At 43.0% G+C, this 124,280-nt stretch overlaps 1 protein-coding gene across 1 annotated transcript; it reads right to left on the reverse strand.

Moving 5' to 3' along the window:
- Nucleotides 1–4,759: 4,759 nt before the first annotated feature.
- dntt (deoxynucleotidyltransferase, terminal) lies at nt 4,760–113,234 on the reverse strand. Its single transcript, XM_069659129.1, has 11 exons — nt 113,041–113,234; nt 104,952–105,126; nt 100,800–100,919; nt 84,659–84,829; nt 78,428–78,499; nt 78,113–78,236; nt 72,503–72,635; nt 60,756–60,858; nt 45,720–45,968; nt 45,196–45,279; nt 4,760–4,846 (listed from the first exon to the last, which is right to left on the reverse strand). The coding sequence occupies exons 1-11, from the start codon at nt 113,232–113,234 to the stop codon at nt 4,760–4,762; spliced, it is 1,512 nt and encodes a 503-aa protein (XP_069515230.1).
- Between the last annotated feature and the right edge of the window lie 11,046 nt (nt 113,235–124,280).

Raw genomic sequence — 124,280 nt, forward strand, 5'->3', positions numbered from 1 at the left:
ATCTCTTCATCAAATATCCCACTTTTCGCCCATACTTGGTACACCAGTAGAAGAGAGAATTAAAGATAAATTGTTCTTCATTCAGTAAAACACTTCTCAGATCTTATCTCAAAACATCACCTTAATCCTAAGATCCTATTCTGCATTATCAATTCTCTTACCTGTCCCCCTGCCAGGCCCATCTCAGACACTTCCTTAACTACATCAGAAGACTTTTTAAAGTTCTTCACTGATAAAATTGAAAGCATAAGAAAAAACATTTCATCTACAACCAGGGACCTCTCTGTGTCCCCTGTCAGCTCAGCCTAGTTCAACTGGTTTGAGCCCATCTCATCAGCCTCACTGACAGAGATGCCGACGGCACTCAGCTCTATCTCCCCATTAAACCCAACAATCTGTCAGATGTCACTTCTCTTATAAAGTGCCTTGAAGACATAAAAACTTGGATGGCCCAAAACTTCCTACAACTAAACTAAAGAAAAACTGAAGCTGTGCTATTTGTCCCCCAAGATGCCATCAAACTGCTCTCCAATACCTAAGGTCACCTGTCCTCCTACATTGAACCCCAAGCTAAAAACCTTGGAATTATACTTTTACATTTGACCCCCAGTTAAAGCAGTTGTGAAATCAGCTCAGAAGCATTTCAAAGTTAAAAACCATTCTTTCCGTCAGTGACTCAGAAAAGGTAATCCACGCTTTCATCTCTTCCTGACTCGATTATTTGAACTCCCTGTATGCTGGCATCAGCCAGTTGTCCCTGTCCCGCCTGCAACTGGACCAAAATGCTGCAGCCAGTCTACTGACTGGTTCCAGGAAGAGGGAGCACATTAGTCCCATTTTAGCCTCTCTTCCCTGGCTTCCAATCCGCTTCAGGATCAATTTTAAGGTTGCTGTGTTTGTATTTAAAGCCCTAAATAATGACCTGGCCCCCTGCTGTATAACAGACCTCCTCAGCCCTTACAAAACCTCTAGGCCCCTCAGATCTTCTGACACAGGTCTCCCAGCGGACCTGCGCTCTAATTTTAAACTTGGAGGTGACCGCGCTTTCTCAATCAAGGCCCCTCGCCTCAAAACATACATGTATATGCTAGCTTTTGAGTCCCCTGGTCCTGAATAGGCCACCTGTTGTGTTTCATTTTGTTCTGTCTTATTGCTGTTTCCCCCCCCTTAAAGATGAACACTGCCTACATGTCCTAAACATCTTTGGTAAGACTAAAATTACTGCTAAGTCCCTGCATGCACTTTCCAGTGTGATTTCCTGTATTACAGTTAGTAATTGCATGAGTTCATTGTGGTTAAGTGTTGACATACTCTATTATATTCAGGATTGTCGTTAGTCATTCACAGCTGTCACCTAAAGTAGAGTCAGACAGAGAAAGACAAAATAGGGTCTCCTGTTTTAATCTATGATAGCATGACTGAACCTCTCCCCGGGGAATGAAGAGGAGCCCTCTGGAGCCGATAGTGTTACCTTAATTAATTCTTTGCTTTTCAGCTATGCAAACACTTGAAGACTCTCAGAGCAAAAACAAAATGTGTGGATTCTTAGATTGAGTGCTACAGCCTTTTAATCCCTTTACACTGGTGAATATTTAATGTGAAAGTAAAAAGAGATCCAATTTGCACTTGAAAAACAATTAGGAAAAAGAGACTACAGCGATCTCAAATGTATTAAGGTCAGCTTGATTTTTATTTTCTACACTGGAGAGATTTTCTTTTTTGTGAGAGTTCAACCCCGCTTCAAGTGAAAGCGTGAGCTAACCCAGGAGAGAATGGGGCCACAGCTCACTCCATCTGGTTAACACTGACACTCTGAGCCTTTAAAGTTTGTTTTGTGTCAGCGAGGTGGAGAGTGCAACACAGCAGGAGAGAAAGAAAGAAAGTCAGAGACCAAGAGGGAGGACGAAGAAAGAGTGGTGGGAGGAGGCCTCAAAGTGCAGGGCTGTTCTACTTAAAGGTCTTTAAATAGGGTGATCCACCAGAAAGCCGTGCCCTCATCTGTCTCTGCTCTGGTTGAAGCACCATGGGATGAACCAAGAACTGAGCATCATTTTAAAGTGGGTTGGGGTATGGACATCGGGGCAGATCATGTCATCACTGAGGGTAGTGCCAAACAAAAACAGACACTGCGTCACAGCAACACGTTCTCACTTTTGGCTCGTCAAACAAAGCAGCTTGGTCAGTGGCCCCGAGCTTTACAATATGACAAGCTAGGTACACCTAAAGCATTAGTTTCGACATGCTAGCAAGCTATCATGAGGAGATTTTAGAGTAAAACATTGCCAACAAACTTGTCACACTTCATGCCTTTTGGTTTTGCAGCAAAAATGAATTATGTGTAACGTTGTGAAAGGGTTGTAGTCTCACGGGAGTTGGTTAAAATTACAGCCCAATGTTGTTTCTCTCATCCATCGGCCGTACTAACCCCAACGGCCTTTATTGACGTCTTTCTAAGTCGCTGAGAGCAGTTACTCTGCTTTTGTAATATTACTGTGGATAGGTTTACATAAGAGTTAAAGCCCAGGGAGACTCATTCTCACTTCATTTTAAAAACAGTCTCTGTCAGTGAGGCTGATGAGATGGGCTCGAACCAGTTGAACTGGGCTGAGCAGACAGGGGACACAGAGAGGTCTCTGGTTGTAGCTGAAATTTTATTTTCCTATGCTTTCAATTTTATCTGTGAAGAACTTTAAAAAGTCTTCTGATGTAGTTAAGGAAGCGTGTGAGATGGATCTGGAAGGGGGACAGGTAAGAGAATTGATAATGCTGAATAGGATCTTAGGATTAAGGTGCCCAGGGAGTCTCATGGAAACGCTTTGTAAAGCAAATGGGCGAGGCCACAGTGACGCCACCCGTCAGTTTGTGAATCCCCTGTTTCAAGCCTCCAGTTTGGCATTTTCAATGTTTGTATGTATTGTTTGTATTTGGACATCCAGGTAGATACTTATAGTTACATGTTCTGACAGGTGGCGATGCTCTAAAGCATGCCCTGATTTCACATCGAGGGGAACATTATTTACAAGATGAACGTCATGATTTCTCAAAGAAGACTTGGAATTTGAGATTCGGACCATAAACTCATTAGGAAGTCAGAAGTCATTTTTCCATCTGTTTTCATGAAGTTGCCCCCTGCTGGCCACATGAAGACTGCAGGTTTGAGTCACTCTCAAATTGTCTTCCCTTTTCAAACCAAGAGTCTGTGGTCTTTATGAGACATCAAGGGGTGTGATAAAAGCTGTTGAATATGATGACTTGAGAACAGTGTTGCCAGATGTACGATAACTATTTGTACTATATTTTTGCCCTCTGTATGATATACGATCAATAATGACAATAAAGGCAGAATGTCCGATAATTTTGCCCTTTAAAAGAAACCCACAATAACAGTTCAGCAATGCATCTGTCTCTTATTGCATCTCAGCACGAGCGACTTGCAAGCAGCTTCCCCGAATGTGCGAGGATTTATGCAGGGATGTGTGTGGCTATTTCAAAAATAGCGCCAAGCGTGCGGCACGGCTACAAGAGTTTCAGGAGTTCTGTCATGCTGAGCCTCATAAACTTCTTAAGCCATCAAAGACCTGCCGGCTCTCTCTGCACCAAGTTGTGAATGTGCACACAGTGGGACGCTCTGAGTTTTTTTTTTCACCATCCAGTGTAGAAATGGTGCTTTTGTTTTGAAGGGTAATAACGGAAGGAATGATTGTTTAATGTGTGAAGCATACAGTTACCGTCTTCTTCAAAGATGTTTTGACCCTTTCTTGTTTTGTTTTCATATGTACGATAGTTTTGAAGCTGCAGTACGATATTGCTGTATTTTCAGTCTGCAAAACTGCTTGAGAATGAGAACGGGCTGAGTTGCCAACAGAGACCAATAAAGTTCCTTCATTAGTTCATCATTGTCCTACAGAGCCACCGTACATTGGAACAATAAGGGCACAAATCTTTACCAGTGAAAGTCAAAGCAATAAAATAACGGATGTTTTATGCAGTTACTTTGGATGCCAGTATCCAACCATGCGCTTGTTAGTTGACTCATTTACCTTCCGCCTGAATTCAGGATTTCCTGGTGCAGCTGATTGCCTCTAATTTCAGCCGAGCATCTGGGGAAGGGGATTCATTGTGGGACGAGAGTGGAAACTATGGCAGCTAAATGATCTTCAGTGGACGTAGGCTTAAATAGAGGCTAAATGGTGACGCTTGTGTCTGAAGCTCATTACCCGCCTCTCAATTCTCCCGAGTCCTGGCTCAGCTTCACGCCGAGCACTTTTCTCGCCAGGAGGAGGGTGATTACAACATTTTGCTCGATAAAAGCTCCCTTCCCCCTCAGCGCTCTCATCGTTTCCTGTCTTCTCCCTCGCCCTCCCTTTCTCTCAGTGGTCACCCCCTTCCCTCCATCTTCTGCCTCCCTCTGTGTTTCTTTCAGAGCCGCTCTCTCCTGCACCTCGCAGGCATCCCAGGCGATTCATCCTCTGCCTGATTTTTCTTTGTGTCCTCCCTGTGATGACAACACTTTGAGACAGGCAAGCAATGAATGGTAGAGAAGAATGTTTACTCGATTACAGACAATAAGCCCAATTATGAGTCATACACCGGCGCATCATCAAAACAACATCAACAACAATAACAACAACAACACAAAACTGCACGGGAATCAAAAGCAGTTTGAAAGTGAATCGCAGGAGAGCCGCAGAATATAAAGCAGATGGGATAAACGCTGATTTACACACAGGGTATCGTCCAGCCAGGGAGGAGCGAGGGCCTACGCGTTTCTCTGCCAAGGCTCGATGTACTCGAGACCCAGATGGGCAAAGATGTCCCTTTCAGTCGTCGCTGCCAGGAACTGCTTCTAGAGAGGACAAACAAACAGAAAGTCAGTCACTTCTGCAGAAATTCGCAGGAATTTATCTCCAGTGCGGATCCATAAATTCTCATTTTAAGGCCTCTCTACTCCTGAAAATGTTAGTGTCTTGTACTCGCAGCCATTAAACTGTGCTTGTGTTTGGACTCCTATTTCACTGCAAGCTGTCAATATCAATTTAGGTTTTTATTTGCCCTGTTTGTGCCACAAGGCTAAAACATGCCGCGACTGTGCAGATTTACATTTGACCGTCCACCTCCCTTCCAACACATAAACACTCTAACCTTGCTCAAAGTGATTGCACTCTTCAGCAGATGAGTATTCTCCCTGACAAATCACGACAGGGCTATTAACTGCTGGCTGTAAACCAACGCCAAGCAGCGAGCTATGTCTCTATAGGAGTGGTGACGGGGCCTGACTCACCTTGGGAGCGAGACAGCCAGGAGAGAGAGCGGGCTGTGATTCTGACACATCCTGCCTTCAAGTGTTAAACTGGACCTGACACGTTACAAAGAGATGGCAGAAAATCCGAGAGCACGTCGGCTCCCGCTGCCAGCCGCAGGCAGAGATAACTGAGAGCAACTAGTTGGCTTCCTGATGGGAAAAACACTAGAAGGCACGTCTCCCGGCATACTGGCTTGTTCTTTATAATGCAAATGACAGGTTAGCCATGCAGCAGGGGGCTTGGCATGCACGCTGCATGAGGCTCTGTTCATATCACACCTCTTTAATTCTCTTTCAGACCTAATTTGGGTTCAAGTTAGAGCAGCGTTTACAAGGTGGGTCATACTTGTAGTTTTTATTGGATCCGGTGACACTGCTGGAAATAATGGCTCAGACGTCAGCCATTATTTCAGCAAGGCAAGAAATTAGGTGAAAACAGATTAGCCAGATTATGTTCACTGCTTTATTCTGACGCAAAAGTGAAAGTGAGCGCACTGCAAATGTCTGTTAAGACTTTGAACAATGGACTGTTTGGTTACCGTTTACATTTGTGTCACATCCAAGCTAATCTCTAACACATTTGTCATATAAAAGATTTGTTTCTTTTCGTAGTCCGGGTAGTATTGTCCTCTAGCATTTCAGCTGCATTGGCTGTATGCAGGGAAGCAGTCCGCATGGAGAGAAACAATCCACCATAATGCCATCCTGGAAGGAATTGATTTAGCTAACGGTTTAGCTTTTTATTATTCTCTATGAACAGACACCAGCTAACAATCTCTCAACTCCAACTCCATTCTCTCATTCCTTTATCCCCAACTGCTCGGTAAACCACCAGCCCCGAAAAGTTTCCGTCACTCCCAGAGGCTATGTTGTTGTCAGACAATAGCCAATGAGTTCTAAGAGGAGGTTCCTTGACTCTTTAGCCCCTTTTCCACTGCCCGTTAACGGGCAGGATTATTACGCCTGTGTTACACCTTGTCTTCTATGTAAAACGCAGGAAGGCAGGATGGTGGGTCGTTCCGCCCCTGAGCCAGCATCGGAGGTAGTAACAGAGGCAAAACGCTGTCTGTGAAAATATCAGAGCCAGCAGGGATGGAACAGCGGTGTGCGTGTGTGTTTTCACACAACATCCAATTTAAAGTCTTAGTAGATTTTGTGTTGCTAATGTTACCTGCCTTGTCTCAGGTGTTTTATTGTTGCTGCGGTCTTGTGCACCTCGCAGTGTCACACACTTGGCCCACTCTGTCTGAGGTGCTGGAATCAATAAGACGAGCTGCAGCTTTTAGTTGCTCCGTGCTTTGGACCAAACTTTAGAGCGGACAGAGGAACTATTTAGTTTTTAACTACCAGTTCAGATCCCCATGCGTAAATTTGTCATGTGGCTAAAGAAAACTCTTGCGTTACTACGAGCCATGAAAGTTTAGGGAGGTTTTAATCTTGAGGTTCTGTACGGTAAGTACCACATTGACACACTGAAGATCGATTTCAGTTTTAAACATTGTCCTGAAGCATAAATTCACATTTATAGATTAAAAATCAATTTATCATCTGCCTCTAACTGGAACAAGTTGCAACAGTTTTAAACATTTAGACACTATTTTGATTTGTTTCTGTTGATGTCCCTCAGATTTCATCACAACCGCTGATATGTGTATGAGGTTAGAAAGAGGTGAGTTTCATTGTTCTAGGAATATACTATGATCTGTCAGAAGAGGCACTGATGAATGTCGACACCGCCGTTGTTTTTCTTTCAAAGTATATTTAGAAGTCAAAGTCAGTCAGTTTCTCCCTCTGAACATTTCACTGTCAAACACATTTGTGCTGTGAGGAAGAGCTCGGCTCCGTCCGTCTGTCAGTCTGCTCTGAGACAAACACTCAGCGAGGGGTGGGGGTGGGGGTGCTCCAAAATTATACCAAGATTCTTTTTTTGTTGTTATTTTGACAAATAAAAGCTGAAGGTGAGATTTGTGTTTTCATATTAGCTCTGTTTTTGTTGTTGAAAAGATATGTATGCTGTATTTTGATCTTGAACAGAGGTTTTGGTCATAATTTCTGACTGATAAGACCCAATCAGCAAGTGAATGAGAGTGTCAGCATCATCATTTCAAAGTTTATGTTTGCGCCTGAAAACACAAACTGAAACAGGTGTTAACCTTTCCTGCATTAACGTCCCGACCGCAGTCAGAAAGCACAGGGGAGACTTATTGTTCCGCTCCAGGGCCAAACTGCTGTCACTTTAACACACCAGCTGCAGGCAGCAAGCAAGACACGGGAGCGCTGCTTGAGTCTTTATTATTTACACGCAGCTTTTACTGTACGTTCGTTTGGTCGTTTTCTTCAACCTCAGATGTGCAAACCGAGCTGTATTTTGTGTGTTGCTCTGCTAACATTGATGTTATCGCGTGATTTCTCAATTCTCGTGTGATAATGTAGTTCTCTCGCAATCTTGTGATCTCACGTATCCAGCTGCTTGGGCCAGTGCTCCGCTGCTCTGCGGACCGAACACGCTTTCTTGTGGGTGAGGGCTCGTGCCGTTGACGGACCAGAAACAATCAAACACCAAATTGTTACAAAGTTGCATTTTGCCTCATGTTTGGTTTGTGTACACGACAGCTTTTACCAGCCGAGCAAAAGATTTGATGCACGAGGAAACTGCTCTCTGATTGGTCAGAATTTCCACTCGGGAAAACTCCCTGAACAAAGCAAGAGAGCACACTGATCAATCACACTCAATGTGATCGCAGACTTTAATGTTTTGTTGTCTGAGTTTTTTACTTTTAACCGACATTGTCCAACAGATCGATCAGTTCCACTCTCCTTTAGTTTCTCACTGCACAGTTTGAACACCTCCGTGTTCTCGTGCGTTTCCAGAAGCATTTGTGAAATAGTTTGGTCAGCCCATATTTCTATTTCCTCGTCGCTCCCCCACGTCTGTCCTCTCGCTGCGTGTCTCTGCAAATGTCAGCACCTGTAAACTACAATGCACAGTTTTATGGTTTGTTTCCTGTATTTGGTCCTACTCTAAGTCTGTTTACTTTCTCACCAGAATCAAACCGGCCCGTGGTCTGTTTGGAAACGCCCGTCTTTTCTATGGTCCGGTTGTTTAGTCCGCATTCCGGCGTTCACACCACCTAAACGAACCTCACCGAGGGGACAAACGCTCAGGGTTTGGTTCAATCGGACTAAACAAGGCTGGTGTGAACCCGCCCTTATCCTCTAAATGATTCTCTTCCACAGGTTCCCCTCAGGGCTGTGTCCTCTCTCCTTTGCGGTTTATTTTATACACAAATGACTGCCGGAGGACCCGAGTACCTGAAGATGATAACGGGCACCTTGTGAAATCTGCTGACGATACAGTCATTGTGAGTGTTTTGAATATTGACGAGATTGCACCGAGCGCTAAAATGATCAACTACATGGCCATGCTAAAAGATTCCTACCTGGAAATTAAGACTAAAGAAATGACTCGATTCTCGAAGGTCACAGCCATGTGTTACTCATACTCATTCAGGATGTGGATGTTGAGATTGTTTCTCATTACAATTATTGAAAATAAACTTAGTTTTGAACCCAACACTGACGCGGTGTGAAGAAAGATCCAGCAGCGACTGTTCTTTTAAAAAAGATGAACTTGTTCAAGGTGCACCATGTGTGAATGACTTTGTTTTATCAGAGTTTTACAGAATCTGTCCTCACATATTGCTTTGTGGCTTGGTTTGGTTGTCTCAAAACGTCCGGTAAAAACAGGCTGACAAAGCTGGTCAGAGTGGTCAGTAAGGTGATCGGGGTGCAGCGAGCCCAGCTGCAGGATCATTATAGTAAGGGGTAAGACTCAACAAATCCTGTCCTGAACACACACTTCTTGTGGAGTTTGATGTCCTTCCCTCTGGCTGCCATTTCAGAATGCCTCGAACAAAAACAAGGCGCGCCAGAGCTTCTTTTATCCCTGTTGCCATGACAAGCTTAATTTGTGAGCTTAATTTGTCTTTTATTTGTGCCTGGATCAGATAGTTTCGTAGGTTGGATACCTTGATTATTTATTATTACTCATTGATTCTTCATATTATTTATTTGACCCATTGCCACTTTGACTTTGACTTCTTTAACTCGATGATGTACTTTACCGTGCTGCCTTCAAACTGTTTTAGTCTCTGGTTCAGTGTGGAAGAATATCTTTGTTCTAACTTGTGGATGTAAGGTACATTTGATGTTGTCCTTTATGTGTCCATTTTGTCTTGATTCCTGCTGCAGATCAAATTTACTTTGGGATATCAATAAAGGTGGAGTTGCATTAATGTGGATGCTCTGTGCGGCAAAGGTTTGTGTTTTATAATAGAAACATGTTCATTTGGATGTGACCATAGGGCACCAAGGACTGGCTCAGCATGCATGAGGAAATCGTCAGGAAGCAGCTCATATAACTGATGCACTTAAAATAATCGACCAGTGTTTAGTGTATATATATATATATGTAATAAGTTTGGAGAGAAATCTGAACACTGATGTGCTCACATATTTACAGTAACTGTTTCCTCCAGTGCATCTAAATGTGGGCTATTCTTTGTACATGTGTCACCTGGTTAACCTGAAACATGGATGTAGAGCTATCACTAGATTCGGTTTGACTCCTACAAAAACATGTAAACATGATGATTATGAGGCAACATCTGAAGTTAAAGGATTTATAAACAGGCTGTTTAACATTCAATTTGATGGACATCTGAGATACTGTGTGTGTGTGTGTGTGTGTGTGTGTGTGTGTGTGTGTGTGTGTGTGTGTGTGTGTGTGTGTGTGTGTGTGTGTGTGTTAAAAGAAGGGATGTCAGTTTTGATGCAAATTGAGTTAATCAGGTTCAAAGGGTGAAACTTGTATTTTCATCTGACTCCAAAAATAAGACCCCAGATGTGATCAGTGACGGAGTCCTCTGAGGTCCATCAGTGCACTCCGATCAGCCATAACATCATGACCACCTGCCTAATATTGTGTAGATCCCCGTTTTACTACCGAAACAGCCCTGACCCGTCGAGCCATGGACTCCACCACACCTCTGAAGGTGAGCTGAGGTATCTGGCACCAAGATGTGAGCAGCAGATCCTTTGAGTCCTGTACATTGCGAGGTGGGGCCTCCATGGATCGGACTTGTTTGTCCAGCACATCCCACAGACGCTCCATTGGATTGAGATCTGGGAATTTGGAGGCCAAGTCAACACCTTGAACTCATCGTGGTGTTTCTCAAACCATTCTTGAACCATGTCTGCAGTGTGGCAGGGCACATCGTCCTGCTGAAAGAGGCCATTCAGGAAAACTGTTTCCTGTTTACTTGGTCTGCAACAATGTTCGGGTAGGTGGTGTCAAAGTAACATCCACATGAATAGTATCTCTTCTGTTGGATCGGACCACATGGCCAGCCTTGCTCCCCTCACGCATCAGTGAGCCTTGGCCGCCCATGACCCTGTCGCTGGTTCACATGTTTTCCTCTGTTGCACCACTTTTGTAACACCCCACAAGAGCTGCAGTTTTGGAGATGCTTTGACCCAGTCGTTTAGCCATCACAATTTGGCCCCTGTTAAAGTTTTTCCCGTTTTTCCTGCTTCCAACATGTCAACTTCGAGGACAAAATTGCCGCCTGACATATCCCACCTACTGACAGGTGCAACTGTACCGAGATAATCAGTGTTATCCACCAGTCAGTGGTCATAACGTTATGGCTGATCGGTGTAAATATCTGACTTAATTCTGTTTTTCTCCTGCACATAAAAACATGTGATCAGTGCTGTCCAGAGAAGTATTATGGCTCTTTACAAAGAACTGAGCATTGTTAGTGAAACAGTGTTTGATTTGAGTGAAACCATGCTGAGGCCCGTTAAGTGGTCCACCGCTGCCTGTATTTTTCATTGTGCTCATAACCCTGAGCCCATTTATTGCTCTGACCGCTCAAAACACAGGAAATACAGACACACACACAGCACAGCGATTTATGATGCAGCGAGCTCGACTGTATTAAACATACAGGTGATAAAAAGCTGAGGGGGAGGAATGAGAGGAAACCGGAGGCTGCTGGACAAAGCTGCTGTGATTCAGAGTAAATCCACGTTTCTACCAACACAGAGCCCGGCTTATTGTTCACAGGAAACAACTCAGGAAACCCAACTAAAGGGGAAACACAGGGCACAGATGAGATTCTCAATGTTACCAATTTAGCCATTGTCCTGGATCAGGGCTAAAGCTGTCTCTGCTGCACTGCCCACTTTCCTCCATCCCGACATGCCCTCAGGGAGACGCTGCTTTATTTACTTTGCACAACCCAGTGTGTTCTCTGTGAGACGTAAATCCACAAACCTTATGTGCCTTTGTGCTCTCCCCTTTAGGCATACACAGGAAACTTTAAATGGCGAAAGCAGCGTTTATTCCGAGCTTTTTGGAGTATCAAAAGGAGCTTAGAGTTAAAGAACAGCGCAGCGGTTAATTAGAAGGAGAGGTTATCTCTGTGAGGCACTCAGGTTCTCTGTGACTGGCAAACCTTCAGCACCACGAGCCAGAATGGAGGCCGTGTGTGTTACTGGAAGCCAGTGTCCTTGACTTAATAAGCCGCTAATCAGCTACATGTTTCTCTGTCCGCCGCGTAATGACATCCCTCGTGGACGTGAACACATATCAGTTCCTGCAGAACATCTGCCCCTTCTCTGCTGCCCGTCATCCTCCCTCTGCCACCCGGCCCACCGCTTGATGGATGGAGCTGATGGACATGGCTGCCTGCCCGGCTCAGGCCGACTCAACTGACACATCAGAGGGAGACAGAGAGACAAAGAGGCAGAGAGGAAACCTGGAGAGCTGCTCAGCACTGCGCTGCCAGCGAGCGTCAGAAGGACAGAAACATGGAGGAAGCTCAACAATCAACCCAAAGAGAGAACACAGGCCTGACGTCTGAATATGCACATGATAAAAGAGGGCTGTACATCTGTGGATACAACCCTCAGTGTACTGACTTCATTTCAATATCAAGTTGTCAAATTAAAATTATTTTTGCGCTGCATCCCTGAACACAGCTCCTCCTAAAGTGAAGTGTTGTGAATTTAAATGAGATAATGAAGGTCCTGCTGAGAGTTCACTAATCTCATCACTCTCATCATGGCTGAAAAAGAACTTCATAACCATAGTTACGCTTTGGCTGCAAAACTACCCCATAAGTTTAAGTAAAACATTAGAATAAGATCACCCGAGCACCGGTCTCCAGCCTGCAGGGACCATGTGCGACAAAAATATAATTGCATTGTGCTGACAGACAGGCAGCACAGTGGTGTAGTGGTTAGCTCTGTCGCCTCACATCTAGAAGGTTCCTGGTTTGATTCCCGGTTCAGACATAGTGGGCCTTTCTGTGTGGAGTTTGCATGTTCTCCCCGTGCGTGCGTGGGTTCCCTCTGGGTACTCTGGCTTCCTCCCACAGTCCAAAGACATGCTCGTTAGGTTCATTGGTGACGCAGGTGTGAATGTGAGCGTGACAGGTTGCCTGTCTCTATGGGCTGTTATCACAGAGGACATTTTTACATCCAACAATGGTTCTGTTCTGTTCAGGTGTCTGAGAAAGCCATGACAGGCAGTCAGCATGCACACAGCCAGGGCCATGAAAGTGAAGCAGCTAAATGTAATACAGTCATCATTAATGCTGCTATAAACACCTGTGCTTTTCCTTCTGTTGCATGTAAAAATGTCTGCTGTGAAAAAGGCCTATAGCTGCGTCCCTATTCAGGGGCTGCATCCTTCCAATGGCATATTTGAAGGCCGATTGCGTCACGGACATCGAATGCTGTCCCAAGTTGAAGCTCCTTTGAATTTTCAAATGTAAAAGTTTTTGATTTGAACTCAATAGCTAACGTTATATATGTTACACACGGAAACTAGAGGGCCCTAGAAACACATTATTTTTAGAATAATAAGTTAAGTTATGTGAAGTTAGTTATGCTAGCCCACTAGCTTCCTGTTGCTAGGCAACAGGAGCGCCGTTTAGTGACTCTAGGGCAAGGGCGGGAACAGCAGGTGTCAAACAGGAAATCCTCCGTAGACCAGACCGTCTCATTTCATTGCAGCCTTAGAGTCTACACTATGAAAGGCGCATCCTTCGTAGGATGGAGCCCCTGAATTGGGACACAGCTCATGTGTCAGCCCTGTGATTGACTGGCCACCTGTCCAGGTTCAACCCCGCCTCTTGCCCAATGACAGCTGGGATAGGCTCCATCCCCCCGACGACCCTGAACAGGATAAGCTGTGTAGATAATGATGATAGATAGGATGCTGACTGGCACAACAGGCTCTCAAACTACAGACACAAAACATTTAATTTGATATAAATTTGTTTGATATTTGTGCTGGTCACTGAGCACCTGAGCAGCCTGATGATGTAAGCATTTATGGACAAGTTTTAGATCAGCAAATTTAATAAAATGATCAAAACTTGACATATTTAATTTTTTTAGAACATCACAGTGACGTGATCTTATCGACTTCCTGTCTAAAATCTTTATGGCTCTATTACATATCATCATCAGAGGCTTTATTGTTGAAGATGCTGAAACTGTGAGCAGCGTGGGATAGTAGACAGTCTCTAAAAAGCCTGAATACTGTATGACGTTAAGTTTCTATACTTACGCAGATTTGTTGTACCATTGTTGGTTTGTACATATTCACTGTTAGTGTGTAAAATTGAAATGCTAAACAAGAGACAAAGAAAGAACATCAGAGAGAGGTATCTTTAGAAGCACAGTGAGACAAAGGAAGCAGAGGTGTGCTCAGAGAAGCAGACTAAAGGTCACACAGAGAGGTATGCAAACACAACCTGATGTCCATGCAAATTCACTTAAACAAACTCTCTGGTAGGAAAATGTATTGTAACAAAAACCTCAGTGAGAGTGCCGTCATCTCACTGTCGGTGCCGACAGTCTGCTCGGCCACCGCTCGTATCAAGAGCCTGAGGATTGAGGTCACACTGAATGGCAGCTTTCCAAAGCACCACTTTCAACATGTTGTATTGTCACTAACAGGAAGAGGAACATATTCAGAGTATTTTATGTTTGAGGACGTCCTCCTTTACATGAAGAGTCAGAGACACTTCTATCTGACACTCAAAGGCAACAATGTTCACACAGATTTCAGGTGATCTAATCTCCCTCCTTTTTTTATTTGGACTTTCTTCTTCTAACTGACAGTTAGAAATAGATTACTTTATTGCCAAGAGATAAAGGAAAAACACTTTGATTGCCTTTAAGTTAATTTGTCTTTATTGCAGCGCACAGAAAAGGGCTGACAGGGGCAGAAAAAGCAGAGAGTCGATTATGCCCCTGTGTCTTCCTCCTGCAACGATCCGCCGCACGCCCACACTTCCCCTGTGATCCCGTCTGCGAGAGCTCGTTTCACAGGACAGCCGAGCGACCACAGAGGGCACGGGCACCTCACTAATCACACCAGCAATTAGTGCAGGCATCATAAAGCAGCGCTGCCGATAAAACAGCTATTGAGTTTAGTGTTCTCGTCATTACCTCTCCTTTCTGGTTTGCTAATCAGCCGGAGCACTGGGCAGAGAGGCAGGCGGGTCGCAAATAATGAATTCCTACTCAGAAACAATGGGATCATCCTCACTCCACATCCCCGCTGTTATGGCGCTTTGCTCCCGTGGAGGAGTAAACATTTGCAAATCAAAGTTATCAAGTTGATTAGGCTGCCCAGAGGTGATAAACAGATACAGAGAAGAGTGGGAGAAGTGCAATAAAAGCTCCATGTTTCCCAGTGTCCTTATAATGGTTTCAAAGAACAACTTTGACACATGTACATTTATAGTCAGTGAATATTATCATTCAAATGCAGCAATGACCACTTGTGTTTTATCTGCCTGATCTTGTGCACTTAGAGCTTCAAAATGTGTCAATGTTTTCAGTGTAAGTCAGTGTGACCTCTCGCTGCACACTGACAACTGCAGAAAAGGTGTTTTTCACCTATTTGTTGTTGGCATGCAGTGAAAATGCCCTTGAGTGAATGTGTAATGTGAATACAGATGTACTATTTACTGAGGTAATTAAGTTAGATAACATTGGCACTGTTTAGTCGACCAGTGCAGAGCAACAAACACAGTCACGTCTCTCTGTTTCAGACACAAAAGATGTTCTTAATACTATGACACAGAAAATCGCAACACTGTGTGTTCTGTGAAAAACTCAAATCTTAATTACGGAAGAAGATGTTGCTTTTACAAGAAGAAATGGTGCATTCATTCACTTATATAAAACATAAAACTCTGAGCTGCTACAGCATAACTTCTGTTTGTAAGATGTGAACCAAGCATCAGTGTCTGAACAGTGAAGCCAATGCAGCCATGCCTCAAATCTCCATTGTTTCTAATGGCCAGCAGGGGGCGACACCATTGGTTGAAAAAAAAAAGTCTTTGGTGTGCAAAGTCATAATGTGGAAACAACATGGACGCTGCAAGGAAGATCTGCTGTATTTTATTGCTTAGAACTAATTTAGGTCTCTCTACATGTCCAGAAACTCACAGTGACAACCTTAAAAAAGAAAAGAAATACTGAACAACCGTAGTCCACAAAACAATGGACGGCATTCTCTTGTTATATGCGCTTATATACCGCTTATCCTCTTTAGGGTTGCGGGAGGCTGGAGCCAATCAAAGCTGTCACTGGGCGAGAGGTGACAGCTTTGATTGGATCAGTCCAGGTTACACCTGGACTGATCCCCAGTTAACATTTCACACTTGCATTCACACCTACGGGCAATTTAGAGTCGCCATTGAACCTAACAAGCATGTCTTTAGACTGTTGCAGGAAGGGGAACCCACGTATGCACGGGGGAACATGCAAACTCCACACAGAAAGGCCGCCTACATCTGAACCGTGGTTTGAATTAGGATCCTTCTATCTGTGAGGCAACAGCGCTAACCACTGCACCACTGTGCAGCCGCTTCTTATATACTGTATATAGAAATTACCAAAAGCTTATTGTTGCTCATGTAAACGACCCGGCGCGTATCTTTAGCGGAGCAGAGAGGAGAGACGCTTCTGGGACACGCCAGAGACGGATCCTATGGAATTTGAGGGACAGTGTGTGACTTTGTGACATTTCTTTGATTGTCCAACTTTTACACAACAATTACCACATGTGGTCACAAGTTCTATTGTTTATTAATTTACACTTTTGTAAAACATAAATCCAATTATGTGTGTTTTGCAGCTTAAAGAGCAACTAGCTGGAAAAAAAGGTGCAGTGATGCAGATGTTTAAGTCTACATCACCGCTTATGGTGTGTCAGTACGCCATGACATCACTGTTGGGTGTGGTTACAGGTGACCCAACCCAACAGCTGTGAGATGGATTAAAGTCTGATTATCACAGAAGTTTGACTTGTATGTTTTCTTTAAACCATATCTAGATACTGAGTTGCAGTAAATTCATACCTGCGGTTCAGATTAAACACATGTCATTCACTGAAGTGATGTATTTAGAGAGCGGTGACATTTTACAACAGTTAAATTGATCTCCTTAATACTTTCTGCCCCTGACACACTGCATGTCAGCCTACAGTTGCTCTCACAAGATGTTCATTCGTCTCTCTCACCCTTTAAATTAGCATTTATTAGCTCGTCTCCTTCCTGAAGTTCGTCGCAGATGTTTGTAGGCGTCTTGTGAACTCGTGAGGTGAGAGAACTGTCTGCCACAGCCGTATGAAGTCTGTAATCTGTGAGCCTGTAATTGTAGCTCGACTCTTCCTCATATGGACCCAAACAGAACACTCACCTAATGATAACAATAAATTAACTTTCTCTGCTCCACTGAAGCCCATAAATAATTAATTGGTTTGTTGAAGAGTGGCTGGTTTTGCATGACCGACTCACTTCCTGCTCCAGACAGTGTCATCGGATGCTGCTGCCTCAGCAATCGTCTCCTTCTGCTCAATTAGAACGGCACATTGGCAAAATATGAGCTGTTGGGGTGTTTTAATGACACGTTTTCATTCTAATATGAGCCATGATCTTCTGAGTCATTTGACCGGCCACACCACTGGCAGAAAGATGCAGAAAGTGACCAGCAAGAGATCCAAGTTTACTGGTAAGAGTTTCAGTCAGGAGATTTCCTCCGTTTTGTAGAGAAGAAATACTTTAATCACTGTGATGATTTTCTGGCCAATGTTCCACTACAGTTATTCAAGTCAATCCAAGTTTTAAGCTTAGCAAGGAATAGCTTTAAATCATTAGGAAAAAAAGTCCTGCCTTTAGCCTGATGTTCCTCAAAGTAACTTTATTTATTTATATTCAGAATAACATCTCTTTAGCCTTGTTGCTGCTTATGGGAATCTATCCCATGGACCACATAAATAAATTGGCTTTAATAACTTTTTCCTTACTGGACTTCATCAGAACTGTCTGTATCTGAACAACCTCGGCGATAGTCTGACAACGGTATCGCTGCTGGGGACAGCGCTGAACATGCCGGGGCATGTACACGGCGGTTAGCGATAAACGACTTCCTTTTCCACGTGCTGCACTGTTTCAGGAAAAGAACCCGCTTTTCCTGTGATTGACTTTAATTAACGGCTCTTACCTTTGCTGAAATGTCAACATCATGATGCAGATTAGTAAGAAGTAAAAATTTTGTCCTCAAGAGGAGAAGAAGACTACTTTAAAATGCTCGTTTGTTGAAGGGAGGTCGGATCGATCATTTGATGATGCATTCGAGGAAGTCGGGAAATCTTAACGCTGAACGGCTTTCGTGACACAGCGTCAGGGAATTTATCTCAAGTTGAATTTTAGCTCTAGAACAGATTGTTAGCTGTTAGCGTGCAGATGTTTGTTTATAGAGATTAATAAGAAACTAAATCGTTGTCAGATGACGCCGATCTACACTTCTATGAAGAATCTGTAATTAGGCTCTGAAAAAGGTAAAAAAAAACGTGTGACGCGTATTGTGTGACGTGCGGTCCCGACTCTTACACGGACGGAGCTCAGCGGAGTGGACTGCAGAGTGGACGACTGTTGCAGTCTGCATTTCTGATCAGGCTGATACTTATCAGAAAAAAACAAAACGCTGTGAGGTGGGATGGGCCATGTCAGACCATCCCACCTCTCACAGCCCAACATAACGTATCCTTTCAGGTTACAATGCATAAACTGATTGACTGGTTGATTTACATTTAAGCTAGCAAGTAATGCAATGCAGAATGTTCACATCAAGGCTCTAAAGGTCAGACAAAGCTGGCAAACTCATTTTAATTTGGTGTTTTTAGAAACCTCTACATTCAAATGGTCTAATTTCATCTGTCGGAGCGGCAATCACTGTAATCAACCCAAATATCAAAGTTCCCACTGTCAGTGAATGTGTTGAGTTTCGAAAGCGCAACACAACAAGACAATTTGTCCAAAAGTGGACTCAGGGTTTGTTTCTGTGACAGAGCTTTGGTCGGCTTTGTGCCAACATTTTTCTGACGCACACAGCTTTACTTTCTTGATGGCAGTCATTTGGTATTTTGGTAACTCACTGTGATGGTGAAAGTCCCACTGGGGAGCCAAAGGTGCAATATAGTGTGCGTCACTTATAATCAAGCAGTTCTTGGTCAATTCTGTGCTGCAGCCTCACAATGTGTTCTAACAGAGAGACCTGAGCTGAGCGCAGGGCGCATTTCCTGATAGAATAAAGAAATATATATTTCATTCTAACTGCTTTATCCTTGCTGGCTGTGCTTTTAATGATAACCATCCAACACAGACCTGCCAACATGCTTCTTGATGCACAGAGTTAAAAGCTGGCAACTAGCATCCTTCTCTTCTTCTGTATCATTGAACAGTTTTCTCTGGAAAATGGTTCTCTCGGGACCCGGGGACATGTCGCTATAAGTGCTACCTCCTCCCACGGCAATTTAATTTAAGGTACCATGTATTTACTTCAGAGGGAGAGGCTTTGTGGGGGAGAATCTTTTGTGGTGGGTGTTTGCTGTGAACCGTTCTCTCCATCACAGAGCCTGGTAGCTCAGAGCAGACTGCTCTTTAAAGGGAGAAAAAGTGATCTAACTTGTCGTGACTCATGTCAGAGCCTACACTGGCTCATTAATGTAATCCTCCTAATGGCACCATGTTTCCAACACTGTGTCACTGTGTCCACGAGGTGACAGAAACTATGTTCTCACATCCTGTTCCCCTGCACCACTACAGAAATAAAAACCGGGATGAACTCCTTCTCTTTGCCCTCTCTCTCACATTTCGCCCAAACAAACTGCAGTTATTGGGTCTGTAAACAGGAAATGCGTCACCTCTGAGCAGGAGGCCTCTGATCAACAAACAGTGTTTAGGGTGGCTGCTGTGAAACCTTTCATGGACTGGGTACAGGACGAACCATGAACATATAACATCAGCTGACAGCAGGGTGGCTGAACAAACATTTTGATATGAAATGTTTACTGACTAAAAAAAAAAGTACCCTCGGCCTGCTTAATCCTGGTCACACCCTTTATGTGCTCTTGATTATGGGACCACCTGCAAACATGGTGTTTTGGTGGTTTTGCTGCGACGAGCTTTGTGACTGTCACAATTAGGTTCAGTCAAACATCTCACATTTGTTATAGATTGAAATGTTCATTGCAGCAGCAGACGAACACAGCTTGTGTTTGGCGTCTCGGCTCCGACCTCATCACTCCTGACAGATTTATTCTACATGCAGAAACTTGAGGAGTGATGGAATCATATGTTAAACCCTCCTAGCCGGAGCCTGCAGGTGGATGCCGGTGGGGGTGGGACTGAAAGTAAGAGCGCAGTACAGGTGCAGGGCAGCGATGGCAATAACAGAGCAGAGGGAGAGAGCGGAGATCTTGCAGCTTAAATAGACGCCACATTGGGAGGAAGTGTTTGTCAGGTGATTGTGGAGAATGACGCAGGTCAAGTGTGAATCAGCGCAGCTCGAGTCGCCTGCCTGAACTGGCTGGCAGGCGTCGCTCCATTTGTGTCAACGGTGAAACCAAAATGCAGCGTTGACGGATTCTCCTCCTCGTCAAAACCCTGATCTCTAAACCGAACCAAACTGTGACTGCTCCACAAATTAAACAAATAACTATGGTTACTATAATATGGTTACATTTACAAAAAGATTATGGTTGGATTAAAATAAAAAATAATACATTTGTTTCTTTAAATCAACATTAAAAAAACGTCCTTTGATTTCTTTAAATATATTTTTAAGGCATGTTCACTTTATCAGACAGACGTATAGAAAGCAAATACATTTTAGAAACAAGACCAAAAGTATGTCATCCACTGCTGCTCACACTCATAAGAGACTTTTCTGAAAAATAAGGCCAAAATAACAAACATGGCAGCCCTGCTGATAACAGTACTTAGTCACCAGTGAGGAGCTCCACTGCTAAAAGCTTCATTCATTGACAATGATGATTCAGACAGAATAAAGAGCCTGTCACAGATTGCCTCTTGCAACATGACCTGTCTCCTCTTCCTGGTGTAACCCACTGTGTATTTTAGAGGCCATGCTAACCCAGAGACCACAGATAAACCTGAACCCGCCCAAAGACTGTTCAGTCTGGTGTCGCTGTAAATAAATCATGTTGCAAACTGAAACGGAAGCCCTGGAAGCACGAGCTGCCAGAGCCACCGCAAGGCCTGCGTCAATTCATGTTACATGACAAGCGTACGCTCCCCGACACCGGGCCTTCCTGAAACCTTCTGCCATTCACTTTCATTAATAATGGAGCAGGATCTGTCTCCTTAGTGAGGCGACTCCCTGTTTCAGCCCCGACATCCAGCATCCCCTTCACGCTTATTATGTTCCCTTCTTTGTCCTCTTATTCAATCTCCCAAGTTCACAGAGTCACCTCGCTTCTTGTCTTCACAATGTTATTCCAGGTTCATTCGAATCTATAAGTTCTTTGCTTCCTTTTGTCCCCATTAAGCATGGTGCGAGGCACTGTGTGGGTGGATGGGAGGCTGCAGAGGTGGAGGCAGGGTTACACTGGCTGAGGCGTTGGTGGTGAATCGGGTGGTAGAATTCAAGTGCAGTAATTCAAGAGATAATATTCATGCAATTATCCTAAATGTGCGTCTCCTCTTTTAGAAAAGTTCCCCTGAATGTGTCCATCATTCTTCTCCCCCCTAATTCCCCTTGATTTCAGTCTATTTTTCAGCAGTGCCACGTTCCCTCCTCTATCATTACCCCCCTTCTGTCAGGCGATAGCTGTCAATATGATTTATCCGTGATGCTAACTGATGTAGTTGTCCCGCTGTGAAGGCTGATTAGATGACCATCCCGCTGATACAGCCTCGTCGGGGATAAAACCACCCTGTCGCTTCCCTTCTCTCCGTGTGTCACTCTATCTATCTTTCTTTATCCCCTCTTTCATTGTCATGAATGTTTGCTTTTCTGTAGCGCATTCACTCCCCACGCATCACACACCAGCCTCCCAAAGCTGCACCGGGCAACGTTTTTATGAAAACATATTCTCCTCCTGTCGACATCAATCCTAAATTGCTTCTGAACAAATGTGTCTCTTCCCTGTGATGCTGTAGATTTGCCCTATTTGCCCCAGAACAAACTGTGGTGTCAGGCATGAGCAGAATCTTCCTCGCCTACAGAAAGTGATGAATTGAAACATAAGAGTGAAGCAGAAACTATCTGCCAGCAGCAGTGAGAAGCACTCCATTCACAGAAAGTGAAGTCAGCACTGTTTTGTGCCTGTTTCATCCCTCTACTATCACAAGCTGCCTGGTGGCTTTTTACATGAAGCAGCATCAGTTTAAGCAACACGTAGCTGCACAAATACAGCTTCATTATCGTTCATGTATTTTCTTTGAAGCCTTTTAAAGTGTTGTTTATTTTCCTTCCCTAGACACATTTTTACAACATCCCCGGCCCAGTGTGTGACACAATTTGTTCTTTTTAGCCGGATCTGTGGAGGAAGTGTCAGACTTTGATCCAGACTGAAATGTCTATTGTCCTGCTGGATTTGGATGGATTGCCATTCATTTCTCACAGGATGAATCCAACTGACTCTGTTGAAACTGTGACTTGCCTCACAACATTTGGATGGATTTCAATGAAATGTGGTTGACACCTCCAGTGTGCCAAGGAAATGGGTCATTATGACTCTGCAGCATATTTACATTTCCAATCAAAGATGGCTGCTGGGTCAGTGCCCCAACTGTTCAGACAAGATGCTGCAGGTAGCCCACCAGCATCATTAGCAGATGTTAGGTACTGTGCATCGATCCTTTTCTTACATTACCAACTATGTTTTTGCCCAAATATTACCTAGTTGTTTTGGTGCCAAAGCATAACCAAACTGTGACCGTTTCTCCACATAGTTGTTCAAAGTTTTCCTTATACACTGCCAGTCAAAAGTTTGGACACACTTTCCCATTCACTTGTATGAGAAAATGTGTCCAAACTTTTGACTGGTAGTGTACATGTTCGTTATATATGCATCGTTATTGTACGTACAATACTTTTAACTTAAGGATGTTTTTTCAAACCTGACCAAGTAATTTTGGTGCCTAAACGTAACCAAACTGCAACCATTTCACAACATTTTTCTTGAGTTAATTATTGTCGCACACACAAAACATCGTGAGTGTAAGCGGATGTTGCTTTTAATTATTGCTAACTCGACCTCTAAGCCATGCAAAACTCACTCAAGACCGGTACCTAGATTGTCATATTTGGGCATCCCACACCTTTTCAATTTGCAACCTCAGGATGTTTACATTTAAATTGAAAGCTGAATGTATCCTATCTGTACAATGGGAACCATGAATGCCCAAATCACCCCTGACCCAATCTCAGATCCCATCAGCTATAGTCTGAGGCGATATAGCCTCTGGAGACACTGGTGAACGTGCCGGGCGGTAAGCACTAAACAACTTCCTGTCAAGTTGTCTTTTTCAGCGTGCTGCACTGTTACAGGAGGACGGGAAATCTGAATGCTGAACGGCTTTCGTGACACAGCATCAAGGGAATTTATCTCAAGTTAAGTTTAAAATCTAGAACGGATTGTTAGCTGTTAACATGCAGATGTCTGTTTATAGAGATTAATAAATCATCAGATGGCGCTGATGGGAGCCGGGATGTCATTACGGTGGATTACCTTCCGCCTGCTTTTGCTCTCCTCACGGTCAGTATTACTGGGACTACAAGCGTAGTTCAAACGGAAACCAGAACACTTGCCTTCCCGGAAATCCCTGCCCCTGTGAACAGATTCTACATTGTACAATATGTAGAGATGACCCCTGACCTAGCTTAACCCTGAGGTTGATATTTGTCATTGTCTTTGAAATATTACATCAGCTTCTGGATGGATTCCCATATAATCTGGTACAGCGATTCATTTCCTCTTCAGGAGGATTATCAACAAGTAATATTCCTGTGGTGCAGCCTTACATGAGCATGGCTGTAGAGTGTTCACTCCCCTGTCTGCTCTCTGTATCCTGTACATTATGTGTTCAAAAAAGAGGAGAGGAGTCTAATGCACAACGTGTCATCTGTCCTAAGAATGTTAAAAGTACATCAGAAACTTTAAGTGAAACAATGAACCAAAGGTTATCATCATACCAGTAAATCAGCCTAAACTGATCCTGGTGGAGCGATTATTATGTGTCTCTGTAACACAAGGACTACTCCATCACTGTCCACCATCATCGCAGCAGCACTCCCACTTCACACTCCCCAATCATTCCTATTACAGTCCCTTAATTGTTTCTCTGACCTCTGTGTGGAGCGCTTCAGTCACATGTCGACAGTACTCTGAAATGAATGTCCATATTTGCATTGTTCACTTGTCAGCTGGGCGTCATTTCTTGGCTGGTTGGAGCGAACAGACTTGTTGTTCAAGGTGACTAGAGATGAATATCATGAACGGTAAAGTTACATAGAAGGACATTTTGACTGCTGAAATTAATTTCCTGCACCAATTCAACCAAAAGAACCAATTTTAAATTTGTTGGACATTATATATATATTTTTTAAATATGGTAAAACTTTTAAGCCTCTATTAATTATTGTTTACATCCTATATTGAGCAAAGGATGTTTTTTATTATTTAACCAAATATTAACCAGAATTGTCGAGCAAACAGCTTCACATTCGACTCTTTAAACCAGTCATATAAGCCCGTGGTTCTCAACTGGTGGGTCAGGACCCAAAAGTGGGTCGTGGATGTGAGCTTAAAAAATAAATGTTGTGGCAAAAAGATTTTATTTCAACCCAGTCTCACATCAAAATGTGCAATAGCTGCGTTGGTCCACGCTGCAAAACTAGTTTCACTATAACGGCTCTAAATTTGTGAGATGCCTATGTTTTTCCCCCCATTCTTTTCTATGGGCCTGCGTCCCGTCACGTGACTGACGGGTTTCCCTTGGCTAAAACAAAAAACATGGTGGACATTTATTTTATTTTCAGTGGAAAATGAAATATTTTAAGATAGTTTGGGCAGCAACAACGCACTGACATACCCCTGACATACTTCTACGACGACTACTATAACATTAGAATTAGGCCCAGGTTACATGAATTAACTGGCTGTATTTCTGTTATCGTTATAAAAGAAGTGGATGACAGTTACAGTGACGTGCTCACGATGTTAGCTGTAACACTGATTAATAAACGTCGAAGACAGAGAGTTTGGAAAGAGAGGATCTGGAGCCGTCTTTGGCTACTGCAGCGCCAGAGGCAGGGTGCCTACGCCAATTTATTCTGTTTCCTGATTGGCTGAAGTGAAACAGGTGCATCATTCAGTTCTAACACTCCATTTGGAGATTTGACAAGTCAAACAGCTTCAGACGCTCTGCAACTAACCAGTTCACACCGCTGCAATTTTCTCTGCAACATTCTAAAACCATTTTGTTGCGCTGCGAATCATTGATCTGAACTGGGCTTAAGGACACTGACCAAGCTACTGATGTAGGCTATTTTAATGAAAACACTCGCTGTCATTGTGTAATCTATCGCACATCTATGCTGATGTACCTGTCTACAATCATTCCACTCTGCATCCTGTCTTCCAGTAATAGCCTTTCAAGACCAACTCAGGGAAATAGCAGAGAAAATGTCCAAACTGGCCTGATCAAAGAAAAAGCTAGAAGTGAAAAATTCCTTGAACTCTGTTTGACTGACAGAAAAAAAGAAAGAACAAAAGGGGGAATATGTGCAGGCTTTTATGGTGAACAGGCAAACTCCTGTCTTTGTAATGCTGAGTGGCAGCTCCCACAGAGGAGAGCAGCTTTTTAATCAGAATAAATGTAAGAAGACGCTTAGGCCTGTTGCCTGGCTGCATTGTGCATTAACACGGATGGAGAATCGACAGAGACGTTCCAGCCATGTAGAGGAGACCCTGATTATAGCACCTGCACACTGACTGAAAGCAAATTATTATCATCCAAAGATAACAAGCAGGCCGAAGTAAAGATAAATGATCAAACCAGGAGGGTTCACGTTTTTAGGGCTTTTGTTGGCAGGAATGAAAGCAGAGGTAAAACAGCTGCTGATGTGCCTTTAAACACAGCACATGGGTCAAATGAAGATGCTGTGTTGGCAGAACACGACGACCTCATTTACACCTCATTTATACGCTCTGGATCTGGATCCAGATAATCACCAATCTAAGGGTATTTGTTGTTATCTGTTTTCTGTCTGCATTGATTAGATTCTATTATTGATGTACTGTGAAAGGCAATTGAAAAGTAAGGTGGTGACAACAAAGACAGAAAAGGGACATTTAACAACTCATCCAAAATGTCAGCTTCGTCAGCAGCCCAGTGCCTCTAAACATGACCAGCAGGTATAGCATCATTTATGGATGCTGTCTTCAAGCTTAATGTTTGCTTGTGCTGTTGATGTGACATGAGGTAGTGTGAAGAGCATCAGTTGGGTTGGTACTCGGGGGCAATAGATGGGTCACACAAGAATTCAAAAAGTTGGCTTGTTTGAAGATATAGATGTGTTAGATAAGTTAAGTTTGTTACATTAGCGAAGTATTTGAACAAAGATCATGATCTTTTTCCTAAAAACAAGTACTTTCAGTGCCCAACTTTAATGAACTGCAATCATTTCACAATGTTAATGTTTCCAAGTCTAACAGGACAGTTCTTAAGTATTTTTTTCCTTTATTTCTAAGGTTAAACAGGATGTGTCTTTACAGTTATTGCTTTCGTCTCTGCAGCTCTGCATGTGCAAAACAGTCACTAAAGTGGTATCTAGGTGTTGTTATTTTGAAGCTTAGGGCCACAGAGCAAGCTGCAAACTTTGGGAGTGAGACAGACATATAGTTTCCCTTGCCTTAAACGGGGTTGGGTGTTCAGATTCTCTTTTTTTTAAGTGGAACAAATAGATGTTACTTTGACTGTGTCATGGTTTTTACAATGAACAAGTAAAGAAGGAAGTCTATTTCACAATCCATTCTTTGAAATGTCCAGATAAGGACCTGTGATTAGCCCTCAGTGAGCAAAGTTCAGTACTGCTTCTCAGCCCTGACTTGTGCTGCATCACATGACTCAGATAGGGACCTGCAGTGTCCCACTGTTTAAACTAATCATGCAGACATCAGCGTTGATTGGTCAGGTCTTCGTCCTACAGACGCTTCGTTCACGTTTATCCCCAGTCGTGCAATAGGTTTCAGGAGATTGTGGTGGCCGGGTCAAATTGGTTGCCATATCCCCCAGCTGCATTGTGATGTTATCTTACATATAATGAACTGAGCCACCTGACTTCTATCACATTCATCTATCAGGGGCAGTCACCCACATTACCAACATTTTGAGACAACTACCTGCAAAAGCTGAGCAGATTTAGATTGTTGTGATACTCTGAGACACCTTTTAAATCTCCGTCTGTAATCTCACAGTTATCCTTACGTAGTGTATGGACACATTTAGTCATGCATCTAATACAAGAGTATCATGCTAGCAGCTGTTAGCATTGGCATAGCAGGCATAAGGTTTACCGTGTTTCTCATCGTCGTTTATGTGTAAGCAAGTTAATGTTTGCTATTTAGCAGTAAACACAGAGTAAAGCTGTGGCTGTTAGGATGTCAGCTGTGCAGGTATTTTTACATAAATAATGACCCACAATGAGTTGAAGCATGTAAATGGCAGGAAAATCTGTGATTCATGCATGAGTTAAAGACAGATTACTTTAATTTCCTTTTATCAGATTCGTCCAATTCAGACAGATTTCCATCCAACCTTGTCCTGGTTGGACCAATCACAACTGTTTATCAGGGCAGGTCTAATACCATGACTGTAAAAAGTTATTTTTACAAGTTTATGTTTAATTAGTTATTTGATGCTGTCAAAATGATGATTGACAGCTCTGTTGACAAATTCGGCTCCTGCAGCCGATCAGTTCCGGATTAGCAGAGTGGAGGACAATCTGCGGGAGGAGACGTAAAACCTAAAACAATCACTACAGTCATTGAAGTTTCCATACCTGTGAACCTTAACCTCAGACCAACACAAGAAGCTGTTCTGCTGTTAAACACGCCGGCGAGCGAGATCCTTGCTGTTTTTTCTGTAAGTCAAGTGTGTGTTTGGGTTAGTGAAGTGGCTACGGCGCCGCCACCTGCCGATCTCTACTGCGCAGTCTCTGGCTCCATATGACGTCACCATCGCAAGATGGCAGCGCCTGTCACGGGGGCTGTTTTGGCATCACTTTCGCACAATGGGAGCAGATGGAGACGCGTCGTCCAGCTATATATACAGTCATTATTTGGAACGTTCAGAATACTCTATTGTGTCGTATGAAATGAGCTGAAAGTCATGTACAAATACTTAGTGTTGGTTGCTAAATCATGTGTTACCATACATCTCTTTTGTGTCAAAGTAGAAGCCATAAGACTTTGATGTTATAAATAGTAGAGATTTGCACACCTGAACCCTTATGGACCTGGGAAATTGTTCCTTTGAAATAGGACAACAAATCTGGTAATTAAGCCTGTCATGTTAATCACTCCACAGTTGGGCTTAGTATTAACACAGTCTTCATTTGACTTATTCCATGAACATTATACAGTCGTAATGCTTCTGTTATTCCTCGACTCTCCCTGATGTCATCATTCTGCTACATCCCACTACCAAAACGAAGCTAAGAATGCCGTCATGCTGCTGGAACAAGCTTTTTTCTGTCTGATTCAACACACTCACTGACCCCTCCCACTGTACATTATGTTAAAGAACGTTTAAGTAACGTTTCAGGTTTTGATTTGAGCTGATGTCTAAACAATTTTCACCAGAGGCCTTTGGTCGACTTTAGTTGACACGCCTTTTGGAAATTGGAAATGAGAGAGGTTCTAGACTTTTGCATTTGTCACAAAGGTGACCCCAGCTTGAGCAGAAAGCGTAACACTAAGACTGCAAAGCTCCTGTTTCCACAGCTGCATGGCCACTCTGCCATCCTCACGAGTTTCTCACTTCACTTTCTGCACAGATTTCACTGCTGGCCGAGCTCCATGCTTGTTCTGAGTTTGTCACCACAAATTGCCAGAATGCACATTTGCAACATTCAGGATGGTCCAATTTTCCAAATCCCATTTACAAATCCAAATAAATCTGCTAATCTGTCACTTCCTGTCCTTATCTCACGGCGAGGTGGGAGCTTCTTTTGGAACGTAAGACAAGGTTTTATGAGCAAAATCTTGAGCGGACGGCCTGAAAATATGAGATATGTCGACATTCTTCAAATCCTGTATTCTGATCCCAGCTTAAGAATCCCGCACTGCTGTGCTCCTGGATGTCTTCATGGAGTACATCTATTTCTGAAACTGCCCAATTTTCCCGGATAGTGTTTTCACATCCTCATCCAGTGTGTTTGTGAGCTTCCTGTTGGCTCCAGGGATGATAATCGCCCATTTTAGGATATGTGACCAGGAGAGAGGACATAGTGAGTGTGTTATTACCGTCATGACGTTTCTACCTGTAGTGATGACATTGATACCCACAGTGATGACATTTGTGTCTGTGGTGATAATGTTTGCACCCACAGTGATAACTTTTGTCCCCACAGTGAGGACGTGAAGACATTTACACCTCACATTCCAATGGAGGAGACTCTTTGTGTTCTTTAAAATTGATGACATTTCTACAAACAATGACTTGAGTTTCACTTTTGCCCTCTGAGCAGTGATGGATGCTATAAATTACTTTTGGATTTATTGATTCCAGCTGTGTAAAACTTTCAGATTTTTAAGGTTTGTTGTCTTTGAAAACAACTATTTTGTTCTCATGTTCCCCTTAATTCTCAGTGTTTCATTAAATCAGAAACCCCCTTTTGTTATTGCATTACATTAGATTACATGTATTATATTTCATCCATGTGGAACACAAGTTTTACAGTCATTCTACAGCACACAGTTCTCAATGTAGACGGTTGCAAACAAAAACAGCACTGGGTGATTCTGTCATTGGCTAGTTCTGCAGTCAGTGTCTGCTTTTATGATTTTACAGTATTTGCTCTATTTTGATTTAGGGCTGCAGCTAACAACTATTTTTATAGCCGACTAGTCATCGATTATTGAAACGGTTAATCGACTGATCGGATAATGGATTACACAATGACTTAATGGCTCTTATTTAGCTCTCAGCTTTAAATTAGTTGGTATAGTTATTTTAAGCGTGTGCTAAAATATGTCTTTTAGTACATTCTGCTGCTGATTTGGCCGGGCACTGTTTTTGCATGAACAACTCTCAGCAGAGAGTAAGGAGGCGAGACGGCTCACCTATCAGCAACTCAGCTGCAGAAAACAATGTCATGTCCGTGCACAGCATGAACAACATGTGTGATTACGTAACGACTCATTATCGACACTTAAGTTTGTTGGCGACTAATTATGTCATCGATTTTGCCAACAATGTTGACAATTTTAATTTTCTGGTTCTGATTTATTCTCCCGTTCTGTCACCTAATTTTGCAAACTGTGCAGCCTAAGGTGACCTGCACGCCTGAACACATTCATTCACAATATATCTGTGTGTTTTAAACACACACTTCTTATCGACCAACAGAGGTTGAAGGTGTGAATGAGACTCAGGCTGCATTTGTATGTTAAGACTTTATTTATACTCTATACTGCAAACTCTAAACCAATTTCTGTGGCTAAATGAGGGCTGAAAGCAAAAGAGAAACAATCCAATACTGAGTGCCAAATCAACCACTAACAAGCCACAAGCAGCCTTTAATAAAATACACTCTCCTCAGAGCAAAGGAAGCCAAGAGGAAAGAAAACAAACTAAAATCAATTTTTGTTCCTTAAAATAAAACAGCCAGTGGAGCGATTACCACTGTAATGTTCCTGAAACACTCCTTCTGCAACTTTAATAAACAGTGACAATGCATCAACTTGTAATCCACTTAGTGAGCGTAATGAAATGCTACATGTTGTTTGTACCTGTGTAATACAAAGGAAACAATACACTTTGTTACCTACATCACGTCCTCCTCGGATACATTTCCTATGAAAAAGAAGAACACGCAGTGAAATGACCCGGCACCTCCCTACCTAGAAGCATCCTCCTTTAAATGTTGGGAAAGGAAAATGTTTAAGTTCATTTGGAACAATAAAACAGACAAGATAAAAAGGCACAACATATATGCCTTCAGCCCGAACCTGACGGCATCTGGGTAACAAGTCCAAATTGGTCCTGTGCGTTCCTTTTCCTCGACAGCACAATGTTCTGCTTCTTTCAGTAAAATCACAACACTTTGAATGGCTACAGCGATATAAGTGTATCTCTTCCCCCTTTTTAAAAGAAGCATTAACTGCGTGGTTGAGTTTTCAGTTTAACGTCTCAAATTGACAGAGAGAAAGAGAGAGGTGAAAACCAACCCAGAATAATCCAACTTGACTCTCGCTAAAGAGCACTATTGTACCCTACCGCCAGGAAAGCTCGCGCTAAACAAATAAGTGAACAAAACAACTCACCAAACAAACACAGAAGTTTTTCCCTGCCTCTCTCTCGGCCAGTCTCATCTGTAAAAGTGCCTCCTCTGTGTTCTCTGGTTCCATCGTGAAGAGCAAGTAAGACTAGCTGGATCATTCCGCATTGGCTTTGACATAGAGCTGTCTCAGTGTAGCGCGTGGAGTGTTACCGCTATCGTCACCATTATCACTCATCAGAAAACGAGGACCGGGAAAAAAAAAAACAAGCACAGACAGTGACGTCTTCAGAAAAGTGAAGTGCTAGCCGCTGCACTTTCTATGGGAATAAAACAGTCTCCTAAGTATTCCTAACTCTTAAAACAGTAAAGTCGTAAGTGGTAAAGTCGTTGTAAGTCGTAAAACACAATGCACAATAAATGCAGTGTGATTTGTTTCTGTAACTCTGTATCTGTATCCGCACAATCTGATTCATGTCTCATAAAACAGAATTTGTATCTGTGCCTCTAATTTACAACTCGTATATCACAGTTTGTACCTCATTTTAGTATTTTTTAAAAAGAAATATATTCATGAATCTCCACCAATGTGTGCGGATTCTTTTGAGACTGTCCTGCGGTGCTGTTTCATTCAAAAGTCTACAGTTGCAAGCGTCACGTGACGAATGTCTCTTCAAACAGAATTTGTATCTGTAGATGGATTTTGTCATGCCCTCTACCTCATCCTAGCCAGTAGTCTCTCTTTCTCTCTCTGTCTGCGTGCTTGATTACAGGAGTGGCATCAAGTGTGCAGGGGCTGGGCTGCAGCTGCAAACCGTCTTCATCAACTCTGCTATAACGCCTGGGCTTCAACTCCACCACGCCGCCAGATCCTAGACTCTGTTACCTCAGTTAGTCTTGTGATTATCTTTTGATTATTATCTTGCCTGTTTCATCATTTATTTATACCTGTTTTCTTTTGCCTGCAGTTGTGCTCAGCCCATCTCCTGCCTCTCTTCCACTCCTGTACCTTTCTGGACACCACCTGGATCAGCCATCACGTGGACCTCCAGCCCCTGCCTGCCTACATGCCTTGCTCTGCTCCACTCCCCGGCTCACGGCTCATCCCTACATTCCCCCAGCCATGACAAACTTATTAAGTATCTTCAATAAATACTTCATTGAATCTATTTCCTGCCTCAGCCTGTGTTCTGCACCTGGGTTCTCAAAACGAACTCCGCCTAACAGATTTGTATGAAGGAGACTTACATCGATTAGCGTTGGAGCTAACAGCATCACACTGAGCGCTGACTGAACCAGATCAACTTCTGACCTTGAGGAAGAAAAAATAACATCACAGTGCATCCCTCTGCCTTCAAACACAGCAAAGTCAGGTCTATTCATCCACCTCTGTTAATTAAAATTCAGAAGAACAGCCCAGCCACCAAGGTCAAGAGGAAACGTTTAGAAATGTGAATGGTAAGAGAACAGCCTCCCCCCACCAACACCACACACCGCTCCATTTAGAAACGGCACATTTCCCAGCTCTCCCAGCCTGCCACCAGCGTGTTCAGAGGACGGGGGGCCGCACCCACCTCGGCTCACTTGTCTGTCACAACGTATATGATCAGGTGTGTGCGTGTCTTACAGTATGTGACGCCCTGAGGGTCCCTGTGCCACCATCCGCTAAATTAAACCTCGCTCTGCTCGCTGAGGAGGGGCCTCCTTCTACTGCAAACACAGCCAGCCGGGGGGAGCGCTCGAAAACCACCGCTCCCCAAAGCCCAGTGCAATTGCCCTGTTATTGTCCACTCATCCACTGCTCGGAGGGTGGAGGAGGGTGGGGGGTCCAAAGAGCTGTGAGAGCACTCTACATCCGAGATATCGTAATTTGACAGTGAGCTTCAAATTTAATTCTGCTGTTACCCCCGTGGACAGACACAGAGAGATATCACCGCTTCACATCACTTTTAAATTAAACATTTTATGATTGTTCAGGAAAATTGGGAGTTCAGATGTGTTCATTTAGTTACGGGTGAAGATGTTTAAAGAAATGTGGAGCTCTGACAGACTTTTCTTTAACACAGTTTTACACTTGGAAACAGTCCTGCTGGAACATTGAACTAAGAACATTTAAATTCTGCAATTAACATTAAAGTAGGTTTGTTACTTAATGAACATACGTCGAATAGTTATGTTACTATCATTAGTATGTTACTACCATAGACTGTTAAATAAGATGGCCGACATGACAGCTCCCTTAAAGTGAAGCCAAACCCTCTCTATCGCCCCCTGCTGACTGGCTGCAGTATAGGTCATAAAGCCCGCCTCCTCCATGTTAACAGATGGGACATGAGTCAAACTATAAAATCAAAACACACGTCAAATACATTTTTCTCAGACATGATTTCTGTCATTATAGTTAGTTCTTATCATGCTGATTTATGTCACAGTGTTCATTTTTCTTGCAAGTTTACTTTTAATGAGTTATTTGATGTTATAAAAAGGGGGTGTGGCCTCGTGATTGACAGCTCTGTTGACAAATGGGGCTCCTGCAGCGTTCTGTTCCCGAGTAGCAGAGTAGAGGAGGAATGGCGAGAGGAGACGTGACTAACACTAACACTACAGTCATTGAACTTTCCATAAGCGTGAATATCTGCTTCAGAAGACAAGAAGCAAGAAGCTGTTCTGCTGCAGACTGAGCCCGCCTGAGGGCTCCAACACGCCAAGGACACCTGAGGGCTCCAACACGGCAAGGACACAAGGTAAAGATGTGTTTAGGGTAGAGGAAGGGACGGGACGTCAATACTGCGGCTCCACCAGCCGATCCCTACTGCACACACTCTGGAGACAAATGCAGAAGATGGCAGCGCTTGCTCCGGGGGGACTTTGGCTTCAGCTTTGTACAGCGAGAGGAGGTGGAGACGTCGTCCATCATTCTATACAGTCATTGGTAACTACCAATTTAAACCTTAACCATGATTCTTAGTAGTTTTGGTTTTTCAAACGTAACCAAAGTGTGCCTGTTTTACACCACGTTTGCTTTAAATGTAAATTGTTATTGTTGACTTTCATTCTTTACATGAGTAGGCCAAGCATCTTTTAATCCCCTACAAGCCGGGGCGCCGTCTTAGGTCTTATAAGGCTTTTGCAGTTCAAACTCTGGACATGGTGACCTGCTTAAATCTGGTTTGCTAAATGTATCACTGCTTTTACTGTAAACATCTTTTTAAAACATTCTTTAAAAAATATTTTATCTTTGTTTTTATTTCTTTATATTTAGTATAGTTCTTTTTTTTATCTAGTTGTGAATTGCTTAAACTGGTATAAGAAAAGTGCTTTATTACCAGTATTAAGTTTTTATTGTTTATGGTTGCTATTACACTTTAGATAAAAAAATCTACCATGTAAAGGCATTTTAAATTATGCCTTTACATGGTAGATTTTTTTATTTGATCTACATTTTATTATTGTTCATAACTGATATTAAGCAGGTGAAATGCTGTACGTTGGATATCACGTGGCTTCATGAGAGTGTGTGCTGTGCAGCCGGAGGTGTGTCAGGTGAAAAGAATATGAACGGTCCTCTCATATCAGTAACCGAGCTTCAGGACCAAAGCCAGGACATCTCTGCTCACAGCCTTTTGACCAGAACCTCATTAATCACACTCCTACACATGACAGAGAGTAATTACCCTGTACTGACACACACACACTCTCACCCAGTGTGTTACGCACTTTATGTTCACACTATGTGAAAGTGCGCATAAACAGGCCGAACAAATGACAATGAATTACATTTACATGAACACATTTTGAACAGGTGTACTTTGGTTAGCAACCTGGGAACACCTGAGCCACACACACACACATACACACACACACACGCACACGCAGAGTTTCAAGGGTAGATCCTGCCACACATAGAGGGGTGTGTTTTTGGAGGTGTTGGGCAGGTCACGGATCCCTCCTGCTCGGGGAGGGAGTCAGTCTGTCTAGGCATGATGAAATCCTCCACCTGTCCTCATTCATCAAACCCACGACACATATTAATTATCACGAACCTTCAGACTTACAGCAGAGGACACACACACGCACGCACACACACACACTTGGATCCGCCTCCCTCCCTCCCTCCCTCTGCCCTCTCCCCCAGCCGACACCCCTCCCTCAGACCTGCACTTCAGTTAAAATTCACCTGTGGGGGCAGATACTGGTGCTGGGCGTGAGTGCCTGTGGCATTACAAGTCAGCAGAGTGTTTTCAGAGGACGCCTGGATGTCATTTATCGCTGGCAGGGTGTTCCAACCCAAAACCTGACAGTGGAGGTGCAGCCGTATCAATCACACCGGGGTGCAAAGGATTGTGTGGTTGTAATAAACCAGGATTCAGTTTGGGCTGCGCTGACCAACTCCACAGAAACCTGAATGAATCTGTGGCTTCTTTATTTGAACAATTTTATGTTTCCAGAGGAGCCATTTGAACCAGATCTACTTCCTGCCTTGTCTGCTGTGCCCTGTCCGTATTGTTTTCACCTGCGCCTTGATTGTCTCACCTGTGTCTGATTAGCCTCTCCTCCCCAGTGTATTTAGTCTCCTCCTGTCTCTGTGCCAGTTCGTTGTCTGTTCCCGTGAACCCTTTTGTGAAACTCTTTTCTACCCCTTAGCGCCTCTGATTTTTCCCTGTGGATTAGTTAAGTTTGATTCCTGGACTTTTGTGTGTTTATTTGTTGTTTGTTTTTAAGTTGGACTTTTAGTTGGATTTACCTGAGAGGTATACTTTGAAGCATGTTCAACATCCCCAGGCTTTCTTTGTGTAAGCTGGCTCAACAAAGCCTCAAGCACCAATTAGAGATCACAGGTATCACGAAGGTGCTTCTGAACTTTCTCTGTTAACTCAGGCGTTCTGCTTCAGGCTCTGAGCATGCTCACAGAAAAAGGGGCGTGTCATTTGACGCTTCTTCTGAACAAAAAGGAGTGATCGCCAGCTGTCTGCTTCAGTCAGACTGTTTAAATGAGGAGTCATGATGATCACGTTATATAAAAAGTTATCAGGTTACGTTCCAGAAGTTTCCTTACACACATTACCTCAGCTGAGGATCTATATTACCTGCGGAGAACGTCGTCAGGGCTTTACTAATGACAGGGCAGCGCCTTACAGCCGATTTAAAGCCCAAACTCTGAACATAACCTGCTCCCGACCAGGTTAGCTTTGCAGAGTAAGTTACCAGGGTGATTTAGCCAGGTTAAAGGAGAGCCAGCTTCGTGACACGGAAACCCCCGGGTTTAGGCTCAACAGACACGGCTACTTATCTTGCTTCATAGTACGCCCCTCTGGACTCAGTTACAAGTCAGCCTTTGTTTGCCTTGTGTTGAAATAAACTCAGTCTGCATCTGGGTCCTTTATTTTTGTGTTTTTCCAGAATCGTGACGTACAGTTCACAGATTTTGGACTTGCAACCATTATCACCACATAGTTCACAGTTTTGTTTACTGGTTATGCTGAAGCACCAAAACTGTTTGTTTTGAACCCTGGTCTCTTACACGAAAATCCTGTGTTTGTTTGAACCATCCATCATCTCAACAGCCACCCCGAGTGGACCTCCACACTCCTACTATCATGTCACCTGACTTTAACACCAAATCAAAACGATAAGCCTGAGGAAGCTTTAAAGACAAACCTGCCGTATGATGAGCTGGGAGTGTGAGCAGGCTGGCAAAACAGTGAAAACTCAAAGTGGATATTCAGTTTGTGATCTCTTTTTCCTCCCTCGGACTGAAAGCTTGGTCGTCTATCATCCTGCTTGTTTCAAGTTTTTAGCAGCAGGAGGAAAATGGCAGAGGCAAAAACAAACTTAGCTTAGCATCACCATATTTCCTCTCAAGTACCTGGGAACTGTGCTTCTCAGCTCATATTCTCCACCCAGGTTATAGTCTGTTCATTGTGCTATGCGTGGCTTTATGAGTGCCAGGAACTCCAGCTGTCAGGACCCATCTCCTGACACCCATAAAGCCGTGTGTAGTGGGCTCATTCCCAGTAATTGGTTTGCATTATGTGCCCACTATGGACCAGAACCTGCACTTTCAGCCATTTCACTGCTGTTCCCGTGGTGTCACCTGTGTTTAGATGGCATCATTTTCACATAAATTACAGGAAATGCTTCAAAAAGGAAACATGTTCATTGTGCATGAATCATTTTGTTTCTGTGTGACAGTTGTCCAGCCCCCTTCCACAGTGATATCAGGATTTCCCCTGAGCCTGCTCCTAATTGAGAGGAGATCATTAGCGTGAGTTTGGTCCTCTTATCTTTTTTTAAGCTTTTTATAATAAGACAGAGACCGGCTTGTATCCGTTGAGAGCCTCTCTGAAGCCCACTAGATAAAAGTCCTCTAAATGACTGCCTTTGGACGTCTCCCCTTTAATCAGACATCAGTCCTCATTGCTGCCCTGTTTCTTTGACACCAGTCACATGAGCAGCGCAGAATGTCTCCAAAACCACCGGCCAATTAAAAGGGACACAAGAAAGATGAAACGCCATTATCGCGCCGTCCTCAGCCATACGTCGAACCAATTAACAGCAATGAGTGCGGTCAAAAAGAGGGAAGTTTCCACCTCTCCTGCCCTCAGCGAAGAGAGGGAACAGTCAGCTACTGTGCAGGCAGTGACAGGACAGACAGCGGGACAGTTAATTGATCTTCATTACGATAATTACGGCTGTGATGTGGAGCAGAGAATGAAGAACAGTCCACTCTGTTGTGTCTGAATGTAGCCCGTTAAGCATTCTGCTGACCTTGAAGCTAGCCTGTGAAGTGATGGTGCTGCTGAAGTGAGTGAGTGTTTGTGCATAAATAGTTTCACTGCACTTTTAAATCTCCTGCAGGCTGATGGTTATCTGCTGTAGATCTCCTGTTGTGGTCACATTTCCTCAGCCTTCTCATTTCCTTAGAATCGTTCGAGGTACCGTCTTACCTCATCAAACTCAACAAACGCATGCAGGGTTTCTGCAGGAAGGAGTGTGTGTGTGATTTCCTCCTGTCCACTTCAGTACACGGATGGCTGCACTGTCAGCAAGCCTGGATCTGCCCTTGCATTTGAATAAACACCATCTGAGTTGGCTGCTTGTGTATAATATCTGTCAGGAAGCTGCCACCCAGTGATCCCAGAGACTCTGACCTCTGTCCCAGGGGGAGCGGCTGACGGGACATTGCGGTGACAGGGTGTCTCCCCTGTCGATCCGCACGCTGATACGCTGTACACCCTTGTCCTGCTCCGCTCGCAACTCAAGTGGATTGCCGCTCTGCCTTATGCATTGGAAATGAGCTGGGGCTGCCTTACAGGATGCAATGAATAGTCGCAGGGATAGGATAAACACAAGCCTGTCACAAAGATTGATGGTTCCCTGGAATTCCTGTTGTCATCTTGTCAGTAGTATAAACTTTCCCGGCTGAATAATTGAGTCCTTCATCTGAAGAGTCCTGTCAAGCTTTTGTAACGTTTACACTCACACACTGGTGCTTAAAGGAGTGGATCTCACTCTCTGATAGCTGTAAATCAGAATGTTTTGTGGATAAAAGACAGCTGACAATGTGCAAGACAAGCTGCTGTACAACATACAAAAAAAAACTGCAAAGGTGAAGGCACCTTTGACCAGAATGTCCAATGATTCCACAGATTGCATAAGGAAAGAGGGGAATAAGTCAGATGGAGTTGTAGTCCTGATGTTCATGAGCTCTTCTCTGGTGTAAGAGCTACGTGTATTCTGACAAAAAATTGTATTAACAAACAAAACAAGACAAAACAACGCGCACCAACACACCAAGGCAGCCATCCGCGGTGCCATCTTTGGAATGGGCCATTGTTGGAAACAAACAATTGTTAGATTTCACTGAGCTAAATCCTAATTATATCACACAATACTCACTTGTTGCTCTCTACATGGAAAATATAAAAATTGGTGCCTACTCATCACACCTGTTGTAGAAACAGATTTTCACATGAGGAAAATAACTTCTTTGCATGGCTAAAAATCTTCAATTCATTCATGCTAGAAAACAGTGACAGAAACAAAACCAAATGTCCCAGATTGCAGCATGACTAATCATTTGAATCCTTACTTTGTTTGACCAAAAGTCAGAAATGATTAGCAAAACTATCGGCAATGGATGATCTGTAAAAGACGGACTGAATGGCTCAACACGAGGTGGAAAACTAAAGCAGAAGCAATGTTACAAAGTGGCCTGCTAAATCGACATTTCAACAAACAAGAGTTCAAGAGTTTTTGTACTTTCTTTAACCTTTGGTACCCTGCCAGTTCAAGACGGGATTATTACGGAAGTATGTGGGGGGGGGGTGAAGTCGTTCCGCCTCTGAGCCTGCATCGGAGGTAACAGAGGCGTAACAGGCGCTGAGGCGGAACCACAGTGTAAAAAAGGCTTTTGTTTTCAGTTTACAAGCAGATGTCTCCTCGCTGTTGACTGATATGTGGTGTACCCCAGGGTTCAATCCTTGGTCCTATTCCGTTCTCTGTGTTCACCTTTTTGTCCTTTACTAGTTGATTTAGGGGCATTTTTTCACTGTTACGCAGATGATATAAACAGCTATACTTTTCCGTCAGTTTGAATGATGTCAGTAAACCCTTCCGTTTTTGCCTGACAAGGACTGGATGACGACGTCTTCCAACTTGACCCTGCCTCCAGAGCAGCCTAAAGTAACCTAGCAGTGTAATTTACCTACAAACAATCTCTAAGTGGTACAAAAAGAAAACATTTTTGTCTACCCCTTCATTATTATTATTATTATTTTTTTTGGGCTTTTTGCCTGTATTCATAGGACAGCCGAAGAGAGACAGGAAATGTGGGGAGCAGAGAGTGGGGGAAGACATGCACCAAATGGATCGGCAGACCGGGAGTCGAACCTACGATCAGTGCGACGAGGACTGTAGCCTCTATACATGGGGCGCCTGCTCTACCAACAGAGCCAAACCAGCGCCCCCCCCTTCATTATTTTACTGTACTGTTCACCACGCTGAGTTGCTATTCTGCGTCTCAACTCCAGTAGGTCCAAAATGCAGCAGCTATAATTCAACTAATACACTACCTCACTCTTTTATGACAGTGTATTAGGGCCATATTAGGGCTAATATTCAGAGAAAAAAACTTGAAAATTCAGAGATTAAAGTCATTAATTTGCCAGAAAAAAATGTCAGATTTGTGAGAATATTCTGGCCCAAGTTTTTGCATTTTTCATTATTCTGTCTGTAAAGCAGTCGTGTTGTCTCCTTCAGAACGAGTTGTGCTGTCGGACCTTGAATAAAAAAGTCTATTAAAGCTCCTGTGAAGAGTTTTTCACTGGTTATGAAACCGACTGAAATTAATTCTGATGACTCTATACGAGCTACAAAAGCAAACAGACAAGATGATTATTTCTATATTATTTTTAATGCCTGAAAGTGCCAGCGGGGGGGTAGGTGTCAGACAAAGTGATTAACTGCACGTTGCCTTTGTTTACATTTTTTAGGGCAGAATTTTAAAGTGAGTGATACATATGACTGTTAAAGAAAACAGGATGAGACTTTTTGTTCAAAACCACCACTTAAGCATGAACAGGAAAAAACCAGCAAAGAGAGAAGAGGTACAGCTTTGTCCACAAGGGGCGCCAAAATCAACACAAACCAAAAGTTCCTCACAGGAGCTTTAAGTCCAAATTGATTTAAAGTAGTTTTATATATTTGTTGTCAGTAATGCAAGTTTGTTTTCTTTTAGAATCCGACATGAGTGCGAACTGTAGGGTAACTTTCACATGTGGTGGTAACCCCTGGGGCCTGCATTGCAAACAGGGCAGAGAAGAGAAACAGGTGAATGGAGAGAGAGGGGGCCGTGAACCCCTTCTTATTGGGGGGGGGGGGTACACAGGTTACCTAAAGAATGCAGAATTGATGTTCAAATTCAAGTTCATTTTATGTTTTTGGAATATTGTGTCCCCTCACCACAGTCAGATCACCAGTTATAAAGCTGTTCAAAACTCACCTGTTCCATAAGCAGTTTGTCCTTTAATGTTTGTAATCTGTGTGGTTCTTGTTTTTATATTGTCATGTACAGTTTTCACTGTTTGCACCGTTCTGTACCTTTGAACACTGGTTTCCAAAAGCTTGTTATAATATTCACTTGTTTATTTACGGTTAGCTAAATCAGATTGATTATTTCACTCTGTGACATGTTGCTCTCTGCATGCATAGTGTAGAAATCACTGCCTTCTGCCTGCCCTGCCTCTGTGCTCATCACACCTGTTGTCAAAACTGAATGTCAAATGTGAAACATGACTTCTCTGCATGGCTAAATATATGTCTTCGCACCACTGAAGGTCTGACTCTGACAGAAGTTACTGGCTATGACAGCCCGTCTTAACACTTGTGTATTAGCACCACTGCATGACACTTTGAACTACACTGGATGAAAACACACCTACCCACTGTTTCTCCTCTGAAAGCAATTAAAAACACGATTCCTACAAAGGCAAGGTGTTCAAACAAAACCTAATTAGCTTTGCATTGTAGGCAGGCAAAGAGTTAATTGGTCATTAAATTGCATGCTATAAATTGATTTTCTCTCCCTGTCTGTGAGCCGGTATACCACTGTGTGAGGGAAAAGAAAAAAATGTTTATTTCATCTGGAAATGTGGAAATGAACCTTGAACTCCCCCGAGTAATTACCTTCACGTTAACACGCTCCTGCCTCCACATATTGAAACATTAAGATTTGCTTTGTATACCGTGCATTTATTTGTGTGTGTGTGTGTGTGTGTGTGTGTGTGATTGCACTACATTGTGCTATAAATGAAAAAAATCACTATAATACTATCTTCCTGCTCACACAGAGTGGTGACTTTTATTTTTTTCTTTGATAATTACCAAAACATGCTTCCCTCCTGATGACAGGTCACCATAGTAGAGGCTTGTCAAGCACAAAGTAGCCAAGTCCTTAAAGCTGCAGTGGGTAAGATGGAGAAGAGAGTGGACTTGGCATCAGAATTTCTCTCCGCAGTGCTTCAGTCCTGCCTCCAGAGCCCTCCCCGCAGAGGAGGCTGTCATGAGCGCCCAGGCTAGTAACCACGGCAACTGAAGAAGCCAGGTATACAACATGGCAGACACACCGGTAAAAATATGAAATGACAACAACCGCAGCCGTTATATTACACCACCAACACTATCGAAGCAGATACACATCAAACCAGAGGAACGGTAATCTACAGCTAATTCTATTTAGCAAAACCAGCAGCACTTAGTTTGCTAACAGAGACTGAAAAACAACAGCGCCAGCTAAGCAGAAACACACTGATGTTGTGAACATTTAGCCGTGAGAGCACAGGCACACAGAACTATCAGGAGGAAGTCAGAAACAGTCACACTGCCTGGGCACTTCACAAAGATATTTTCAGCCACACCGCCATGAAACAACGCTAAACTGTAGCCACATTGAGAACAAGCTAACGTTAGCCAGACTGCAACACCAACGTAACACAACGTCACAGTAACCGCAGACATCTCAGCAATGTGAAACAAAGACAGCAGAAATGAAGCTGGGGTAATTACCTGTTGAGCAGAACTGTGGCTAACTAACAGTCTTTGTAGTGTAAGCCTAGTTGGCAATAGAGTGATGGGCAGTTTGTTCACTCCTGGTGGTTGTTTTTCAGCCTTTGTGGACACAAACCGGCTGATGCTGCGAACACTGAAGAAACTGAGCTTGATCGTGTGAGCATGCGCAGGGGAGTGGTGCTGCGCAGCGTGTGATTGACAGCAGCCTGACAGACTGCTCAGCTATGATTGGTTGTTGTGGACCGGGAGCGGTTGATTCTTGCAAATGCCATTAGGAGCAGTAGGAGGAGCCAGAGGAACATGATTATCTCTCTCATGTTCTACTGCATGTTTAAAGTGACAGTTTGAGCAAATATGACAAAAAGTTACCTACTGAACCTTTAAATATAGTCTTCTTTATCGTCTATTTTACACGACTGAGTATTAGGGCAGATAAATAAAAAATCAGAGATTACAAGAATAAAGTCGTAATTTTAGGCCACGATCAGCCTGTATGTTATTTTGAAGAGTGCTGATACTTGTGACAATGTCGTGCTGATGTGCCAAAAGTATTTCGTATTTCTGAAACCTATGCTAAAGTAAATGGACATCCATATTTGGATATATGCGACCATAAACGGATTAGGATTCTCTCATAGATGTCTTAACATTCTGTCATCTTTTTGCAGTTGAGTCTAGTTGAGTCGCCCCCTGCTGGCCATTAATAATAATCCAGTTTTAAGGCACTTCCTCGATGGCCTCACTTTTGAAACCAACAGGTAACATCCACCTCTTATATAAAGTCTTTGCTGCTAACACATTTTGAGGGACAAATGAAGAATCTTTTTTATGAACATATTAAAGAAAAGTTGTTGTATTGTCATACCTGTACCTGAACTGAATGTACCATTATTAGTCAGTGGTTGTATTTCATTTGTTTGTTTGTTTTTTGGCCAAATTTTGCAATCTGTCAATCGAATCTTTATCTGTTCTGACTGCTGCATTATTTAACTTTTTTATCTTTATTTTTAACACAGAAAAAAGTCACAACTGAAATAAGACATACGATTTTATATAAATAATTAACCAGATTTTGATCTTAAACTAACATTAACCAAAGTGCTTTCAAAGTGTCCCCGACCATTTCCCTGCAGCTCCAGCCACACATAAATGTAGTGTTTAAATTACTCGGTAAACATAATCCAGGCTGCAATTATGTTGTCACCACAGTGCAATTATGAAAACAGTTTACTTGTATTAATTATTTCTTGGAGACGCTCTCTCTCTCTCTGTGTTCTTTAGGAACAACTGAAGAGTTTGTGGTCTTAAAGCTTCACATACTGGAACAAAGCATTTTGCCTGTCTCCTCCCTCAGAGGTGTTTAAGACCACCTACTGTCTGTAAAACTGTACAGGAATTTAAAAAGGTATAGTGTCAAGTCCATCAGCTGCAGTGAGAGAATGTGACTGTTCTGAGCTCAGATGGCAAGATTAAAAACGGGAAAGTGAGGGCAACTACAACCTGCAAGGCAACACGTAAAGACAGACAGTTGTAGACATGGCAGCACGACTTTTAGCAAGTTCATCTCATGTAGTCTGAGATCAATGCAAGAGTAAAAAAATGAAAAGGCAGTTCAGTTTGACTTCAAGGCCACTCAGAATACATTGGGACGAATCATTGTGTGTACTTGACATGCATGTATTTAGTTGCTGGATTGTCCAGCCCGAAACACAAGCAGCTGCCTCGGTTCAGAAGTAAAAAAAGAAACTCCAAACTCCACAAACTGAAAGGCCTCTAATTAACTGTGGTGAATACAAGCAGACAGGAAAGCCTCTCACAGCCACAGGAATTGGTGAATTAAAGCTATGCATATAACAGTATGCCTTTTGGTTATTTGGCAATTTCACACACATCATAATACTGTGTGCCTGCAGTGGTACGGGAGCTACAGTGCCACCTTGTAAGTGAGTCTCAGCTCACTTTTGAGGCCTCTTTCCGAATTCCGAACACGTTTTAAGCTAAATAAATGAATACTCTTCTTCTGTTTGGTGGTTGTAAGGTGCTGCCGGGTCTGGGACATATTTAGCAACGGGACAGAAAACAGAGAAGTGGGTTACGCTGCAGAAGTGGTTTCAGCTGTTTCTATAGGTTTTTCTGTGTTTTTGTCTCCCCTATATCTGCTGCAAAAACTAAGATTGGAGTATGTTGCAACAGAAAATTCAAATTGACCACAGAAACTGTCTCTATGTCCATAATTATCAGTATGAATGTTCAAATATATCCGCAGTTAAGCAGTCAGCGGTTATATTTTACTCTGGAGCAAAGAGCAATGTTGGCGTACAATACAGTGTCTCTTGTTTAGTATAATACGATAAATAATCAGATTGATGTGAAGAAGGCAGTTGCAGTGTTTGTGCATCTAATGTTGCACTTCATACCTTGGTTTTGTCGTACAGGGCGTGGTTGTCCAGAAGCATCCGCCGCTCCATTCGAGCGTACCGCCTCAGGTCTCTCTCAAACTGCTGTGGAAGAAAAGAGTCAATAAAGTGAAAGTAAATATCTGTTTGTCTGTTTTTATGACACTGAAAGGAAAAAGTGATCCTTCTAGGTATTTCTTCCCCCTGAAGAACTGAATACCTGCTAATGGCTTCAAAAGGGGTCTGTTTACCCGATATCACAGATATTTTTTATAGATAATCGTACACTTTCAGCTGACTTTGTATCTTTAGGTCATCTCCACATATATCCACAGAGCAGGCTATGAATCTAATCCCTTTTTGGCAAAATAAAGACTAGCTGGACCTTGACCTTGATCTTGTGTCCGAGCAACATCCTGTAGCATGCTGTTGGCACACACACAAGAAGAACGATTGCTCATGAAACACAGTAACTCCAACATTTTTTCGACCCATGGAGTCCTGCAGCTACTGCTCACTGTCTGCCAGTGTGTAATCCTTCATACCCTGGAGCCGGTCCAGCCCAGCAGAGCAAAGGCATAGCGATCCATGGGTGGCGACACCAAGTCCACACGCACTGCCCTCCAGCCCCTGCTGTCCCCCTCTGCGATGTGCAGACCCCCCTCCACTTGGCTGCCCTCCAGCCGCAGGATTAGGAAGCACTTTGCAAAGTGGTCCATGGCCTCGAACCTGAGGCAGGGAAGCCTCGACATATCAAAGGTGGAGGCCTGGTAGTCAGTGAAGAGCAGAATGCCCTGGTGAAGAGAGAGAAGTATCATAGCGTGGATGATGGACGTTTGGCCTTTCTAGAACTTTTTCTTTTTAAAATGTTGCCCTGTCTCAGTGGCCTTACACTTCCTATTCAGATCATCTAGGTGTGCTTTAGGGTCAGATTTGCAGGTAATCAGTGCTGGGTAACGTACCTCTTAACGTTTCTGCGTTACCTCCTGAGAAAAGTAACACGTCAGATTACTTTTGCGTTACGAAAAATTAAACCCCCTTTGCAATTTTATACACGTGTGTTGTATTGTCAGGACGGCGTGTAGCCTGCTGTACGTCTACCTTTGAATGTATCGACTCTACCGTCGCTGCAGAGCCTCGTTTACCGCCCATAATCTGTAACTCTGTAGCCTGATAACAGGACTGACAGACGCAGTATAACCTTTACAGCTCTTTATGATGCTAACAGTCTGACAGTGACCTGGGCAGAGGCATACAGTATTAGGCACAGCTGTTTCCATGACAACAATACAACACAGGCTCTTAGTCCCACCAGTGTTGTGGAGCTGTGTTTAGCTGCAGATGCTTCTTCACATTTGAAGTCGAGCTGTTCACAGCTGACAAGCACTTCTCCTCCAGACACAGCTTACATTTCACCGTCATGTTGTTCTCGTCCCTTTCGCCCAAACATTCAGAATAATGTGAATATTTCCACAAAGTAAACGCTGTCCTCTCTGACAGCTCGCTAGCTAAATTAGCTCGCTACACATGCGCACTGACACAGCTGTGTTCACCTTCTGCTGGTGCGCAGCTACCTGCCAAGAAGGAGGAGAGAAACAGAAACAGAGCTTCAGGGAGTTTCTGTTTCTGTGGCGACAAAAGGAAAAGAGAAACACGGTGATTTATTTTTCAGTAACAGATTACTGTTTATGAGAAAGTTACTAAATAACAAAAAAGTAATCTGAGTACTCCAACGGATTACTTTGTGACGCATAATCCCAAGACTGCAGGTAATGGGCTCTGTGGTCAAGTTAGCAATAATAAATATGTAAATCCTAATAAAACAGACACATGGTTAAAATTGTAAAGCATTTGCAGTTCTGTAAGGTTATAGGGTTAGTTAGCCTGAATGTCGCTAAATCTTCCAGGCTGTCTGTGTGTAATTGCTGATCATTTTAATGTTTCCTTAAATCTGAGTTTGACGGAAAATTCATTTGTTAGGTAGTCTTAATGGAGCGATGCCTGTGAGCTAGTTCAGGCAGGCAACTCGAGCTGCAGTGATTTCACACTTGACATGCGTCATTCTCAACAATCACCTGACAAACACGTCCTCCTAATGTGGCAGGCTGTTTAAGCTGCAAGATTTCCAGTCTCAACCTCTGCTCTGTCTTTGCCACCGCTGCACCAGTACTGCGCTCATACTTTCAGTCCCACCACCCCCCCAGCTTCCACCTGCAGCCTCCGGCTAGGAGGGTTTAACATATGATCTCATCACTCCTCAAGTTTCTACATGTTAAATAAATCTGCGAGGAGTGATGAGGTCGGAGCCGAGACGCCAAGCTACCTTGTTAGCATTTCCTGTCTGCTGACCCATGTGACTTTCTTACCACTCTTCCTGCTGTTCTCCAGGATTTTCAACACCCATGACTTTTTCTATGAATGTATATTTTGTGTCTAAAGAGAGAGCGAGAGAGACAAACAGCCAACGGACAGACAAAGACAAAGAGGATGATTCAGGTCAGCTCTACATGTGATCAGAGAAGAGCAGAGCATCACGATCAGTGCGAATGAGACTGAGCTGGTATGTTGACCTCTTTGTTTGTCCAGGAATCACACCAGTCCATAAACATTATCTATAAAAATGAATAGCGGTATTGTTTGTAACACTTGCTGTTTAAATAGAATAATTACATGAATTAAAGTCGTGTAAATGAAACGAAGAAAAAGGGCGTTTTGGTTTTTGGCAGTGTGACTTTAAGGAGGACAGCCAGAGGATCTTTTTTCAAGCGAGCACCCGGGGGCCCTGACAGCTAAAAGACGGTCACTTTCATCTTCAGCCCAGACTTCAGAGCAGCCAGAAAGTGCTGATCCTCTTCCTAGCAGAGGATCAGAGCCTGTACAGAAGGTTAAAAGTACTGAAGTTTAACCCAAAAGCAAGATGTTGATCATCCTTAAATACATCAAATAAATCCATTTATCAATTTCCAAAAGAAGACACCAAACTAGCGATGGAATATTGGGTCCAAAGCAGTGAGGATGCTGTCAGACCCGACTCATGCCTTCTTACCATAATACAGATGAGAGGATACTTAAAGCCTGCATGGTTGTATCTGTATGTTTAATTACTGGAACACTGCTCCAGGTTTAATCTGCATCCAAAAGCATAATTTCAGTTCAATCTTAATTATTTCGTGGTGTAAGTTGTCCATCAGATCCTTTTTTGAGTTGCAGAAAGTTTGAGGAAATTCAGCCCTCTACATCTGCCAAAAAACTGATGTCATTTTCATCACCGAGTCAAAGGTTTTACTGAAGAATTGGCTGAATATTGTCAGCCTGGCAGACCAGCAGCACTCTCTCTCCCTCTGCCAGACCAGCCTGAAGTACAACAAAGTCACTCATTCTGTTCTGTGGCAGGTTGGGAGGGAATACAGCTACAGAGAGACCTGCTTAGTTGAAAGCACTGTGGGATGATTTGTAGCCATATGCTGTAGTTTGAAGCAGCAGCTGTAACACAGAGCACCTCCCTAACTCCGGATCCATCACAGGATCATTAAAATCTCAACACAGATCGTGTCAGTGCTGCTGTACTTACAGAAACCTGACTGCTATTCTTACAAATGTTATTCATCTCAATGAAAACCAGATTCTTCATAATCTTGGAGATTAAAGGAGGCTTAGAAAAAGGCCTTAAGGTAGATTAAGTTTTTTGTTCAAGGTGATGTTTAGTTTAGCAAGGTTCGAATGTTGCCATCTGTGAGGGAGCATAGTGATGAGATGAAATTCCTCTTAAACGTAACTAAAAAGTCTCTATCTATCGCCGAATGAGGTAACACAATGGTGATGAGCCTATGGCCCACTAATGAAAGCCTTTGAATTTGCAGTATTATAGACTGGGTGTCTGTGGTGACTTTCATGTAAAAAATCACAAGCGGCGCCCAGTTAGTGACGCGTTTTCCATCAGCCAGCAGTGTTCGGTCTGCCAGAGAGGGTAGGCGGAGCTAAGCGGCTGCTTTTCAGGTCTCTGCAAGTGTTGCGAGTAAACAGTAATCTACTATGGCTGAACAAACAAAGAAAAGATGGATGACTACAGATACAACTTCAACAATAAGTGAAAATCCAAAGAAAAAGAAACAAATTTGACGCTCAGATGAAGCAAACAGTCTGAAAAGGAAAGCGACCGTCAGCCAGGAAAATCAGTTACAGAGTTTCAACCGGAGCCAACCGTGGACGTCACACAGTGTGCTCCTGCAATTACTGTTTAACACCATAGTTGCCGCCAAAGAGAACGAAGTTGAAATCTTCGAGATTACAACTTTAACCATCGTGTCTTTGTATTGCTGCACGTCCAAATTATTTTTTCACTTATTGTGCCCACTAGTGACGGGCCTCTAGGAATGGCATGGTGGTTTGTCTGTCCGGCAGTGAACTACTTTTGTTCACACTGAAATATCTCAACAACTGTTGATGGATTGACACAATTCTTTTTTACATTCACAGACAATGAAACCCTGATGACTCTGGGGATGTCCGGACTCAGCAGGTCAAAGTTTTAACACATACATTAAAAGATTAGAATAGTTGGTATAAAAATGGCCACATGATTTAGTCAGAAGGTCAGATTTGGTCTGTGGGCAAATATATGCTGCTGTCACTGCTCAGCCTTAAATACACCAACACTTTAAACAACTTTTAAATCACTTTATACTTAAATCAAGATTTTGGATGAGGTTACTATTTATAAGACTAAATCTAGATACACAGCTGCTCTTGTGTGTGCAGTGTGTTATCTGCCATGACCGAGATGCTAACTTTAGCTTGGTTAGCATTACAAGCTAGCAGGCTGTTAGTGAGGTATTTGCTTCCTCAAAATTTCACTGTTTCACCAGAGCTAACCTCCCTCCTAACACCATGTCCTTACAGCAAGCAAGTGTCCGACCATGGCGTCTCAATCAGTTAAGACACTATGACATCAGCCCTCCATGTTTGCTGGGTTATTTTTGTTCCTGTAAAGAGATTGGTTGCTTTCAATTTTCATATTGTTGAACTTTACTATTCGCACAAGTCAAAACTGAAAAACTTCCAAGCGATCACTGATGTCTCCGTAGTGGTTTGCAGTAAACAAGTCCGGGCATGTCTCCCTCACTGCCGCGTTTCAGGGCGATGCGCTGAATCGTGCTGTGTTCAGGAGCGCTCAGAAATGTGAGTGATCAGACATAATTTTTACATATTTTTAAAGATCGATCTCGGGATTTATGAATCGATATTGGGTCATTCAAATGAGAATCGATTCAAATTGGAAAAATCGATTTTTTAAACCCAGCCCTATAAAAGACTGACTGAAGCTAGATTGGACCGAGTTTTAGGGCCACCTTACACCAAACCATCGAGGTGACATCACAACATCAGCAAAACTCTCATGACTCTATTCTGCCTTTGGAAAACTGTCTGCAAACATTGAAAGTGCTCAGATACTCATTTGGTCAAAGGCCAGAATGAGGCTGTACTTAGGCACTGTCTTGTTTCAAGCTAAATGCTAACATTAGCAGGGGTTTACTATGGTGATGGTCAGCAGGTATAACGTTTTTCATCCCATGCAAACATTTGCTCATTAGCTATTAACAATAAAGAACATCTGAGGCTGACAGGAAGTTGTTAAACTTGGTTCGGGGGTGATTAACCTTTAATGTAGGGCTGCAAATCCAGTCATCTTGATTAGTCAAATGAAGCTTGAAAAATCAACTGTGACTTTCATCATGGCTGGGAATAAAGGAAGCCATAGGGCTATGGATGCCAGCCACTGTGTGAAGATCTGCACAGACTTGTCATCAGTCTGATGTGAGCCCCGAGTGGTGGAAAAGAAGACGGCTAAGTGTTAGATCCAATAGAGAGACGAGCCTCCAGTCAGCCGTAGTACATGGCTCAAGCCCATTCCCTGGTAAATGGTTCCACTCCTTAGATAATGGAAATCTCTGCCAAGTAAGATGTCAGTTTGTTGAAGAGAGAGAAGAAGAGAGGGCCACTGATGAGAAACAAAGCCGTTAGTGGAGAACAGAGTGAAATGGAGTGAGTGTAAGAGAGTTAGAGAAAAGCGTTCAACCTGTGAGAGAAAGTGAGAAATAGGTGGACAAGGAGAAAAAAAAAAAGACAGAGAGGCTGTGAATTGATTTCCTTCGGGCTGATTATGCTTCTCCCTGGATGTGGGAGTGTTAAGACGATTAAGATTACAAATTGTCAATTTAATTCCAGCGCTAGGCGTAATTGTTAGGATACTACTCTCCTCTCAGTGGCCATAAATCTGCCGCACTCTCCTTAAAGAGCAATAATTGGTGAAGCAAGTGCAGCGAGCAGACACTCCGCCTGTCCAGCCAGTGACCGAGGTTAATCACAAAACATTAAACACCTAGTCAGCACAGCCAGCATAGCCGCTACTGCTAACCCTTGGAGTTATCAGACGAGGGCAGCGCTTCCTCTGACAAAGGGGTACAGAGTGAAAACCTAGAGTGGCACACAGGAAGCAGATGTCAAGTAAATCACTAGCCCCCTCCTCACTTCTCCTCCTCAGGGTCTGAATCGTTTTCACTGCAGTCACAGACTAAATTCTTAAAGGCACCCTCTGTTGCACCCTTAGACCACTCTCCCTCTGCAATTACAGATAACTATTCACCTCCCAGTGGAGAGCAGGCAGAGGGATCTTAAAGATCCCTTTACGTTCAGCAATAGCTTAGCTAAAGGCAGCGACAGCTCCCACTTAGATAATGAGGTCAGAATGACAGCATTAAAGCGCTTAAACACTGACTAATCTGAAATTAAAATCCCCGGGAGCCACACTTGAGACGAGTTGAAGGAGAAGGTCTCAGACCCGTCTCATCCACCAGGCCGCAAATGTAGGTCACGTCTTATTTAGGCGGATATTTTAGGTCCTCCTGGAAGACCATTCCTTTTAGCCCTGAATCATTGTGATGCCTTCAGAGAGAAGTATTAATGAGTTATGGCCACAGCACCACAGACCATTAAGTAGCTGAATATGGATGCCCTTTTAAAGGGTTTGCAGCCCCGCTGCCTACACACACTCTGTCTCTCTTTCTGTCTGACACACATACAGTGCGCTCACAAATCCCGCATAAAAACAGGATGTCATCAAGTTCCCTGTCTCAGCATCACCGGAGGCTGTTTAGCCCAATAGCGCTCTGTAATCATCTCCCACGCAGCAGGTAATGTCAGCGAGCATCTGAGAGTAAGCTTATTCCAGCAGAACTGTTTACTGAGGGAATTACAGAGGAGGACAGCGGGAAGATAATCTTTCCCCCAAAGCTTCGCCTCTTGAGCGCTGAAAGAAAAAAGGATCACGGCTTTACAAATTGTGATCTGAAGTCTGAGCTTTCATTTTTTCTACTTGAAAATGTGTTCTTTGATTGGGGAGCTCCACCGGACAAAAGGGACCAAGTTTGTATCCCTAACATTCATAGGGGACACACGGAAATCTGATCCGTCACAGACGCTTGTAGTGATACTGTCCACTTGTGATTTGCATACCTAAGAATTCCTGATTCATACATCATAAAGAGCACAGATCGCAGCATTTTCATGCAAGTGCGCCTCATCTGAAAGGACTGAGGGTATAATACAGACATGAAGGAGTAGCATGTTTATGGATTAGTTGGGATGCTCACATCACGTTGTTTGATTGTAGCCTCATGTGTTGCAAATGCAAAATGCAAGGTTAGGTTCAGGCTTCTTATATGATATTACACACCTGTAAATCTTCCCCCAAACACAGACGCATAGCAAAGACGCACTTAAACCTACTGTGAAGAGTTTTTAATTGGTGATGAAACAGACTAAAGTTAACACTAATGCCTCTTTGTGAATTACAAAAGCTAACCAGATATTATTGCACAGGAGGGTATCTTTTAGGGTCCAATCTTGTCCGTTTACCGTGATATCGTGAGATAGAATTAGTCAAAGATCTAGTGTGTAATCTTGCAGATATTGTCCATAATTTTATGCATTTATTCCAGTATAAAGAGAGATGAGAGGTCGCAGCAGCCACCTGCATTTCGAGGACCGGCTCGATGGTGTCGGGACGCGAGGCGCTCTGATCTCATCTCTCATTCTCTGTGACTCACACAACGAGACTTCAAACCAAGCCTTCAAGACGCAGATTAGCGTGCGTTAGCCGGGACCATACGAACCACGCTTTGACTTTGATTCTGAGCTTCGCCAGAATAAAAGAGACTGATAGCTGAAATTAAAGTGCAGCGGTTTGTGTGTCCTCTCAATGTCAGTCATCGCAGCCCTCAGTGCTCAGATTGTATTTGGATCTCAGAGTGACTAACTCTATGTGACTGCAAAATAACCCCACAGCTGTATGGGCAGCTCCGCCTGAATCACTTATTCAACCACAGGGAAAACTCTGCCATCCCTAACCACATTGACTCAGACCAAATCGGAACAATAAAAGCCCGAGCTGAATCACATTACAGAGGTGGAAATGCATACAAAGCTCGGCCTTCAGGAAGCAGCACTTCTACAGTGTTTGGAGACAGACATGATAGATGGATGGAGGATGAAACATGGGCCTCTCCTTCTCTCCGTTGCTATTACCAGGGCAAGGCTGAATCTCATCTGTCTGCCACAGAAGCTGGTGGCTGACCTTGCCTCTGCCCCCAAGTTATGCTTTCAGAATATCAGCAGGAGGGGCAGGGAGTGGGGGAGAAAAAATGATGAACCCTTTTTTACAAGGACGTTTCTGGATAGATGTATTTTTAACTCCCTGCAGGCTGGAGAGGGGGTGCAGGGACGACTCCTGATATTAGTCCTGAGTGAAGACACGTGGGCCCCCGGGGGCTTGATTGCAGATGACAAGGTTACACGACTTAGAGTCAACCTCTGCTAGCCCCACTTAATCATTGTCTCTTGTGTCCTCGTCCCTGCAGACCGGCCCCCTCTGCAGTCCTCGTCCATCCATCCAGCTGAGAAGAAAGCTTCCGGTCGTATCCCGTGGTAAGCTCCTAAAGCCTTCTTTAACACCTGCCCTTCCTGCCTAATTCACCGCCTCCTTATCACCGTCTATTCACTCACACTTTCGCACCTTCACCTTGTCCCCTCTACCTAGTAACTGACTGCAAGTGTTGAGAGCTCACGGTGATACAGTGAGAAGGAGGTAATTATCATCAGGATGGTCCTCTGAAGGAGCGGAGGCCCTGTGGAGGTGTGGGGGTGTTAGAGGGGACGGAGGGATTTATTTTTAAACCCAGAGATGACAAAAGGAAGCCGACAGCTAGACTAGACAGCGCGGTCCTGCTCTTCATCAAACACTTGTCTCCTCTCATGACCCTCTTCAACGACTCATTTATCTGAGGAAGGAAACTGTGTTGACAGAGAAAAAGTCCTTTCACTCCTTCTCCCTGGCTGTTTTATTATAGAATCTCATGTACTGCACATTTTGAAAGTGATATTGTACATAATGTATTTCCATCGATCTTTGGAGATCCAGTTTTTCTAAGATGTTTTGTCATTATGTTGAATTTTATAAAGTATCAACTCTGCATGGTATTAGTTAGGACTCTATTTTGCCAAGTTTAAGCCGCTCTGAAGGCAGACAAAGGCTGAATCCAAATGACTGCCCTCTGGACTTCTGAATGGAACACTCACGGACATGACCTGATTTATACTTTCATGAAATCCATGCACAGCCTTCACTGTACCTGAGCCTGCCCTGCACCATTGTGAGCATTTATACTAGTCCACAAAACACAGGTTGGCTGAGCTATTCCACAGTGTTGAGCTTTTTCTGCCTTCATTGTGTAACATCGGGCTCTGAAATTCAGCAGAGTAAATAAATGTAAACAGCAGCAACTTCAACTGAAATAAATACGACACAGAAAATATGTGAACACAGTGAGCCATCAATAATAAACACAGGGCTAACATTCAGTCCATCTGGTTATGTTCGGCCAGTGTTGGGGGGTAACTATTATAAAGTAATCCGTTAGAGTACTCGGGTTACTATTTTGTTGTAACGAGTTGTAATGTAACACGTTAGTTCTGCAGTTCAAGTAATCCTTTCATAAACAGTCATCTGTTACTGGAAAATACATTTCTGTTTCTCTCCTCCTTCTTGGCAGGTAGCTGCGTACCAGCAGAAGGTAAACACAGTTGTGTCAGTGCGCATGTGTAGCTAGCTAACTCAGCTAGCGAGCTGTCAGAGAGGACAGCGTTTACTTTGTGGAAATATTCACATTATTCTGAATGTTTGGGTGAAAGGGACGAGAACAACATGACGGTGAAATGTAAGCAGTGTCTGGAGGAGAAGTGTTCATCAGCTGTGAAGAGCTCGACTTCAAATGTGAAGAAGCATCTGCAGCTAAACACAGCTCCACAACACTGGTTGGACTAAGAGCCCGTGTTGTATTGTTGTCATGGAAACAGCTGTGCCTAATACTGTATGCCTCTGCCCAGGTCACTGTCAGACTGTTAGCATCATAAAGAGCTATAAAGGTTATACTGCGTCTGTCATTCCTGTTATCAGGCTGCAGATTATGGGCCGTAAATGAGGCTCTGCAATGACGGTAGAGTCGACACATTCAAAGGTAGACGTACAGCAGGCTACACGCCGTCCTGACAATACAACACACAAGTGTAACAAGTCACAAAGGGGGTTCATTTTTGGTAACGCAAAAGTGATCTAACATGTTACTTTACTCAGGAGGTAACGCAGTAACGAGTTAGTTTTGAAAGTCACCAGGATTACTTGGGTAGGTGAAGTGAAAAGATTATGGTTTGTTTTTTAGTAAGTACTAATATGTAACAACTCCTTAGAGGCAGTCAAATCAAATCAAACTCCTGACCTGGATGTAAGTCCAGACCCTTGTGTTTGACTCTTTTACCTTCTTCAACCACCACTCCGGGCTCGAACTCTTCATATTAGGATACCTGATTCAACAGCACAGTAAACCATAAGCTCAAGGAAAGCGTCCACAAATGAAGCAAAAGGGGGACCTAATGTGTCACATTATAAAAAGTTTGGCCGCTGACCAAGCTGCTGTATTTGACAAGCTGGAAATGAGAGCAGGCTGTCTGAGCTATGGAGGGAGCCAGAGACTCTACCTTACACAAACCTCATCATTATAAAGGATCACTGAATCAGACAGAGAAGACTCACGTTGTGTACTAAACAACACCTCTGCCCCTGCACTTACTGCTACAAGGGGATGGAAGGGAGGAAGGCAGATTAAAAAGAAGGAAGCATTCAGGTCATTTTGCTGAGAAGGTGGACGGCATCCGGACTAACACAAACCCACGACTCTTTCAATGTGTGCATCACAGTCTAGTAAAAACGATGCATCTTTCATCAGACTTTGTATTAATTGGTTACTTAAAACTTTCCTGACTTTAGCTTCAAGTCATTCTTAAGTGGAGTGAAGCTACACCTGAGTGAACCTATTTCGGGGCAGACGTTTGAACAAAGTTTTGCAGAAATCCGTAACATATTCTTAACTATTAATAATGTTATAAGTTCAACCTTGTTTCTCTTTATGTGGACATGTGTGTGAAAGCTAATTTAGTCTGCATGTTTGATGTAAAATACAGGACAAACATTGATTAATGTCTGCCAGTTATCAAACTACATAACAACTTTCCTCCTTTGTGCTGTCAGTGACGTGTCCCCTCACACACTTGTAAGGCCAGAGGTCTGCAGCAGGTGAAAGCAGTTGGTGTGAATATGAACCTGCTGTTTGCACGACTGTGATTAAGACCTCAGTTTAATGTAATCAAATAAATTTGTGTTTACAAGCTCTGAGCTTTAATTAAACACTTCTGGAGCACACTGATATGTGTCACATTAATGTGATATTAGCAGCAAATAATTGTCATCATTTGAGTGGAACCAATAATTAAACCATTGTGTGGATGTAAACAAAGGCTGCTGTTCACATTGTGTTTTATCTCTCACTGACACATTTCTCACTTTCTTCTGTCTTTTTTTTTTTTTAAATCAGTCTCTATCCCTCCGTCTGTCTGTCTCTTCATCCTCTGCTTCTCCTCTCCACTCACCCACCGCTCTTTTTACCCCTTTTCCCATTAAAGGCTCCATTTTTCCATTACAGGGCTGCAGATGGTCCTTGAAAGCCAGGCCAAACGTTCTTAAAGTAACCCACTGAATGGTGCTATTGCTCTTTTACCTGATTCACTCACCTTTTCACAATATCTTTCCATTAAAGGCCACTAAATTGGCAGAACCATGAACCACTTCTCCCTCTAACTGTTATTAAAAAAGGGCTGCCGTGAGTTTCCAGGGACCCTGTTCTAAATGATGGAAAAGTGACCAACTCGATTTTATGCCGTATTATTGAAACATGCTGCATGCACTGCAGTCAGAGACGTGCGCTGATTGTACGCTCTTTATATTTTCCTTTAGAAGGTCTTGCACTGTCTTACCGTGCAAATAACTAATAACCTCTTTATGAGGTTTTATCGGAAAACCTATCAGTGCTTTCAAATTAAAAGTAACAGAATAATTATCCATGATCACCAGGAAAATATTTCACAGCAACTTGTTCCGTCCAGTAGCACTGCAGCACACTTCATTGTTAGCCATCAGTCATATTGTTGCTGATGTAAATATTTCTTTCTCTGTCTCTAGTATGACCCTCCACCTCCCCATCACCGCCCGATCTTCATCATCTCATCAGCCTCAGACGACATCATCAGCCGACACCTCTGCCACCAGTGTCCGGACTCCATGGGGGGATATATCAATCTGCTGCTCAGGGCAGACACCCTTCAATCACCTCATCTCCCCGTAGAGTCCAAGCGCTAAAGACTTCTGACAATATCTTCCACATGAGCTTTGAATGATGAATTTATCATTCATTTATTTACTTGTCTCTCCTGGTTGAACTACCAATTACCAAATTAGTGCTTATTCCAATCAGGAGAGACTTCATCATTAGTTGTGAATGTGTCTGTGAATGTTTGCAGTCATCCAGGTCACGGTAATTCGGAGCTTAATCCAAAAGGCAACTGGACTTGGTTGAAGTTCTTGAAGACGTTTCACCTCTCATCCGAAAGGCATCTTCAGTTCTACACTGACTGGTGGACAGAGCTAGAGACATCAGCCTCTGTAGGTCATTAGTCTAGTGGAGTCAACAATTATTCATTTCACAAGTTTTGAAAAGAATGAGAATCTGCAAAGTCTGCAAAGATTAGACCCCATTGTGATGTCTTTATGAATTCAAAAGCGAAAGTGAGGCAGACACCAGGATAAGATGGAGTCTAGACACTGGTGGTGGTGGTGGTGGTGAAGGAAGGATGGATGCAGGATGAGATGAGGACTGGAAGGAGCTGAATTTGGAGACTGAAGAAGGGAGTGGAGGAGGGCAGCAACAGAGAGGAGAACAGATTTAAGTTTGACTGCAGCAGGATGATTGGCTGATTAAAGTCGTGGCAAAATCTGGTTGGTTAAATAATTCCTCTCTACTACAGAGTAGAGGCCCATGAGACAAGTGGGAAGAGAGAGGGAGTGAGAGAGTTATTTAAATTATTGAATGGATGATATGAAACTCTTCCTGCTTAAGCTCATGCTGAGCTTCATTAAAACACAAACCACTATCTTTTTAAATAAACTGCAAAGAAGTTCCATTATTTACAGTCATGGCCAAAAATATTGGCACCCCTGCAATCATTTTGTCCTGTCCATTTTTGGAGTTCTTTGTAGAATCAGATTTGGCTTTTTTTCTCTGCTGTTTTGAGTTGTTCCAATGCAAACAAAAGAAATAAACATGTGAATACCAAAGCATTTGTAATTGCAACAATTTTCTGGGAGAAGTGGTGCATTATCTGACAGAAGTGCAGGGGTGCCAATTTTTTTGGCCATGACTGTAAGTAACATATGTAATTATTAAAGTTATAATCTCGAGGAATTTCAGTTTCGTTCTCTTTGGCGGCACCTCTGGCGATAAACGGTAATTTCAGGAGCACACTTCCCAGATATCCAGACAGTGCTGCATGTGTGACGTCCACGGTTGGCTCCGGTTGTAACTCTTGATTTTCCTGGCTGACGTTCGCTTTCCTTTTCAGACCGTTTGCCTTCATCTGAGAGTCCAATTTGTTTCTTTTTCTTTGGATTTTCACTTATTTTTGAAGTTGTATCTGTAGTCATCCATCTTTTCTTTGTTTGTTCAGCCATAGTAGATTACTGTTTACTCGCAACACTTGCAGAAACCGGAAAAGCAGCTGCTTAGCTCCGCCTACCCTCTCTGGCAGACCAACCACTGCTGGATGACGGGAAACGCGTCACACACGCTTGTGATTTTTCCGCGAAAGGCGCACCACCCAGACACCGTGTCTATAATACTGTAAAGGCTTTCATCAGTGGGCCATAGGTTCAATCACCACGTGTTACCTCATTCGGTGATAGATAGAGACTTAACAGACGTTTATTTACATGAAAATCTTCAAGATCATTACTTTAAGTTAGGTATTGTAAAAATGCAAAAGTTTCCCATTTAGCTTTATTTTGATTGTCCAACCGGTTGTTGCTTTTAATCGCTTACCTAACCGCTGTTTTTAAAGTCTTATCAGACATTTACCAGATGTAATAATTATCATGAGCTCGCTGGCTGACCCCTGCACTTGCAACGCTGATGCTACGGGGGTGCCTAGATTGTCATATTTAAAGCTTATAGGGCCACATTAAACATTATTGCAGGGCTATAATTGGAGATTTTAGTTTCGTAATCTGACAACATCAAATGGTGTCAGTTGAAGTCTACGGTTGTACTGTAGGCTGTAGTTTATGGTTACAATGTTACACTTTCATTAAGCAAAACTTTTGTCCAAAGCGCCGAACATCTGAGAGTTAAAACAAGACAAGCAACGACTGAGACAGGAGGGAACGACGTCAGTAAGAGCCAACAAACAGCTTCAAGTGAGATCAGACACTGGTGCTGACAGGCAGAGCACAGGGCATTTTTTATATTATATATATTCATGTTATTTATTTATTTTCAGCAACATCAATGAGGCTGTGATGACAATGATCTCAGTCTTGGATAGAGTGAGCTGAAGGTGGCGTTCTTTCATCCATTTGGAGATATCGGCAAGGCCTGGTGGCAATGACAGGAAGAGCTGGGTATCGTCCGCATATGGTATGAGAAACCATGGGAGCGGATGATTATGTCATACAGGATTGCAGTATTTTGTACCCTGATGTTATTGAATCTTTTTAACAACTTTTTAACAAGAGAACAAAAGTTGGATGTGTTTATGTTCACATATTAAAGCTCTGATAGCCACATGGTCCCCGAAGTTTTACTTTCTTAAACTCTTAACCACTTTGTGTTCTGAACTCCAACTTAATATGAATATAATTACAATAGCACGCATCACAACAGGATATTCTGCAGTGCACTGTTAATCTATCATCATGTCCTTCATATTTTCCAAAGCCTGTAATAAATCCTTCAAGGAGCTGTTTTTATAAAAATGCTGCTAACTAATTATATACATTTTAGGGAAAACAACATTTTCTTCACAAATGATGCCTCAGCACTGTCATTACTTCACATTAGTGCAGAGAAAGATAACAACATACTTACTTGCTTTGTCAGTCTGTTAATAATCCTCGGTATCAGACTCGTCTCCTTCCCCAGCTCCGGCGTGGTCACGATAAAGTCGACGTCATGACCAAACTCCTTCCCCCTGCAGATAAAGACACTGTTACACACTCACCCTGTCAGGAAACAGAGAAATCATCTCCATCAGCCGGCAGTGATGAAGAGGGAAGGTGGCAGACGGAGCTATTAAAAGCACAGGCCACACTAATGCTCTGACTATTTTTTCCATTATTCAAACAATAATTCAAACAATAATTTGTCCTGAGTTCTGAAGTCTAAAAGCTCCTTTTTGTTGCCTCAGCTGTCGGAGTCTTTATGAGCATCATCCCTTTCTACCTGGATCAGTGTGGTAAAGCAGACCCATATGGAGCCTGGCTGCGCTTCACAATGCTTTTTCTTTGTCAGCACGACTGCAGCACTGTAGGTGATTATCAAGTGATTATCAGGCAGGAACAGGAACAGTGAAAAGCTCAGCAGAGATTTAAAAGATATGTACACAGAAGGCATGACAAAGCTGCAGCCCACTGAACCAGGTACAGCTCACAGTGTTCAAATCATTAACAGTGATGTCTCCATTTCTGAGGAGGCAGCTTGAGATGACTGATGTCTGATAATCTGCAGCAGCAGCCCTTTCACACAGCGGGGATCAGAACACTGAGGTTTGTTACTATGAGTTAGATTTATTGTCTTTTTAATGCAGAGTATTTACTGAAGCTGCTTTGAGGACAACACTGTCACATTTTGGAAGGTGACCATATTTTCACACCCCTAAACTCGGACCCTAAAGTGAGCCACCGGCCTTTTCATCAGGATGTTTTTTTTGCATGCATTCAACACCATGAAAGCCACAGAGTTTCTGTGTAGGAAAATGTCAAGACTGTCTGCCCCTAAAACTTTACAGAGTCACCCTTTCACACACGTCACCTCACAGTGGGAGATTTTAATTTCAGCGTCGGCCCTCACAGCCAGAAGCTCCCTAATCTCTTAAGCTCTCCATTTTGCAGACATTTGTTATTGACGTCTCGTTAATGATCCTTCTTCTTCAACCTCTGATGTTTTTAACCATCCTGTTATGTTTCACACTGTTGGCGTGATACAAACATCATCATCCCGCCCACTCACTCACAGCTCACCCTGAATTCTTGTAGACATTTCACCAGGACGCTGGCAGGAAAATGTCTGCACAAAGTTGGGGTGAAAGATTTGGCCGTTTGTGTTCACGTATGCAGTGCATGAGTGATAGGGCCTACTGACAAGCAAAGGCCTACAGACAAGTTCAGTCACATTGTTAATTGTTTGTTCTTTAATTTGGTTAAGTAATTATGAGTGGGACAGAACATGATAAAGATCTATTTAAGCCATGAAATGATGTGATATATTATCATAATTATGGTGACAACTTTGAAGTGAATTTGAATGTTGAAAACCGAGAAGGTTGTTTTTTTACAGAAGTTTGTGAGGACCAATGACTGCATATATAGCTGGACGACGCGTCTCCATCTGCTCCCATTGTACTAAAGTGATAGGCGCTGCCATCTTGCGATGGTGACGTCATATGGAGCCAGAGACTGCACAGTAGAGATCGGCGAGTGAAACGGCCGTAGCCACTTCCGCTAACCCAAACACACACTTAACTTACTGAAAACACAGCAGGGATCCCGCATGCCGGCGTGTTTAACAGCAGAACAGCTTCTTGTGTTGGTCTGAGGTTAACGTTCACAGGTATGGAAACTTCTGTAGTGATTGTTTTAGTTACGTTTCCACTCGCGGATCGTCCTCCACTCTGCTCACCCAGAACTGATCAGCTGCAGGAGCCAAATTTGTCAACTGAGCTGTCAATCATCATTTTGACAGCATCAAATAACTAATTAAAAATAAACTTGTGATAAAAATGAACACTTGGACGTAATCAGCATGATAATAACTGATTTTATAGTTTGACTCATGTCCAATCTGTTAACATGGAGGAGGCGTGCTTTATGACCTATACTGCAGCCAGTCAGCAGGGGGCGATAGAGAGGGTTTGGCTTCACTTTAGGGACCTTTCATGTCGGCCATCTTTTTATACAGTCTATGGTTCGGACTCAAGAACCAGACCTAGAAACAAGGAAATTCTTTATCTGTTGTCTAACAGCAGCTACTGGGTTATAAAATACGCTGTTTTACTTTTAAATAATCCAATGTCCCTCCAGATGTTCTTTATCTACTGTCATTTCAGTCCCTGATCAATAAAGTGGTGAAATGATACCCATTTGTCAGACTACATACATTCAAAGTAATTTCATCCCAGAAAAATAAAATATGTCATTATCCTTTTAACAGCATTTGAGTTTCCACCCTGAGCGTGACGTCAGGGGAAAATAAACTCTTTGAGAATGTGGGGAATTTGCATTCACACAAGACAACAAGAAAAGAGTTTCTTTCAAAAATGAAAGTGTAAAGACGTCAGTGAATGTTTGCACCTGTCTCAGGTGTTTCCCTGCCTTTCACTCAGTGCATGCTGAAACAGGCTGATGAAAAGAAACAGGTTCCTTTGTTTTCATTCTCCTGAAACCAGCCATGGAAGTGAAATCAATGCAGACACAAAGACAAGAACAAACAGTCACCAGTCAGACTCCCTGTATGTGAAATACAGCAGCTTGGTCAGTGGCCAAACGCTTTAAAACGTGACACTGTTGGCACCCCTGTAGCACCCTTTACTTCACACTGTCCTTACGCCTGTTGTGTGAATGTGCCCTGTGAAGAGCACGAATGTCCACTTGTGGTGCTGACAGGTCAAATGAGACTTTTATCCAGTACACCAGGGTTTAATCATAGTGTGAAAATTAAAGTCAGTGTTGACTTAGTTGAATCCTTTTTAAGTCACATAAAGTATGTGCTAAAGTTATTTTCAGTACAGTACCAAACCACACCAAACAGAACCAGCTAGTTTTGGCCAATGAACATGACCCAACTAGAAAAAGATACTAGGTGCTCACGGCAGCAGGTTGTTAAACTCCTATTTATTTAACATGCTGAGACCATCAATTCCTTTTCCAAAAACTTTTCCTACTGATTATTTATGGCAACACTTGTTCTCATAATGATAACTTCTATCTAATATTTATGAAAATACATTGTTCATGTTTACTATGTATGGGAATGCTTTTTCATTGTGATTCATTAATATTTATGTATTTATTCATAAGCTGGTGTAGTTCAGCCTCCAGGCCACTTGACGATATATAAGTGAACCTCACCTAACATTCTGTTTCATGACTCCTCCTAGCCACGCCCTGAGGAAAACCCGATGAGGGTGGAAACCGGTCGGCGTTTACTCCTGTAATATTGATGTTTTTTACCAGAGATGCCCTGATTTGTTCTGAAATGTTAAAAGTTTGTCAGCAAATATATGTTAACCTTGCTGACAAACATCTGTAACTTAATGTTAAAAGAAGTGAATGTAGACTGCTGCTTCAGCCTCAGTGTGACCTGCCATAGGGCCAGGCATCATGTCTGACTTATCAAAAATAGCAACCCTTTGAATTGATGTGAAAATTCACTATTTACACAATAATGACATAAGCACCAGTGTCACAGCTAACAAGGCAGAGTGAGAAAAAATGTTGGGGGTGACGTGTCTCCAAAGAAGCCCCCGTGTTTGATCTCTCCTCGTCACCTCTAACTACCGAGTGACGGCAGCGCAGCATTAAAGACAGGCTGTGAATGGCTTGTGGGGAAGCTTCAAAGGTCAGTGTGGCTAATTCAGGGAGCAAGGAAGTATTAGAAAGCAGCCATTAGAGCTCCACCAGGCATGATAATGTTAATGGCTAGCGTTAGCAGCTGAGAGCGTATACCCCTGTGGCTCTAACAGAGTCAGTGCCACGCTTAGGTCCACTCAGCAGCTGCTGCTTTAGTCACTGTGACTGTACGTCATTTATTCTCATCTAAAATAGAAAATAGAATAGAAGGTGTGGGAGAGCTTGTATTCATACTCAGTGGTTTTTATGTCAGCCTTAAAGTGGGAGGTTGACACTGCTGTAATGAGTCGACTAGTAGGACAGAGCTATCTGAGACTGCATCACAGATTTCCATCTGCTGAATGAGCAACTTTCCCCGAAACCTCCCAACACTTTTAATTGGCAAAGCTGAGTTTCCACAACACTTCCAGCTTGTACAGTGCGCTCGACTTGTTAAGTGAATCTCACTGTAGCCTCTGCTGCGCTGGCAAAACTCAGTCGGGTGCACTGCATGAACGTGTGCCGTGAATAGCAAAGAAAGCATCAGCATATACCGAGTTTACCTCCAATCAGACCCTCAAAACATCCAGATTTTATCGCAGCGGGGTCGTGTGTATGAAGGGCTGACATGGGAATCGGTGGCATTACACTTTTCAGCTCCTGTCTGATGCACCGGTGCATTAGTATGTGTCGTGCCTGTGGTGCAAATACCTCCTCTAGTTCAACTGAAGTCAGCAGAATAGTAGACAACAGCACGTCAGGCACATTCTGCCAGGAAAGAGGGTGTTTTTCTTTCCCTTCATCTTCTGCTCGCCCTCTTACTGTGCACGTTCACAACATGTTTCTCTTCCAGCATTAGGCCTGCACTCCTGCTCAGCGGGAGACGTAGCTGGGAAGATTTTAGCTGCAAATATTAGCTTTGATGGACTGTTAACACACTGCGCACAGTAACACCGCCTCTCAATTTAGAGCAGCACAGAGCACAAAGCAGTTGAGTTTAGCCGTCTCCTTTTTATTGCGTGAGGGAAAATGTTAAATTATTGATTCTTTCTGCACAAAGCCCATAAAATATAAATGGTTATTTACAAATTTGTGTGGATGACAGGGCGACACGTATAAATAATACAGATGTGGGAAGTGTTTCACAGAATGCATTCATGTGCAGGAAGTTGAAAGAAGCTGGTCAGGGAAAAGAAGCAGGTTTGTGCTTCTGATGCAGCGTTTCATATCTCAAAGTTTCCCTCTCACACACAGAAAACAAGGTGATAATCAGGAAGACAGAACATAAAAGCAGTACATGGCTGTAGCTCCTGATCACACAGCTTGTTTTGCTCTCTCCTCTGCCAGCTGATAATAGAGTTTGTTTTGAATATTATGACTCCCTGAACTGAACTGATAAGGAAACTTATCTCAGCTGTGGTTCAGGGAAACAATGCAGCGGGACACGGCACCTGTTTGAGGATTTACGAGCAGACACCATGGCCCCCTCATCAGTGTCAAGTCACTTAATTATACACTTTTAAAAACAGCAGGAGCAGTCGGTGCAGTTTAGAGTCTGCATGACACGTGATCAAATGAGTAATACAATAAAGAAGCAGTTATACAATAACAATAAAACGTATATAAACTATGATGATAAAATCAGAAAAAGTGGTAAGACAGAAGAGATTTATGAAACTAGAAATCATGAGGAAACAGCAGACTGAATTAACAGCCAGAGAAAGTAAGGTGAGTGGTACAACATGATTAAATCTCTATAAACAGATTCTGTACATGAATGTCCGTGTTGTATTGTCCAATCAGGTTTGAGCAGGCTTAGGTCGTTTGCAGGATAACAAATATCTGCTGTGATAACAATCCAGTTGTAGATGGTCTTTCACCAATCAGACTTCATCCCAGAGTCTCACTTTGTCGGAGCCGAATCAGATGTCTTTGAATCGAATCAGATTTGGCTGTTAGGCCCTGAGGCCCCGTGAATATACGAGCAGCCTCAGTCACCTTCATTAGACTTTAAAAAACGTCATGTAATAAAAACAGTGATGCAGACTCGCAGCGCTGAGAGGGACAGCACGAGCACAGAGGGAGGGGTCGCGGACTGAATTGATGACCTCATATGAAACATGAAGCCTGATGCTCCTCTACAGCTCTGTGCAAAATATGTGAAGCACACAGCAGACTGGAGTCTCTGTTAACAGTGACAGAGACAGAAAGATCCAGGTTACTGAACGTCTGTGTCCTCCCCGCGCTTTGTTATGTTATGAGTTCTATTGTTTAGTTCTGTATTTCATGTATTCTGTGTTCTTGTCTTGATTTAGTCTTGTTAGTTATGTCATTGATTTGTGTTTCATTGTTTGAGATGATCTCCTGATTTTGTAGTTCTTGCCCCATGTAGGTCTTGTCTTGTTTTACTTCCTGCCTTTGTGCGTTTCCCCGCCTGTTGGATTTACGGCCCTGCCCTTATTTTCACCTGCTCCCTTGATTGCCTCACCTCACTATTTAGTCTTTTGCTGCGTCTGAAATCACACAGTTATTCACTACTCCCTACATAGTGAATTGATTGTATTGGACTATATAGTGAACTCACAGGCACAATAAAAAATCTTATTTCAGACACTACTTGCTGTCTCGCCTGGCGCCAATGATGACATCATTGCTGTCGCACATAAAGCGTGCAGCTCAGCGCTGGTTGGGATCAGTAATAAATAAAGGCATGAATTTCAATAACTAATATTATAGGGAGCGTGGAAGGGGTCAACAACACGTACAGGGGTATATAACCGAGCTGTGACGTAATGAAGTACATCATTTCTACCTAAGTGGATACGACGATAACACACCGAGAAGATTCCTTTGCGTATCCATCAGCGCGCTCTAACATGACGCAACATGACAAAAGGCGAGATAGACAATGAAAGAGGAGAACTCGACCATGGGGAGAAGGCGCTTCGTGAATGTGACGTCTGTGAGCGACAGGGAGAACTAGTACTCACATGGATGAAAGTGAGAGATATTCCCCATCCAAATGATTTATGAACTGAAGCAAATTTAGCGTTCAATATTTTTGATGTTTTTGATTTACGCTCTCCCAAATATGAGGTTCAGTTTTGCTCACAAAAAGCTGGGAGACGTGTCCTTCAGAGGGCGACTTTTAATTTTTGAGCGCCTGTAGTTTTTCACTTTCACTGCAGTAAATAAGTAGAAGCAGTACTTCTTCTTACACCAGAATCTTTTGTACATGAGTATCTGTTCTTCTACTTGAGTGAAGCATGTGTGTACTTGTGCCTCGCCTGCCAAGAAGTGATGAAGGCTCAGATAACCGACTCCTGGTCCTTATAGATTAAAATGCTTTTGGCCGAGGTTCTGGGCTGGCAGAAGCAGAAGCTGCCCCTTCACAACAGAACTGACTTATTTTATTAGAACTCGATGCAGCAATGCAAGACTTTTTAACCTCCTGGTGCAGAGTTTCAGACGGGGACCCAAGCGTATTAGTCGATCTGGTGACAGAGTGAGGAGGGCTGAACATGATGAGTTCAGTTCTGTTTTCATTAAGCTGAAGGAAGCGTCACTTTGAGTCATATTCCAGACAATCTGATGTTAAATAAGATCCGCAGCAGGGACCTCATGCTGACATAAATACAGCGCTGGGCTGACACCGTGTGAGTCTTTCACACACAGCGGTGCTGAAGCTGTATTTTCAACCTAATCTATTTTTAATCCTCCCCCCAAACAAAACCGCTCTAAGACTCGTCAGCCGCCTTCCACAGCTGTCCTTTCAATAAGGCTAATGTCAGTGGCATCAACAAATCCTCGCCACGCTGGTTTCCTCTGAAGAGCATGACAGCTTGAGTTTACTACAGCAGGGAGCTTATTTTTTAAAACTTTATGGAGGCGAGTTGTTTCTTTGTGTGCGAAAGATTTGCCACTATTTAAAGAGACATATAAAGTGGTTTATGTGTATTTTAATTTCAGGCGAGGGCTATCGGCTGCAAACATGATGCTAATAAGGGACTCACATCAGGCTGTAAATTATAGGTAATTAAATCGAGTGGTGACAGGACTTAAGAAGGGAGCGTTTTTAAACATGTCACACTGAGGAGAATTAGTAGGTTATTAGTGTTGCTCCCGGCATCTCAGAGAGCATATGGACTGTTTGGCATTATAACACCTCCCAGTGTGTTTAAACCGCGTCTGGAGAGTCTGCTTTTCAACAAGATAAAGGTAAATGACTTGGCTTACTGACTGATAAAGTACAAGTCAATCGTTTTTCAATTAAAGCTCCGCATGATTCCAATTAGATCTCACGTAATATTCCCCGAGCCTGCACCAAATATGAGCTGAAGTAAACGTGTTCTTCATCTCTCGGAGTGTGGAGCCATAAAAGCTCTCTCGCAGGCCTCCTTCACACTCGGCAGCAGCCTCCTGGCCCATAAATCCTGCGCTGTTCCTCCCCTTCATTCTTGATGTTAACTATCCGTGATGCTCTAATCACTCTGCTCATCTCCTTTACCACATTTCCCCTTGAGGAGCAGTTATTTACATAATCAGATATCATTCCAGCTGTCATGTTTCCTTCTGGAGATCACAGATATTGGATTTTTTTCAGATACCATCTCGGGAAAGTTGTGGACCTTTAACTACTCAGACAAATTAATTTTACACCACGATCTGGGCTTTATAGCAGGAGGTTATAACTGTGGAGAAGAGAAATCAAACAATCTTCCTCTTGCAAATAAAAAGTTGAATTCATAAACAGTTTGATGTTTGATGCGGCTTCGCCCATTTTAACACAGCCACGGGAAACAGCCTAACACAGTCTTTAGCTCATGTTTCCAAAGTCCTTTTGCAGAAGCTGACGTCCTTTTAAGTCAACAGTGAATTACTAAAGATACATGTGCATCAGTTAAGTGAAATAACATGCATGTAAGGCAGTAAAGGAGGTGTCAGACGAAGCTGTTAAAACAAGTTGGTGGATTTGGATGAGGAGAAATAATATCACTTCGAGGCCAAAAAAAATTTAACATTAATCATTTCTTCTATGCCGTTCCTTTTTCATATATGTTGGCACAATAGTACAGGGTATGATGTGCTGGCTCTCGCTGCTCTAAGTTTGAGTTCTCTCTTTCTTCATGAAAACAGGGGAGTAGGTGGAGGTACAGCGTACAGCCTAACCGGGCGGGTCAAACCTGGGGCCAGTAGAAGCCATGTGGTAGGGTAGGTTAGTATCAGTGTTGTCAATACCTGGAGCTTGCATGAACGGAGCCTGGGTCTGTTGAAGTTGGCAATGCTGCTCGCGTTGCGGTGGTAAATTATGTTAATTATAAGTATAGGGATGAGGGCACAAGGGGAGGGGTTTCTTCACTGAGCACTTATCCTTATCATTAGGACACAGGTATCTTGTGTTTAATTCAAATTCAAAGGTACATCTTACCTTATGTCTTTTGCCTCTTTCTAAATTGACGCAGCAAAAGTTTACTGTCACTTTAAACTCTTAAATCTCTTGTAGCAAACTTTGACAGAGTGGAATATGTTAGAACATAACAAACACAGAAAAGAGAAACTTTCATTGGGTCTTGTAAAGAAAAAAGAGACTTTCCTTTGGAACATGTAATGTTCTGTAGCCGGGGCACTATTAAAGAGCATCAGCTCAGGCGGCTCTGTCACCCCTGTTGAGAGGCAAGCGCCTGTCCTTACTGCCAGACTGCTTTTGAATTATTTACCGCACACACCACTGGTTATGGCTGGATTTTTACAACAGCACAGAGCGGAGTGCTCCACGCTTACTCAGGCACAAAGCAGCACACATAAAAAAGAGCATCAGAAAGAGGTGGTGATGGGGGGCGCCAGCTGTGAGGAAATAGTTGCACTCAGTAGGAAGCTTTAAAAGAGCGCTCAGCGTGCTCTGTAAGACTGACGATGTAGTCAACGTCTAAATGTAAATATCATATTAGCACTGACCGTGTATCTGCAGTCATAAAAACAAGTAATACAAAACAGAAGTAAAAGGGACCTCTTAAGATTATTTTAATAACTTTGCATAAAGACCGGGAAATAAAAAGATTTCGATCGGGATTAAGATCAAATTTACACCCAGGTAATGATTATTGTTCATATTAATTCATTAATTTGATAGTTTTTTTTTTTTAAAGATTTTTTTTCTGGCCTTTGGCTTTATTTTTATAGGACAGCTGAAGATAGACAGGATATGTTGGGAGTAGAGAGTGCGGGATGACATGCACCAAATGATCGGCAGACCGGGTCGAACCTGCAATCAGTGCGACAAGGACTGTAGCCTCTGTATATGGGGCGCCTGCTCCAACTACTGAGCTAAACAGCGCCCCTTTAATTTGATAGCCATAGAATGTATAAAAAGATGGCCGACATAGCAGCCCCCTTAAAGTGAAGCCCAACCCTCTCTATTGCCCCCTGCTGACTGGCTGCAGTATAGGTCATAAAGCCCGCCTCCTCCATGTTAACAGATGGGACATGAGTCAAACTATAATGTGTATCAAAATACACATCAAATACATTTTTGTATTTGGTTTCTGTCATTATAGTTAGTTCTTATCATGCTAAGTGTTCCTTTTTTCTGACAAGTTTATTTTTAATTAGTTATTTGATGCTGTCAAAATGATGATTGACAGCTCTGGTGACAAATTCGGCTCCTGCAGCCGATCAGTCCCGGATTAGCAGAGTGGAGGACGATCGTCGAGAGGAGACGTAACACAAACAATCACTACAGTCACTGAAGTTTCCACACCTGTGAACTTTAACCTCAGACCAACACAAGAAGCTGTTCTGCTGTTAAACACACCGGAGAGCGAGATCCTTGCTTTTTTTTGGTAAGTTAAGTGTGCGCTTTGGTTAGTGGAAGTGGCTACGGCAGCGCCACCCACCGATCTCTACTGCGCAGTCTCTGGTTCCAAATGATGTCACCATAGTTAGATGGCAGCGCCTATCACTGGGGCTATTTTGGCTTTACTTTCGTCCAATGGGAGCAGATGGAGACGCCTTGTCCATCTACAGTCATTAGTTCTAACAGATATCACACATCTGAAATAGAGACAACAAACATTTTGTACATGAGGTACTAGGCGTTGCACGACTTCAGGTTTCTTTAAAGTCGCGTCGACGCCGACTCGTTGCTGATGTTATCACGTATAAAACCACAGGAGAACTGAATGCTTTGCAACAAGCAACAACATGTATTTGCAAAACTTAATGCATATGCTGCAGACAGCTTACACACATTCTCATCCGCGAGCACAACAGCCACTGGAGCATGACAGCTGTGATAAGTGACTAGTTGGCCTCAAGCATAAAACGTCACCACACAGCAGGAAGTTTGAGTTTCGGGGCGCTGGTTTGGCTCAGTTGGTGGAGCAGGCGCCCCATGTACAGAGGCTTACAGTCCTCGTCGCACTGATCGCAGGTTCGACTCCCAGTCTGGCAATCATTTGGTGCATGTTATCCCCCCCTCTCTACTTCCAACGTTTCCTTCAGCTGTCCTATGAATAAAGGCAAAAGCCACAAAAATAATCTTTAAAAAAACAAAAAACAGATGAGTTTGTTTTCAGGAGATGTATGCAGATAATTCAGCTCCTATTAAAACCTTGTAAACCATAAACTTTGAAGGAATCCTCAAGTAGTGACAGCTCAGCTCGCAGTCCCCCAAGACAGGCTATGGCTTTCAAAGAGCGTCATGGATCCACTCTTTTATTTATTTTTTAATCTTAATAACCTTTAGTGTAAAGTTTATTCAATGAATTCTGGTTTCTTCATTATCAGGATACTCCTCATTCTGGCACCATCATCTGATGAAACATCATGATAAACACCCCTTTATAGAAAAAACAATCCAGATCATATTTTTGCCACATTGTTCAGCCCTACTTTGTATTCTCTGTGCATATTCTTGTGTTTGACAGCAGTGAGGGAAAGGAAAATATGGGACATGAAGCACTGTTCTATTCCAACAGCTGTATCAGCACTGAGAGGAGGAGACAGTTGTACCTGCGAAAGCCACCTGTCAGCGCCAGCACAGCGTCCGGTGTGATCGCATGGACAGCTTCGTCAATAATGTTCCTCAGGGCTCGGGCCTCTGCTTTGCTGACAGCCCTGGAGATGTCTCCATAATGCAGGAAACCTGCAGGGAAAACAGCACGTGGTTATTAGTCTACGAGCCAGCCATCAATCATTCGCATTTGCTCTGGGGAAGAGGAGCGTCAGGCTGAATTAAAAGTACGGTAACATGTCATATGTGCTGCTGGCTGATAGGAGGAGACGAGGAGCGTGCTCCTGCTGCACACACAGGAGGATAACAGCCACTGTAGATACTGAGCTAAATGATGATTGATGGGTATCATGTTGATTTCATGGGTCAACATTTGTATTTTTTTATGCAACATAGAAAGCATTCATTCACTTCCTTCCCTGAGAACAGACGGAGCCACACACCCAATCAATCTAAAGATATTTTGGTCTGCTGTTGAATAAAATCGAGGTTAGTTAATTTATTTCTGCTCCTTCAGATTTACACGATAGAGAGGAGAGATCAGGGTTCAAACACATTTTCCATGTCAGACACTCACATTATTTCTCTGCACGGTGCCGAGGCTGCACTGTTCCCAATGATGGATTATGACCAGCTTGATGAAGATGTCTGTCAGCATAATACATTATCGGATGGAGTTACAAACTGAATGGGAACCTGCGAGCAGTGTAATGTAATGTTTTGAATTACCAGCTCATGCAGAGCCGCAGCCCGAGCAGCAGCAGCAGCAGAAGAAGAGAAATGACTCGTTGTGTATCGCTGTTTTCCTCTGAGACATTTAGCCGAGGACATTAAATGCTGGCTGGGATTTCTATCTCCGACAACAACTGGGCTGATGTTATCTGCATGTTTGGACGCTCCGCAGTATGCGGCTGTATTCCTGCTCACTCAGCTGTTTCTTTCAGATTGCAGCTTCGCTTCATCTCAGGGAAATATCTCTGAAAATATGTGCTAAACTTTAACTTCTTGTTCTGCGTCAGTTTCATGCTGGTGGCACGACCGCCAGTGTATACAGAAATATGTTAACTATAACATTTTATACTTACATAATGAAATGAAAATATCTTTCTCTGTTACATTCCTTTCAGATAACTGAACACTTTCTCTGACCTTGGATCAATTTTATAACTCGTGTTTCCAGACACCAATCTTGACATTTAAAAGTAGCTCATTACTTCCACATACTTCTTTCTTATCGACTCTGACGTAATCGACAAAGGCAGGGGACACTCTACAAGATAATCAAGCTGTTTACTTCTGACAAAACAAATCAAAGTCCTGATGTTTTGATGTTTCTAAAGATGATCTGTCCTGATGTTCCTGTGGTGTGAGGGATATTAAGAGTGATTTACTTCCCCCGATCTGCTCGGAAGAACGTTATGGACGGGGGGGGGGGATCCAATTGGCCACCCAAGGTGCCACCCCAAAATCCTGAACTCTGATTGGCTATTTGGCTTTGGACTTGTGTTAAAACTATTGTTACTAACCATTGTTGCAATAGGCTTTTTTTGCATTTCAATGTGATACATTTCCTTTTGTTAGAACTTTTAAGTTTTACTCTGGACAAACATCTTTTTGAGTCCTTCAGGAGTTAAGCTTAAAGCCCAGTTCAGATCAACAATTCGCAACAACAATTTTATAATGTTGCAGAGAAAATTGCAGCGGTGTAAGTGGTTAGTTGCAGAGCGTCTGAAGCCGCTGCCCGGAGTTGCAAAAGATTCGACTTGTCAAATCTCCAAATGCAGTTTTAGAAGTGAATGATGTCACTATTTCACTTCAGCCAATCAGGAAACAGCATAAATTGGCATAGGCACCCTGACTCTGGCGCTGCAGTAGCCAAAGACGGCTCCAGATCCTCTCTATCCAATCTCTCTGTCTTCAACGTTTAATAATCAATGTTACAGCTAACATTGTGAGCACGTCACTGTCATCCATTTCTTTTTATAACGATAACAGAAATTAGCTAGATAATTGATGTAACCTAGCCCTAATAACTAACGTTATAGTATTAACGCAGAAGTAGTGGGGTATGTCAGTACGTTGTTGCTATGGAGATGGTCAGCTGTGCCTGTGTGTGTTGCGTTACGTTGCTTTGATGTGAACAGCCCAGTTTTAGAATGTTTACGATCAGATATCAGGGGATTCTTTTGGCAGTTGCATCAAGTCTCATTGTGAATCATTGATCTGAACTGGCCTTAAGGATTTAAATGTTGCACCTCTGTTGTGTTACCTGTTTTAGTTTAAAAAAAACACACAGGAATGTTTTGATACTTTAATGTTTGTGGCAACTTAGAAATGATTAGCGGGGACAGAAAATGTGACTAAATGCTCGTCATTCATGTGTGTGTGGACACATACTTCATGCCACCTCTGCATAAGCCAGTGCCCCAGTTGAGCCGCCTCAGTCAAAAGAAGTCTGGATCCACCCCTGGTCATGGCCGCACTGATTTCAAATGATCAATATTTACAATCTGATATCCTGTTGTCATGGGGGGAAGGTGCAAAACAACCGCAGCCATGGCGACAAAAGCGTGCAGGATAGAGTAATAGGTACAGCCCATGTTCACGCCGTCTCCACCACTTCATCCACAGTTTGTTCTTTTTTCTTCCTGAATTTTCAGTAAAAAGTCCAAAAACAATCATCACCAGTTCTTCCTGTTTGTTTACTCTAAAGTCTCATTTCAGAGATTTAGTGAGATTTCCAGCTGTGAGAGTCGGACTCTGGTTGTTGGTGAATGAATGTGTTAGTGTGTGGTGTGCTGTTTGGGTCAGATCGTTGCTCTCCTCACACTACAGGAACAAAGCTGTTCAATCTGTAGTTATTTGTTTTGGGCCAGCCTTAATTAGATCATCATATAAAATTATATATTTCTGATTAACTGACTAATATTAGTGTGAGTCTCCTTAAACATGAAACACTGTGAATTGATCCCCTGACCTTTCCTCTCGCACCACCATGACTTTGCAAATGTCTGCACAGAGCTGCAGCATCCAACATCACAGTCTCTGGGAACCTTTTTCATCCCCTCACCATATCACCATATTACCACATATTTTTCTGCTAATTAGCAAATGTTAGCATGCTAAACTGCAAAGAAATTACAACCAGTACCATGCATATTGTACAAATGTGTAAACGGTTAACTGTGTTGTGATTTACTTGTGTTGGTTCACTGTGTTGGTTTGTTTTGGAAGGAGGCAGAAGTGGAAGTGATTTCAGAGTCAGACAATCATAAAAAGGGAGCAGCACACACAAACAACACTTCATGCTTCATAGTTGCCTCTTTAAGGTCTTTGTTAGGGGCAGCAGTGCTTTGAGCTTAAGGCTAACACACACCATTCTGCAAACAGACCATCTTCAGCAAGGACCAGGATGCACCAGAACAGAAATGCTTCAGTTGGTTAAGTTTAGCAGTGACTAGTTCAGGCTCATCTGTTTTAAGCAGCTTAAATTGTGGTGTGGTCACAAACTCTCTTTTATCAGAGAGTAAAAGAAAACATTTAAGGCTGCAGAAGTTGAGTCATATGTGAACAGCACTTCCTCTTTAGACTGTTTGATCTGAGTCTGTGAGCCTGCTTCAGCGGACAGGCTAGTTTGCATGAAGCAGAGGTCAAGTCACGTCAGGGCAGATAAGAATCGGACAAACTCGCCGTGACCCGTCCTGCACTGCGCTCCTGGATCCCTTACTCCCCATGAAATATGAGTACAATACATCTACGCTATTTAGGTCATCACATCAAGTCTGTCTTCTGCTTAAGTCTAGAAAGTTAGCGTGCTAACATAGTTGCCAGTGGACATCAACTCCATTTACTGACTTCTTATTTATTAGTGGACATATTGGAATTTTAGCAGTGGACCACCGAAGGAATTCAAAATTCATCCATCCCGAGGAGGACTGGATTTAACCAAAGTTCACTGAAATTTCTCAACAACTCTTGCTGATGATTATAAAACCATAAATGTCCTTCATGGTGGTGCGACAGAAAAGTCATCTTTAAAATCTTTGGACATTTTCAACCTCTAATGTCTCAACAAATGTTTTGTTCATCCATTAGTCATGAAATATTTCAGCGCAGACCAACGTGGTGGTCAGCCATCAGATCAACACTGTCGTCATGCATCACACCCCTCCAGCTCATTTTGAGTCAAACATGATGACCTTTCTGCTCACACCGTCCTCACTCTGCCACACACCCTTTCATGTTCGCAACATGGTAAACCCTCCTGATAAAGATTGCCAAAGGCTTTTACTCTGATGGCCCCTCTGGACAGTTATTACACCTACTTCATCACAACAGCTGAAGATCAAAAACTGCACAAGATCAAACGCTCATTTTAGGACCTGAACTCTGCTGAAGGACCTGAAGGACCTCCCACATCAGAAAAAGACCCAGCAGAGGAGGTACTTCCTGTATCAGCTCAGGAAGTTAAACCTGCCTCTGGAGGTGCTGACCCAGTTTTACACCAGAATGATCCAGTCTGCAAAGACATCATGACTGCAGAGACAATCATTGTGGCCAACCATAGACTATATGGCCGACACGACAGCTCCCTAAAGTGAAGCCAAACCCTCTCTAGCGCCCCCTGCTGACTGGCTGCAGTATAGGTCATAAAGCCCGCCTCCTCCATGTTAACAGGTGGGACATGAGTCAAACTATAAAATCAAAATACACATCAAATACATTTTTCTCAAACATGGTTTCTGTCGTCATAGTTAGTTCTTATCATGCTGATTTATGTCACAGTGTTCATTTTTCTGACAAGTTAAGTTTTAATTAATTATTTGATGCTATAAAAAGGGGGTGTGGCCTCATGATTGACAGTTCTGTTGACAAATGGGGCTCCTGCAGCTTTCTGTTCCCGAGTAGCAGAGTAGAGGAGGAACGGCTGCACGGAACACTACAGTCATTGAACTTTCCATAAGCGTGAATATCTGCTTCAGACCGACACAAGAAGCTGTTCTGCTGCAGACTGAGCCCACCTGAGGGCTCTGACACGGCAAGGACACAAGGTAAAGGTGTGCGTCGGGTAGAGGAAGGGGCGGGGCGTCAATACTGCAGACCAGACACAATCTGTTCCTCTCCTCTGGTAGGCACTGGAGCATTGTACGCCAAAACAAGCACCACAAGAACGAGATATTTTGATTAAAATATGAATGAAAAACGTATTTTACTAATTCTACTATAAATGTGAAACAAAGGTAACTCTGCGGCCTCTCTTGTCTTTGTCTTATGGCCATTCCAGCAGTCAGCTGACGGAGGAGAGCTCATGGGGATTCCACAGAGAGCGTTCCCCTTCACAGTCATGATCCATTGATTTTTATTAAAAGTCCCCCTGCTGCCTTCCCCATTGTGTTTTCACTGTAAATTCCCTGCTGGTCTCACTTTAGAGGAAACACATTACAGCTAGAGGCTCACACAAGGAGCCTCCTATGGGACCGAAAGAATCTCAGCCGACATTCAGCCCCCCGGAGAAAAGTGACAATTAGGTATTTGAGTCTTTCTTGGAAGCGGGCTGGAGTTAAAATGTTCACTGTATAATTTGTGGAGATGGTGAAATGTTGACGTACCACTTTGTTGCATCCGGTTTAGCTGGATGCTGCTGTCTGCCAGGACGTCGCTGAATGAGCGCAGCCCTCTGCGGTACCACTTGTCAGCCGTCTTAGGTCCAACCCCAAACACACTTGTGAACAGCTGGCAGGAAACGAGGTAAGCACGTAATCAAGAAGACATGCTCTGAAATGACAGGCTCTTCTCAGAAGGAGTTAGCATTCAGAGTTTGAGGAGCTCTGTGTCCTTAAGAGACGGCAAATGCAAATGACTTTCACAGCGATTTCAAAGCCCTGAATGGAGAAAGAAAACGAACGATGTTTTTATCCACTGACCTTCAGTGTTTGATACCTTTCATCAGACAGCATTTTCTCCACTTCAAACGAATGGCCATACTGAAGCATCTCCTGCAAAACATAAAAGTAGAGGATATTAAAAGAAACCCCTGGTTTGTGTTCCATCAGCAGTTAACAAATGGCCCCAAATGGCTTCACATTTGAAAAACAGTTTCGACTTTAACCAGGTGCTCCTCGCATCCTCATTTCCATTTCTTTTCAAGAAATAACGACTTTGTTGTTGTGAAACCTGGGATTAATAACGCTTTTATGGCATTCATAAAAAGCACAAGGTAATGTTTTCTCCGGCTTCTATTGTTTCCTCCAAAACAACTTTGTTCGCCTTTTAATTGTCTGCAGCTATCAGCAGAGCTCCGCTCATTTGATGGTCACATTTTAACGGTCTTCATTATGTGGAAGCGTAAATCCAGACGGCAGTTATCTGGTTAATATCGGCCGTCTTCCGTTGGGAAACTGTAAAAGTTGTTGGTGTTGAAAATTAGCTTGCCTGTTTATTTGTGTTTTCCAATAAGCATCTGGGAGCATTTAAAGGGGAATTCCAGTGTTTGTTTCAAACTGGGCCCTTTCGCAGGATATATTTGGGATCTCAGTTCTCATAGGCTGTAAAACTTTTAGGCTGTATTGATGCAAACGCTCAATCAAAGTACAAACCCTAACCAGTTAAAAGGAAGACAGGTCTTTAACCAGAAACAGCGTTAACATTTCTCTCTTCAAAGCCACCAGACTCCACTTAATTTGACCTTATAGAACACGAGGAGCTGCTGGTCTACCACTGCCTCAATTAAGAAGTTTGTTTGTGTCATTGTCTGGCTTTGGTGTTTTAAATGGTTAGTTTGGATATAACAACATCATATTTATGCAACACACAATAACACAACAACATAACCAATGAGGCAGCAATGGATGAGTTACGTCAAATCCCTCTGCTTGGGAGTGCAATACTGCAGCCTGTGAGGACAAAGCTATGTTTTAGCATGCAGAGAATCAGACCACACGTGATTGTTTTCCCCGAGCTCAGTGCTCTCCTCCTTGCAAAAACTTTCACCTGCTCGTGTGGGAGTAGTTTTTCTTTTTGGCAGTGAGTGGGCGGGGGTTAAGTGGTGACCTCCACATTTAACTGTTTCAGGGATTTGACACCATGTTCAGTCAGGTAAAACGACTGCTTTTGTTAAAAGAGTTTGGTGACTCAAAAAGCACGGTGTAACAATTCTTTCTGGCTTCCAAAAAGCATCTTAGTTGTTAACAAAAGGTCTACATGTGTACGTTTCTTTAATGTAATGTTACTAGGCACTACTTCGTGAAGTTTGCGGACGACACAGCAGTTGTGGGGCTGATCTCCCGTGGCGACGAGACAGCCTACAGAGAGGAGGTGACCATCCTGGAACAGTGGTGCCAGGACAACCACCTCTCACTGAACGTCGCTAAGACCAAGGAGGTCATTGTGGATTACAGGAGGACACTCACCCCCCAGTCACCATCAACGGCACAGCGGTGGAGATAGTGGAGAGTTTCAAATACCTTGCGGTGAACATCCACAAAGACCTAACATGGGCTATCCACACCACTGTGGTTGTCAGGAAAGCCCAACACAGACTGTACGGTCTCAGGCGCCTAAAGAAGTTTGGCCTGAGGCCCCAAATCCTCAGGGACTTCTACCAGGGCACCGTAGAGAGCCTCCTGACAGGCTGCTTCACCGCCTGGTACGGCAGCTGCACCAGTATGGACTGTAAGGTGCTGGAGAGGGTGGCGCGCACATCCCCGCACATCACCGGGTGTGAACTGCCCCGCCTGCAGGAATATACACCCAGCGGTGCCTCAGTCCCTGAGGGTCATCAAGGACACAACACACCCTCAGCCTGCTCTCCCTGCTGCACCTCAGGTCGCAGGTACAGGTCCCTGAAGGCACCACAACAGCAGACTGAGGGACAGCTTCTTCCACCGGGCCATCAGACTTTTAAATAAATAAAACACAAGTGCAATTCAACCCCCCTGTGCAATACCCTCTCTTGAATGTGTATAGTCCTCTGCCTTACTTTTATTTTATGTTACTGTTTCGTTGCTGCTTTCTTATTTTCTTATTCTATTTTTAATATTTACCCTTTCTAATCAGAGCATCCCAGCTTAAGTATTTCACATGATTGTACATGTCCAAGCACTAATACTGGACCTCCATTAATCGGACTCATTGCTTGCTGAAGCAATCTACTGGGCAATTCCAGAGCTGTTTCAACCAAGTACCATTTACACAGGGAAATATGTAAAAATAAAGCCATGGATTTAAAATGTAGGACTTCCCCTTTAAGTTTGGATGAAATCCAGTATCAATGAACCAGAGAAGCTAAGATCCACGCTGTGAGTACAGAGCAGTTTAAAGCAGCTTCACTGCTCAACGATGCATCCACCCGTCCACCTCTGCTTTTCAAGCCTCCAGCCAAGGCCAACCTCAAACACACGGATAATGCTCCAACACACTCGCTGCTCCAGGGGAGACACACTTCTTCACATGCACATCGCTCTCTCTCTCTCTCTCACACACAGAAACACATACTGACTATTCATCCCTGACTCTGCCTCAGTGCTCGCTGACTTTCATGTAAGTAGGTTTCTCTCTCTTCCCCTCTCTGGATGTTCAGTCAGCAGCCGTCGCTTCAGTCGCTGCTGACTGAGTGTCACTCCGATGTTCACAGGCACATCAAGCGTTTTGTTTTTAGCCTGTTTGGTTTCACTTTGTTTTCGTGTCATGTCATTTTCTTGTTTTGAGCCGAGATCTGTTTTTAAAGAGACAAGCTAGTGAAAGAAAAGAGCTCACCGCCGGGCGTACGTCTGAATCATGTAAGAGGAACAGGGAGAGGTCATTCAGAGCCAGTCTAATTCAGTCTCCTGGGACATTTATGTTACTTTGTTTAATGAATCTGCCTCGTCGCTGACAGATGTGACAGATTTTGAAACCTGCTCAGAGACCTGCCGTGTGTGTGTGTTTGGTTTAATGTGTCAGAGTTGGACTGCAGAGCTCACCTTGTTCCCCTGCAGGGACTCGCCGTTCTCTCCTGGCAAACATTTCTCCACACTTTCTGACAACTCGCCGTTATTTCTGCTCTGAGCTCGACTGCAGGTGAGAGGATGATTGCCAAGTGACCCAATGAGACGTATTTTCTCAGAGACGAGATAAATGTGCGTGATGCCTGTCAGTGTGTGTGCTCGTGTGTGTGCTGAGGTTTTGTTAGCGTGTCTGTCTACAACCAGAAAACTATTTTTGATATCTTTCTGGAAGATTGAACACAACATTGTATTTTTTTAACCTTTGAAATCTCACAGCAAATATGTTCTGCAGATGAAATTCCAGCACGGTGTCAGCTCCAGAGAGCGGGCTGGTATTGTTAAGAGAAGAAAGATTCAGCTACATTCTTCTTGACAGGAAGCTAAAACAATCTGAACAAAACCGGAGCAACTCTCCACCAGGAGAGTAAAACACTGCTCATAAAGTGAAGAAAGTTTGTATCCTGCTCTCTCTGAGGATTGTGGCGCTTTTTAATCTCTCATGGTATCAAGTTTACTGCCTGATTCTAGCAAATAATGATGGTGATGATAATAATAATCATCAGAATAAGTGCTCTTTAAAGTCAGATAATTATTAATAGAAAAGCAGAAAACCGATGCTAAAGGATATGTGAAACAAACAATGAGTTTGTACGAATTTGCACAAAACATTGTCATATCATATGAACGCTTGTATGAGGATATGGGCATATGTAAAAATATGTAAACAGTGGACAAACACGATATTAAAAAGTTTTGAAAAAATCCAAAAGTTATGTTACAATGTTACAATTTCATTCAGCAGACGTTTTTGTCCAAAGCGACGTTCATCTGAGAGTTAATACAACACAAGCAACGATCAGGACAGGAGGGAACAAAGTCATTAAGAGCCAACAAGCAGCTTCAAGTGTGATCGGACACTGGTGCTGACAGGCGTGACACCTGACACCTGACAGGTGTATAGGGTGTTTGTTTTTTTTAGATAATAATAATATCAACATCATCAGCAACATCAACAAGATCAGTATAGGTGTCGTCATCATCATGAAAATCCTAGTCAGCATTGACTACATCCTCGATGTCATCATCATCAATAGCATCAATATCATTAAGGTCAGAGGTGTTCACAAAGAGCTGGGTCTTTAGCTTCTTCTAAAAGGTGAAAGGGACTCTGCAGACCAAATGGAGTTTGGTAGCTCGTTCCACCACCGGGGGACGACTGAGGAGAAGAGTCTAGTTAGAGACTTAGGGCCCTGTTGTGATGGGAGCACCAGGCGCCTTACATTGGCAGAGCGTAGTGAGCGGGACGGAGTGTAGACCTGGATGAGGGCGTTCAGGTAGGCAGGAGACGTTTTTGTTGCTGTTTTGTAAGCGAGCAACAGGGTTTGAATTTGATGTGAGCGACGACTGGGAGCCAGTGGAGGGATATGAGCGGTGGAGGGATATGAGCAGTGGAGGGAAATGGAGTTGTGCAACATATAGCAAAAATTAGCAGCATGACCTGAACCATCAAATTATTTCCAGAAATGAAATAACAAATTGCCTCATATTTGATCATCAGGCGTTTCTATTTTGCAATTTACTGATTACATGAAGTGTTTTTACACAAATTAAAGTACACACAACATTTTTTTTACCGAAAAGTACCTTATACATGTCATATAACCACCTACAAAAACTCCTTAAACTCTGGTCATTCTTTAAATTCTCTCTTGAGCGTCTTCAAACTTAAAAACAAACATTTGTTTTATATTTTACAATGTTTTTTGTGAAGATCAATTTGCAAAAGAAAACTAGAAGCAAGAGAGAATTACTCCTCCATTATTGTGATACAACAGGTTGCGTCTGACACATCACACTGTACGTTGTGAACATCTCAGTTTACACTCTAACTATGGCCAATTATCATTTACACCTTAAATTAGTTTACTGAAACAATCAAAAGCTCTACAGAAGCATAAAGTGTATATAGTGAATTTTCTTTTTGGAGATCAATAAAGGTTTTGTTATTGTTATTGTTAAAGTGCTAAAATATAAACGTTGATAAATTTACAGATACATCATTTTAAATACCTGCTGTGTCTGATCTGATAAACACATTTTCTACATGATTTTACAATAAAATACGTTTTTGAAAAAGTTTGCTCGTGAAATGTTTCAATCCTGTAAATATTCCTCTTGAAGTTTCAGTAACAGTTTCCATGTTTCTCCTTCCTGAACTTTGACAAAATTAGTAAAAATATCCATAAAAACATTGTGTGGGTCTCAGACCGACGACCTCCAAAGGTCTCGATCACACACTCGATCACACTAATGATGTAGACTTCTCAGAAAGGTGTGTATCATACCTAATACACTTGGTTGTATAGGGTTATGCAATATATCAAAATATTAGCTACATTTGGGAGAAGGTCACATTAAAATGAACAATAATCAGCAAAAAAATAAGATTTACAAGAATTGAATTCCAGAAAAACTGATTTTAAGGAGAGGACATGGCAGATACAATTCAACCAAGACCATGAACCCCTCAAAAGCACACTGATAAAACAAGTTTTAAAAGGGATTTAATAGAGGATTAGGAGGTAATGATTGTTATCTCCTCAGGATGGGTTCAGAGAGTGAGGGCTCAAACAGAGACGGTCCAGTCACCCTGCATTGTGAAAGTGCCAGCAGAGCGTCGACTGGTGACCTCTGGATGTGTTACAAATATGTATACAGCAACAATTAATCATCACTTAAGGAGGTCTGTTTACGCTGGATTACATCAGTTCTGTCTGTGTTGTTGTATGATTGGTTTTTAGAGTTTTAGCTCATTCATCACATCACGTACGCTCAGCATTATGCTGACTATTCTCCAGTGCATTATCCAGTTCTCCCTTTAAGGCATTGCCTTATTTATTGTTTGGACACTCACTCGCAGACATTCCAACTTTTTCTGTTTAAAATATGTGAGCGTTCACTCGCTGTGCCATCAGGAAATCACATCCACAGGACAAAAAAGTAGAAACCACAGACATCATGCAGAATTTAGTTTGTTTGTGCCAGAAAAGTTTGTGTTCCTTTCCATTTATTATTGTTGCCCAAGGTAGATTTATGACAATAGTTAATACATGATGGATTGCTTTTCAGCCGGACTCTGAGTGAACTCTGCGTTCACACTCTGGGTCTTACCTTCATCACTGCCTTGGTGCTCTCCCCCAGGCAGGGCAGGTCCTGAGTGGCCCCCAGGCTCTGCACCGCCCAGGGCAGACTCTTCAGGACGGATGCAGCTCTCCTGAAGGCCAGACATGGACCCTCGATCTCGTTCATTTCATAGCTCTCTGCCAGCACCTCAAAAGCATCCTGCGGGGAGAAGCAGACGAGGACAGCTGAAGGAGAACAATATCTTAAATTCTTTAAATGAAGAAAGAGAAGAGGAAACCCTGGAAAGAAAGCGAGCAGGGATGTGTGAGGTGTGCATCCACATGTGAGACGCACTGACCCATACAGGAACCAGCTCTGTCCCTGTCACTGTCACCGTACAGGAGGACGTGCTGCATGTCGGTTTCCTCCTGGATGGCCGCACAGAGACATAAGAGGCCGGTGAACACCAGACAGGATCCTGTCATTTTCCCCTGAGGGGGGCAGCCGTGACTTCCCCTCACAGAGGCAACATGTTCAAACAGGCTGCAGAACATTTTACAGAATGAATGAATCTAGAAATACAGAGAGCTCGCCACTCCTTCATATTCTAAAGTTGTTTATTTAAAGCTGCATTGATTAATACTTTATACTGATAATGAACCAGCTGATGACCCGACAGTCACCTGCAGCTCTGAGGAGCGTTTCAGTGTCTCTCAGATCTTTGTTTTACTTTCACAGCACACAACTTTAGTGTCATGATTAGAGCTCAACTGATGTATTCGTTGAAATTATTGGGCTGATATTGGCCAATCACAGATACATCAGTACCAGCAAATATGTGGTTAAACAAATCATTTCTATTAAAGAAGAAAAATGCAGTGAACGATGCTTAGGGCTATTTTGAAGTGGTCTTCAAAATACAGAGTTTTCCGATCCTCTCAGATGTGCTGCACATGTAGCAGAGCATCACAGCTGTACCTGCAAACAGAGCCTTTATTTATATTTGTTTGTGATCATCAGTTTACAGAGTCACGCTGATTTCTACTCCTTGTTACTTTACTGTTGGCTGCAACCGCCACAGGACTTCCTGCAGTTTTTTAAAACTGCTTAAACTGACTGTTGAAATATTCTCAAACTGACCACCTTAGCGTTATATTGGAATATGTGTGCTGTAATATAAATAAAAATACTTAACTATACAATAGCCCAAACCATGATCTCTTCCTCATCCGTGATTGTTTCTGAAAATTAAATGACCAGATCACGGTTTGAGCAAAAATAATAACTTTGTATTAGTTTCACGGGGTTACAGGGGGGTCACAGGGGGGTCACAGGGGGGTCACAGGGGTCTCCCAGGTGAAAGAGAAACAGCTTCTATATGACAGTAACAGAGCGAATTGAAGCATGCACCGCTACATTCTGCACAACCATGCCCATGTGGTTTAAATACTGTATTTTTAGGGCGTTTAAGTGATGACAAAGTTGCCTGACTCTTCAGCTCTCTCTCTCAGTGACTCCTCCTGCACCGGTAGAAATAAGCCCGTTCATGAGTTTGGGAGGAGAGGCTTTTGCATTTTTTCACTTGGACACTTTTTTGAAAATCAAGCATAATCTTCTTTACCCCAGCTCAAGTAAGTCATGTCCCCAGCCATAGTCACATCATATAGTGTACATATGAAGAACTTTGTAACTAAAGTTACATAAAAACCCAAACCATGAAACTTTGCGACACTTAACCTCACTGTGAGTGTGCCAGATGTTAGTGCAGTAAGTCTTTCACAGGTACTTTCCAGCAGTCACACGTGTCATTTAAAGTTATTGACAATGAATCATATTCTGTCTTTTAGGTACAGGTTGTCCAGGACTGATGGGCGAAAACATGAAGTTATGTTCACAAACACGAAGGGCCCTATTTACACGGCGGAAGGCGCACAGTCTAAAGCGCAAGGCGCTCAGTGATTCAGGGCGTGTCTGACAGACTTTGGCAAGATACACGGTGCACAATCTGGGCGCAAACCGAGGCGCAAAGAGGTTGGCTTAAGTCCCTGGATTATTCATAGGTGTGTTTTCAGCATAACTTGATTCGAATCAATCAGAGTGTCAGCTGTCATTCCCGTTAAGAGCCAGGTGCACCTGCAGGCAGGCATGTTGCTATTTACACAGCAGATCCAGCGATCCCACTGCCCAACAGAAACGAAAATGAAAAGAGGCATGCTGTGTACATTTACGCACCAGGCACAGCATGAATGATTTAAGTCTCTAAACATACAGGATCTTATGTTTAATACAGTTCTGTGTGCTGACCATCAAAGAAAGGTCGGCTTTAAATGTTTATTTACTCCTTGTTGCTGCTGGATCACATGGCTGTATTCTCGTGCGTAATGGAGACTGGACAGTGTATTAATATCTGTGGGCACAACTGTCGGTGCCACAGGTAGTTATGCTTGAGGATTGGAATAAATTTACCTCCTAGTTGTGTGTGTGAGTATGTGTCTGTTTTTTGCCTGTATTAGAGAGAGCGTGCATCAGAATGAGCGCACATTATGGAGAGCTTTGTGTCGGTAACAAACCAAAAGCAGCATCATGATTTAAGGAGACGAGGAAAACAAAAGCTAGCCGTCTGCCCCTTAAACAACGTTTTTTCACTGTATCTACAAACACACTGCTATTTCCTTCGGAGTCAAAGCGCTGCGATGTATGTCCATAATGCGCCCTCTAAATAGTAAAGAGAGATTGCACCATAGACTTTAGAATTTAGACCAGGTTTTTGTTGGTCTATGGCGCAGTCGCTTTCTGCATCCTCAAGATAGCAACGCGTCACTTGTTTGCCTAACCACACCGCGCCAGGTGGAAGATAGCAATGACACTTACGCTGCCACTTTGTGCTGGGTGTACGATAGGGCCGAAGCCCATTTCTAGATATCGTAGAAGATATTGTCTATTAAAAAAAATTTATATGGGTTGTTTTTGCGGAGAGAAAAAACCTTCATAAACAAACTTCCCTGCGACACTTTGTGATGTTGGCACGCAGCTGAACACTTGGCACCGTGTTCGGCTGGACCGCCTCTCTGTGCTGCTGCTTTAGTGATGAGCTGCTGATGTGGAACCGAGACGAGGAAAACATGTCACCACAGGAGAGCCGGATCATCAGTACAGCCTTTCATTAGCCTAACAGGTAATATTCTGAGCTATGACAAAACATTTCAAATGAGTCTGCTGTCTGAATGTCTGTGAGACCGAGTGGGCTGGTGCAGCGAGGAATGAAGAGCTGCAGATGTTTCTTCTTTATGCCTGATAAAAAGAGAGCTCCATTATTTATAAGGTGGCGCTTTCCGGAAAACTTTTAATTGAAGCAAGAAGGTGCATTCCTCTGAAAGAAAGTGTTTAAAAGACATACGAAATGGTCAGAAAGACTGCATTACTGTACAGCATGGAAACACTCTCAGTACTGTTTGTGTGACTCCATATTAAATTGGTGTAAAACGATTTGATTCAATGATCACATCGCACTCTTTGTAGAAGCACAGGACACAAAATGCAGCAGAAAAGTCCTCGGAGTATTCTTCTTGCCAAAACCCCCACACATTTTGAGTTATAAGGGAAATGTGATAATTGCATTCCTTTTTTCTCCCTATAAAGTGTGAATTCTGTGTTATTACACTAAATGTCTCCAACAAATTATTTCCCAACCCACAAATTGTATTTTTATCTTTAAAGAAGAAGACTAAAAACTTCCATATGTCTTCAAACCCTCAGCCTTCTTTCCACTTTGTACTGACACAAAATTTTACACATATTAAAGTTGGGATGTGTGCTTCTAATCCAACACACCTAATCTCAAATTCAGCGTACACCTCCTCACAGTCCACATCCTGTCTGCTTGGTGAGTAGGCTGAAAGAGGGTGCAGAGAGCAGGTGATAAATAATGAAAGAAGCTTGAGAGAGAAACTCTGCACTTCTGACTGTGGAAAGGTGTGAAGGGCAGTTGTTTCAGACGCTGTTTAACCTGCTCATAAGAACTTCTGTGGGAGTATACCGATGTGTCAATAATTTATTTTCTTTTATTCATGGTTTAGTGCACCCACTTCTAAAAAGTCAGACATATTCCCCCCTTCATGATGCGTGGGAAATCCAAACACTGTTGACACTAACAAACTCGGATAGTTGGTAATTATCAAATTAAAAATTAAGGTAAAGAAGGTAAATCTGTGTTAGTAGGCTACATAACATTTTACACCAGTGTTGGGTAACGTTACTTTTAGCAATAACTCATTACTGCGTTACCTCGTGAGTAAAGTCACTCCCCTTTGTGACGCGTTCCACATGTGTGTTATATTGTCAGGAAGACGTGTAGCCTGCTGTACGTCTACCTTTGAATGTATCGACTCTACCGTCATTGCATGGCCTCATTTACGGCCCATAATCTGTAACTCTGCAGCCTAATAACAGGAATGACAAACGCAGTATAACCTTCAGTGAACTGGACAGAGGCATACAGTATTAGGCACAGTTGTTTCCATGGCAACAATACAACACAGGCTCTTAGTCCCACCAGTGTTGTGGAGCTGTGTTTAGCTGCAGATGCTTCTTCACATTTGAAGTCGAGCTCTTCACAGCTGACGAACACTTCTCCTCCAGACACAGCTTACATTTCACCGTCATGTTGTTCTCGTCACTTTCACCCAAACATTCAGAATAATGTGAATATTTCCACAAAGTAAACGCTGTCCTCTCTGTGTTTACTTGAATTGCAGAACTAGAGTGTTATGTTACTCGTTACAACTAAAAAGTAATCAGAGTACTCTCACAGATTACTCTATGATGCATTAAACCCAACACTGCTTTAGAGACAAGTACACATTAACAGTGCAGTACTGTGGCTGATCACGTGCAGAGTACACACTGATTAAAGACTGTGTTTACGTTAAACAATGTCTGATTCTCATCGGGGTCGACGTACAAGCGACCCTTTCATGCAACAGAGATTAATTTAATTCGATGTTATGAACCAAAATACTGCTAAATGAACCTTTATGGGAACAACCCACCCAGTGTGGAGGATCTTCTTTTAAACTTTAAATAGCACAGAGAGCTTAATAACTCATGACAGAGGCTCAGCTCTTCATTTTATGCTAACTCTAGCATGCTGCTACTCTGCCCTTTATGTAATGCATAAATCAGTTATGTTTAAGAAGACAATAGAGAACACCACACAGCTGAACGAACCAGTCTGCCAGAAAGGGACAAAGCCCTACAGGGACTACAGCTGAGGAACACTTAATCCAGGACCCGGACTCGATGCAGCTCAGTGTGACTCGAGCTGTGGACCGACTCGGCCTGTTTACGCCTCAGCTTTCTCTCCTCCAGCCAACCCGTGCTCTGAGGTCAGTGCACCACCCGCAGTCCTGTGCAGACACGCAGCCTCAGGTCAGTGAGCAGCAGACATCTAGTCCAGCTCACCCAGGAGACGCACTGACCCGTTTACTACAGCACATGGAGAGGGAACTACTCTTTATATCCCAGCACACACACACACACACACACACACACACAGACACACACACACAAAGACAGGAAGACACAGCATGGCTCTGTTCACAGCATGAGACAAATCGGAGAAGCAGGCCTGTAATTGGACAGGTGATAGGGCAGGCTTGTGTTCAGTGAGCAGGTTGTGTTACAACTAGTTTGTCTAGATGTGTTTTTATGTTATTTATTTATTTGTTGTTTTACTGTTTTTGGGTTCCCGGTTCCTGAATTAAAATAAGTAAAGGGTGGATTGGGGCTGGGTGATATGGCAAAAAGTATGACCCAATATCATTTTTTCTATACTGTTTAAGACTTAAGCATCACACAAAATATCAATATCAATATTTATCATGATATATCAGTTTGAGGAGTATCCTTACAATAAAGGAAAATTAAAGTTACAAGATGGTTTAGCTTTAGAGTTAAACTCTAGATTTGGTCACCTCTGGATCAAAAACAATAAGGGAGCAACGGCCAAAATGCAGAACTCGAAGCTTAAAAAGGGAAGTCTAAATCCATGGCTTATGTCACAGTGGCTACTTCCACTTGCTGTTAATTTCTATTTACAGATTCTACTTAAATGTAGAATTTGATTGTTCTCCATAAATGTAGAATCTGTGGGCACACAACTGGATTTAAGTTCAGGTAATATTGACCAATCGCGTATCAGCAGGCTGCAGCGTATGCAGGAAAAACAGTCCGTGTGGAGAGCAAAAGCAGGCGGAACGTAATCCTCCATAATGACACCCCGGCTCCCATCAGCATGATCTGACAACGATTTAGCTTCTTATTAATCTCTATAAACCAGAGACGTGGACTTGAGACTTGGTGACTTGGACTTGAGTCGACTCGAGTCACTGTTTTGATGACTTGCGACTTGACAAAAAATAAATGACTTGAGACTCGACTTGACTTGAGGCACGATGACTCGGATGACTTGTGTGTGTTCATTAGTTTGAATGTTGTTAAATAAAAAATTCAATGTTGTCAAGTTTCTGTCTAACTATCAGGTATGTACGAAGCGCAAGCTGGGAATCATGATTGGACGACTCAAAAGGTCCCCTGTATGTGATTGTCATGATTGGATGACTGGCTGTCAGTCAAACTCCTCACTATGGCAACATGCAAAATCAAAGCCCCCAAAGAGAAGCCTCATCAGTCGTACTCATTACTACTCAATACTGTCTCAGAGCAGACCATCATCATGGCTGCGTCTGTGCCAAGATAATACAGATACAATTCACTGTCATACTTTTTGAACAGGTTATATAAATTGGACAATAATATCATTATTAGACGGGCTGCTAACAACTTGTGTTTTCTCTTTATAAAGGCCGGATACTACAGGTAAGAGTGCTGGATCTTGGGTGGAAAAAAAGTAACTTGACTCTGGACTTGACTTGCCTTAGCTAAGGACTCGACTTGACTTGCCCAAGATAAAATGACTCGAGACTTACTTGAGACTTGAGCAAAGATGACCTGGTCACAACACTCCTATAAACAGACATCTGCAGTAAGTTCAGCTAACAATCTTTTTTAGATCTAAAACTCAACTTGAGATAAATTCCCTTGACGTTGTGTCACAAAAGTCGTTCAGCGTTAAGATTTACAGACTTCCTTGAATGCATCAGAAATGATGGACCCCACCTCTGTCAACAAGCTTCATGTTGACTTGTTCCTAATCTGCATCATGATGTTGTTACTTCAGCAAACTGAAGAGCCGTTAATTAAAGTCAATCACAAGAAAATCTGTTTCTGTTTGGGCTTCATCCCGCTGAAGTAAGCCAGAGTGCAGCCTCTGTGTAACTTACTGTTTACAGGGAAACTGAGACTCAGCACAAACAGATGAACGGGCGCTCCTCCAGGGGATGGAACGAACCAAGAGATGACAGCGTTTATTTTGCAGACACATCTGGAGGGAGAATCTCACTTCACTTTGATCTGAACACACGGTCGCTTCTCAAGCTGCTAACTGGTCTGTAAACAATGCAGCGCACAGAGAAGGAAGTCTTGACTGGAAGTCCTTATTGCTAAATGCTGGCTACACCGGACACGCCCGACATGTTCACTGTGGCTCCCAGAGGCAGTATCGTCGTCAGACAGCCGATGAGTTCCAAGATTGACTTGTACAAAGACAGCACCAACAGAGAAAAGATATATCTGTTTTGCAAGATCTTCCAAAAATGTGTTGCTAAAGGCAGCTCTCACATAAAGGTAATTTTCCCCTGATTTGTCTGTCTGAAAAACACAATTTAAGTTGTTTAAGTTTAATGTTTGGAAGATATGTTGCTTGTGTGAAAAGGGTCCAATAATTAGTTTTTTGACTGTGGGGCAAAAGAATCAGTCATATTCTGTTCTCAGGTCTCAGGACCTGCAGCTTGTATGCTAAAGGACCAGGCCGTGGAGAAAGTCATGTGACATATAATACACAAAATGGCTCTATATGATCATGATATCAACTGTTATTGTACATCAACCTTGTTGCGCTGCCCCAAGTGGCCCAAACATACTTATTTCAGCTTAAACTACAAGGAGCCAATTCTCCACATTATGTTTTGCTTTACATCAGACATTTTCTTTGTAGGAGCGTTTGACATAATTGCATAATTTCTTCTTTCAAAATCACACTCATGCAGAACATCCAATTACAAATATCTCACCTGTATAAACTAGATTCAGACCTCACACACAGACACACACTCTCCACAGTCTGTCAGCTGTCATGTCGTCGGAGCAGCTGCATGCAGTCAGCGCCGGGGGCTCAAAAACCCACCCTGTATATGCCTTCATCAAATTAATGAGGAGCCAAGGCTGGTCGGGGGATCGGTGCGTAGGGACGTTGATATAGCACGCCGATTTACCCCCCACCACCAGATATCACGGACATGCCTGCGAGTCATGTTCTCACAGCAGCCGCCTCGCTGCATGTGCAAAAAGAAAACCATGAAAGGAGGTCAGAGAACCTGCTGAGAAGAGTTTTAATGAAGCTGAGCGTAAGTTCAACCAGGAAGACTGTTCCTACTCATTCATTCATTAGCATTATTCATTCACGTTCCCTCTCTCCCAGTCTTATGGGCGTATACTATTTAAGTACTAAACCAACCAGATTCAGCCTCGTCGTCTGTCGACCAATCATCCCGCTGCTGTCAAATTTTAAAGCTGTCCTCTCTTCCGCAGACAGTTTGTCGTTTCAGCTCGATCACTGCGACCCTCCTCCTCCCCGTTCACCTCCAATCCATCTCATCAGTGTCCAAGTCCAGCTCCTCAGCTCGTCCTGTCTTCACCATCATCACCACCACCAGTCTCTTGACTCCATCGGGGGTATCCCATCCTGCTCTTGGCCTCTAGACATCTTCAAGTACATGAAGACATCACGATGGAGTCTAATCGCCAAAGACTTTGCAAATTTCATTATTTCCAAACATGTAAATAAATAATTGTTCAATCTTAATGAAGTCTCTCCTGATTGAAATACGATTATCACCTCGGAGACAGATTTATCTCTCATTTCTACCGAATGAGACGCTTTCTTTCTTAGTGTAAGTTCAAATTTTACATTGGATGATAAGAACTTTTGTTACAAACACCATCGAAGTAAAGTCCAAGCATTTGGGATTTAATTACTAATAGGTTAAAAAGCGTGTAAGTGGCTCTCATGACTGCAATGAAATCCTTGCAGGAAACACTGATCATGACGACAACGTCACCTTTAGTGTAATCATACAATGTATTTGTCTGTAAAAACAATCTGTTCATAATATTTTGTCATTATTATTATAATCGGGAGACCAATCAGTCCGAGGCTGTGCGAGGCTCAACCCCGGCACACGTGCACACTTTTTCCACATGTCCGGAGCCAGTATGCAGAACGGGGATTATTATCTGAACGAGCAGCTGTTGCGCGTTCATTTAAAAAAATGAAGCTGCGTTACAGACGGTTAAACTATCTGTTCTGTGCGTCCAATCTGTACATGGAGCTGAGATCCGTCACTGCGCTCTGCTGATGCCTGAGAGCGCAGCACTGCGCAGCAGAGAGCGGAGGTGCAGACAGCTCCTCTTCACAATCAGACACAGAACAAGAGCAAACTGCACAGAGCTGTGAAACTTTATGGGCGTGTTTGCACCTGAATATCATCAGTGCAGTTTGCTTTGTGAATCGGACCATGAGACGGAGCTGATAGCGGGGGCAAATGATGCGCAATTTATGGTGCTATCAGCGGCCGCAATTCATTCTTCGTGAATTCCCTCCTAAAAGTTATTGTTTTTTCCACTGACAGGCTCAGAGTGTTATTCTAAGTGTTTGATAACATTTACAGAAAAAGTTCAGGGTTAGATTTTTTGTTGAAGATTGATCCAAAAACTGTTGATGCATCTCTCGCTTTAAAGCCACAAGACTCCATTGACAAAAGCAGCTATTTTACTCCCTGGAACACAGCAGTTGCTTGGTTAGTTTAGACTGTTTCAGTAGAGAAGCAACCCTTGTGTGTTCGGAGGCTAAATTAATATTTATTTATAATAGAGTCTGATGGTTTTGAGGAGAACAAAGTAAAGGCTGTTTCTGGTGTCAAAAAAGCAAATAACTATCTCTGTATTCGAACACTTTTAGCGGGCGTACTCTGCAAAGACCTGCTGCAGCTTTAAGTCGTGTAAGTAAAAAAATAGAGGGATGAAAAAGTACACTTTAAAACATTTATACATGTTGCCTGAAACATAAACGAAACAGGCACTAAACACTGACTGTTTGTGTTTGTTAACTCTTTACGTTGTGCATTTGAACTCTTCTGGGGGATGGAGGGAATCAGTTTGATGCATTTAAGGTTCAGTGCGTCTCCACCACCGAGGCCGTTGCTCCTGTCAATACGTTGGAGGTCTTGAGCTGCAGGGGAACACACTCAGCATGTTGAGCTTCACTTACTCCATCCTTCCCTCCCGTCTTTAGTCAGGCAAACAGTGTGTGCTCGCATATGTTGGTTAGTACTTGTATTCATGTGTGCTGCCATCAGAGAAAAGACGGTTGATGCTGTGCGTCAATCAGCCAAGACACGAATGTCAATTTTTGTGTCGGCGTACGTCAGGCTTATGGTGAAGTTATGACAGCAGCAGACTCATGGCTACGCAGATAAAAAAAGAGCGGGTGTGGGTTTGATTGTGAGTGTACTCGCGCTGAGACGGTGTGGATTTCCCAGTCACAGCGAGACACGACAAGAGTGAGAGAGAGCGCAGTAAGAGCAGGTCGACAGGGGCTGAGGGGGTGTTAGACATAAAGAAGGGCAGGGGGAAGTGGTAGAGGAGTGATGGAGAGATGGTGAGGGATAAAGAGGGAGCAGGGATGAATAAATCAATAGTGCGTGGCTGTGGAATGAAGGGCCGCTTGCTGCCGGTGTGTGATTGACACCTCACTGGGGTGCTGTTGCTGCGATGATGCTCATCCTCTCTTCCTGATCCTGACACCTCTCTGCATCACTTCCTTCCCCCTCCCTCTCCAGCACACCCAGCTGGCCCCGGATGCTCCTCTCCTCCCTCCTTCCTGACATCATCGCAGGCTGTTTCCTCAACACTTCCTCTGACTGTCCAAAGCAGTTTTATTTAACACGCTGTGCTAAAAAAAACACAGCAATGCGGATACAGTCACACACACATCATTTAAATCTCCTGGGTGTTTGCTTCACTACATCACATCACTGTCAGAATAATTGGTTGTATTGGTTGAATATGTCTGTTTTTGATGGGGGTGAAAATTGATCGATTTTATGTGACAAGCTGGCAGCGAGATTGATCGGTGGAGCTGAATCCAGCTCTGATACATCGATCTGTACACATCAACTCACTTGCACGCTGGCCTCGTTCTGTGGAGATAATGATGTTTAACCACAGACTGTATATATGAAGCCACTGTAATAACCTTACTGGTTTGTGGACTACAGTTTTTAAACCTCAAGTCTGGCATTTTGACTGTCGCCATCTTGGTTTTTGGAGTAAGATGTGACCATATTTGCACAAGATGATGGAGCTATAGAGGGAGATCAGTTAGCAAGCGCCAACTCATCAGCTAATGCTAGCTTTGTGACAATGTGCATCATTAGTTCTCAGTAACTGTAAAATTAATTGTGATGCTAAATGTCAGCAAACTTTTAATTCAACCGAATCCCGAACAAGACATTTCTCTGTTTGCCTTGGCAGCGACTTGTTAAATAGCCACTCCCTAAAGCAAACTCTGCTTTATCCTCTGAGTGACTCATAATTATTGAAGAAGACTTGAAACTAGAGATTGAGACCATAAACTCATTAGGAAACTGATTACTGAGGGATTAAATCGATTTAGAAGTATCGTTTTCTCACTGACTTCTTGGAGAGTCTCCCCCTGCTGGACATGAGGAACAATGCAGGTTTAAAGGTGCTTTCAGACCTGACAGCTTTGGTACAGACTTAGGGTGGGTTCACACCAGCCTTGTTTAGTCCGATTGAACCAAACCCTGGAGCGTTTGTGCCCTCGGTGCAGTTCGTTTAGGTGGTGCAAACGCCGGAATGAAACTCTGGTGCGGACCAAAAAAACGCAGTCTGGTTTTATTCTGGTGAGAACGTAAACGGACTTAAAGTAGGACCACATACAGGAAACAAACCATAAAACTGTGCATTGTAGTTTACAGGTCCTGACATTTGCAGAGACACGCAGCGAGATGAGCAGAGGACAGAAGTGGGGAAGCAATGAGAAAATAGAAATATGGGCTGACCAAACTATTTCACAAATGCTGGTGGAAACGCACGAGAACACGGAGGTGTTCAAACTGGGCAGTGAGAAACTAAAGGAGAGTCGAACTGATCTATCTGTGGGACAATGTCGGTTAAAAGTAAAAAATTCAGTAAAGTCCACGATCATGTGTGTGATTGATCAGTGTGCTCTCTTGCTTTGTTTACTTCAGGGAGTTTTCCCACGTGGAAATTCTGACCAATCAGAGAGCAGTTTCCCCGCGCATCAAAACTTTTGGTCAGCTGGTAAAAGCTGCCGTGTACACAAACCAAACATGAGGCAAAATGCAGCTTTGTAACAATTTGGTGTTTGATTCGATCAAACAAACAGACTTTAGGTGTGAAAGCAGCCTTAGATTTTACTCCGACAGTCCGGTTCGTTTGGACAGGTGTAAACGCGCATTCGAACTCAACTGCAAACCAAACCAAACTGGGGGCAAAATGCAACATTGTGACAATTCGGATCAACAAACAGACTTCAGGTGTGACGGCACGCTAAGACACTTTAGCATTAGCTTTCCTTCTTAAACAAAGATGCTGCATTCCACTTTTTATACTTAGTCTGTATGTGTGACCTCTCTCTCCTCACACCGCTCATCACCACAGTGCTGTCAACTGATATCTGATTTGCTAATGAGTGAGAGTGAACTTTTCAACCATGTTATTGACAACGTTAATGAAGGAGCAGCAGAAATCCATATGTGGCCACTTACCAACACAGTGCCAGGCATGACTTATCAGCAAAGACACCAACAAACAATGTAACTGCAACATTCCTGCAAACTCAAACCTGTCCTTCAGATAACAGTCAAATCTGAAGGACAGACTGGGTCCCAATTCTGAGAACCAGCAAGTTTGAGTTTTTTGGCCGGCTGAAATAGAGGTGAAAAATATCAACCGTTTAATTTGCAGCTTGATCACAAACACACAGTAACACACGTTCCCGTAAACTCACACATACGCTCGCACACAGAAACACATGTTAAAGTATCCTCAAAGTGTTCTCATGATATCATTACTGTGCCTGGCGATCAAGCAGACAGCGGGACGGATCAAGGATAGCTTTACGCTTGTGGATCAATATCTCGGCCCTCATTAGCACGGTTACACATCAGTCGATTGTTTCCTGTGTCTGTTGGTTTACTGTTGCACATTTCTCCTGGCTTACAGTCAGAGGGCAACACGACACTTTATTTCTTCATTTCTATCTGACTTAAATATTTCAAGTAATTGCATTTTATCTGCCTCGGGGGAACATTTTACCTGTGGCTTTCTGGAACAACCTTTCTCTAATCAAAAAGTCTTCTCTGATGTGGCTTTATGTGGGGATAATGAGTTAATCATGGGGATGGGGAAATTGAGTGGGATTACTAATTATGGAGTTAATGCTGTGGAAAGAAACCAGGGATAAGAAAGTGAACAGCAGCCCCTCCCCAGGTGAGACGTGTGTGCGTACGTGCGTGCATGCATGCGTGTGTGTACGGACGATGCATTCCCAGGCACATGTGGGTGACTCTCAGTACACGTGTGTGCATCTATTATGTACGTTTAACGTCACCGGGAGGTAAAAAGTCATTATGAAACAGCTGCCTCACAGGCCCTCGCTAAGCTGTGCTTAATAGGTCTTACAGAAACTCATCAGCGGGTCTCTGACTCCCACACAAACACGCAGGTCTGCTCGTCACTTCACAGGGATATTAAACATCTCAGACCTCCAGTTTCATATGCTGTGCCAAGTATAGCATCAAGACAGAGCAAGATGAGAGAATGCACCCATGCTGATGTGTTTTTGCATATATTCTCTTCTTTGTCTTATAGCAAGATTAATCTTTAAGTTAATCAAGTTTCTTTAAGTCACATCTTTACAAGAAATTACAGTTTTTAAACTACCCAGGTTTTCTGGATAGCCTCTGAATTCTGAGTAAAGCACACTAATGTTTCCTGCAGCCTCCAGATATGGCGAGGAAAATAATTCTGGATCTGGCTGTTGGTAAATTTTACAACTGTAGGACATAAAATCCCTTTTTTCACTGCGATTCTGCCACAGCACCGTAACGAAGCTTCCCTGCCGCTGCTTCCGCTGCCTTTGCCATTTTACATTGACAGTGTGTGTTGTTACACAGTGTTCTGGCCATGTGGACGCAAAAGCACACACACAGCGCTCTTCCACCCTGCCGGCTCCACTGTTTACACTGACGCTGTTTCACCTCTGATGCCGGCTCAGAGATGGAACGACTTCCCCCCACCATTCTGCCCCTGTACATACGAAGACGAGACGTAACAGAGCCTTCAACTGGCAGTGTATGAGGTGCCAATGATTTAAGTAGATTTAAGTGTTCAGACTGGGAAGTCAAAGTACCTAAAAACATAATTATTATCAGCTGATTAACACGCATTTCTTACGCCTCGTTCCCACAGGATCCGTGTCCGCCGCGTTCCGTTTTCAAGATTTCATTGTGTTATGAAAACGGAAAAAAACGGGAGTCTGTACCGGTCTGTACATGGTGTTTTATTTTGAAATGACCGGATGCTGTATGCTGTTTTCGTGTGTGACTTCCTGTTTGGAACGATCTGCTCTGTTGAGCGTGCTTGAAGTGCGTCCGTCAAAAATAGACCTGGCGCGTATCTTTAGCGGAGCAGAACGGAGACACACTTCTGGTACGGACCGCAGCGCATGCTGTGGAATCCCAATCATTGACTTGAATGGGAGCGATCGACTCCGGAGGTCGCGGCGCACACGGAACGCGCCGGAGACGGATCCTGTGGAATTTGAGGGTTAAACAAATAAGTGGATGAAAAAACGGCTCATTGGCCTTTTGCATCCTGTTAAGCCTGATAATTATGTTTACACTCTTTGGCCACTATTTAAACTTTGATCAAAGCCTTGGATTCAACGATAAACTGATTAGAATTTGGAGGTCAAATGTCAAGGTCACTGTGACCTTATGTCCTACCTATACTGGGAATTTCATTACATCTGGATTATCTTTATATTTTATCTGTCCAGGAGAACAACGAGGATGAATGAACTCCCCTCGCTCTACCCCTCTCCTGTTCTGCTGTGGTGAGAAGGGTTTATTGACAGTCACATGATCTGCAGAGAGACCTTCTTAAGCACCATGTTCTTCCTTTCACTGATTGTAGTGCCTCCTCTCCTGTTAAAGTTAGGCCTACTCTTGCTCTTGTTTTGTTTTTGTATGTAACGTGTTAAAAGATTTTCACCCCTCGTCTCACAGTAACACTCTGATGGATGGAGCTGTAACCTGAGGCATGCGACCATGAGGCAGTCCTTTTGGTAATTCATTTATCTGCCAAAGTTCTGATTAATTTCTAGATGAATGATTGAATTTATAAAATGTCATCATCATTATTTGCTTGTTTGTTGTTCAGTCCAAAACTAAAGATTCACCACTTATAATGGTTTTTAAAGACAAAGGCAGGATGTGTGTGTTTGTTGCTCCCTCTGCACCTGCAGCTACATCCACACCTGAGCCACTCAGCCGACAAACCGCTTCCCCATTCTTAACCTGAGGGTCGCCTCATAAACCCCCCTCCCTCCTTCCAGCGCTGCCCAGCAGATGGCAGCGGTACATATGCATCATTGCTTGTGAGGAGTGTCACGTCTGTCGCCCATCTTGGCGTATCGCGCGGCGCCTCAGGGCGTGTCCGTGCCAGCCCCCTCGTGCCAGGGATCGTGTGCATGTCAGCTGTTGCTCCTCCAGCTGCAGATGCTGCTCATTTGCAGGTTAATGTATTTTGGGGAGAGTTGTGTCAGAGTGCCGGTGAGTGAAGCAAGCCAGCCATCCAATTAGAGCAGAACAGATTAGGGGGCTTTGTACTCGGCAAAGACAGGGGGATAGCCTCCAGTGGGCCGACATATAGAAGTGTGTCCAGAGAGAGGAGAGGTTCTTACTGTGAAGGTCTTGTTCTTGTTTTCTGTGGTTGTACGTCTCTGGCAGGCGTATTGGGAAACGGTGGCCTCAGCAGTGGGTGTGGATCCTTCTGGCGGTGTGGATCCTTCTGGCAGCGCGTCCTGTGTACAAAAACAACACATGCATATTCAGTCATGTATCGCCTTAATTTCTGAGCTCTTGTAATTTGTTGACGGGCTAAATGTGTAAACGTGTGTGAGGCTGTTTTCCAGACAAGCGCAGAGCCAAGAGTTCAAATTGAATTACATAAAAATGTAGCGTTTTGCCTCGGAGAAGTTATTTTTATGACTGTGTGTCTCCAGGGCAACAGGCTAATGACACTCATCTCACAGTCTGGTGGCATCCAAATCCATTACGCCACCTAACCCGTGGCATTACAAATCTGCCTGCCATCATCCAATTTGCCTCCTGTAAATTGCCTTTTCATTCTACGAAGAAATGGTTCCCCATTTGTAATATATGTGTCAAAAGGATTACCAATGTAATATTAATATTCTTGCAGACAATTAGACATCACAAAAGGGAACATTGTGTCCATAAAATTACCCGTGGATTGGTGGGAGGATGATACAGAGAGAGGAGGAAGAGGAAGAGATTGTCATCATATTGTGTTGACTGGGGCTGAAGCTGCAGAGGGAACAGGGGTGTCTCACACAGATAATGAAAGGAGCTGGTACCTCTCACACTGCTGAGCTGAATCAATCAGTCAGGGACTCAAAAATGTTCATCATTTATTCTCTGCCAGAACTCTTTCCTTTTCTCAGAAAAAAAAAAAACCTTGAATATATTTCACGGCACAATTTTTCTGCCAATCAAAAGTAAAAGTGTCTTAAAAACTCCCTCTCTGCTCTCCCTCTAAATACAACAGGGCTCCTCCATCGTTCTTCCACCTCGGCTGCAGTTTGTTTAATCCAGTATGGGATTGTGGGTCCGTGGAGACAAACGTCTGTGCAGCAGCGTGCAGAGGTTCGTTTTCCCCATCTGGGCTTGGTTATTATACAGGCCTGTAACTCTGTGGAGGCTTCAGACTGATCTCAGAGGCGGCGTATCCCCTCATGGTCGTCTCTCCAGCGTCCTCTTTACCTTTACTGTTCGGCTTAAATGTAACTAAGCTAATGTGGGGCTGGGAGTTAAAACTATCTAAGTGAAAATTTCACTGATAAAGATGATAAACGTTGCACATTTTAACTTTATTGATCGATCTAACAGCCAATCACTCCACAGAAATGGCTACAACAGCCAGTAAGTCTGCAGTTATTTGCTTGCACATAAAGAACACCTGTACGAACACACCTTCTTCCCACAGCAGAGCTTTGTTTGAGCTGCCTGATGAATCTGTGCAGCACCAAAGTAACAGTGAGAATGAAGTTGTTTAGATAGAAGATATTAATGACCAAATATGGTAACATGACGTCAATTAAATGGATGTTGGCCATCCTAAGGCCGGAGATATACTGGCTTTTTAACCTTGTGTGAGATTAAGTGCGGATGTGCTGACCGCGCCTGTTACAGTTGCTGATAATAGTTTTATCTTTTTTTGTTACTTCCTTAAGCTGTGCCCTCTCCAAACATGTTATTAGAGACAGTTTTGATCTGTTCTCTTGGTCAGTATGGATTAATAAAGTATTTTGATTCTGATTCGCGTACACATTTGTTGCCACAGGTGTTACTGGAGGATACCTCTAGAGGGAACACCAGAGAGCTCAGGCCGTATGCAGCTACTGGATGTGCGAGATGTAAACAACAGACATGGTGACACTCGAGGAGGTTATTATCATGTCCATTCTGAATGTCAGTGGCTCAGAGACTGACAAAATTCTGTAGCCATCTCAGGCGACTGATGACAGAACTCACGTCTGCACCATCCCCAACATGTTCCTCGTGCACGGATGTTACGACCCCGGACTTGTTCCCATTTAGTTTTGCAGGTTTCCACGTCGACTTCTAAAAGTGAACTTATCTGTCTGCAGCTGTTTGACAGGCATGTTTGTCGCTGTGCAGTGGCAACAACACATCGTACAGACGTGGATAATTGTGGACTTGGTCTTCAGAACTTTCTGTCATTGTTGTCCCTGCTGCTGTGTTGACCCTTTCACATCCCCTCTGCCTCGACTACTGTACGTGTGCAGACTGCATCTCGTGGCCACATAGTGTTCATTTTTGAGGACGTGCACAGCTGACACTCCAAACAGGCACAGGGCATGCGTGGCAGCCATCATACACACACGAACACGTAGTTAAAATCAGGTATATCTGCACCTAAGGCCACCAAAGGATAGAAACTCACCTGAAACGGCTCTTTTTAGTGTTTTTGATGGTTTTAGCTCCTGTATCTGTTTACGTTCAGGAGGAGTATACCTCTGCTGATAATTTAGCTTCCATTAGAAATACCTCACGAAAGATGAACCCCTAAGGAATCCAAAACCTGAAGACAAGTTGAGCTAATGTTACTGGTAGCTTTGCTTGATAGACAGTTATTTAACCTGAAATTGTTTTATTTTTCATCAGTTTCAGAAAAGACCTGATGTTTAGGAGTTCTCTGTAGATAATTGTGCCCCAAGAACTTCTTGCACTATGAACACTGAAAGAATTCTACCCTAAAAACAAGCTGAGCTAATGTTAGCAGCTCTCCTGACGTCCTGCCTGATAAAAACCCTAAACAAAGCATTTTAAAACCCAGAGGGTTCTGAGCTGATGTTTGGATTCATCATGCTGCAGCTACATTTCTCTGTAGTACCATCTGCTGAGGTAAAAAGATTGCATGACGTCGCCCACTCCTACGCCCTCCTCCAGGTCTGTTCCTGGCTCCATGTTAATGCCTGTCACAGAGGTGGAGATGCGCACTCAGGTGGGTTAATGGAATCCTCTCGGGCTGCTGCACAGGTCAAATGTCACCTATGTTCCACCTGTTTAGAGGGCTGCTTGCCCCTGCACCCACGCACCTGCACACTGACATCCCCCTCAGGCGCCTGACCCACCCGTCCCCTTACAGACGAGTGAGGGTGGACACATGTTCACAGGCCAGATGCAAACATTTAGTTCCTTTCATGCAGCCTACTCTTACATCTTTCCACCTCCCCACTTAAACAGACTAAACAGCCTCCCTGCAAGCCAGGAAGTGATGGCACATAACAAACACAAATACATTTCAATGGCTTTAATGCTTCAAATCCCTCCCTGACTCGCTGTAGAATATTTATGACGGTAAAACACATTGCATTTCAAGACTATCAAGAAGAGCCGCAGGCAAATGTGCCCAAGAAGTATCCTGTTTGGGGAATATTTTATCTCTACATGGTAGCTCTTTAAATGGATTTATGACTCATAAAAACAATCTACTGGAAGCTCTGCGCACATAAATGCCACCACGCGTTACCTCGTTCGCTTCAGACAGAAATGGCAGCACAAAAACAAGAAGAGAAGTGGGCCCGTGGTTACCTGGGGAGATGGGTCAATAAATGTCAGCATGGCATCATTAGCCTCGTCTCTTAATGATGCAGCCGACAGAAGCGCGCAACTGATGTGCCACACTCACGCAGCCATGTGGAAACAATGCTAGGAGGAGACAAAAGCTTTTTTTTTTTTGGGACATGGAGGCGCAGAGTCGGCGTGACCGTTAACGCTGTCACAGGCTGTTAGCAGGAACCATCGATGGAGCTTCAGGAGTCGAGTGTTTTTCCATCTCCGCTGTGGGAGGAACACCATATTTCTTTATTTTGGATCCACATGCTGCCAAGCCCTCATAGTGCCATCCACAAGGGGAAATGTGTGTGTGTCTGTGTGTGTGTGTGTTCAGTTAGTGGGCCGCTCTGAGCCCTGGCGTCCAGCTGATGGGGTTATTTGACACTCCCACGTAATAAGGGAGACGTTTCTGTTGCTATCAGTGAGGTGAAGTGTGGGAATATGAGCCGAGGCAGAGGGAAGTCAGATGTGTCCTCTTCCTAAAAGCTCCCTGACAGAGAGGTGACGTTACAGATTTGCAGGCAGAGGAGGAGAGGAGCTCACTGCATAGCTAGAGTGAAAGAGTGCGTGTGCATTTATTGTGTGGCAGCACACTGACGGAAACACTTCCTGTTTTGATGGTAGTGCCATCTAGTGCTTACTCTATATCTATCCAGATGTTCGTGACAAACCTGAATGAGGTGTGTGCTCTCCACAGGAACAGGTCGCCCCTCCCTCATGCTGTCGGTGAACCAGCTGATGTCCAGCACGAGCATGTTGGACAGATTTTTCAGGTCACACTCCTTCAGCCACGTCCACAGGGACGAGGCGTGAATGTCCTCTGACACCACGTGAGTGACCACATCGCTGCAGAGTGAGAAAAAAAGAGCAGTCACTTCAGTTGATGGTTATTTCATCCTGTCAGAGCTCAAGGAGGTAAAGTCTTGCACCAAGGCGGCCCAGTTAAAAATACAAAAATTCAATCAACTTCAATTCAAAATATTTGATGGTTGGTACAATTAAATTATAAAAACTTTAAACTTGCAACACCTTTTTGGCCACATGGGGGCAGCAGACCACAACACTGACATATCGCATCACATTTTAAGTTAGAAAACAGGAACTTATTTACACTATTTTGTCACTAAATGTGTGAAACACAGAGTTTTTAATTTTTTGTGTGTGTGTGTCTAAGTATTAACCATAGACTGTATAAAAAGATGGACGACATGACAGCTCCCTAAAAGTGAAGCCAAAACATTTCGGGCGCCCCCTGCTGACTGGCTGCAGTATAGCTCATAAAGCCTGCCTCCTCCATGTTAACAGATGGGACATGAGTCAAACTATAAAATCAAAATACACGTCAAATACATTTTTCTCAAACATGGTTTCTGTCATTATAGTTAGTTCTTATCATGCTGACTAAAGTCCAAGTGTTCATTTTTCTGACAAGTTTATTTTTAATTAGTTATTTGATGCTGTCAAAAGGATGATTGACAGCTCTGTTGACATTCAGTTCCAGATCAGCAGAGCGGAGGACGATCCGCGAGTGGAAACATAACTAAAACAATCACTACAGTCATTGAAGTTTCCATACCTGTGAACGTTAACCTCAGACCAACACAGAGAAGCTGTTCTGCTGTTAAACACGCCAGTGTGCGGGATCCTTGCTGTTTTTTCGGTAAGTTAAGTGTGTGTTTGGGTTAGCGGAAGTGGCTACGGCCGCTTCACTCGCCGATCTCTACTGTGCAGTCTCTGGCTCCGTATGACGTCACCATCGCAAGATGGCAGCGCCTATCACAGGGCTATTTTGGCATCAATTTCGTACAATGGGAGCAGATGGAGACGCGTTGTCCATCTACATATACAGTCATTGGTATTTATAGTAAAATATAAACATCCATCCATCCATTAACAATCCCAAACTGAGCCAATCCAACAGGTAGCTAGTAAGCTAACTAGCTATAATAACTTATATCGCATAACTTAACCTTTTAGGTGCATGGGGGCGCATATTATTGTTAGAAAACCATTCCAAAGTGAATTTTGCATGATATGGGACCTTTAAAAATAATTTGTTTTTATATTTTATGCAGCTATTCGATTGAGTTGAAATTAAAAAATGCTTGAGAGTCAGCCATCTCGTTTAATTGGCGCACAATGAATCCAAGAATACGTTGGGGCACGAAGGATGCGCCCGATGGATCCTTCGTACGTGGCACGGGGAAAAGGAGGACGCATTTGTAGGCCACATCTGAAGAAGCCTTTGGAATGGAAGAGCCTTCAATGCGTCGCAGTCGCTGACGCAATCGGCCCTCAGATACGTCCATCAAAGGATGCAGCCCCTGAGTTGGGACACAGCTAATCAAAATAATAAGACGTACTTTTAACACTAAAAAGTGGGCTGCGTCTGCTGTACTGGTGAAACCAATATACCGGTATAAAATGCAGAGAAAGGTATGTTATTGTGTTACAGTATTTTACCCAGACGATGGCGCTATCCGGTTGTAAAGTGGTGACTCGACATCTCCACGTTAAACTGTTTCCGGGTCCGAGCCGCCACAAAGTCTCCTCTTTACAATATGCTGCAGTGCTGTTTTGTGTGTGACTGTTACTAACGCTTCGACACGGACATGCACCGTCATGATCGTCATTGCAGTTGCCACCCTTGGAAACAATCAACATTACCGTAGGCTGCCAGCTAGCTACTGGTGCTGTAGCTAGCAGCTCCCGGTGCTGTAGCTAGCAGGATTGCAAACGCGACATGGTGAAAACAGATGGCAGGCTGTAATTTGTGTGTGTTTTAAATGAAAATATATTTTAAATATAATACTTGTGTTTATTTATAAATAGCTACAGAAAACCTTTGTCCCTCTGGGATACCCTCAAAAACAAACTGCACCTTACATTCCAGATTTTACGGTACATTCAAGCCTACGGGCAATTTTAGAGTCACCAGTGAACCTAACGAGCATGACAAACCTACCAAGGAATACCCAGAGGGAACCCACACATGCACGAGGAGACATGCAAACTCCACACAGAAACCTATGTCCGAACCGGGTTTCAAACCAGGAACTAGTTGTGAGGGGACGGTGCTAACCACTGCACCACCGTGCAGCCAAATATAAACATACTTTGCGTAATTAACACAAGTGATCTAAGTTACGTGACTTAAACAGAAGTTAAATTCTGAATGAAGTCAAGCCAAGCCCGGTTTCGAACAGGAATTAATCTCCAGGCTCTCCAGGTTGAAATTCCTGTGTTTGACTGACACAATCAGTCTCTTGTGCTTGACATACGTCGGCTGTGTTTAAAACAATAAGCTGGAGGACAGCGTACACAAACTGCCCTCAAAGGGAACTTACATGGTCATATTTTGGAGCGTTCGGCAACTGACAAAGCTGCTTGAATTGACTAGTTGGGAGTGCGAGGAGGCCATGTCAAAAATATTCATCATAAATAAGAAACAAAAGTGTTAGTAAAACATCTTCATGTGTTATTTATAAGTAGTTTTACACTTAAATCAATCAACAGCTAGGGTGTGGTGATGTTTGATCGGTGATTGACAGTCTGCAGCACAGCCGTAAGCGGCTAATTGATTTTGATAAATATGTTGCTAACCTCTGATTTATTGATGGAGGCAGCTCTCCCTCAGCAGTGAGAGGAGCTCAGCCAAAAACAGAAAAGCAGAAGTCTCTCATGTGAAAGAAACAAAATGTTCTGACTCAACGCTGCGTTCAGTTTCTGCCTTTAAGTAATTACATTTCTCTTAATGCAACAAGCAGCCTGCAGCTCTGACACCATGTTTATGGATCAGAGTCGCTCCCAGGACACCTCCACTTGTCTGACTGACAGATTTCAGTAACTCTCCCATCTCGGCCTCAGCAGCCTTTAGAGAGGTTCATGTGTAGCTTTTAAAATGCAGCTCAGATTTCAGCAGCGTGAACTTCCTCGAGCTGTTTGGGGATCAACACAGGGTGAACAACAATCAGCACAGACCCTCAGTGCCTCCCTCCTCTGTTTGGGAGCTGAACTCATTCAACCAGTGCCTCCTACTGCTCCGCCGAGACTCTCAGCAGACTTTTTATCACGGCCTCCTCCCCTCCGCTTCCTGCCACAGAGTCTAACTACCATACCCAATCAGGGCGCCCAGCCGTGCCTAATTACCCTCAGCACGCTCCTCCTCTTCCTCTCTCCTGGCGTGGGTAAACCGGTGGAAAGACTCCTTAAGAGATGTCCCGGCAGAGCTCAGGCTGAGGCCTAATTGGCCAAATCACGGGCGAAACTAATCTGCTTGGCATACCAGACCGGCCACCGAGGGTCCATGTTTAAAAGAAAAATCCTTCCCAGCACAGGGAGCCTCTCCAGCAGACACATTCCAGGTACCTAAGGACACAGCTATTACCTCCAAAGCTTCAGCTCACTCACAGTAAACAGTTGTCGAACCACAGTGATAGACATTTGGCTCTTGGGTAGATTCACAAAACGCTTTCTCCTCATGCCGTGTTTACCCAGATATAATCCAGGCCCTGGATTTGGATCCTTATTTTATGCATGGCTGCACAGAATGTAAAACGGCAGATTGACATGCAAATGAGCAGCACCAGCTTGTACTTCCCAGAATCAGTGGGAGCGAGCCCAGACACAAGGACAGGATAAAGTCAATGGGCTTTGATATGGAGAACTCTCTCGAGTCGTCTCTCTGCCCCTGCTCGTGTCAGCAGCCTCCCTCCTTCTCCTTCTACTGAAAGCCAGCAGGCGGATCAAACATGGAGGATGTCCAGAACAGAGCTCCACAGCATGGTGAGGTTTCATCTCTTTGCTGATGACAGCTCCTCCCGGGAGACGTCTTCACTGAGACATACATGATAAGTGTAGTAGTAGTAAATTAATCATAGTAAATTAATACCTTAATTAAATTACATTAAACTCACTGAAGAGGAGCTGCTTCCATGGTTAATCAACCACGATGTCACATCTCAGATAAACAGGAAGTGGTCTTCATCGGGATGTAGATATAATATGAGTGATGCTATTTTCTGTGTCCCTTCAAAAAAGCTCTTCCTCTTTCACCCAGGAGACCTCTGTTACTGTCGTCTGAAACCACTTTTATTTTAGACCATCTCACCCAACCAAGTAGTTCTGGTTTACAAGCTAAACACGAGCAGGAAATGTGAAATGTTTGGCTCTACTTATAGGCACTGAAACTACAATGAAAAAAGTTAGAAGATGAGATCAACTTAAAAATCTAAAGTTACCTCCAAAATATTTGAAATTGTCTCAGTGCAGCATTTTATCCAGCTTCACCTGTAATTTTGACAAACTCTTTCAGAAAATGGAGGAAACTTTTTATTTCAAATGATCTAGATCAGGAAAAACACGTGGGACTTAATCCCCAGTGTCATGGATCTTAGCCCGATGCTCATGCCAATGAACGACCAGATTTTAGTGCAGAAAGTGTTCTGGTTTCCATTTGTAGTCTGTTTGTAGTCCGAGTAATATCATGTATCATGTATCAGTAGGCTGTGGCCTATGCAGGAAAGGTCTGTGTGGAGAGCAAAAGCAGGTGAAACATAATCCACCATGATGACACCCCGGCTCCATCAGCATCATCTGACAACAATTGACCCCTGATGCTGTGTCATGAAAGCCGTTCAGTGTTTGGATTTCCCAACTCCCTCAAATGCATCATAAATGATGGCTCCGCCCTCCGTTCAACAAACATCTCATGTTAGAGCAGTTTTCTTCTCCTCTTGAGGACAGACCTGACAAAGCTTCATGTTGACTTTTACTAATCTGCATCATGATGTTGTTATTTCAGCAAACTGAAGAGCCGTTAATTAAAGACAATCACAAGAAAATCTGTTTGTGTTTGGGCTTCATCCCACTGAAGTAAGCCAGAGTGCAGCCTCTGTGTAACTTACTGTTTACAGTGAAACTGAGACTCAGCACAGACAGATGAACGGGCGCTCCTCCGAGAGATGGAACGAACCAAGAGATGACAGCGTTTATTTTGCAGACACATCTGGAGGGAGAATTTCACTTCACTTTGATCTGAACACACGGTCGCTTCTCAAGCTGCTAACTGGACTGTGAACAATGCAGCGCACAGAGAAGGAAGTCTTGGCTGGAAGTCCTTTTCGCTAACCGCTGGCTACACCAGACATGCCTGACATATTTGCTGTTGCTCCCAGAGGCTACATCGTCATCGGATGATGGCGATGGGTTCAAAGATGGCAATGTAACAATGTAAGCTGAAGATTTGATGTTCACTTTTTGTACTTTATTTTCCTTGTTTCACCCAGACTCTTTCATTTGTTCATTTATCTCTTATGGAACAAAAATTGTTAATCAGAAAAAAAACATTTTCTCTAGTTTGAGAGCAAAGACATCTCTCTTATCTTCCAGTAAAACATTTTAAAGAGTTATTTTGAGTTTGGTGCATATACATAAATTTAAAAAATCTATGTAACTAACCAGCCAATCATACAATATAGTTATTTTAAATGTCCTGTCTGTGTTGCAATAGAGTCCACGGGTTGGGACTTCTTTTTCATGATTATAAATAAATAATGCCCACTAATTTAAGTCACTGACCCTCAGCCTCCTGCCCACTTTTTAGCACTTTTCTAAATGATGCAGTGCCTGGAGTTAGACTCAGACGTGTGGGTGAAGTTACACTTTAAACAGTAATCTATACACAGTCCCCAAAGTTTGAACAGGAGGTCAAAGAGGTGAGTTAAATGTGAGTCAGAGATCCAGAGTGAATGCCTGTCAAAACTCCAACTTATTCTGAACGAGCTTTTATTGCAGCTCATCAATCAGCGAGGACAAACATGTCGATATGTGGATCCATGTTCGCGTGCATCAGACTGGAAATAAGGACGAGGGCAGAGTGATGTGTCAGTGTGTCAGAGTGTGTGGAGCTCTCTCCTCTCTGCACGGAGGAATGCACACGTTGTATCTGACCGTGTGCTCCAGGCAGTGTGCCTACAGCTGGTAGAAACAGGGAGGTGCTGCTACCAAGCTGCAGCTGATATCAGTTTTGTCGGCTTGCAGAATTAATGTCAGTTTGAGGCGGGCGCGCTCCACTTCCTGTCGTTGGTTTCAAACTATTGTATCAAGCCGAGTGTAACTGTAGGAGCGCTCAAGCTGTGTTTCTGGGAATGATGCCATGGCCAAGCTGGTGCACTTTTAAATGTGCATTTAAACACTCACGCACACACATGATGGTTCCTCTTTGCCCAGGAGGAACCTTTATTGACCTAAATATTTTGCTAACTTTTTCTCTAACATTTAAGGAACAAAAATGTGTCCTTTCTTTTAGGAAATGTTCCTTCTTTAATTTCTAAAAGTGAAAAAAACTGAAAGAGAGAAGCAGACACACACACACACACACACACACACACACACACACACACACACTTGATCTGACTTTAAGGTGCCCAACCTTAAAAACAAAGCAGACACACTATCAGCAGCCTCAAAGCTGCTCTGAAGTGCTGTGGGTGTCAGGCAGAGTGTTCACAGTTTGGGGTTTAAAAGGTACTTTCAATTAAAGGCAGAAAAAATGAACAAGGCCTGCTGCTTCCATAATTACCGAACAATAGATGATTCATCATCGCGAGGAACAAGCTCAGAAAAACCTCCCTCTTTAAGTGCGACTTCACAAACTTTAACCAAACTCATTAAAAAGTTTGTTTGTTACCTTTCTTCAGTGTTTTTACTTCTGTCACTGCCAGCAGCGTGCAGCCCGGTCAGCCCGGTGCTCCCCTTTACTAAACGTATTTCTGTAGGAGCTGTGAGTTATGGCTCAGAGGGGAAATCCACTAAGGTGTAGCAGAGACAGGACGGATGCTCTAACCCTTCTTAATGAAGTATTCATGAGACAATAGAGGCTCTATAATTAGATCATTGGACCTGAACTTCTGCTAAGAAGAACAAAGAAACACTGAATATCTCAGAGAACCGCTCTGTTCAATAATGTGCAGACTTTATGTCAGTTTAACAGTCTGATCAACGTTTCATTTTCGGATAACGTCTGGTCCCAGGTGTTATGGGACACCTGTGAGGTGTCCAAGGATTTGTCTGGATCAGAATTATCCCATAAAAAAATAAGAGACCCCTCCAAATGTTCCTTAAATCAGCATCTCTCTCTGCATGTCATGGCCGCCCAATCCAGATCTGAACCCCACTGAAAACCTCCTGAATGTGATCAAGAGGAAGATGGATGGTCACAGGCCATCGAACAAAGCCGAGCTGCTCCAAGAGCGGCCTAACGTCACCCAGCAGCTCTGTGACAGACTGGTGGAGAGCATGCAGAGAGGCATGAACGCTGTGAATAAAAAACAGGATATTCCACCAAACACTTGTTCAAAAGGATTCCCCTCTAAAGAGTTAAACACATACTCAAGGTTTGATTCAGATCACAGTCAAAACTGTATTACATCATGTTATCTGATTTCAGAATCCTTTCTGTCATTCAAACATCCTATTTTAAGCAGATTACTGGTGAAAAACTGAGCTCAGACTGCTACACAGACGACAATAATTGGTGACAAAGCTGCTAGACTGTAAAATCATTCTCAAACAGGCCCTTGATTAGGATTCTTTGTCACTAGTTTCACTAAAGTCCTTTAAGGCCAATCGCAAGGTTAAACTCAGAGACTTCCCTCGCATGCTCTCAGCCCTACACAATCATTTCTTTTAGCTGCACACTCAGAAAGCTTTTACACCCGCTCAGTCAGTGAACAACAAAAAGACAATCTTTTTTCCAACCTGAGGAGGTCTTCCACAATGAAGCCCTTCGACCTGGCCAGCTGGGTCAGAAAGCTCCTCCTGCTGCGGCCCATTTTCCTCTCCACCAGGAACAGCCTGACATCCTCAAACTTCACCTCCTCTCGCCCGGGAACGCGGACTTCTGCTGCTCGCGACCTTTTCCTCACACGGGGCACAATGGGAGCGTGGAACATCTCTTTAAAGGGTGAGACATTAAAGTATCTCTGCACCTCTAGGAATTACTTGAGCTTTTGGGTTCACTTCCATCCAGGAAAAAAAAAACGCCTACTTTAGTGAAGCCACTGTTGTTTGTCTCTGTTTTTTATTAGCCTGGCAGGGAGACAGTGTGTCAGTTGGAGCAGGGCTGGTTAGAGTTGGCAGACAGGAAGGCCTCTGGCAACAGGTGTTGAAGATTTGGTGTTTACCAAAAAACCACCTGCCAACATCAAATGATGGAGGATGGAAGAGAAAGATAAAAACACTCTGCTGGCATGGAGTTATTCTCTTCCAGTTAATGTTGTTCTGCAAACACACGTTGGGAGGAAATAAACAACGTGCAAGCAAACAAGTTTGATGTTGTGCTGGCCAGAGAAGAAGCTGAGTATAAAATCTTTTTATCTTTTTACACATATCTGTACTTTCTGCTCCTTAGTGTTACTTTTAAAAGAAAGTCATTCAAAACAAAATGACACGTCCAAAAATTAAAGCCCCTTTGTGGCTCGTTCCACATGTGTGTTATATTGTCAGGGTGGCGTGTAGCCTGCTGTACCTCTACCTTTGAATGTATCGACTCTACCGTCTCTGCAGAGCCTCGTTTACGGCCCATAATCTGTAACTCTGCAGCCTGATAACAGGAATGACAGACGCAGTATAACCTTTACAGCTCTTTATGATGCCAACAGACAGGGAACTGGGCAGAGGCATACAGTATTAGGCACAGCTGTTTCCATGACAACAATACAACACAGGCTCTTAGTCCCACCAGTGTTGTGGAGCTGTGTTTAGCTGCAGATGCTTCTTCACATTTGAAGTCGAGCTCTTCACAGCAGAAAAAGAGAATTTATTTTCCAGTAACGGATTACTGTTTCTGAAAAAGTAACTAAATAAAGGATTACTTGAATTGCAGAACGAATGCGTTAGGTTCACTGCTCCTTACATTTTCAAAACAGGCTTGTTACTTGCTTTTTTTTCTTTTCTTTTTTTTTTTTCTTTTTTTTTGTTACATCATTGATTTTACAGTATCCAAGAAAGAAAGAAAAAAAGAAAAAAGGGCACAGATGTAAAAAGAAAATGTACTGGGGGAAGATGAACCATAATGACAACATGTGTTCAATATAAGAGATAGAACTAGGTCCAGGGTTTAGAGACACTTCAGTCCTTTTGTTCCACTTGTCCATAGTCTTTCCTTCCCATCAAAACAGGGCAGAAGCCCTCTCATATGGGTGCACAATAAGCATTGAGAGAGTACATCGAATAGGACATTAGTGGGCAATTTACTCAAACAAAAAACAAACGAAATAAATAAATAATAAATAAAAATTATTCAAGATGAGCTGTCCATTTCCTCCAGTATGTAGTGAATTTGTCCATACACAGGTTCAAGGAAAAAGTCAGTTTTTCCATTAACAATTGCAATCCACTCCTCTTTCGATGGGGACTCTTTTGATAGCCATCTTCTTGTAATAGCTTTTTTAGTGGCTACCAACATTATTTTAATCAAATATTTATCAGTAACATTGATTGTGGGGGATATATTACCAAGATAAATTGTGCAAAAATCATGTTTAATCTCAAAGCCTACTATTGTTTTAATTTCCTCCACTACATCCTGCCAATAGGATCGTGTAATCGGACAGTCCCAGATGACATGGAAATGGTCCGCCTGAGCATATCCACACTCTCTCCAGCACCTTCCATAACTGGGCTGACCTTTCTGATGCTGTTTAATTTTCGGAGTGATAAAAAAAGTGTTACTTTCTTTTAAGGAAAATTATGAATTATTTTTAGTCTGCATCATTGTGCACCACCTTCCCAACATGATTTAAACAAAAATAGAAGAGAAGAGAACACCCTCAATTGTCTCCTTAATATGACATGAGCTTCAGTTAGCTTTGCACAGAAACAGCTGGTAGAAATGCCCTTTAAAGGGAAACCTTTTACTTTATACTCTGAGGACATTCAGAGCCTGGACTATAAACTTTTACTGCAGCAAACAAGTTAAGTTAGAACTTCTACTTGACTTTTTTATCACACAGGAATCTTTTCTTCTTGAGTAAAATATGTGTGTACTATTGCCACCTCTGGTCCTGGACGTCTGGATCAGTCTGTGCCTCGATTGTTTCAGCCCTCATTTTGATTCTCTCTGGGTCTGGGATGAGAAGGGCATTGTCTCACTTCAGGATCTTTGTATGAGGCTCAGGATTGGACTCTATAGATACTCTATTCCCATAATACTACATCTCTCAGAGGCACAATTTGGATATGAAACTTTCATCAATGCAGACGGCTTCTCTTGTCTCTTATTGTCAAGAATTTATTCTTCACTGAAATGTGTTTTCACTTTAAACTTACACACAGACTGAATCTTAGAGGTGTATCCATTGATTGCTTAACTTCCCACACTTGCTCTTACATTTCCCTCTAATACTGTAATGTCTTTGTCGTACACTGACGCGATGAAAGTGGTGACAGGCTACATAGAAGGTAGCCAATCTTCTCTCTGATGATCCAGTTTGTTTATGGAGTTCATTTAAAGGCATTAGTATAAAGTCAGTTTCATAACTGGGGCACCAAGATGCTGTGTTTAGTTCCTGTTTCAAATCCTGGTCCCCTGTGTTCTACCCATGCATGTATGGGTTCTCTCCCCGCTACTCCGGCTTCCTCCCACAGTCCAAAGACACTCATTATATGGCAGTCTCGGATCCCATCAGCTAGTCTGAGACAGTATAGCCTCTGGGGACACCGGTGAACGTGCCGGGCGGTAAGCGCTAAACAACTTCCCGTCAAGACTTCCTTTTCCGCGTGCTGAATCGTTACAGAAAGAGAAACCTTTGTCTTGTGATTTGCTTGTTCTTAACGGGTCTTACCTTTGACGACATTTCAACTTCACGATGCAGATTTGTAAGAAGTAAAAATTCAAGCTTTGTCAGGTCTGTCCTCAAGAGAAGAAGAAAACTTTTGATATGCTCGTTTGTTGAATGGAGGTTGGATCGATGTGATGCATTCGAGGAAGTCGGGATATCTGAACGCTGAACGGCTTTCATGACACAGAGTCAAGGGAATTCAACTCAAGTTAAACTTTAGATCTAGAACGGATTGTTAGCTGTTAGCATGCAGATGTCTGTTTATAGAGATTAATAAGAAGATAAATCATCGTCAGATGACGCTGATGGAGCCGGGATGTCATTACGGCGGATTATATTCTGCCTGCTTTTGCTCTCCACACGGACTGCTTTTCTTGCATACCCCGCAGCCTGCTGAAACATGATTGGTCAATATTACTCCAACTACAAGCGTAGTTCAAACAGAAAACTTGCCTTCCCGGAATTTCACGTCCCTGCCTACAGATTCAGATTCTACATTTCTATGTAGAATCTGTAAATAGAGATTAGGTTCATTGGTGACTCTAAATTGCCCGTAGGTGTGGATGTGAGCTTGAGAGGTTGTCTCTGTCTGTGCGTCAGTCCTGTGATTGACTGGCAACCTGTCCAGGTGTAACCCCGCCTCTCGCCCGATGACAGCTTTGATAACCTGCGACCCTAAAAAGGAAAAGTGGCATAGATAATGAAAGGACATGTGTTTCATATCAAGTTAAAGGGACAAATACTTCCAAATCGTCTGACAGCTGTATTTGGTTTTGGACGAGGATCTTCCTGGAGAAAACTCAAATTGCCACAAGACACATTTTACTAGTCTTAAGCAGACTGCCCCGCCCTCTTTTAAACACTGATTTAGATATTTAAATATATAGATATTTAGATTCTAATTTTTGAAGCCAGGGAGGCAAAATATTCTCCATGAGGGATAACTTTAGCAGTGTTTGACAACCTTTCCTTACATATCTGCTGCAGCAGCTGGAGACTGAAGTATTTCTTACTTCCAACATATGCCATAGAAAGAGCTTTCTCTAAACCGTGTGCATACACTGACACACATCTTTGTGTTTGTTGTTTTGTTTCTCTTCATGTCCTTCCCCATAGTCAGTTTGTTTGTCTTTTTAAAACCTACTATGTTTTATTTAATCCCAATGTTTGATCCGGTACTCTTGCATGCACTGATTCTTTTTTTTATGTTGAAAAACTAGAGAACAAAGTTTTCCTGCAGTCGTAGCTCTTCTCTCCTGGCTGGAGTGAAGCCTCCCTCTTGGGAGACGCCTGAAGTCTGGTCACAGCACAAACCCCTCACAGCTGTCCTGCCATGTCCGGTTCGTCTCGCCACTCACCGTCTCATTATGTCCGGACCCAGTCTGCACCATCTGCTCCACAGCTTTAATTAGCTTACTGCCTCAAACCAGAGCCTTTGTGGGCATTTCCCCCGAGATGCCAGCAGCTCTTATACGGCCTTTCACACAAGCACAGGTACTGTATATGACTGTGTTGATGATTAGCAGCATTTATAGAAGAGCTGAAAATGGATTTAATGCGTTTAACTCATCTCTTTCTTTTCTTTTAAAGAGGTGATTACAGCAGAGCCTGACATTGTTGTGCAGCTGTCTGCAGTGTAAAAGAAAAGGTTGAAATGTCACCGTGCTGTAATTAACTACAATAATGCCTCCGCTTCAGAGGACCAAACAGCAATGATTTGTTGATTCAACTGAATCATTACAGGCGCTGATTCTACATCTAACCACCAGAGCCTCTGTTCATCTCTTCACTTTAATAAGCACACCTTTCCTCCGTCAGCGACACACTTTAATACACAGCTCTCATTAGAGTCTAGTTGTGAGGGTTAACGAGTGTCACAGGGCAGACGGGACTAATTGTTTGACTGTTTACTTGGACGATCACTCAGCGGTGTACGAGGCTGACGTCCACACTGAGAGCTCAAATTCTAACATCACTGAGACGAACCGCTCTTACGCCGCCAGCAGCCGTCACTGCCGGAGCAATGAAGCTCATTAGTCATCCTACTTTCTTCAGTCGCTCCTCACATGCATGATCAAATCGTCCGATAACTGTTAGGACTCAGAGTCGACTTGGTGACAGCAAGTGTGATTATAACAATCTGATTTTAATCATGTCCAAGTAAGATTAAATATTACATTTATACATCCATTAATGTATTATAATTACAGTGTAGTTTTGTACAGTTTATAGTTAATATGTAATATATGTAATATGTGTTAATATGTTGTTATTTGATAGAAACACTCATTTAAGAGAGAAAAACCTTTTACTCCACTATATTTACATTTCAGAAAAGTTTCCAACAACTGTTTGTTTTTTCTATGTTAAAGGGGGGTATTATGCTAATCTCAAGCTTCATATTTCACTCTAGGATACCCGTGGAGTAGCTTAGCATAATTTACAGTTAAAAAAACTCATGTTTCTCACCCTCTGCAGGCCCTCATGCAGCCTTTGTCTGAAATGACTCAGTCAGCACTGTCCCTTTAAGAAACCCCACCCCTACAAGTCCACTTTCTTCTGATTGGCCAGCTCAACCGAAGCCTGCTGAGGGGCAGAACTCAGTGTTAGAGGCACACCTCCAACCCTGCGCCCGTGTTACAGAGTTGTCGGCAAAGAGTAAACTTGACTTCTTCAATTTGAAATTAATGTCAGCTGCTCTCGTCCTTTGGAAAAATAAACACTGATGTCTTTCCTTCACAGCCAAAGAAACACTTTCTCCAGGACATTCAACCACCTGGGGTCCGTTTCACAAAGCGGGTTTAGTGAAAACTCTGAGTTTGTTAAACCTGAAATGAGGGAAACCTCGGGTTTGCCGTTTCAGAAAGAGAGGTAACTTTAACTCTGAGTTGGTTACTATGGTAACTGTGTCTGTGAACCTAACCTGGTCTCGAGCAGGTTTTCTTCAGGAAACTCAGAGTTTCGCTGTCTCCTCCCTCTACAATATAAAACCCTCATTCATTCAGCCCGTCTCACGCGCGTGTTTGAGCGGTTACCGAATTAAAAGAAGAAACGTTGCGTCTCTGTGCTGCTCTGACTGCTTTGCAAAAGTCTTTTATATTTATGATTAAAAAAATCAAAAGACAAATCTGTGTCAAAGTCATCATTTTTAGATTTTCCACCACCACTGCCGAGAGCACTCAAATAAGAAGGAATTTTTTATTTATTTTTTTAAACTAACACAATTCAGTTTAATCAACATGAATTATAATGTATATGAAGTCAGCATCATGTTAGGGATAAAGCTAATGCGCATTAAAACAGCCACTGAATGATATTTAATCTGTTTAATATTTAAAATATGATTGAAGTGAGGTTCAGCCATGAGCCTGTTCTGCCTGAGCCGCACCTTTGAATGATGTTCTGGTATTTTATTTTTAACTGCTTCCATGTACGTTTTTCTCCCGCTGGATTGCTCCTAAATTAATATACATTTTAGCTTCCGGTCGTGATTAAGTATAAAATAAATAGACCAGTTCAAACTTGAAAATTTACTCGAGCAGCAGTTTCTTCCCACGCCGCTTCTCTCTCTTTTGCAGCTGCAGCCGTGTTACTTTATTTTTCTAAAAACATGCTCGTATTCGCTGAACATCCGCATGAGGATTTCAACCTCCACTGCTGTGACGTAGGAGGACCTCTTTTTTTGTACCGTTGCCATGGTGAATCGTGGTGTCGGGGCTCCATTAATGCTGGCTTTTTACAGGCAGCGTGCACGTACTTAACTCTGGCTGAACCTACTCAGTGTTCATTGAACTAACTCTGATCAGCTGTTCTGGAACCGAAAACTCAGAGTTTCCTATCTCAGAGTAGATCAACTCAGAGTTCAGGGTTAGACTTAGAGTTTGTTGAACCTTCTTTGTGAAACGGACCCCTGGACGAGCAGAGCTGTGGTGGAGTGAAAAAAACGTCAGACTGCGCTGCTAGGTGGGCGTGTCCTTGAACTGTGCCAGGAAGTTCTGCTGTGTCTCGGGCAGAGTAACCAAAAACAGTACTCAAGTAAAAGTACTGTTACTTTATAATTATATTTACTCAAGTAGGAGTAAAAGTAGCTATAGAAATAACTACTTGAGGAAGAGTAAGAGAGTATCACGTAAAAAAAAAACTAGTCATGAGTAACTTCATTAGATGCAATTTATTACATCAATGTGTTTAAACACAAGATAAGACGATCCAGAAGTCAAATCATATTCCAATTAAATTAAATCTGACCATGCATTATCCAAACTCTTCTGTCATTAACTAATGTTCACTTATTTTTAAAACATCTTGTCTAACCATAACAATATCCCATAAATGTTTTTCAACATCGCTGATATGACTGTTGTTTTTGGTCAATTGGTAGGCAGTCAGCTGACCCAGATTGTTGGTTTGACACACTTGTTATTAAACTTATGCAGCCGACTAAAATGTTTCTTTGCAAACCAAAAAAAACATGTGCAGGCCTAAATATCACTCAGCCCTTCTCCTATGTGTTTCTCTCCATCACTGCCAGAAAGAAATGATGGGTGTTTCATGAATGTAGCTTAAATGACAAACAGTGTGCACCTTTGCACAGAAACATGAGGTGGCTCACCTTGCCCCACTCTCCCCTAATGCAAGCCGTTGCCTCAGATTCTGTGCTCCTCTTCTCCTCTATGTTCTGTGCTTAGCTGCTGATAAGTAGCTAACTGGTTGTAGACTACACCGATGATGGTTAACGGGGTTGGTTGCGTTAGCTTATTCACTAGAAATCACCTGAGTGAGTGTTCCTCTGTGAAGTAAACTCGCGAGCTGTAGAAGTACTTACATACTTTTTATTGCAAATTTACTCGAATAAGAGTAAAAAATATTCTACAAAACAAGTACTCTTAGAAATACAATTTTTTGAAAAAAATACTCAAGTACATGTAACGGAGTAAGTGTAACGCGTTACTACCCACCACTGCAGATGCCCAAATATAGAGTTCCTCTACTTTGTGACATCACAAAGTGCAGCGTCTGGAAAAGTCTGTCTGAAAGCAAGCGTTCACAGCAGCCTGCAGACTGAGACTTTTTTAGCAGGGGATTACTCCGACATACTTTTACCCACAGATTTGAAACTTCAGTCGCGTATATTCTGGACATCCAACAGTGTAACATTATATATACTGTATGTCTTAAAATGTGAAACAGCTTAATATACTACGCAAGACTACAAAAAGTGGCTTAAATTTGCTCCACCAAAATGCTACTTCGACATTATTGTGTCAGTAATAATACTCCATAGGCTCCATTCTGCATGAGTTACTTACTTCTCCTGTGATACTTCAGCACATTTTGCTGATTATAAGAGATCCCCGTGAGCTGACACAGTGGCACCCAAACTGACCTATTATACTGTATACCGTAACACATGACATGATGAACTGTTATTGTATTGATTCAACACTGAAATTACATTCAGGTAAAATACTGATTAAAATTCCATAAAATCCTTTATGATGTTTTAAAGAAGAGATTCAACCAATATTAATTCTTTTCTTTGTAAGATGTTTTATTTTTTATTAGGCGGCTGTTATGGGGTGAATTATTCTGGTTGTTTTCTGTAAATGTATTATATTTTTATTTTTATTCATGAGTCCAAAATATGACTATAACAATACAATCTGGTTTGTTGTCATGGTGTTATTACAGTAAATTCTTTGGTCAAATAGAAACATAGGACGTTCTGATAAGACTTCTGTCCTTGAATGCTGGACTTTTACTTGTGGAGAAGAAAATGTTTTATTGCTATTTTATCTTAACAAAATGTCTTAATAATTATTTACCACTGAAGACAAGAGTCGTGTCCCGATAACAATATTTAATTTGGGGTTTGAATATTTAACGATATCTTCACAGGGGGAAATAGTTCTGAAATGATTTACTTATCTTTTTTTCTTGAAGACACTTAAATGCAGAGAGAGGACGGGAGCTGCAGTCGGGTGGTTCTCTGAGGGCTTGTCACAGAAATACCCGACATTAAACATCATCTAATTTCACTGTTAAAAAAGATATTTATAAGAGCAGCTTTATAGCTAAAACACGGGATAATAAGGGGTTAAATGGTGTCTCCCCCAAATCAGACAGGCAGAGTCAGACAGCACTGCTTTCTTGTTGAGTGAAACTATGACGCTCGGTCCATTCGGCCTCCTGCATTAAATCTTTTGGAATCAATAACCAACAGAGCATCAGAACAAGAGAAAAGAAAACAGCCTGAAGGTAAGTCTTATTATCCAGTGATATCACTGAATAGTTGCTATTTTGTATCATCAATATTTCAGGTTACAAATGCTTTCTAACAAAGGGAAAGGCTGTACTGAAGAAAATAACCATTTAACAAAAAGTGTTGTAAAGAGCAGTCATGGTCTCCTTTTGTTTGATGGATGGACGTCCTCGTTGATCTGCATGTGTTTAGGAAGTGTGCAGCTGTGTTAAAAAGTTATATCTGTTATTCTGGGAGTTTAAACGTGTGCACTGTTAGATATACAGATTCTACAGTCATGACAATAACAGGAAAATGTAGACGTCACTGTGATCCTCCATTCTGAAGAGTATTCTTCAGTTTCCATTAACGGTTACTTTATTCTGCAATCTTCTAATGACCAGCAGGGGGCGACTCCACTGGTTGCCAAAAGAAGTTTGATTGTGTAGAAGTCTTTGAGAAAATGATCCAGATGAGTTGATTCATTACCTCAGTAAACATTTTCCTAATGAGATAATGGAATAAATCGGTAGTTTAACACAGTATACCTAAAACGGCCGGTTAAATGTACCCGCTATTAGAATGTGTTGATTTTTAGGGTACAAGGTTCATTTATTTATCATTTCACGACACAAAGTTGTATCATGAAATGCTAGATGTGGTGTATTTATGCAGCTTACAAAGTGACAACATGACAATGAAATATATATAAAACAAACTTTATTTGCAAAGTACTTTCTGAACAAGGTGCATCGCAAAAAACAAAAAACGCAAATATGATGCAGAGACCTGCCGACCATCAGACTCACCTCCACTCAAGGCCCTGAGTAAACCTAATGCCTGATTTACATCCATGCATCTCTTCCTCTTATCCATGTTGAATTGGAGTTTATGACTTGATGAGCAACTTGATGACACACAGGAGTAGAAAAAAAGGTGTTGCCATAGCAACATACAATGTATCAATCTAGACGCTCGAAATGAAGGGTGCGAAAATGACGACGTTCTATATATGGGTAAATCTGACCCGCTGGTGGTTATAGGTATAAATGGTCATTTTTTAAATCTGGCTATATGTTGACGTCTTTTAACAATAGGGGGCGCTACCAAACACACTTTTAGGAAAAGTCAAAGACAGGTGAGTTTGAATATTTCCCGGAAAAAAAAGTTACAAACAATCAAAAGCTGCTGCTGGTAAATTTGACCCATTGGCAGTATGAAGCATGCTGCAGTCCTTACATCTACAAGCTGCTGAATCTCTTCATCTCTCCAGTCTGCAGTCTCGTCTTGTAAATGATCCTTCTTCTTTAACCTCAGATGTTTTTATTTATCCATCTTTCGGTTTCACAGCTGTCACATGACACATCATCATCATGAATGTTCCTGAGTATTACCTGCTGCATCCACAGCCGGACTTCTTGCGGACATTTTCGCATGCACTCGGTGTAGCAGCTAAAAGCAAGACCTAAGTGTTGCTTCCATCATAGACTGTATAATGGACGTAGTCTCAGTGGCGTCACCCATTGGTTTCTGAAGAAGCATTTGAAGCCCGAATTGCGCCGCCGCTGGCAGTCGCCATGTTGGAAATGGCAGAGCCGACAAATCCAGAGGCGGGCTAAGAGTTGTTGAGTGTGTCACGGTCACCAGCCAACTCCGCGAAGTCCATTTCAATTAATATAACGTGGTTCAGTCGCCAGTCTCGGGGTGTCCAGAGCGCGGCACTGTACATATACTAACCAGGAGATGCGACAAGTTTGGCCGCACGCTAAATACAAGGCACTGCATTACCAGCGCTCCACGTGCGATGTTCCCCGACAGCAGTCTTCCACTTCTCCCAGCCTTGTCTCCTGGCGCTTGGCCAGCTCCCGCCTTCTCAGGGCTTTCCTCCGGTTTCAGTTCAGTAATTGTGCGACAAA

The sequence above is a fragment of the Semicossyphus pulcher genome, unplaced genomic scaffold, assembly GCF_022749685.1.
Source record: "Semicossyphus pulcher isolate SPU_LCO1_2020_fin unplaced genomic scaffold, fSemPul1.0.p SCAF_12, whole genome shotgun sequence".
NCBI classification, from domain to species: Eukaryota; Metazoa; Chordata; class Actinopteri; order Labriformes; family Labridae; genus Semicossyphus; species Semicossyphus pulcher.

Coding starts and splice junctions, on each gene's coding strand:
- dntt (XM_069659129.1), bottom strand. CDS start 113,234: ATGTTCCACGCTCCCATTGTGCCCCGTGTGAGGAAAAGGTCGCGAGCA. Junction 72,636..78,112: donor AAACCGGATGCAACAAAGTG/GTACGTCAACAT, acceptor TTTTCCCTGCAG/GTTTCCTGCATTATGGAGAC. Junction 60,859..72,502: donor CTGACAGGTGGCTTTCGCAG/GTACAACTGTCT, acceptor CTTTATCTGCAG/GGGGAAGGAGTTTGGTCATG.